Genomic DNA, 116,533 nt, shown 5'->3' with positions numbered 1-116,533 from the left:
TGGAATGGATTGCCGCCGTTCCCGAGGGGATTCGGACAGGCGGCAACGACGGCAGGCCGCATGAGTCACATCTGAGCAAGCGCCGAACGGCTGAATTCGGCGCACACGCCGAGCGACCTGTGGAATACTTTTAAAACAAAAGGCGACGAGCACCCGCTCGGACATACAGTCCAGTCAGTCGGACTCACTACCTCCTTCGACTAGACTTGAAGGGGAGGCAAGTGATCCGGCGGTAAAAATGGGGGACCCACATATGAGGTCCCGTCCGAGCGGAACCAGAGATTACCCAGCTAAAGGGTTGGGTCTCCGACGCCAAAGCAGGAGAACCGGAGCCGAGTGGCCGAGCGGAGGTCTCCACTCGGCCGAGGACATAATAGCCGAGCGGAGGTGTCTGCTCAGCCGGAATCGAGGCGAGGGAACAGTGGTTAGCCGAGCGGCCTATTCGCTCGGCTTAGGATATGGCATGTCAGCAGAGGCATGATGATTAGACCTGACGCAAGATGACACTATTAAAGGCCCCACCATCACGTCACGGAAATGTTGATACAGTAGCAGTATGGTCTTATGGATGCCCTTCTGACAGGCCCACACCTAGGCATGGTCGAAAGCAGGTGATCGCTTCGATTGGTGTGCCCAGGCTCCTTCAAGAGGTCTATATAAGGACTCCACTTCTTCAACCGGAGGTATGCAAATCTACATTTCCTAAGCCACTTTCTTATTCCTTCGCCTAACTTGAGCGTCGGAGGGCCGTCGCCGGGACACCCCCCCCGGCTCGATTTTGTTGCAGGATCGCCGGAGCATCGTGCAGTTAGTCGGAGACTCACATCAGCAGCAGGGGAGCGCCACGTGCCCAACGTCCGTTGGTTCAGCATTCGGACAGGATCACTTTCAATGTATTGAGTCAAATTAATATTGAAGGACATGAATATAATCAGGAGAACTAAACGAACATATAGCAATTAGTTCATGTCATACTGAGCTGCCTAAGTCCATCAGTAAATTTTGAACAAAATCGATTCATAAATCAAACGTCCTCAGATTGATATGAAACTAGTTATTATGTGTTCGTCTTGTTCTCCTAATTATATATATGTCCTCAAATATCAATTTGACTCAATACATCGAGAGGAATGATTTTTTGAACACAAATTGGATTTTTAAAATATATTTGTGTTTAAAAAATTATTGCTCTAAATATATTAGGTCAAATTGACGTTGGAGGATATTAACATAATAGAACTAGATTAACACATATGAACTAGTTTCATGTTAATCCAATGTCATTTAATTTATCAACTAATTTTACCTAAAATCAACTTTGATACTGATGCAAATTAAATCAATTTAACTAATTTTCATTATTAGTCGATTGATTTGTTTGAAACTTTGACATAGAAAGAAATTGATTCGACTGGTGTTAAAAACCAGTCGATTGATTTTCAAACAGAAATCAATTCGACTATTTATTTTTATTAGTCGATGGATTTTTGAATGAGAGGTAAAAAGAAAAGTGGATATATGATTTGATAATTTAAAAATTAATCTGCATTATTTGATAATTATAAAACTTGTCTACATGGAGACAATACCTCATACGTTAGTCATTAGATCATCCCGAATGGACTATAAAACTTGCCTACATGATGATAAAGATGAATACGCTCGTCCTCAGCGCCGCCGAAAACATAAAAAATAAAAAAATAAAACTAAACTTGTCTACATGATTCAGTAAGAAGTTGCATAAATAAAAAAAAAAAAAAAATCCAAATTGAGCTTGGTTATCTTTAAAATCAAATTTAAACACTACAAAATTTGGTTGGATTTAACTGGTTTAAAATTACCTTTTATTTTTAAAAAGTCAAAAATACATCTCATCATATATATTTCTTGTACCCAAAATATTTTTATTTTGGAGTGATTGTAACCACGAAATAAAAAAAACATAAAATTATTGGAATAGCTACAATATTAGTAGTAATTACAGCTGTTGCATTGCAGTGACTATTTAAAGCAATTTTGATCATTCTTTTAAATTATTTTAAAATAATTTTATCAAGATTAAATAATATTGACTACGTTGATAAAAAAATTATAGGAATATATTATATATATAATATTTTAAACCAAATATAATTTAAAATATTAATTTTAGACAACAGTTTTTTCTTGATTGCTACGTAAGGATAATTTTAAAATCGAAGTACTATTTTTATGTATTTAAAAAGGAGTGATATCCACGATTTTAATGATTAGGGAGCTTTTTTATTCTGCCATTTAAACTTACTATTTGCTAATTATAATTTCAAGTTCCACTTTCAATTTATGCATAGCAATAATTATTTTTTAAATATAATTCTGGTATCCAGATTCTAAGGACTAGATTATTTCTAGAATTCATCTATTGGATAAACCTAAAAACGTTCACGTCAATTTGCCTGGGAGCTAGGCTAGCTAGCCGACGCACAGTACTTGTTAACAAAATCAAACAATATGCTTATTTTCATGCAAAATTATATTAAATTTTCTTATATATAGGTGTGCGATCAAATGATACTCTTTTAAACCATCTAACATAAGTACTTTTTAATTTATCTTAACGATTAGTGGAAAAATTCCATAAGATCAGATCGATCATCTCAGGGCTAGATGGATTTATCATTTACCAGATAAACCTAGTCCCCGGGCTATAATGCAATGGTAAGAGTTATCTTCCAAACACCTATGATTCGATTCTCATCTATAAGTATATTTGTAGAGATTTTTTCTTCAAGTATGACTTGCAACTATGAGATGCTAGGTTTCTCAGCCGTTGTCGTATGTGCTTCTCAATTTATTATAGTGGTCGATGAAAAACTTCTGTTGAATCAAACTAATCACCCAGACTCAACATTACCCAACTTAATTTTTTTTTTTTATTTATCAGATAAATATATATATCCTATACTAAACTGCACGTTATCATCTTTGCTCTAATTTATTGGATAAATCTACAAGCGCCAATTTGTCTTAGTACGTGACAAAGGACAATTCACTCGCCCCTATTAATCCGTCCCTAAACTAATACAAAAAAAATAAATCATAAGTAACTACTAACCATTAGTATAGATAGTTAAGACATATTCAGACGCACTAAGTTTCAACCCTAAAATCGCATATGATAACCCCCGATGATGTGGTAATGATGAGGGACCCTACCCTGCTGTCACGGTGGATGTCAAAATCAGGGTAGTGAACGCGTATAGGGCATCGACCGGTTGGGTGGAGCATTCCCCGACGGGGAGGAAGGATCTGACCAATCGTCGTCAACTTCAACACGGAGCATTCAAACACCCGACGCTCGAAGGAGAACGATGTGCAGAAGTCTAGCTGAGCGGCTACTCCACTCAGCCGAACAACAAACTCAACATCAGCCGAACACGCGGACAGTGAGCTGCCGGCCGAGCGGCTATCCCGCTCAGCCCAGCAACAGATCACAAGGACGGAGGATCTCCGGCTGAGCGACTATACCGCTCGACCGGACAGCAGACAGTACACGGGCAGTGGACTTCTGGTCGAGTGACTATCCCACTCGGTCCGACAGTAGACAGTACATGGACAGTGGAGTTCCGGTCGAGCGGCTATTTCGCTCGGTCAAGCAGAAGACACAGCGGACTATATTTTGATATCCTTTTGGAAGCTAGTGTCGCTGAGAGGCGACATGGTCAGACAGAGAATCATACGGTGGAAGCTTCCACTGTCACTTCAGATATATGCTTGACTCGTTAAGGTACCGTGTCAAGAATACTTTACTGACATGTCTTTTCATGGAAAGCTTTGAGATGCGTACTCGCCTGGGGAAGCGTGCACGCGTGCTTCCGGAGCTCGGGGGGGGGGGTCTAAGCATCGACGGAGGTATGCGTTATATACGATAGTTACTGTTGCACTACAGTATTCTTGCTACTTCTTCTTTGTTTTTTCTTCATCGGAGACTGACTTGAACATCGAAGGACCATCGTTAGTGACTCCTTCCCTGACTCAGGACTGATATTATTTATATTACTGATGAGAGTAAAGTTCATAAAAGATCAATAAAAATATCACACCTTTAATATTTATCTCATCGACTTTTGAATATGATCATCTTATATTTTAACTACCTCATCGCTGAGGTACTCCAATTTGCCTTAGTATCACGAAATCAAACCACGTGATTATTTTTATCATGTACATCTTGCAAGGCTGGAACGGGTAATGTCATCCCACCACGTCTGACCGACGCAGTCGGCGTTGAGAACAATATCGTCAACGTCGGTGTCCATTTTGACCGCGGTATCAAATCACTGCTGCTGTTCCCAGTGCATCCAGTCAAACATAGAATATAGAAAAGTCAAACTCGTGTTCCTGGCACGTTTTAAATTAATATTCCTCTCATCACCGATAAAAAGAAAAAAATTTAAGGTCGACGATTTCCAAGTTTTTAGTCGTTTAAAACCCGAGGCAAGTATTCTAAACCACATAACGATTAGTCAACGATTTAAATAATAGAATTTAATTGATATCATGAACAGCTAAGACAAAATAAATAAATAAAATGTTTTTAAAAAGAAGATAAATACTCCTACTTCGCGTTGACCTCGATGGGTTTGAATTTGGACAATTTTCGTCGGCTCATCTTCTATATAAAGATCTCTCCTTTTGTCAACTCCCTCAACTCCCCAGATTATATCCTTCCGCAGTTAATTTTTCTCTTCGATTCCATATATCGAGTACCCAGATTCGGATCCAGATGGAGGGGTTGGAGATTCCATCGCACTTCCTTTGCCCGATCTCGCTGGAGATGATGCGCGACCCGGTGACGCTGCCCACCGGAATCACCTACGATCGCCAGAGCATCGAGGGGTGGCTCTTCGACCGGAAGCAGAGCACCTGCCCGGCGACGAGGCAGCAGCTACCGGCCGACGTCGCCGTCACCCCCAACCATACGCTCCGCCGGTTGATTCAGGCGTGGTGCACGCTCCACTCGTCCGACGGCGTGGAGAGGATCCCGACGCCGAGGCCCCCCGTCGGCCAGGACCAGGTCGCCGCGCTGCTCGACGCGGCGGCGCGCCCGTCCACGCAGCTCGATGCGCTGCGCAAGCTGCGGCAGATCTCCGCCGAGAGCGAACGGAACAGACGGTGCGTCGCCGCCACGCCCGGCGCCGTGGATGCGTTGGCTCGAGTTATTATCCTCTCCGCCGCCTCGAGCGATACTGAGATCGACCAAGATTTGATTTTGACATCGAATTCGACCGCTTGCGACGAGGCTCTCGTCGTCCTCCAATCTCTTCAGATCTCTGGCGATCAGCTCCTTGACCTCGTCGCCAGAAATGGCGACTTGGTCGGGTCGTTGACCGCCGTCTTGCGACGGTCGAATCACCAATCGAGGAGCTACGCGATTCTCATCCTGAAGTCCGTTCTCGCCGTCGTCTCTCCCACCCGATTGATGAGCCTCCCACAGGAGCTGTTCGACGAGGTGGTGGGCGTGATCCGCGACGGCGTGTCGCCGCAGGCGACCAAGGCAGCGCTGAGAGCCCTGGCCGGCGCGTGCCCCTGGGGTCGGAACCGAGCCAAGGCTGTGGCGGCTGGGGCGGTGCACGCTATGGTGGAGCTACTGCTGGAGGAGCCGGAGCGGCGGACGTGCGAGGCCACGATCGCGGCGCTGGCCTCGGTGTGCGGGTCCGCAGAGGGGCGGGCGGAGCTGGTGCGCCACCAGGCGGCGGTGGCGGTGGTGTCTAAGAAGATACTGAGGGTGTCGCAGTTGGCGAGCGAGAAGGCGGTGCGGATTTTGCACCAGCTGGCGAGGCACGCGGCGACGCCGGCGCTGCTGCGGGAGATGGCGCAGGTGGGGGCGGTGATGAAGCTGTGCATGGTGGTGCAGGCCGGCGTCGGGGGAAAGACGGAGGAGAGAGCGAGGGAGATCCTGAGGATGCACGCGAGGACGTGGCGGGACTCGCCGTGTGTGTCTCGACTGTTCACGAACGGGTTCTCCACTTCATAATAATTAATTAGTATTATCAAAGACGAAGACAATTTAGAACAGATAGCTCTTTTAAAAAAATAATAATAAAAATTGTACATTAATTATTATTCTTTTTTTCCCTATTTATTGGGCATGAAATTAAGCATGTCGGCAAAGCTGAATTACTGGTAAATTTCCTTAAAAAGGACCTTTATTCGCGTATTTGACTGTATTGGTTTCTTTTCCGTCTCATCTTTGATGGGTGTCTGGATTCGATTCGGCGGCGGTTTCGGCCCTCTATGTTTTTTCTGTCTCGTTCGGGACAGGAGACATCAAAACAGCGGTAGTTTTCGCTAGCCTAGATCCGCAGAGCTAGTACGACGTTACGATTGGAGGTTTTTTGGTGTCCCCTGTGTCGATCGAGACGGGAGAGAATAAAGCGACCGCTCTCGGGGCCGTTGGATATTGAACAGTGGACGATCCGAAGCATGCCGGTTCGGTAGAAACGCGCGGAAAGCGAGTACAAGAGTTCCGTTTCAGGGCGGCAAAGGCAGCATTTTTCGCTCGCTTTCCCGATCGGAGGTCGATACAGAGGCGGAGGAGAAGCGATGGGACTTCTCTCGAACAGGTTTGGATCTAATTGTTGTTTCTCCTACTTGGGATTCAATTCCTTGTTTTTTTCGATCGTGGTTTGGTTCACTTAGGGTTTATATCTGATCGATTTAGGATTGGGAAGGGGAGTCTGAAGCCAGGAGATCATATCTACTCGTGGCGAACTGCGTATATCTATGCTCACCACGGTATGATTCTGTCACACCGTTGTTGTGATATTTGATGCGATTATGGAGTGTGCTTTTAAGGACTGCATCCGCCAATTTGCCAAAGCTTGTCCTTGTTGCGTTTGTTCTGATGATTTCGGTACCTAATATCTGGACGGGTGCTCATTGTTCGCTTGATTTGCTCATCCCACTGTATGAATTGCCTTAGGTTGTTTAAGAAAAAGAAAAACCAAAGCAGCTAACAATCAGAGGGAGCCCTTTGATTCCACTCTTCTTTAGTCATGAGCCTAATCATCAAACAACGACATATACCTTCAAATTGAGTAGTTACTCTTGGCACGATCAGTATAACTGGAATCGCTGTATATTTAAGTTATAGTTCATCCTCATTATTGGTAATATGCTAATGGATCTTTGGTTACATTAAGTAATTCTAAAACAGATTTTTTTTTTAAACAAAGACAAATGGTTCATCCTCATTATTGGTAATATGCTAATGGATCTTTGGTTACATTAAGTATTTCTAAAACATAGATTTTTTTTTAAACAAAGACAAATGGTAGGCTGTAGCATATGTGTTTCCTTTTTCCATTATATTTGTGTGCTTATGAAAGCAATTGTATCATCATGCACTTAGATGGCTACTTAAGTTTAGGTCGCTGAGATCTCTAAGTTAATTTCTTAACACTGTATGCTACCTTAGGCTAGTTATTATATGGGTGAAAGGACAATAGAAGGGGTCTGCATGGAACATGATTCATACATGTGTTTCTTTCCTTTCCCATCTTCCCTTCTATGTTTCCATCCAAGTAAACCGTGTCTTACAATTGTATTGACCCTTCTCATGATAAGTTAAGCAAAAGATGTTTGTGGTATTATTAGTATCTAGTTCTTGCCCGTTAAAAGAAATAGCAGAACTCTTATATGCATTGCTCTTTGTTGCTTATTCTCATGCATCTTTTTTATTTTCTTTTTATGATCTGAAATTGTTACTATGATGATGAAGAATAACTTGAGTTCTTAGGATTTGTACACACTGCTTTCTTGCTCCATGTTTTTTTCATGAAAAGGTTAACGACATTTTATGCTCACTGCAAGTCGAAGCTACATTGCTTTTACTAGAACGGTATATTAAAAGCCTTCCAAGTATGTGTGTATGATTGATAGTGAGATTTAGACTCGCTTGCTTCTTCAGTTTACAATTTGAACGATGTTGCTGTTTTTTTTTTTAAATTTACCATGATTGACATTATTTCATTGGGAATGTATATTTACCATTGCTAACTAAATTAAATTACAGGCATATATGTGGGTGATGATAAGGTCATCCACTTCACCAGAGGTCGAGGCCAAGAGGTGGGAACTGGAACTGTTCTTGATGTTTTTCTGACTAGTTCCGGGCCTAAACGAAGCCTAGCACCCTGCACAAAGTGTGCCCACCGATCGTCAGATTCCCGTGGAGTGATCTCTTCTTGCCTTGAGTGTTTCCTTGCCGGTGGTGTTCTATATCGTTTTGCGTATGGCATTAATCCTGCGCTCTTTCTTGCTAAAGCCCGGGGTGGCACTTGCACTCTTGCGGATTCCGATCCAGATGAAATGGTCATCCATCGAGCTAACCACCTACTTAACAATGGCTTCAGATGCTACAGCTTGTTCAAAAGTAACTGTGAGGATTTTGCTATATATTGCAAGACAGGCCTTCTTGTGGCAGAGCGAGGAGTTGTGGGACAAAGTGGACAGGCAATATCAGCAATAGGTGGACCACTTGCTGCCGTCATATCAACGCCTCTCCTCCTCATCACAACTAATGTGTATGGAATGGCGGTTACTGCTGTCGGGGTTTATTGTGCTAGCCGGTTTGCTGCCGACATCGGCAACCGTTTAGATGTGGTAAAGATTCCTGTGGAAGTACTCACAGCAGGACTTGCATCTGGAAAGGTTCAGGTGGTGGAGGATAAGATTAAGGCTGGTGCTAAATAACATTCTGGTGATCACCATATGGAACACATCGAGTAGTCTCCTACAGACATCCAATAAAATTGAAACTATATAGATACAGAGCGTATCACTTATTCATGGAACTAATTGATGTTCATCACACATTATGTTGGTGTTGTGGCCTTATATCTGATTAATGTATGGAAGTCAGGCACATTGACAGCCATTGGCAGGAAATATATTCGAAGCTTATTGATTGAGATTCACTTCCATGAATTATATACAATGTGCTTATTGTAGCATGTGGGTCACTAACAAATAGAACAAAACTATGACTGATAGAACGATAAGGGATGATTGATCTTTGACTATCTAGAAAGGTCAGAATCTGACAATTTTCATAATTATTCTCTCTGTTTATCCATTATTGTTGCTGTTTTCGTCGTCAATCAATCTTGGCCGCTTCTGATTGATAAATTTTGATTCAATCGTATTCTGTTTCCTACTGCTTGAGTATTTAATAGATTATTGATCAATAATGTTTTTGTTTGATCTAGTTAGTGAGGCATTCACAGTGACCACCAAATGTGGTACTTCGTTCAAACAGTTACTGGGCCCTGCTTCTATCTAGAAAAGCATTTGGACGCAGGATAAGTGTGTCGGCTAAACAGTTCGAGTTTAATGATCCACTATTTCCTCTTGTTGAATGATTTTATTTTTCTTGTTTGGCTTGCCGCAAGTTACTGGTTCCAGCTCAATGCATCTGCTGAAGGTTTCTCTTAATTTAATCAGTTAGCTTTGTTAAATTCTGTGCACAAACTCCAAAGCGATCATCGCCTCTTGAGTTTTGCGCCAACAAATTCTGTGAATTCCCTCGATTTGGATGCTTAATCGTCATCTACTATCATCAGGTGCAGTCATGCCTGGTTAATAAAAAAGAGACATCTGCATTCTCCCTAATCGCACCCTGTGATTTCTATTTTTCTTCGATTAAGTTTTGTAACTGGGATAAAAATCAAATCTTTGAGTGCATTATGTTTTGGAGCATACGGGAATCCAATAAAGACACTGTCTTTTTTACTCCTGAACTGGATTCCTTCTGGGGTCTGATAGCTCGGGAGGATGCCCTCTGCTGCCTCACGATGGTCTCAGAGAGAAAGACAGTTGATGCCAAATCGCGATGTAGTCCTTCGCTTTTGCCCACAAAGTGGCGATTGCGATCTTGTGAGCACTCGCTTCTTTCTCTCCTAGATGTTCTTTTACTTTTTATGCAAAATTTTCAGCAATTTTTTTAGTCTTTAAAGTTTCCAGTATGCTCATTGATGCTTATCTGTGAGTTCGTTCTTATCTCAGTATCTGCTCTGAATTGCCAGAATAGCTTCGACAAGTTGGGTTCCTCCTAGTTTTTTATTTCACCTTGAAGATTAAGCTTTGTGAGTACAGTTATTCTCGTCAATCATCGTTTTTAGGGTTTATCTCTTCTCTGTTTGTCTATTTGATCTAGTTTTTCCCTCCTTCAGTTCTGGATGCAGAATGGATTGGGGATCATGGTTCAAAACCCTTTCTTTATCTCTCCTTCTCGTCTTCTTTTCCGTGACCTTGGCAATAACTGACCCGGCGACTGTGCCATTCTCGAGGAGTTCCACAAAGGATTGAGCAATGCAGAGCTCCTCAGATGGCCAGCAAACAACCAAGATCCTTGTGGCAGTCCGCGCTGGGACAATGTCTACTGCTACAACTCAAGGGTCACTCAGATCCAGACTAAGAATCTTGGTTTGGCCGGCACTCTCCTATCGGATTTCCACAAGCTATCCATGTTGGAAAGCATCGGCCTCCAAGGGAACAATCTAACCGGGCCTTTGCCTTCTTTTGCAGGCTGCTTATCTCGACAACAACCAATTTACTACCATTCCATCAGACTTTTTTGTTGGACTTGATAGCTTGCAGGTTCTAGCTTTGGACAAGAACCCCTTGAATCAGAACACTGGGTGGATGCTGCCCGCCGGATTTGGGAAATTCAGCTCAATTGGTAAACTTATCTGCAATGCAGTGTAACCTCATCGATCCACTGCCAGATTTCTTAGGCAATTTGCATTCTCTTTCTATGCTGAAGTTGTCTTACAACAATCTAACCAGAGAGGTTCCGGTGAACTATACTGGCTTGCCTTTGCAGATTCTGTGGTTAAACAATCAAGAGGGAGGCCTGACAGGCTCGCCTGAAGTTTTTACTTCAATGACTATGCTGAAGGATGTTTGGCTCCATGGAAATCAATTCACAGGGCGCATCCCCAATTCGATTAGTTCCTTGACTTCCTTGACATGGTTGTGGCTCAACGATAGCCAGCTCGTAGGACTTGTTCCTGTTAAATTAACAAGTTTACTGAAACTCCAATCTCTGCACTTCGATGATAATTATTTCATGGGGCCAATTCCTAAGGTCAGCTTCAGTGATTTCACATATTCTTATAATTCATTTTGCCAGTCCACACCTGGTGTTCCTTGCCCACCATCAGTTGGAGCTCTTTTGGATTTCCTTGATGCAGTTGACTACCCACTAAGCCTTGCGAATTCTTGGAACGGAAATGATTCTTTTGTTGGTACATGGATCGGAGTATCCTGCACTCATGGCAACACATCTGTTATTAATCTGCCGAACAATCATCTGAATGGCACCATCTGTCCCTCTCTTGCAAACTTAAACTCTCTTATTCAAATTTTGCTTGGGAGAAACAATCTCAGTGGCACAATCCCTGAGGACCTGACGAGCTTAAAGTTTCTGAAACTACTGAATCTTGCTTCAAATAATATCTCTCCTCCAGTTCCACAGTTTCCGAACAGTGTGGAAGTGATTCTTAATGGTAATTCATTGTTGAACAATGGCAGTTCTTCTTCATCTTATTATATCAGTGGCCTATCAAACCAGCCTAGCTCATCATCAAACTTATCATCAAGCATTACAAGTCCAACTTCAACTTCCAGCACTAACGTCGTTGTCATTACAATTCCAGTTATAGTTGTGGTGTCAGTTTTGTTACTAGGCATTTCGTTTCTTCTGCGATGGAAGAAGGGGAAGAACCCCTTTTCTGTACCAAGCTTCATTGTTGTTCATCCCCAAAACTCTTCTGATCCAGATAATTTTGTTAAGATGACAGTTGAAAATAATTCCAACAGAACTGCTGTTAGTTTGCTTCATAGTATAAACTACTTGGCAGATACACATGTGATTGAATTGGGGAACTTAATAATTGTTGACGAGTGGCTCATATTTGGATGAAGGGATGTCATGGAAGAAAAATCTGTTAAGATTTTTCGTAATAAAATTCTGTTAAGATTTTATATAACAGAATTTTGTTATGTTTTTCATAACAAATTCTGTTACGTTTTTACCGGGTCTGGGGGTTTAGCAGTATTTATAGGGATCATTGTAAACCCATTGTAGATCAGAAAACACAAGAATCATTAGATGTGATTCTCTTGTGTAGAAGAGAATTCTAATAAAGCTTCGACCGTTTTGTGGAGTAGGCAAGTCGCCGAACCACGGTAACTCTTTTTCTTTCTCTTCTTCTTCTCCTTCCTGGTGTTTGTTCTCTTTTGTGCGTCTTTGTCTTGTTGTTCCGCACGATCTCTTTTCTCTCTTCCTCTTCTTCCGCTGTTCAGAAAGGTTGAGAGGTATTGCCCCCTTCTTTGCACAACAATTGGTATCAGAGCTCCAGGTTTTTGGCAGATTTCTTCAACATGTCGGGGACGACTTCTGCGAAGTTTGATATGGTGAAGTTTGACGGAACCGGAAACTTTGGATTATGGCAGAGAAGGGTCAAGGACTTGTTGGTGCAACAAGGCATGGCGAAGGCGCTAGGAGAAAGAAAATCGGAAAGCATGGAGAAATCAGATTGGGAAGAACTTCAGGCGAAGGCAGTAGCAACAATCAGACTTTGTCTTACGGATGACGTGATGTACCATGTCATGGACGAGGAGTCACCGGTGATAGTTTGGCAAAAGCTGGAAAGCCGGTACATGTCAAAATCATTGACAAACAAGCTGTATCTCAAGCAGAAATTATTCGGGCTGAAGATGACAGAAGGAACCGATCTGAGCCAACACATCAACGTATTCAACCAGATTGTAAGTGATCTGAAGCGGATTGATGTGAAGATCGAAGACGAAGACAAGGCGCTGATGTTGTTGAATTCTCTACCTTCATCTCCTACGTACGAGAATTTGGTTACTACTTTGATGTGGGGTAAGGAAACTCTCAAATTGGAGGAGATCACAAGTGCGTTGCTAGGTTTTCACCAAAGGAAGAAAACAAGCGATGAAATTTCTCAAGGAGAAGGACTTGTGGTAAATAGCAACCAAGAGCGTGGTAGGAGCAAATCTCGACATGGATATGACAACAACAACAAGACTCGTTCTAAGTCGAGAAGGAAGAAGGTGATCACGTGCTACAAATGTGGAGGTAAAGGTCATATCAAGAAAAATTATCCAGAGATAAAGAAATATGTTGCAGAGAACAAAAGTAGTTCGGCAAAGTCTGCAAACATAGTTGAAGAAGAAAATTCAGAAAGCGGTGATGGAGATATGCTATCAGTTATGTCAAGTTCGGAGCAGCTAACGGATGCATGGATTTTAGACTCTGCATGTTCATATCACATGACTCCAAACAAGGATTGGTTTGACACCTATAGGGCAGTGGATTCTGGTTCAGTGTTGATGGGAAACGATGCATCATGCAAGGTTATCGGCATAGGGAATGTCAGAATCAAGATGTTTGATGGTGTGATCAGAACTTTATGTGATGTCAGATATATACCAGAGCTAAGGAAGAACTTGATCTCACTAGGCACACTGGATGGTATTGGTTGTAATTACAAATCAGTGAGCGGGGTGATGAAAGTCAGCAAGGGAGCTCTGACGGTAATGAAAGGACAAAAGGTAGCAGGAAACATCTACAAGTTGATAGGGACTACAATTGTAGGTGGAGTCGCCTCGGTGGAGTCTGAATCAGATAGTACTGTCTTGTGGCATATGCGGCTAGGGCATATGGGTGAACGTGGGATGCTAGAACTTCACAAGAGAGATTTCTTGAAGGGTGTCAAACGTGCAAGCTTGAATTACGCAAATTCCGTGTTCTTGGGAAACAGAGCAAAGTACAATTTAAGATGGCAACAAACAAGACGGAGGGGATTCTAGACTACGTACATACGGATCTCCGGGACCGCCAGTGTAGCATCACGTGGAGGGCACTTGTATTTTGTGAGTTTTATTGATGATTTCTCACGAAAGGTATGGGTATACTTTATGCATCACAAGTCGAAACTTTTCAAAGTTTAAATTGTGGAAAAGTGAGTAAAAACCGAATCGGAAGGAAGATCAAATGCCTTAGGTCAGATAATGGGATCGAGTACACGAATTTTGTGAGCGACATGGGATAATGAGGCACTTCTCGGTTCGCAGGACACCTCAGCAGAATGGGGTAGCGGAAAGGTGCAACAGGACAATCATTGAGAAGGCAAGATGTCTCAGGCTGAATGCAGGGCTTGCAAAGAATTTCTGGGCGGAAGCAATTAATATGGCATGTTATCTCATTAATAGATCACCAAGGGCAGCACTAGAAGGCAAAGTATCAGAGGAAGTATGGACAGGGAATCAAGTAGATTACTCTCATCTTCGAGTTTTTGGATGTCCAGCCTATATGCATATATCTAGTGAGGAAAGATCAAAGCTGGATGCAAAGTCAAAGCAATGCATTTTTCTGGGCTATCAGAAAGGAGTTAAAGGCTTCAAACTTTGGGATCCTAAGGCAAACAAGGTGGTGATCAGCAGAGATGTGGTGTTTGACGAGAAAGCTATGTTACAACGTACTCAGGAAGAAGGAAAGGAAACACCACAAAGCAACAAAGAGAAAGATATTGTGCAAGTGGAGCTAGAGACTCATGACTTCGATGATTCTAGCTCAGAGTACATGGAGCATCGCACTATAGCTAGTGGTAGAACGAGACGAGTCGTAAAACCACCCACTAGATACGGATTCGAAAACTCGGTATCTTATGCACTTACCACTAGTAGCGGAGACCCTACATCTTTTCAGGAGGCAATACATAGCTCTGAGAAGGACAGGTGGACGGGTGCTATGGCAGAGGAGATGGAGTCGTTGCATAAAAACCAAACGTGGGATCTAGTGGAACTTCCTGAAGGAGAGAAAGCTATAGGGTGCAAGTGGATATTCAAGAAGAAAGAAGCAATGTCAGAGGGAGAAGAAGTGAAGTTTAAGGCTCGGTTGGTAGCAAAGGGGTATTCACAAAGAAAGGGGATTGACTATGAAGAAATTTTCTCTCCAGTGGTAAGACATACGTCAATTAGAGCGGTATTGGCTTTGGTGGCACATTACGATTTGTATTTGGAGCAAATGGATGTGAAGACGACATTTCTTCATGGAAATTTGGAGGAGCAGATTTTTATGTCACAACCTGAGGGATTTAGTCAGTCCAGACAAGAGCAGTTGGTTTGTAAGTTGAAGAAATCGCTCTATGGACTGAAACAATCTCCTAGGCAATGGTACAAACGTTTTGATTCATACATGATTCAAAACGGATATAGGAGATGCGAGTATGACTGCTGCATATATGTGAAGGGCCTTGAAGATGAATCACTGATTTTCTTACTACTATACGTAGATGACATGCTCATTGTTGCGAAGAAGATGAGAGAGGTTGACAAATTGAAGAGGCTACTGAGCAAGGAATTTGACATGAAAGATTTGGGAGAGGCCAAGAAGATTCTTGGGATGGAGATTCACAGGAATAGAGTTGCAGGGAGATTATGGTTGTCTCAACGTAGCTATGTGGAGAAGGTGTTGGATAGGTTCAACAAGAAGAATGCAAAGTCGGTGAGCACACCCCTGGCGCATCACTTCAAGTTATCCAGTACACAGTGTCCAAAGACGGATGACGAGATCCAAGAGATGTCAAAGGTTCCTTATGCCAGTGCAGTTGGTTGTCTGATGTATGCCATGGTTTGCACGAGACCAGATTTGGCGCAAGCAGTTAGTATGGTAAGCAAGTTTCTCTCAAATCCTGGTCGACCACATTGGGATGCAGTGAAATGGATTTTCAGATACTTGAGAAATACAACTAATTATGGCATCATGTTCAGTAGACAACCGGAAGATCCTTTAGTTGCTGGGTACGTAGATGCAGACTATGCAGGAGATTTAGATAACAGGAGGTCTACTACAGGATTCGTATTCACTGTGGCAGGAGGACCTATTTGTTGGAAATCTATGATACAATCTATTGTTGCATTGTCTACTACGGAATCCGAGTACATGGCAGCAGCTGAAGCAGCGAAGGAAGCTTTATGGCTTACAGGGTTGGGTGTTCAGCAAGGTGGAGTCAAGTTGTTATGCGATAGTCAGAGTGCTATCTATTTGGCGAAGAATCAGGTGTATCATGCGAGAACCAAATACATTGATGTGAGGTTTCACAAGATCAGAGAGTTGATTGCTTCCGGGGAAATTCAACTTGAGAAGGTTCACACTGCAGACAATGCTGCAGATATGCTGACAAAGCCGGTGACCACAGAGAAGTTTAAGCATTGCTTGAACTTGATCTATATCTCTAGATGCTAGAGGAAGGAAGCCCAGACCCAGAGATCCAGATGGAGTTTTGTCCAGATATTCGTATTCTTCGAAGGGGTGAATATTCGCCAAGGTGGAGATTGTTGACGAGTGACTCATATTTGGATGAAGGGATGTCATGGAAGAAAAATCTGTTAAGATTTTTCGTAATAAAATTCTGTTAAGATTTTATATAACAGAATTTTGTTATGTTTTTCATAACAAATTCTGTTACGTTTTTACCGGGTCTGGGGGTTTAGCAGTATTTATAGGGATCATTGTAAACCCATTGTAGATCAGAAAACACAAGAATCATTAGATGTGATTCTCTTGTGTAGAAGAGAATTCTAATAAAGCTTCGGCCGTTTTGTGGAGTAGGCAAGTCGCCGAACCACGGTAACTCTTTTTCTTTCTCTTCTTCTTCTCCTTCCTGGTGTTTGCTCTCTTTTGTGCGTCTTTGTCTTGTTGTTCCGCACGATCTCTTTTCTCTCTTCCTCTTCTTCCGCGGTTCAGAAAGGTTGAGAGGTATTGCCCCCTTCTTTGCACAACAATAATATCAATTCAGATTCTTCGTACTGCGACACAAAACTTTGCACCAGAGAATGTGCTTGGCCGGGGAGGATTTGTAGTAGTCTACAGGGGAGAGTTGCGTGATGGAACAATGGTAGCAGTTAAGAGAATGCAATCAGTTGTACTAAATAACAAAGTCTTGGAGGAGTTCCAAGCAGAAATAGCTGTTCTCTCAAAGGTGAGACACCGCAATTTGGTGTCTAGATTGGGCTTCTCTGTGGAGGGCAGTGAGAGACGTCTAGTGTATGAGTATATGCCTCAGGGGCTTTGAGCAAGCATCTTTTTGAATGGAAAGATCTCGAAGTGGAACCCTTGTCTTGGAAGAAGAGGCTTAACATTGCTTTGGATGTTGCAAGAGGAATTGAGTATCTTCATTACTTTGCTAGCCAGTGCTTCATCCACAGAGATCTTAAATCATCCAATATACTACTTGGCGATGACTACAGAGCAAAAATTTCTGATTTTGGACTCGCAAAACTTGCTCCTGATGGAAATAATTCTTTGGCAAGTAAACTTGCCGGAACTTTTGGGTTCTTAGCACCAGAATATGCTGGTAAAGTGCTTCTGTTCCATAACTCTCTTTTTGTTTGTTCTTTATCACATCTAAAGAGAAATGAAACAACAAATTTCTCATCAAATTTTGATTTTCTATCTGTTCAATGCTCGAGGTGGTATGGTAATACTCCTCCTTGATTATATCTTATGGAGGCATGCTTGCTTCATATGTAAGAACTATATCATTTTACATTGATAATATTAGTATCTCATATTTTTTGAATCCTGATTCTAACAACTGACATGGATCACTTAGATCGCATGTCAAAACCATGTGGATGTAGTTGTTGTTTAGATAAGTATAACCTTTTCTGTGTTTATCTAAACATAATCATTGTTTGGATAAATAACTATTTGTGATTTGTTTAAATAAACACTAATCATTTAGTGCATGTAGTTTCCTCGATCTTTATGCAAATTATTCCTAATGCTACTCTTTCTGACTTGAATACTAACTAAAACCATATGTTCACGATATCACGATGTGATACACATTTTTACTGTAACTCATCACTGATGCAAAATCTTTCTACACTGGATCAGTTGCTGGGAAGAAAACAACGAAGGTTGATGTCTCTCACTTCTGCAGATGCCCGGTGAATAATTTATCATTCAGTACATTTTTTCCCTCATATTTTTCAATGTTTGTAAATAAGTCATCTTAGAGAATTTCTTTACAATCATGACGAGGTAGTGGCTGGATCAATGATCATTTCCTTTGCTTGTGAGCTGAGTTTCTTTACTTTTGTTATCATAACTTTGCTCCCAAGTTCGTGTGAATATAAAGAGCTGATGTGTTCATGTTCCTGGTCGATCAGTTTGATTTCTGAGTGCCCGTTTGACATTATTCTTGCAAATTTGACTTTGGCTTCATTCTCTGGCCTACTTAATGACTTTAACACCAAGCATCACTAACCCCACAAGAAGGTGCAGATTAAATGATTCAGTACTCGGTGGACCATTTCATCATGAGCTTCAAACTTAAAAGTTTTGTGAGAATATTTTCAGAGGACGAGATCTTGTTTTATGGATAAAATGGCCAGATTTGGTAGCCACACAAATGTCTGCAGATGTTCCACCTGCCAACTTTTAAACCTGTCTTTGCTATCTGAGTCAGCATAATACTGAAAGCACAACAAAACATACAAAAATAAACCACGAGTGATTCTTATAGAAGAATATTGACAAAAATGATTTGTCTTAATCATTTATTTGGCAACATGTCAAGAAAAATGACAGGACATTTCAATGGCTTAGTGTTTCAGATGGATGCCACAGCAAAATCAGCACAGTCGTGGCTTTTTTGTAAGATGCTTGACCGTTGCTTCAAGCGAAGGCGAGTGAAAATAAAATCTCTTAAAAATAATTTTATTAAAATTTAATCTAGCAAAAAATAAGAGACTCAATAGTAAGTCACTATAGACGTTGCCCGTTTATCCCCCGCCACTCCCAACCGCTGAGGTTTGACCTCGCGCCGCCCCGCGCAACTGACGACGCGCGTTCAACCTGCTGGAGAAGAACTCTACGGTTCCCGCCACGAGTCAGGGTGTCGCACGTTCCACGAGTTTGGGACGGTTAAAAGACTTAAGGGATGGGCCCTCGACGTTTATAGCCGAAGACATTCCTGTTGCCTGTCTGCCGCCATGACCGGCCGGTCGAGAAATAAACAAGCGAACAATGAAGCCAGCCTGTTCCAATTGACCACGTGGCAAAACAAAGCGCATCTGTCAATCCAGCTGGTTGTCGATGAATTAAATTCATCGAAATAATTGAATTAATTATGGGAGAAAAGGACGATATGGTCCTCCCAAACCATTCAGTATTATCAATCTTACCATAAAATACAGATAAATAAATTATAATAGATATTTTACCTTAGCTTAATGGCCTATTCAATGAAGAGGTCAGACACCGATTATGAATTGATCCAAAAATTATTACAGTAGTTGGTTCAGAATGGACCCATAATAAGGGTGTAAATGAGTCCAACTGAGTTTTAGCTTGGGTCGGCTCAAGCTCGAGAAAATTAAAAAGACTCAAGCTCGAGTGCATTTTTGAATCTGAACTCTAGCTCGGCTATTTAATTATGGGCTCGAGTTTGATTGAATTTACAAATTGCGGATTGGGATTTGAACCTTTAACTCTGACTTACCTAATGAAATAGGTTAACCATAAATACCTCATTAATTTATTATTTAATTTAAAAATATAAATTATTTTAAATATTAAAATATTAAATTAGTCTAACTCGAACAGGTTCGATAAGTCATCGAGTCAGTATTAAATGAGCTCGAGTTCGACTCGAATATTAAACGAGCCAGTTTAAACTCATTTCGAGCTCAGTCAACTCCGAGTTCGAGTCGACTTTTGACCGAGCTACTCACGAACAACTCGACTCATTTGCACTCCTAACCCATACTCTTTATAAGGAGATAAATTATGAAAAATATTTATCTTAGTACAACGATCTTTTATCTATAGAAAGTTAGACACATAGTATGACATTTTATACCACTAAAAATTAACTTAATATTTAGTGGAGCAATCATCTATGTAATACTAACTACGTTAATATATAAATTAATTATGAAAGAAAACATGAAATTATTATCTTATCTTAATATTTTTTTTCTAAATCACATAGGATATTTATTCTAATACAATAGCTGTATATTTAGAGGAAGGTCAGTACCAGCTAGACATTAATCATGGTAACACTTGTGCAATTTTATTATTTGACCTGTAATTTAATTAAATGACGTAGCAACGGGAAGAAATTATACCGTATCAATTACTCCAGCCAAAACCACAGAGAAGTAAATAAAAGCAGCTCTGTGTCTTCTGCCAGCACTCTGCCTCACGGCGTTGCTTTGCCTTCATTTCATTTCATTTCATTTCATTTCAGTTTTTTTTTTTAAACTCGACCACATCCGATGGTTGAGCTTAGCTGACGTCTCCCCTCCAGCTATAAATGATTCCCCTCCCCGGCTCCCCCTCTCAACTCTCCATTTTAAATTGTTGCCATTTCTATTCAAATCGATGCAGTGCCAGTGAGGAGCGATAGAGTCCAACTATTTAATAAAAAGGGTAAAAAGAAAAGGAACCCGCATCAACTCACCGGCCGTCGCCATCCTCCGACGCCCGCCACAGTGGAAGACTGCATTCCATCTCCCCATCGAGCAGCTCACAGCGGGAGCCGCGATCCGGTCCTTCCTCGCTTTCGGAACTCGCCCTGCCCTTCGCTAGCGGACGGTGACATTCATCAGTCTGAGGAACGGGAGATCTGGATGTCGATGGAGAGGACGAGAATTCCCCTTTCGATGAGCCAGATCGATTTCTCCAGGTGAGTTCGTCGCCGTGGGATCGATTGATTACTCTGGGTTTTTTTTTTTCTTTTTCTGGATCTCAGTGCGGTTAAATGGTTTTTTTCTTCTTCCTTTTTTCAGTTCTCGATTCGATGTGGCGGGAGGAGTTTGAGGAGATCTGATTATATGATCTATGCGTCAGAGCATTTCGAGCTTGAGCTGGGATTAGATTTGTGTAGTTGATTTCTGAGCAAGTTTCTCCACCGTCCCATTTGGGGATTGGATCCATGGAGTCGAGAATGGATAAGTATGAGATAATGGAACAGATTGGCCGCGGAGCCTTTGGAGCTGCGATTCTTGTGAATCATAGGCAAGAAAAACAGAAGTGCGTTTAGCTCGCTTTCCTGATCTATTGGTTCGTTTCGAGTCCTATGGTCAATTTCTAACTTTTTTATTTTTTTCAGATATGTTCTAAAGAAAATTCGACTAGCGAGACAGACTGAACGTTGCCGCCGATCTGCTCACCAGGAGGTCTGTGGAGTTGATGCCTCATTACTTTCTTCTACATTTATAGGCGTCAATCTTTCTTATAATTCTCGAGTGTGACCTATGCAGATGGCTCTTATAGCACGTATCCAGCATCCTTACATAGTTGAGTTCAAGGAAGCCTGGGTAGAGAAGGTCTCGAACTGTAAAATAGAACACTCGATGCATTCGTTGTTTTTTTGATTCGTTTGTCTAATCAATGAGTGTGAATATAGGGTTGCTATGTTTGTATTGTCACTGGATACTGTGAGGGAGGAGACATGTAAGCCTTCAACTGTAACTCTCTTTTTTTCAAAGTACGTTTGATGTAAATTTGTTGGTTCGCTTTACTTCAATCTGTGTAATGTAAAAGGGCTGAGCTGATGAAACGATCAAATGGAACATATTTTCCAGAGGAGGTAAAATAAATTCATCTAGATCTTTCTCTATCTGCCTAAAAGTTTCTTGGAAAGGTGGAAATCTGATAAGCTATCTTCCTACCAGAAATTGCTGAAGTGGTTTGTCCAACTCCTGTTAGCTGTTGAATACTTGCATTCAAACTTTGTTTTGCATCGAGACCTCAAGGTTGGTGACATTTGGCGCTCAGTTGTTTATATTCTTATCTGATTCTTTTCATTATGTTTCTGACATCTATGTGGCAGTGCTCAAATACATTTCTCACTAAGGATCAAGATGTTCGCCTTGGTTAGCAGCTTGACTGTGCTTAGACTTTTTTATGATAATTGTTTTATTTGCACTTGAAATTTTCCTTGTCATCTTTCTTGTGCAGGAGATTTTGGGCTAGCTAAAACTCTAAAAGCTGATGATTTGGCTTCTTCTGTAAGTGCTTAATTCCTTGAATGCCCTTTACTTCAATAGGCAACTCTTTAAATGTGACATGGGTACATTGTTAAATTAATTTACAGAATTAGTATGCCAAAGCGAATTTACCTTTGAATGTAAGGGCTAAATAGCAAAGTATAGTCAATTTCAGAATTACTAGTCCTTTCTTTCTTCTCTTATTCCATGTTCTAAGCTACTTTGAAAAAAAAATGTGGAACCACTACATTAATGGCCCCCCCCCAGGCGACGACCCCACGTCAATGGAAGGAGGTTCATCAGGAGCACAGGTGTTAAGTGCATGATGGGATGAACATAGGTGATACATTCCCTGTGACTCGAACCCTGCCCACTACAGACAAACTACCATGCACTTAACATCCGTGTGAAGCCCTGGAGGCATGTTCTAAGCGACTCAGGCTTTGGCAAGAGGTGGAGTTGCTTAGTGATGTCATTAAAATTGACATAATAACACTAATATTTTTTCTTCAAATTTTTTTTGTCACAATGACATTGTTTCGTGAGAATGACATGCTTGAGCTTGGTTCTAAAGCCAATGTCACATGAGTGTTTTCGTGATTTTGAAACTTAAGCTCTCCCTTATATTGGCGAAAAGCTAGTAAATTCATTTTCCCAGATTGTATCTGCTTTTGGAAGAATATATACATAATATGTAACAAGTGTACTCACATTATTGATTTTGATGCTTCTTGATGTGATACCAATCGTGGGTGAAGTCTGTTTGGTCATATGATAATCTCTGCTATATGAATCTTGAGTGCATACGTTTTCTCCCAACTAACACAATCGTTTATGTTATATGATGCTTGCAAATTTTGATGGAACTCATAAGCGGTATTTTCCATAGGTTGTTGGAACTCCCAATTATATGTGTCCAGAGCTCCTTACAGACATTCCTTATGGATTTAAGTCGGATATCTGGTCCTTGGGTATGCCTGCTTCATGTTTCTACCCCAAATGCTTTCTGGTGGAGTATGCGCATGACTAATTTGGAAATTGTTGATCAGGTTGTTGTGTATATGAGATGGCTGCTCATCGACCTGCATTTAAAGCTTTTGTAAGTCTGACTTATAGAAGTTAATTGGAATTTATAAGTCCAGGACTGCAGGTAGCTAGCAATTTGCATTTCTGTGCATTCGGATGCATGACTCATAAACTTTGTTGCAAATAGTAATAACATATTGTGGGATTGCGCGATCTGCAATTTTTTTATTTATTCAAAATCTTCAAAACAATTTTGTATAATGGCTTTTAAGCATCTCATTTTACCTTTATAAAAGTATGTGTTGATTGGAATGTGTTCAAAACTCCTGAAAACTGGTAAAGTGCAGTTCTTTTTGTTTGATGCACCTTTGTAAGGTTTGTGTCGCACTCTGATAATTTTAGGTATAGATGGTTGGAAGAGTAGAATTACATGCCAATAAAAAGTTGATATGGTTAAAAGGATAGCATAGATTTGTATCTTTTTTGGATTAGTCTAGTTACGAGATAGAATTCTCTTTATATATAAGTTTACAAAAGATTTATCAAAGACAAAAAGGAAAGAAAAAGGGGAGACTTGAATCTATCCTAATGTATGGAGAAAAATTGGAAACTTCATCTAATTTTGTCTGCCTTGTGTTTCCTGATCCATTCTTTTTTTCTTTGTTCTTTCACAAACATCCCGACATTCTCAAGTACACTTTTGTTTTTTTACTGGTTTTCCTTAGCCATTTACATTGTACTCTAATACATTTGTGTTATTAGACCTACTAGAAGTTAAAGCATTGGGATCTTAAGCAGAGTTTGCAGCCTAGTAATATTACAAATTGTCCAAGTATAAAAGTATATATCTAAATTAGTATTACCTGGTCTTTATTTACCTTCTACGATTTTGTCTTTCTGATGAGCATTCTTCCTGATAGGAAGATGCTTACACGCCATTATTATTATTTTTAGGGAAAAAAGTTGTTTCATTTATATTACTTTTATGTGTTCATTATGGCAGTTAAAAGAGGATTCCACTTTAAGTATAGGAATAAATACTTCCCTTTTTGCGTTATTTGTACCATACGAGTCTAGATTGACTGGCTTTCTTCAACTAAATTATAGTAAAAGTTACAAGTATCTTCCAAACCTTATGTTCCTGATGTATCTGATTTTTTTATTTTTTTTTCAGGATATGGCTGGTTTGATAAGCAAGATTAATCGGTCATCAATAGGTCCAGTTCCTACTTGTTATTCTTCTTCGCTGTAAGTGCCTGTTTTGCATATATCTTTTGTGGTTATGTTCTTCATTAGTGACTGTTGTTTTTAATGCAGAAAAGCTATTATCAAAAGCATGTTGAGGAAGAATCCAGAAAATCGGCCAACTGTAAGCCCCTGAAGCGTCTCCATTTCACAACCTATTATCAGTGTGATGTGCTTGATGATTTCCACCTATATTTATTTCCTATCACCATTAAATATGCTATAATTCAATGATTCAGGCATCTGAAATTCTACAACACCCTTATTTACAACCATATGTCAACCAATACCGTCCATGTCCTGTTCCTCCAACTGTATGCCGGTCGCGTGAGAAGCCCATGTCAACATCGCATAGCACTCAGAATATGTCTGAAAGCCAAAGCAGTAGTTTTTCCAGCAGTGACAAAGACAGTTTGCACTCGGGGGATATCAATATTCCAGGTCAAAAGGTTAACTGCCATCAAAACGAAGTTGGAAGGGATAATGGTTCAACTGATGAAATAGGTTCTAACAAGTTCACTCCCCTTGATTCATTACATAGGAATGCCCCCAAAGCTGTACTAGAGAGGAAAGATTCGTCAAAGTTAATACATGTTGATCACCAGCCCAAAGTTGTGGCTAAGCAGTCAAAACCTGTGAATAGCATACTGACAGTGCTAAAAGGGAAAGGGGAAGGGGAAGGGAAAGTTAGAGAAAATAGATCCCCTATGAGAGCAACACGTGTTAAAATTGGTGCTTCAGATCACAAGACTAACCCAGAACCCATACCTAAGTTATCCATTCCTGTAAGTAGCAGTTCAACTTCACAGTGCAATTCAGAAGGCCAAGCTGATTTGCCTACGAAAATCATTGATGATTCTGCACAAGATCCTTCCAACCGTAAAACTGACGTAGATGGATCAGACAGGGTATCCGAATCTGTTAGTGGCCATCCAACTTCAAAATCTAATGTGGGACAACCTGATGAACCAGCCAAAAGTAACGGTGATTCAGTAAAAGGAGCCCAGAATTCACACAAGTTTAAGCAGCAGGTAAGCTAACAACTATCTGTCTTTAATTTATTTATACATTTACAGACTATCCGACATTGTTAAACGTCGCAGCTTCCGAAACTTGAATCTACTCCAAAGATCAAGGCCCAAATTGATGGTGTTTCACCACCAGTTCCTGTCAAACAAATATCAGAAGATAAAATTCCTTCCAAGACAAGGCAAAGAACGACTCCACCTTTCATTGCTGCGAAAAAGCATATCCTTCATTCCAAGAAACTTGATGTTGCTAACAATCATTGTTCAGTTGAAACTAGTGGGATCAAAAGTGCTCCTACAAAAGTAAATCAGGGCACTGATATTTGTCCAAAGGAGGATAGATGTTTCTCTAAGCAACTTGACAGCCAAAATGAGGATGGTTGTCTAGTTTCTTCAAGTGCAATTGCGATCAATTTGGGTAAATCAAGTTCTCCACCCGTTCCAAGTCAAGAATCTCGAGTAGAAGTTGATAAGGTGCAGAATGAATTGTTTCCTTCATGTGCTTCACCCGCTCCTAGTCTACATTCTCTCGATACAATATTCGAGGACCAGAAGAGGTATTCCCAGGATAAAACACCAGATTTTGCTGTGGATATGTTTCTGCCTGAAATTTCTGAATCAGATAGGCCAGCGTCGTCATTATCTTCATGTACAAATATGAGACTTGATTATTCGTCAGCCGATAGTCCTGGGCATGATGGCAAACCTACTGTAAATTTCGAAGTCAGTGCAGAGGACATGCAGAACAGCACGTCAAGCAATGACATAATGAGTTCAAGTTCATTACTCGAGCAAACCTTTTCCATCTCTGAACAAGATGTTGTCTACAAAGATGATGTTTCGTTAATTAAACCGGAGCAAAATCAAACTGTCAAGCGAACTGGGGTCGACAAGTTTACAGTTAGAGAGCTCCTTTCTACGATGACAGATATCGTGCCATTTGTTTCAGCAGCCCCTAAGACCTCTCTTGTGGAAATTACTCGATCGGCCCCTGCCCCTATTAATCAAACACTGGAAAAACCAACTGCACCTCACCTAACCCCAGTATTTGATGAAGTCATTCATGTCATTAGACACAGCAGCTATCGAGTTGGTGGTGATCAACCTATCTTAGATAACAAGGAGAAGAATGCACAGAACATCGACATGGGAAAGCTAATTAGCGTTGTCCAAGAAGAGGCTGATACGAGGAGCATCGCAACTGGCCTGAACCCTTCTGGATTTGTTGAAGCCATGACTCTTAAAGCAAATGCTTCAGAGAGCCGCAGTAAGGAGAGGGGGATCAGCTCACAAACAGCAAAATCAAGTTGTACAGAGGACCAATCCGCTTCATCGGAACACAACCATGCGCCAAAGGAAGAGGAAGCTCCAGCTAAGGAAACGCTGGACGTGAACTCCTTCAGACAGAGAGCAGAAGCTCTCGAAGGATTATTAGAACTATCCGCGGATCTTCTGCAGTACAATAGACTGGAAGAGCTTGCTGTCGTCTTAAAGCCATTTGGGAAGGACAAGGTTTCCCCTCGGGAAACTGCAATTTGGTTGGCCAAGAGCTTCAAGGGGATGATGATCGAGGATGCTGCCAACCGCACATCATGATGAAGATTCTAACAAGACGCTTCTCCTTGGGTTTGTTATACCAAACATTAATTGGTTCCCTATCCATTGTTTTTACTTTACATTCTTTGTTAGAATCGTGTGTACATACTGTGTGATATATATCAATGCCAGCATAATACCTTATCATTTTGGATTTAGCTTTCATATCTAATAAACATATTATATATATATATATATATATTATAATTAATGATCTATTAGAGGAAGAAAAAAATTTGAAGAAGAGTCTCGACTCAATGATAAAATTATTGTCTACAATGGATCTTTCTTTGAGACCTGTAACTTTGTGGATCGGATTATTTTTTTTTTTTTTAAATTGTATCATATTATACGAGATGCTGAGATCAAGGTTAATTGATATTTCGTTTGTGGTTTAATGATATAAATTAATGTTACGTTTAATTTAAAAAAAAAAAAGGAAAAGAAATAAAATTTCCACCCTTTATATATATAAACCACTGTCCCAAGTTTATAGTTCCCCATGGCGGAGGACTGCGGCAACCACGAGGAGGAAAAACGGCGGCAGCTCTACCACCGCCTCTTCGCCGGCTTCCTCATTCTCGTCGCCGCCGTCCTTCTCACCGTCCTCATCATCTGGCTCGCTCTCCGCCCCACCAAGCCTGCATTCCGCCTCGAGGATGCCTCCCTGCTCGAGCTCAACCTCACCTTCACCCCCTCCACTGCCTCCCCAATCCTCTCCGCCGTCTTTCAGGTCACCCTCTCCTCCCGCAACCACAACGACCGCGTCGGCGTGTATTACGACCGCCTCGACGCCTTCCTCCTCTACGACGCCCAGCGCGTCTCCGTCGCCACTTCCCTCCCAGCCGGCTACCAGGGCCACGGCGACGTCACTGTCTGGTCGATGTATCTTTCCGGCGGAGGCATCCTTCTCGCCCCCTATATAGCCGACTCCCTCTCCCAGGGCGAGCGCGCCGGATTTATTCTCTTCCACCTCCGCGTCGACGGCCGCCTCCGGTGGAAGGTCGGCTCATGGATCTCCTCCCACTACCACCTCCGTGTCAGCTGCCCGGCCTTGTTCGCCGTCGACGGTGACGCCGGATTCCGCTTCCAGCGGAATACGGAATGCAGCGTCGACATCTAACGGAGGACTCTGTTTTCGATTTTATTTTATTTGTTGTTTGCGCGATAAAAAAACGGAGCATGTTAAATGAGAAAAAAAAATTTGTAATTGTTGCTTTAACAGTAATTACAAAGGGTTTATGATTTTTTATTCATATAAATAGGGTAGTTAAGTATTAATGTATGAGATATTGTTTGTTAAATGATATTTTAATAATTATATAAGAGTTCGGTAGGTTGTGATGAGAAGTGGCTTTGAAGAAACGCTACAAATCCGGTGCATGGAATAGACTGTGGCCTTGAAAAGGCGATCCATTTTACCATATCAATACATTATTTTTTTGAACAAATATTTTAAATATTTTAGGAATCTTTTTCGATTGGATAAATAATGTTAAAAATTGTTCTGTTAAAACATCTCAAAAAAACAAACAAAAAACAAAAACTATACTTATCATCAAAGAACTAAAATTGTCTCGTTTATACTAAGGTTTTATTATTCCTAAACGTGCATTAAATTATAACTTTACCCCTTTACATGTAACTTTTCTAATTTTTTTTCTTTCTCTTTTAAGCGCGTTATTTATATATATATATATATATATATATATATATATATATATATATATATATATATATATAACATCATTTAAACTTTAATAAATAATCTTCTATATTTATTTGTTTTTAATTTTAATTTTAAAACTTTAATAAAAAATTTTAAAAAATATTTTTAAAAAGGTCAATAAAACATTAAGAATATTTTTTCCTTTTTTAAATATTTTCAATTTTTTAATATGTAATTATCAAAGAGTAAAATATAAAAATAAAATTAATAACCATGGTTGATTTTAATAATAATAACACTTAGGTGATGGTTTGACCAATAGTACAGTGGTGTTGATTTTCAAAAAACAGTACCATAGTGTTTTGAAAATTTTAAATCATTTTAAGCACTATTTGAAGGGCTTTAAAATGATAAAAGAGAGGTTATTTGGGTTCATATTCACCTAATAAATTCACTCAAGTTGAACCTGATCAAAACTCATTGATGGACCTATACTACTTGGATTTATGAAATTTTATAATGAGATGAAAATGTGAAATGTGTAGAAGGTATATATAGTGAAAAACTTGATCCTGAGTCTCCTACATAAAGTTATAGGCTCATGCCAATTTATATAAAGTCTAAAATTTTATAAATCTTTTGAGTAATACTAGAAATCCTTACGATAATAGAGGATAGCACATTTGGACCACTGTGCACTACAAAAACCTATATGAGTTGTAATGAACTTGATTAAAGATCTCTAAGTTCATTAATGAATTTTGACTGAAATTTATTATTGGACTTAAATGACTTAGATTTTTGAAATTATATAATGAGATGGAAGTGTTGAGGGTGCATAAGAGAGATATGATAAAAAATTTTGATTTTGAATCTCCTATCAAAAGTTATAGGTTCATGTTAATTAACGTAAAATTTAAAACTTTCTAAATCATCTGAGCAATGTTGGAATCCAAATAAGCTCACTTTTAATTTTTTAAAGTCTTCTAAATAGTTTTCAAAACGATTTGAAACTTTTATAACAATGCCGATCTTAACCATCTGCATCACTGTGGTGCTATTTTGACCAAATAGAACCAAAGTAATTTTTTATTTTTATTAATAAAATTAACTTTTGTTATTAATTTTATTTTTATTTTTTACTCTCTTATAATTACATATTAAAAAAATTTAAGATATTAAAAATAGGATTTTTTATAAATATTTTATTAACCTTCTTTTTATATATTTTTAATTATTTTTATTAAAGTTTTAAAATTAATATTAAAAAATAAAGAAATTTAGAAGATTATTTATTACGGCAAATTCTGAAGAGTTCTAAAATTATTTTTAATCTTCAGAAACCAACACATGCTAATTTGATCAAACCAGTTTCAAAGTGATTTTTTTTATTATTTTTATTAATACAATCAACTCTTGTTATTAATTTTATTTTTTTTACTCTTTTATAATTACATATTAAAAATTTTAAAGATATTTAAAAATATGAAAAAATATTTTTAATGTTTTATTATTTTTTTAATATTTATATATTTGTATTAAAGTTTTAAAATTAAAAAAATAAATATAGAGGATTATTTATTAAAATTTAAATAAAATTTAATTTAATATAATTTAGTTTAGTGTAGTAGGATCTAGAGAGAGAAAAAAAGGTAAAATTGTAATTTGACATGACTTTTGAAATAATGAAATATCCGTTCCCTTCTTTAATTTGCCATATTATTAATGCATGTATAGATGTATTCTTGTTCCTTCGGGGTGGTGTGATGGTTAAAATATGAGATATTATCACATGAGGTCTTGGAGTCGAAATTCGACGTGACCGAGTATAACCTTCCTCATGTCTTGGCCATTTGCACTAATGACTAGTAGCCACCTGTGATTTACCTCCTTCGTGTTGGACTCAGGGATGGAGCTAGGATATTGGTTGAGTGTAGACAATAATATAATATATTTAATAAAGCAAAATAAAATTAAAATTTTATAATTGCAAAATTATGCATGGTATGATATAAAATCATAGATCAACAGAGACTAAGCAATATATATATTGAGTGTGTCTCATTGGAAAGAACTAGAGAAAAGAATAGTTAACCATGTTTCGTTATATAATTGAATAGAACATGATACATAGAAACTGATATAATAATTAAACCCCAAATGACAAAATGAAAACTAACCCGATGAGCTTGTCCAACCGGATTAGCCTCCCTAATATAAAAAAAAGATGTCTATTCCACCATCTTCAAATAGATTCTTGGCTATGAGATGCACTCAAAAGTTCTTCAGCATCATCCACATTGAAATCTGCATATAAAATATAGTTGTAAATGAATCAGACAAATTAGCACTTGCTATCAAAATTCAAAATGGAAAGCTAAAACTTATAGTGATAACTTGACATATTCAGCATTAGTAGAACTACATGATTTTTTAAAGAATATATTTACTAACTACATGATTTTTTAAAGAATATATTAATTTCAAAAGAGAGTTGTAAAGATTTTAAGTTAAGAAATTAATTCTTTTTGTTAACAAAGCATGCACTATTAAATCAAATATCACAACATAATTATCTTACAATTGTTCTTTTCGAGTCTTCATATTTTGAAACTTTTGTATAATAGCTTCATTATCAACCTTTAGAAATATATCTTTCTCTACATAGACAATAAGACTATCATTCATCCAATCATCACTCATTCGATTGTGCAACCTGTCTTTCACAATTCTCATGGCAGAAAACACTCTCTCTACCGTCGCAGTCGCAACTGGTAAAATTAATGCTAATGTCAAAAGCTTAAAAACCAATGGATACACCATATTTTTCTTTGACATAACTAACTTCTCTGAAAGATCACCGAGACCTTTCAATCCTTGAAATGTTTTGTTAGAACGCATATCACATATATATGTTTCAAGTTGATCATCAAGTACGAGAAGATCAAATCTTGAGAAATCTTGTGGATAAAACTCAGCCAGTTGCAACAATTTTTTCTTGTCAAAAGCCAAAAAAGAGTTTTGTGGACACAAACAAGCTACACAAAGAAGTAACTCTGTACTTGCCTCGGAGAAACGATCATTTAATTCTTGAAGTTGCATATCAATAACACCATAGAATAAATCAACTCGATAGTGATGTAAATTTGTTACTTCTGGTGGATTACGATGGGGACGACCACGTGGTGCCCAACGTGTGAACATATCATCCATTTTGAGACAATCAATGTAATGTTGTTGACAAAAATAGTGAACTTTTTCTAAAAATGAATCCCAACCATCTTCTCTCATATTTTGGAGTCGGTGTTTGCATACTTGTACCAAATCCATTGCATTTACAATATCCTGATCTTTCTTTTGTAATGCTATCGACAATTCACTCGAAATCCCTAAGACATGTTTCATCAAGTGTAGATTAAATGCAAAATCAAATGAAAGTATTGATTCCAATAAATTAAATGCCTCAGTTTTTTTATCAGGAGAACTAGAATCATCTTCTGAAATCACTTCAAGCACATCAATGACAGCAGAGAACATAGAAATCAAACTGATCAAAGAATTGTAATGTGACCCCCAACGTTTATCCCCAGCACGTTGAAGGGTAGTTTCTTGATTAAGTCCTCGACCACTTGAAATTTCACCCCTCTCCAATGCCTCAACAATAAAATCTGAATGTTTCTCCTTAAGAAGATCAGAACGTTTGCAAGATGATCCAACAACATTTACCACATCACCAACAATACGAAAGAAATTAGAAATCGGAAGATTTTTCTTGGCCACAACTATAAGAGCTAGTTGAAGCTTATGGGCAAAACAATGTATATAAAATGCACATGGGTTCTCCTTTAAAATGAGTGCTTTTAGACCATTAAATTTACCTTGTATATTACTTGCTCCATCAAAACCTTGTCCTCTCACATTAGCTATGCTCAAATTATATTTAGAGAACATCTCATCAATAGCAGCTTTAAGTGAGAGTGCTGTAGTACTAATAACATGCTCAATTCCAATAAAACGCTCATTTACATGCCCACTACTATCCACATAGCACAAAACAACTGACATTTGCTCCTTCATTGACACATCACGAGATTCATCAACTAAAATAGAGAATAATGAATTACCAATATCTTTGATAATAACATTAATTGCTTCAGTTGCACAAGCCCTTACTATATCCTTCTGAATATCCGGTGATGTTAACTTGCAATTTTTTGTGGCATTTTTCAATATCACATCATTAATCTCTTTATTACGAGCACCTAAAAACTCCAGTAGAATAAGAAAGTTACCCGGATTAAGAGAACCTTCAGTCTCATCATGACCTCGAAATGAATTCCCTTGTCGCAACAAAACTCTGATACAATCAATAGAAGCATTGAGACGGATACGATAATCATTTCGCATTTGCTTTGACTGTTTGTGCAAAATTGATTGAATGTGCTCATCTTGATTCATCAAAGCTTCACAATTCATTCGAGCTTTATAATGTTCACTATCATGTTGGCCAACATGAATATTTAATCTATCTTTACCCTTCCAATTTGTGAATCCTTCGCTAACAAAAGTCTCTCCTCGTGCTTGTTTTCCCTTAGTTGTCTTGAAGAGATAACAATACAAACAATATGCCGCATCTTTTTCTATACTATATTCCAACCAATCACCAAATTCCTTAAACCATGAAGGATTAAACTGTCTAAATTGGCTTATTCCAAATTTTCGTTTTGGGAATTCATAACTTGAAGGTTGACATGGACCCTTTTGCAAATATATCCTTCGAACTTGATCCCTAATGTTAGCATTATAAGAACAAATTGGAATCCTTAGTCCAGGATCTGCCGGTAATTGTGAAAAATCAAATTCTCCAACTGTAACATCTCCAATATTTTGTTCTTCTGGTTCTGGAGTTTTTCTTTTAAAAAATCTATGCATTGTAGACATAGTGATTTCCTAATATAAAAAAAAAATTAAAAAATGAATTAACAATCCAAACTATAACATTAGTAGCTCTTAATTTTGTAAGCATATGGTAGAAAACAAAACAATATACAAATAACTAATATTAGTTGTGGAAACATACTTAGAACTTAGTTTTCTATTAGTATGACAACTCCAGCAGAAAGGCTAACATTTAAGCACATTGACATGGAATAGATTCAGATAAATCAACATCAAACGCGTACAAAGAGCGCAGAGCACAGCCCTGATGCTTCCAAGTCCAATAAACATGAAAAATAAAACAAAAAATGCATAGAAACATTGAACAAATATATCCATATATTAGCTAGCAGATTAGCACATCGTCAATTAAGAAATTTATCAACTCATTTCATTCTTGATTCAAGTTTAAGTTACACTGCCGTCTGAAGTAGTAATGAAGACAACCTCTTGGGAGAAGGGGAAGTGTCTCTGGCTATCTCCATAAAACCAGAACTATTGTTAGAAACCTGCAACTGATGGTAATTCTAAGTTCCTAACTATCCTATGAACAAGGCAAATCGAGCTCAAGGCAAATGGTAGCAAATACAATTGTCTAAGTAGTGTTTCTACCCTTTGAAACTGACTTGAGTGCTTTAGTGACAAGCTCAAATCTTGTATAGTTGAGCATAGATATCATCCTGTTACCAGAAAGAAACTTGACAATTAGTCATCTGACTCATCTCTATAAAATTCAAGCTGAGGCCTAATATTCTTTAAGGAACAATGTTAATGGGTAATGGTCAAAAAACGTTGTCAAAATACAAGCTAAGTTAAGCACTTTAATGGGTAATGACCTTGACCTCAATAAAGCATCATTTCTCTTGAAGGTATACATGACTAACACTGTTTTGGAATGTATACTGGACACCAGTTCTTTGTTATCATGAGCATGAAAATGCAATTCTATAATTTTGATATAACAAGAATAGAGTAAGAGCGCCTTTAAACTCAAAATTGAACATTATTTATTTTCCAATATTCTTGCCAAGAGTGTGGTTCAATGTACTGCAATGTGAGTTGCGTATAAACTGATAACTTATTCACTTGAATTGGAATATCCAAGCTTGAATTATCACTTATTGTTGTCTGCCTCATGTTAGAGGTGATTCGTCATTCAAGTTAACTGTGATTGTGTAAGATAAGCTGACTACACATTTTTTTTTCTCATCAAGAATGTTCTTGGAAACTGGAGTTCCAAGCTATTTGCAGTAGCCTTACTGGCATAGTGGCATCTGGTCAGAGTTCTACTATAACAGGAACATATGCTGGACAATATGTCATGCAGGTGAGAATTTAGAACTTAGAAGTGCCTCGCTGATTTTTTTGTTCAGAATAGCCGAACAGGAAAAAAAATATTTAGGGTTAAGGATTACCTTAAGTTTCTTAGTTTGCTATGGAGTGCGGCGCCAAGGGACTAAGGGAGGAAGATGAAGTCGAAGAGGAGGCGGTGAGGAAGGGCTGACTACTGATGGGGATTTCGGCTGTTCGGCGTGACCGCGTGAGAAGAGGGAAAGAGAGCGATTAGTTTAGTTAGGAGTTGATTTAGGGGAAAAAATCTTAATAATATATATATATATATATATATATATATATATATATTTTTTTTTTTTTTTTTTTTTTTTTTTTGTTCGGGCCCAGTGTGGGCAACTGTCCACACTGGGCCCATGTAAGTTCCGCCCATGGTATTGATCTAAAGACGATGAACGAATCACCTTTTGTCACATGTATAGATGTGCTCTTCCATGTCATTATTAATTAACCCATTCGTATATTAAAGTTTCTCTGAAAGTCGGAGTTTTAGATAATATGCCATATCAATATTATAAAATTTTATTAAAACATTAACTTAAATGAATTTTTTTATCCAATTTATAGGATATAATTATATAAATTCAAAAATATTATATCAATTTCAAAATAAAAAATATATTTAAATTTTTACTACTATTTTTAAACTATAAATCTCAAATCACACCTCTATTCAAATTTTTTTATATTGATTTTATACAGCTCTCATAGACTTGCATGGGAGAACGTATTTTGTGTTTTTTTTTATTGTTCTTTAACAGTCGAAATGGCACGGGTGGCTCGACTCCTTCCATCTGGTCCCAAGCTTCGGCATAGTCCTCTGTCCTGATGCACAGACAAACAAATCTGGCTGCAACATGCAACAAAAGTTGCAATCATCGGCAGGCCTCACGGGTTAGAATTCCCTTTTATTATCGCAGTGCAAAAAAAAACAGAGACAGGCATTTTTCTCATTTATTAAACAAGTTTTCTACCGTCTGGAACAAGTTTCTTATGAGTGTTCATTCATCGTTCGATTGAATTGGATTACTTCTACTCTCCTAAAGCAATGCGAGGCCGGTCATCTCAGGATCAGGAAAAATCAATCAAACATGCAGCCGGTTAATTAACTGGGGATGAATTTTAATTGGTTAGGCAGGACTGCCGCCGGAATCCCAACCGTCCTCGCTCCAAGTCGTACACCATCAGGTAGTCTTGCTGCTGGAAACTGCCCAGTATCACCGCCGGGCCGTCGCCGGCGTTCGAGGTGGCGACGTCGTTGCCGTCGGATATGATGGTGAGGCACACCCCCGCGTCGTCGTGGTTCACGAATGCGAAGTAGTTCTTCAGCGGCAATCGCATCTCGGCCCCGCCCTTGAAGCGGAACGTTAGCTCCGGCAGCTCCACTTCTGTCGCGTGCGGCGGAAGAGCGAAGCACGGACGCAGGCCCGTCTGGTCTTCCAAGGCCTTCGATCGGTTGTAGCGTCCCGCCACGCGGTCGACGAATGCGGCCAGCACTGGATTGAACACGTGGGGGGCCATGTAGGTGAAGGTGGTGCCGGAATCTACGATGACGCCGCCTTCGCCGGTGGGGCCTGGGACGAGGGCGGAGTAGGGGATTTTTACTTGCTCGCCTCCGACGGCGATCTCGCGCAGCCCGACGTAGTAGTAGACGGAGAAGGGAGAGCCTTGGACGGCACCAGCGGCCGAATTGTTGAGGAAGGGCGTAGAGCTCAGGCTGTCGGAGGAGTCCTCTTTAGGTGGGTCGAGCACGATGGAGCCACTCTCGGAGGCGTCATCGTCGTAGCGGCGGGAGATGAGGCAGTAGGAGAACCGCTTCAGGCCAATCTGGGAGGGGAGGGAGGGGGCGCTGCGTCCGAATCCGGCAATGCCTCCGGAAGGTTGCCGTTCGGAGAAAATAGAACATCCGACGGTGAAATTGGGGAAAGTAAGATTTGAAAAGCTCATCGTCTCCAGCACGAAGAGGCCGGCGGTGGAGCCGGACCCATAGATTAGGGAGTAAGGGGGACACGCAGAGGCAGGACAATCGGAGGTAGCGTTGTTGCAGGAGGGGCAACGGGAACGGAGGAAGTCGGCGGAGTGGATCCAGAGGCAGCGGGGATTTCGGCATCCGACGGGAGCAACGGAGGAGGAGGACCGAGGGAGGAAAACGATGATGGTGTTACCGGAGGGGGAGGCGCAGCTGCGGCACTGGTATGAGGGGGTGCAGGGGACCCAGGTGATGTGGCTGCCGGTATCGAGGAGGAGCTGGAGCTCCTGCGGCGGCGTGCCGAAGGTGAGGCCGAAGGAGTAGCCGCCGTAGGAGTGGGGGAACAGGGGAGAGGTAGCGGGGGGAGGGGAGGAGTGACGGCTAGGGTTCTTGAGGAGGGAGGCGCGGAGGTAGGAGGCCGAGGCGAGTGCGGCCAGTCGGTGGCGGGGGTCCGGGTGGGGCGGGAGTGGTGTTCGGCGGAGTGGGAGCGAGATGGGATGGGAGGCTGAGGCGAGGAAATGGAGGAGGAGGTGGAGGAGAAAAGGAAGAAGAAGAGGCGGAGGAGACGGTGGCATTGTGAGTGCAGCGGCGCGACAGGAGGAAGAAGAAGATGCTTTGCGTTTGAACTTGAAGGGGTAATAAAAAAGGGAAGGCAGGAAATGAGAGAATGGGTGTCGCCCCAGCGGAGGAAGAAGACAACGGTTCTTCACGGTTAGGGCTTGGGTTACGTTGGATTGGGTTGGGTTAAATTAATTTGGGTCAAGTTTCGTTTGTATTTGGTTGCTCACGCCTATGATACGTCTCACAAATTTATTTTTTAAATAAATTAAAAAAAATCAGTAAATCTTAAAATCTCCCGTCAAAATTAAACTTTACTCTCAGTTCCTATTTATTCTCATTCTCTAATTAAACGGATATTAATTTATCTAATTATCCTTATTTTTATAGATATAAAAAATTTGAAAAGAGATATAATTCTTTCTAAATTCAATAAATTTAAATTAGACTCTAATATATTTTTCATTAAATTGATTATAACTCTTTTTTTTAAGATCAATTGATTGGAAGTCATATTAATTGATTGACTTATGTTGAATCAATTGATCATTCAGTATAAGCTAATTAATTGGTATGAATTCTGAAGTCATACTTAATTTAATAGAAAATATATTAAATTTTAATTTAAATGTATTGAATTTATGAAAAATTTTATTTTATTTTTGAATTGTTTATACATATAAAAGTTAAATGATAATTATATAAATCTATGTGTATTAAGAAGTTAAAGGGGGTGTATTAATGTTGGGTTTTTAATTATTTTAAATAAATTTTATGGATTTTAAGAACATAGGTGTATTCAATCTAGATTTTTATAAATTTTATAGAAATATAATGATATCCCAATTAGATTTTTATAGAGTTTTAAAAAATTATGTGGTATTCAAACTTGACTTTTTTTAAAAATCTTTTGCTTTCCAAAATTTCAATAGATTTTCTTAGATTCTTTTGGAAATCCTAGGATATAAATTTTAACCAATAAGACCTCTCCAAAACACTTGGTATAATTTTAAAAATAAAATAAAAAATCCTCTCCTCATCTTTGAGATTTTTATAGACTTCAAATCGATTTATTTTTTTATAAATAAGTCATTTCTTTTCCCGTTCCTCGATTTTGATTATTTCTTTGATCTTAAAGGTATGTCCTTGTTCAACCTCTTGGCGGTCTGTATCAACCTCTCAACATGCATTTCATGCGAAGCAGAGAGTCCTCTGAAATGTCGTTCTCCGATGTTATAATAGCAAAAGAATGGATCGGAACAGCTGGAACAGAACAGCAATCGCTTGCAGCTTTTTCTCCGACAATGACTCATGGCGACGGATTGCGGGTGGAGATTTTTTCTTCAGATGCTTGTGATGGGAAACAATGAGTGTTATTCGGTAAAGCCTGCAATGCGCTAGAAAGGAGGAAAACAAATAGAAAAATTATTTGAGGCGGTCGGTGATGCTTCCGTTTGTTAGGATCGATGGATCGCGGCTAGAGAGGGGGGTGTGAATAGCCGCCCCCAAATTCGCGTTTCTTTCTACAAATCAAGGTTAGCGCAGCGGAAATAAAAATAATAGAAACGAAAGCGGAGAAATCAAACCTCAACACGCGTCGATGTAACGAGGTTCGGAGATATACTCCTACTCCTCGGCGTGTCCGTAAGGTCGACGAAGCCTATCAATCCGTCGGTGGATGAGACCCCGGAAACCCGGCTAATAATCACTCCTTCTGGGTGGAGAAACCTCGCCACAATGTCTTGCAACAGCAAGATAAACAGGAGTACAAGAATACAGCAGGAAACTAAGTACAATACAAAAATGTAATAACCCTAGCTTGCCTTCTTGTCGACTGGATGAAGCAGCAACTTCACGGGAATCCAACCACAGCACCAACTGTCCAGTTGAAGTCCCAGCCGAGGGAAGCTCACGCGAAGCTTCAGCGAAGAAGAGCTCAACAAAGCTCAAGCAGAAAATACTTCAGCAGTCAGCAGGAAGAAGAGAAAGAAGTAGCACATCGCACAACAGTACACTTCTTATATGAACCTGCGAAGAAGAAGACACAGAAAGAAATCTAGCCGTTGTGACTCACCGGCTAGGCCTGGACCGATCAGGCTATGGCCTGATCGGTCAAGGGAGGATCTGATCGGTCTGGGGACCGATCAGCCAACTCTCACAGAGAGTTGGCCTCGTCTCTGATCGGTCTGTGGACCGATCAGGACTCAGGTGGATCGGTCCACAGACCGATCCTCCCTCTTTCTTCTCCCGATCTTCTTCGCTTCTGATCGTTTCCTGATCGGTCTGCAGACCGATCAGATAACACTCAGTAGGCTACTGTTTGGTTACTGATCGGTCACCAGACCGATCCAGATACCCAGTGTATCACTGGATCGATCCACTGATCGATCCAGAGCTTGGTTTTTGCCCAAACCAAGTCCCAAGCCTTCCAAACCAACATCCGGTCAACCTTGACCTGTTGGTACATCATGCTTAGCATCCGGTCACTCCCTTGACCTGCTAAGACTCCCCAACAAGTGTCCGGTCAATCCCTTTGACCCACTTGGTCTTTCCAACACCAGATGTCCGATCACCCTTGATCCATCTGGATTTTTCCCTTGCCCGACTTCACTCACTAGGACTTTCCAACTGCCTGACTTCACTCACCAGGACTTTCCCTTGCCTGGCTTCACTCACCAGGACTTTCACCAACTGCCTGGCTTCACTCACCAGGACTTTCACTTTCACCTAGCTTCACTCACTAGGGTTTTCACCTGGCTTCACTCACCAGGATTTCCAATCTGTCTGGCTTCACTCACCAGGACTTTTCCGTCTGCCTGGCTTCACTCACCAGGACTTTCCATCTGCCTGGCTTCACTCACCAGGACTTTCACCTGGCTTCACTCACCAGGATTTTCACCTGGCTTCTTCACTCACCAGGATTTTCCATCTGCCTTCCTGATCTAGAGAACGAGCTACCGAGCCCTCTCTGACCTAGTCCGAAGAACAAGCTACCGAGCCCTCTCCGTCTTTCACTTCCGGTCCAGAGAACGAGCTACCGAGCCCTCTCCGACTTACACTTGCCAAGTTCCTATACTTGGACTTCTCCGTGCCAAGTCTCCATACTTGGACTTTCTCCCATGCCAAGCTCCCTGCTTGGACTTTTCCCGTGCCAAGCTCCTTGCTTGGACTTTTCCGTGCCAAGTCAACTCACCTCGGGTCAACCAGGTCAACCTTGACCAAGGGTTGCACCCACAACCTCCCAAGTTTCTGTTCTTGTCAAATATCAAGATACAACTTGAGTCAGGTCAACTCGAGTCAGGTCAACCAGGTCAACCTTGACCTAAGGTTGCACCAACAATCTACCATCAAAATACAACTCTTCTGTTCTCGTCAAACATCAAAATACAACTCGAGTCAGGTCAACTCGAGTCGGGTCAACCAGGTCAACCTTGATCTAAGGTTGCACCAACAATCTCCCCCTTTTTGATATTTGACAAAATCATAACCTAACTTAGGTTTTCTAATGTTCTTCCTTGAACATTCTCCCCAAACCTACACTCTCCCCCTTTTTGACACACATCAAAAGGAGTGAATCAAAGTCAAGAGTTTCTTTCTAATGAAGGTCACATACCTTTCATTGAAACCCTTAATTTCCCCCTTGATACTAAGGTCAACAATTAACTTAGTGATAATCCCATATCACTCAAGTCTTTAGGAGTAAAAACTCCCCCTAAAAGTCAACTCCTCCTTGACTAATAGGTAAAACTCCCCCTAAAGACTTCCCCTAAGCAGGATCGATGGATTGCGGCTAGAGAGGGGGGGTGTGAATAGCCGCCCCCAAATTCGCGTTTCTTTCTACAAATCAAGGTTAGCGCAGCGGAAATAAAAATAATAGAAACGAAAGCGGAGAAATCAAACCTCAACACGCGTCGATGTAACGAGGTTCGGAGATATACTCCTACTCCTCGGCGTGTCCGTAAGGTGGACGAAGCCTATCAATCCGTCGGTGGATGAGACCCCGGAAACCCGGCTAATAATCACTCCTTCTGGGTGGAGAAACCTCGCCACAATGTCTTGCAACAGCAAGATAAACAGGAGTACAAGAATACAGCAGGAAACTAAGTACAATACAAAAATGTAATAACCCTAGCTTGCCTTCTTGTCGACTGGATGAAGCAGCAACTTCACGGGAATCCAACCACAGCACCAACTGTCCAGTTGAAGTCCCAGCCGAGGGAAGCTCACGCGAAGCTTCAGCGAAGAAGAGCTCAACAAAGCTCAAGCAGAAAATACTTCAGCAGTCAGCAGGAAGAAGAGAAAGAAGTAGCACATCGCACAACAGTACACTTCTTATATGAACCAGTGAAGAAGAAGACACAGAAAGAAATCTAGCCGTTGTGACTCAACGGCTAGGCCTGGACCGATTAGGCTATGGCCTGATCGGTCCAGGGAGGATCTGATTGGTCTGGGGATCGATCAGGCCTTAGGCTGATCGGTCCCCAGACCGATCAGCCAACTCTCACAGAGAGTTGGCCTCGTCTCTGATCGGTCTGTGGACCGATCAGGACTCAGGTGGATCGGTCCACAGACCGATCCTCCCTCTTTCTTCTCCCGATCTTCTTCGCTTCTGATCGTTTCCTGATCGGTCTGCAGACCGATCAGATAACACTCAGTAGGCTACTGTTTGATTACTGATCGGTCACCAGACCGATCCAGATACCCAGTGTATCACTGGATCGATCCACTGATCGATCCAGAGCTTGGTTTTTGCCCAAACTAAGTCACAAGCCTTCCAAACCAACATCCGATCAACCTTGACCTGTTGGTACATCATGCTTAGCATCAGGTCACTCCCTTGACCTACTAAGACTCCCCAACAAGTGTCCGGTCAATCCTTTTGACCCACTTGGTCTTTCCAACACCAGATGTCCGATCACCCTTGATCCATCTGGATTTTTCCCTTGCCCGGCTTCACTCACCAGGACTTTCACTTTCACCTAGCTTCACTCACTAGGGTTTTCACCTGGCTTCACTCACCAGGATTTCCAATCTGCCTGGCTTCACTCACCAGGACTTTTCCGTCTGCCTGGCTTCACTCACCAGGACTTTCCATCTGCCTGGCTTCACTCACCAGGACTTTCACCTGGCTTCACTCACCAGGATTTTCACCTGGCTTCTTCACTCACCAGGATTTTCCATCTGCCTTCCTGATCTAGAGAACGAGCTACCGAGCCCTCTCTGACCTAGTCCGAAGAACGAGCTACCGAGCCCTCTCCGACTTACACTTGCCAAGGTCCCATACTTGGACTTCTCCGTGTCAAGTCTCCATACTTGGACTTTCTCCCGTACCAAGCTCCCTGCTTGGACTTTCCCGTGCCAAGCTCCCTGCTTGGACTTTCCCGTGCCAAGCTCCCTGCTTGGGCTTTTCCGTGCCAAGTCAACTCACCTCGGGTCAACCAGGTCAACCTTGACCAAGGGTTGCACCCACAACCTCCCAAGTTTCTGTTCTTGTCAAATATCAAGATACAACTTGAGTCAGGTCAACTCGAGTCAGGTCAACCAGGTCAACCTTGACATAAGGTTGCACCAACAATCTCCCATCAAAATACAACTCTTCTGTTCTCGTCAAACATCAAAATACAACTCGAGTCGGGTCAACTCGAGTCGGGTCAACCAGGTCAACCTTGACCTAAGGTTGCACCAACACCGTTGACTACTTACGAGCTATGTATTGATAAATTAAATTAATTCTTAATTTAATTAATAGATAATTTAGTAAAGTTTAATAAAATTCGACCTAAAAATATTCTACACAATTTATTAAAATTTCAAAATTCCTAAACAAATTTTATATATTTATATTTATTTATTTTAATAATATTATTTCTAATCACATTAATAATAATATTATTTCTAATCACATTAATAATAATATTATTAACTTTACTACTAATCAAATTTATCAATTTAATATTTTATTCAAAATTTGACCAACATTTCAAGATAATTTGGATTAAAATTATAAATAAAACTATTTAAAATTATTATAATATTATTAAAGACGTTAACTTCTCTTTGTTTTTAGTTAAAACAAGATAAAAGTATAAAAAATTGAAAAAAAAAATTATGAATAAGTATGCTATTTATTATTTTTTAAAAAAATAAGTTTAATTAGGTATTTAAATTTTGTTTGAAAATAAATATCGTGCGAGATCATAACCACCTACGTTTTTTCATTATTGAATACACCTATTAGGGTATCCATATTAGTGTGTGTTATAATACATACATATTATATTAACATATTCATTCTCTCACATTTATTTTAACATTAACCTTTATCATTTATATGGCCGCTGTCATTCATCTTTATTTTTATTACAATTTCAATTGTATTTACATAATTTAAATAATTATTATTTAAAATAATTAACAATATTATTTTAAATATATTATTTACATAATTTAAATATATATATATATATATATATATATATATATATATTATAATAATTTTAAATAGATGGACCATGATTGGGCGGTTCTCTGACTTGACTGGCACATCTTGTGGCTGAACTAGCGAATGAATCAATGGACCTAGGGATCTGGCTGGGACTTGTGTGGGGGCAGAAGGGGCCTAGTGTCCAGCCAAGGGTCCAAACGGGTGACACCTCTTCCTTGAAATTCTAAGGAAGGCCTCCGACTCTGCAGATGAAGTCAGTCTCGATGCACTCGATCTTTTAATTGGAGACCTCCTGGACTCCCCTGTCAGGCTTGGTGCTGTAAGTATCCTGTGGTGGTTTTGATGTGATCAACCAAGTCAAGTTAGGTCCTATGTACTTGATCCTTATTTCTAAGTGTGCAAGAACTTATGATCACAAGAAGTCGATTGGAAGATGCAGTGGGCGAGAAAGATGACACTAGAATCCAAGGGATGAGAAGCTATGAAAGATTACACTGGTGGAGCAAGAATGACGCGTGTGATATTTTTGAGGGACAAGAAGTAGGAGCAGAAAATTGCTCGAGAAGAAGGCTAGAGTTAGGTTTGGGTGAGCTTAACTCTGGAAGGCCAGAAGATCACCCAAGTGACCGGAGAAAGAGCCAACAACTGGAGAAGACGTCAGACATTCAACAGGAGGCTGACTGATTCGGGAGCCTAGACCACCTGGGTGCCCAATCGGTGCCTCATCATAGTGGATCACGTTTTGGGTCCACGTCAGTAGCGGTCCGGGTGCTTGGACATGAAAATTTTCATCTTAAAGTCATTGCGAAGCCATTACGTGGAGATAAAGTTTGTCATATTGGGGTCGCCTGGAGAAGGTCTAGGCATCCGGAGTTGCCACATCAGCAAATAGCTAGTTTCGACCAGTGGACTATAAAATAGAGCACTAATCTTTTTCATTCAGAACAACACTTTTCTGTACTTCGATTTTCCATTATATTTTCAAGTTTCTATGTTGTCAACGTCCTATACAAGGCTTCTTCACCTCTAACTTGTGTCAAAGGAGTCTGTTAGTTAAAATTTACTTGTCTTGGATTAGCAACCTCTCTGGTTACAAACTAAGTAAATACTTTTGTCTCATACTTATTTTTTGTGCTATTTATGTTTGTTTTTAAAGTGCTTTGCTTATCTAAAGTCCAAAGCTTCAAGAAAGGGTATATTTGTCTTTTCAAGGTAATTTGCCCCTCTTTTGTCTGTCGTACTAGGACCAACAAGTGGTATCAGAATGATGATGCTTTAGAAGGACTAACCATTGACCTAAATAAAGAAATAATAGTCAGACCAAGGCTCAACCCGTCAAAATTCGAGGGGGGAGTTCATACACTTAAAACATTGAATGAAAGTATTTATAAGAATATATTTTGAAATCCTTTTAATAATAAAGTACAGGTTTGTAGTTCCCAAGAATCAATAAGGAGAATAGAAAGAATAATACTTATGGATGAAGAATGAGCAAAATGACTTCGTAGTCAATAGCCGAGCGGAATACCACTTGCTAAGTGTATTACTGTCTCAAGAAGTCAACCACATTAGAAGTTACACTCGGTCAAAGAACTCTAGTAGAAATTCTTGGAGCTCCATGAAGACACATCTGAAGCGATGCTTGCATGACAGGATATTATTCAGAGTAAGCTAACAAACCTTTGCTTAGAAAAGGGTGAGATGGCGACTCAACTACATGCGAAGATCAAGGAGTTGATCACCGGACTGATCAATTTTGTCGAAACAGTAATCAACCAGGACTCAGTCCGCTACACACTCAATGCCTTTCCTAGAACTCCAGAGTGGATCTTGATCATAGACGCCTACTACATCTCTAAGGACTTGAAGGTAAATACTTTAGAAGATTTTTTTCAATATTAAAATTACATGAATCTAGATGTGCAAGTACAAGAAAGGAGCCAACCCAGAACCTGGCACTGAGAGCTAACAAGAAAGACGAACCTGAGTTAGACTCAGACCTTGATGCAAACCTAGAAACATATATGGTAAGAAAGTTTTTTTAAAAAAAAAATCTAATAAATTTAAAAAATGCAGACCAGGAAAATTCCAAGAAGCAAAAGAAAAGTTTAATACTACAATTGTCAAAAAGAATGACACATAAAGGATGATTGCCAGAGCTCAGGAAGGAGAAAGACAAAGGGCCAAGATGAACCAAGCACAAGAATCTCAAGGCTAATTGGGATGAAAGTTCTTTATCCGAATTCAAGATAGAATCCTATGCTGGACTAGCACTGATGACTAGTCACAAAGAACCAAGTAACTCGGAAGCTAGCATCGATGAAGGGGGAGTCACATCAGAAGAATGTAATAATGTAGAGGAAGAATTCAGTTTTAGATCCTATATGGTAAATGAAGTATGTCTCTTACCTCCCGATCAATTATATTTTGGAATAAAGTCTATGTGTAAATTAAAAACAAAAAATGCACAACTAAAAAAGGAAAACTAAGAAATAAAAATCATTTTAGCAAAATCATATTTACTAAAAGATTTTAATAGATTGAAAATTGAAAATGATAAGTTAAAAGAAAAATTAGAACAATTAGAAAAAGTGTAATGCATGTTCACACATTCAAAATGATAGATCTGGATTGCAGAGATGCTGTGGTAGATCTGTGTTACAGAATGACAGATCTGTGTTATAAAATGACAGATCTGGGTTCAGAGTTGCTGTGGCAGATCTGTGTTGCAGAGCACAGCAGCTCTGTGTTGCAGAGCGGTAGGTCTAGGAGCAGACCGAGCAAGGTCGGTTGGGTTTGAGCAACGGACCGAGGCCTGCGATTGACGCAGTTTCCTTGAAACAGATTTGCCCCATCTCCAGTAATGCTTCAAGATGTACTTGGGTCGTCTGTTTCTCAAGATACAATGATTGACCGTGATTTCACTAAGCACTAGTGGTCACGGCGAACTGAGGGGCACCCGAATGTTATCATGGACACTCTACCGAGCAGGAGTTGCACGATAGAGGATGAGGGAACGGAGGTGGAGAGCTTATGCTTGTGTTGTGGTCCTCTGTCTGTGATCGCAGTCTCCTTATATAGGAGCTTAGATCAACAACAATGTTAATGGTTTATTAATGAACATTATTTGTCGAGCAGTGAAACACCCACAGTTTCACTCATTATCGCTCAACCATTTTGATTTTGCATTAATCTCGATTTTAATGCATCAGTTACACAGTAATAAAAAGGTTTACGTGGCAAAATGTTGGTTATTCCGTCGTGCCTGTACTCGAGTCAACATAGTTCAATACAATCTGCCGAGCCTTGAATTTGCACTCCTCCCTGCGCACTCACGCGTGAAAGAGAGTCTCTTCCCATGCATTTGTTTACATCCTTAATACATGTGAATCAATATAAATCAACCATTATACCATGAAACTCTTAATGCGGGACTAAAATTATATTCACAATGAAGTATATTTTCTCATTCACTTCTTCTCCATTCACTTCTATTCAACACCGGCGGCATTGTGAGTGCAGCGGTGCGATCGGAGGAGGAAGAAAGGGATGCTTAGCGTTGGAAGGGTATTAAAAACAAAACAGAACCAGGTAGGGAAATGAGAGAGTGGGCGGGGGCCCACTGCGGCGGAAGAAGTCTACGGTCTTTCTCGTGCTCTTTTGATCTTGGGCTTGGGCTTGGGCTTGAGTTTGGGTTGGGTTGAGTTTAATTAAATTAATTTGAGTTGAGTTTCTTTTGGATTTGGTGGCTCACGCATTTGACACGTATATTCACCCTTCGGGAATCATCCACGTGCATAGCTTAGACAACACCCCGCGGCGTCGAATTCGAAACAATCTTTAATTCAAATTTGTTAATTATGAGTTTGTGTTTATACTATTTATCACTCGAGGATAGTCTTTTATATGTATTGATGTAAATTGATGATTTTCATTTATAAAATAAATTGGGACTATCAATTCTTATTAATACACGTAAATAAATCATCTAGTAGATCAGAGGATTTGATCTTGAAAATTATACTAATAATATATACATAGATATTTTAATAATATTATAATTATATATTAATTATACGTATGTACATATATATACATTATAATTCATTTATAGTTGGTCAAAATTTGACGAACAAAATTTACTGATGGTCAATTGAACCTATCTACAGACAACACCTGCGACTGGAACCTATCTACTTCGGGTAAATTGATTAATGTGCCAAGCCCAAACAACCTGACGGAGTGGTGATTATCCCCAAACTGAAATTTGATTTAATTTTTTTTTAGACTTTATGTAATTTCAATTTGGAACTATCGTAATTCAATAAAATCAAATTGAATCGTAGTTTATATAAATTTTAGTTGGGGAAATAGAATAAGGGGATCAATAATAGTTTAATTACATTAGAGGGTATACTTAGTAAATAAATTACAATTGAAGCCATGAGATCTTTTACTCTAATATATAATGATCCTATCCGCGCGCTGAGTGGATGGAAACTGGGGATGTGGCACTCCCTGCTGTTCCTAGGTGATCTTCGTAGCGACGTAAGCCTCCGATGAACCTGCAACAAAGTCGGGCCGGGAAGGGATTCCCGGCGACGACCTTCCGATGCTCAAGTCAGGCGATGGCGAGAGGAAACAGAGGCAGAATAGAGACTGTGGCTACAGTAGATGAAGAGAAAATCATACCTCCGTCGAAGTCCAGGGGTCTTTATATAGGACCCCGGAGAGGTGCGTGCATGTTTCCCAAGGCGTGCACGTTCCTCAAAGCATACTTCAAAATGGTTGTGTCAGAAAAAGTATGTCTGACGTCATACCGCAATTGTCTGTGCATATCTCTGCCGTGGCAGCGGAAACTTCCTCCGTACGATCCTTGGTACGGCCCGGCCGTCAACCATGCTGCTTGTTGGCAGCAGACGTCTCGAGAATGATATCACTAGCTACCCCTTTTGTCCTCTTCTATGCCCTTCGTCTCTAATTGGGCCGAACGGACTGATCGCTCGGGCTCCAGGGTGCACGGGTATACACGCACCTCGGACTGGGCGAGACGACTGCTCGGTTACATACTCGGATGGGGCACCAACTAGTTGCTCTGCAGTTCGGCTGAGCAACTTAGCTACTCGGCATAGCGGTTTCTCTATAAAGGAGCGTGTGAGTGTCGGAAACTCAACCCGAGGTCGAGCTGTCCTCGTGCCGGCCCGGGGTCTACTCAAGCCGGTCGGCCAGGAGCCTTCCTCCCTGCTCAGCTGTACCTTTGACTCAGGCCGGTCGACCAAGAGACTTCCTCCCTGCTCAGCTGTACCTTTGACTCAGGCCGGTCGACCAAGAGACTTCCTCCCTGCTCAGTTGGACCTTTGACCTTCCCGTGTCATTGACCCCTTCCTCTATGGGCCCCCGATCCTTACCACCGGATCATATAAATTAAAATTGTTTGCTATTAGTGTAGACCAAGTCATCGTACATGAAGTACCCTAAATGTACCCGGGGCAAGGCTGAATTAGTTAGTACGAGATAGAGTTATTATAATAGGATAAGGGTTTGAATTTTTGTAAAGCCGAGGAAAAAAAATCCTCCCCGCATTAGCCAACTACAGTTTCCTGATTTACTTTCTCACAAATAGTTGTGGGGTCAATCATGTGGGGCCACTGGGATGATAGATTCCACTTTTTACTATAATGAAATACCCTAAACATCCATACATATGGAATACCCAATTGATTAGAAGATGATAAATTTATTATAATAAGATAAGAAGTTAATTTTTGATAAATATATATTTTTAAGGAAAAAAATCTCTCATACTTTGTTGTTCTTTGATGGTCAACTATAATTTATCCTATGATTTATCTCTTTTCACGTAATCTAGGTATGGAAATGATAGATTTATTATCTTAACGACCCCTAATGCTGACCTTACGAATACGGAGAGAGGTAAATATAAGAGCATCAACATCAGTTTCCCTATTACTATATCTAAAATTTAAGGTAAATGACCCACTTTATTAAATTTAGATAATCACTTTTTACTACACACTACATCAAATACCCTAAAATTTTCATCATCCTTAATTTTTTTTATTATTATTTTTCTTCTATTTTTATTATTATATTTATAGAATGAATGGAATGAGAGAGATTGAAAAGATTAACACCCTGTTTGGAAACAACTTAAGTGAAGGAATTGAATTGAATTCCATTAGGAATTGAATTATGACAGGAATTGAATTCAATTCCTATGTTTGGAATGTATTAGTGAATACTAGAATTGAATTGAATTCCTTAATTTGGAATCTATTTGAATTGAATTCCATTCTTATACATTTACCATTTTATCCTCATAACTAATCATTTAATAATCAAGTTAAGTATTAGAAAATAGGAAGAAGGGATCGCACAGTTAAGACAGCAATATGAAGAAGGTGGCGCACGGGAGAAACGGTGCAAGGAGAAACAGCGCACGGGAGAAAGACAAGAGAAAACAAGAGAGTCGGCAGATGGAGAAAAAAGTTTTAAGTTAAAAGGACAATTAAGTAATTTTAGTTGTTCATGGTAAATCCCTATCCAAATCTGACCATTTGAGGTCTGATTTACTATTAACGTTTTGAATGGAATTGGAATTGAATTCCATATCAAATTCATCTAAAAAATTCATTCCAAACTATGGAATTGAATTCCAATTACCATAGGAATTCAATTCCATCGGATTCCAAACAGGGTGTAAGTGGAAGGAGAAAGATTAAAAAAAATATTATTTTATTTTTAGGATAGAGATTTCATTCTCTAAGTTTAGAGTATTATTATTCGTCAAATATAAATTTAGGAAATGGATAGGATAACTAATACAAAGAGTTTTTAATTATTATATCTAAAATTTAAGATAAAATTTTTGAATAGGATAACTGATGTAGATGTTCTAAGTATAATAAAATAAATCCTATGATGGTACCCTTAATCTCAGTCTTCGGGGACTTTTGGTGCGATGATAAATGCTGAGATTAATTTCTTAGGCGGCTATAATTTATTTCACCTAGAATCGATTACATTTGAAAACTTTGAAATACTGGATAGTCCATTAAAACCCATTTATACCTTTCGATTTATTCAGATGTCTATTGAAAAACTTTTGTAAATTAGATCGGTCGATTAATCGGATCGTAAGGTATCTTAGAAAACCGATCAAAACAAAAATCCCATAAAAAGAAAAAACAAAATGAAGGTACGCATCACCCGTGATCACGTCAATAGTACCTCCATTGTGAACATATAAATCTTACAAAATTGTATGGAAATTATAAATATTTGAAAACCAAATAAATATATCTATTATACTTAAATAAAAATATTTTTATATTTCAATTAACTTTGCTTTTCCTAAAATGAAGGTGTATATTATAACTAAAATAAAATATTTATTATAACTAAATAAGATTATATACCATAATTAATATGTAGCCAAATGAAATTTATTTGTTGCAGATAATTGAAGTATTTACTATAATTAAAAATGCATAGGTTTTAAATTAATTTCTCAGGAGGTGAGCAATAGTAATGCCGGCTAAATAAATGTATTATTATTATTATTGTTATTTATTTATTTGTTGTCTGAGTAAAAGCCTTAGCTGGCGAATTAACTCGAATCGTGCAGTCTATTTTTTATTTTAAGAAAATGTTTTTTTTTTCCCGCCGGACGTTTTCTTATATTGCATGGTTACTAGTCAAAGTCAAACGGTCACATTAGATGCACCCTATTGCTTGAATCCAACCGTTGATCTCATGATCCACGGCGATCAAAACACATTACTAATACACGCAATTGCTGGGCGCCACGTGATCGCCAGATCGAAACTATATTTTTTTAATTAACCCCTTTTAATTCGATTGATTTCATTTTCACATGCCCGCCCGCCTCCCTTCTCTTCTCCGACTCATTTAAATGCCTCCGTTCACATGCTCCATCCAGTAAGACCTCCGCCTTGGCTTCACCTCGTCAACTCTCGCTTGAAGCACCAGCGCCGCCGCCTTCTCCTCCGACGATCACAATGTCTTCCTCCAACAGCCGGAGAAAGATCCTCCTCCGTCGTCACCCTGTCGTGGTGGACGTCGGCTGCAACTGCCGCGGGTCGAGGCTGGCATCTCTCTTCTTTCCTTCCTCCTCCTCGTCCTCTGCTTCCTACCCTTCTTCTTCCAAGACCAAGCTGAAGTCAACGGAGCTCTCCTCCACCACCACCACCACCACCACTCGCTCCGCCTCCTCGTGGGACCCTTCCTTCTCGTCCTCCCACGAGGAGACCCCCTCGCCGCAGCTCCCGCCGGCGCCGCCGCAGCAGCAGCCGAGGAGGAACCGGAGGAGGCGACCGAAGATCAAGCAGGAGGGCCGGGCGGCGCGGGAGAGCGTGGCGGTGGTGAAGGAGACGTCGGAGCCGTACTACGAGTTCAAGGAGTCGATGGTGCAGATGATCGTGGAGAAGGAGATGTACGGATGGGACGACCTCAACGACCTTCTCCACCGCTTCCTCTCCCTTAACTCCCCCCGCCACCACCACCTCATCCTCCGTGCCTTCGCCGACCTCTGGCGCGGCAGCGTCTTCTCTCCTCCCTCCCCCCTCGCCGCCTCCCCGCCACCCCACTACCACTACTACTAATCAACCACCTCATATTACAACCCATGCAACTCCCCTGCTTCTAAACTGATCAACAAAACAGGGAAGCTGCTCAGCTCTGCCTGTAGTCACTAAGAGAACTAATTAGGCTCAAGTGTGCATGATTAAGTACTAAGTAGATCCACCGTCTCAATTTGCTAGCTATGTAACAGCTTTTGTAATGGCAACGATGAAATCGATGAAATAGAACTGTGCCTGTTTCAGCTCTCGCTCTTGTCTCTGGCGTGTGGGAGTTGTCATGTTATTTTTCTTTCAGTACTACTACTACGATCGACGACGCATGCACTGGAGAAACATGCACAGTTTCTTCCTGCTCAGGCCAACAGTCAACAGTGGTTGGTTACTGCCACTGTTTTGAGCTTGTTCAACGAGTACATTTTAGGGTGTCAGAAATCTGAATGGAGACAGCATTGATACGCAGCTGCAGGAGTGTTCATGGATTCAGAGATCTTATTACTACGGCCTGCATTTGGTTGAACGTCAGTTTAATAGTAGTGGTCCTCTAGCACAATGAGACAAATTTAATTTTGTTTTCAATCTACGTAAACTTATTCATGTAATAAACTAGATAAAATATACAACTCATTACTTATCTGAATGGACGATCTCAAAGATCTTGGTCACTTCAACTGTAGATCTGACAATAACTCTGCCTGCCCAGGAGCGTTATTTCACCCTGTAACTAGCTAGGTCTGTACCTTGAGGCTCCTTCAGTCTTTGGATCTTCATCGCCAAACCGAGCGAGGCGACTTTTTTTTTGTTTGTCACTTATCCTCTTTGGTATCATCACACACAACATTAATACACATATTGCGTGTTCTTCGTTCAGATTTCAGATCAGGCAGGATCCACTCTTTACTTTCTGAACACTAAATTACTGGAGCAATGAATGGCATACGATGCGTCAGTATCATTCCATTTAATTTCATTCAATGGCAATACTGCAACAGTTAATATACACAGAAATGGCCGTAACTACGCAAAGCTAGCACGCATAAGAACGAACATTGCTCCCAGACCAGGCATTGATTCATCCCAATTAATTAACCATGTCCCCTCACGTAAACTTTTAATTCATTAATTTCATCCAAGGAATAAGCCGGTTTAAATTGTCGCTGCTCTACATGTTTGCTATCAGCAGTGTCATCATCTGCATGTATATGATTCAGAGGACTATTTATATAGGTCAAATTAAATTTCAGGGATAAATCTGACCAATTTAATCAACACTACAACAGCTGGTTAAATGGTCCCTGAATGATGGAGAAGAACAAAACCCAAGTCAGAATTCAATGTCAAGTTGATGCATTATTGCATAACTCCAACAGAGTGCAGAGAGTACTTGAAGACTTCCATTTGGATTATCAAAGAGAAAAATGAATGCTCAAGGGAAGAGACCAAGGTTTTTGGAAAGCCTGAACAACACTAGATGGAGAAAGCCAAAAGATGACCCAAACTCAGGATTGAAGAATTCCAAGATTAGAATGATCTACGCAGTTTCTAAGACACTTTTGGAATTATCATCAAGAATGACATATCAAGTGGCAAGACCAAGCCAATCTCAACAGCTCAAGAAAAATACTAAGAGATTTAGTCAGTGATTCAGGTTGTCATTTGAAGTAAACGACAATGTATGGAGAGTATATTTCAGAGAGACCAGAGCAACTACTCATTACAATGTCAAACTTGGATATTTAGTTTGTTCAGATGCCATATCAGAATTGGAGTAGCTGGAATACATCAAATTCGTCGATTGCCTTGAGACATTTTTATAATGGTCTTAGTGTTAGGGTCTCAGCTTGTATTACCAGAAGTAGGTGCCTTCGGGAGGTTGAATGAGCTTCCGGTTGTGTGGCGTAGCCATTTCCATCTTCAGCTGGGTTAGGATATCACTGGCAAAGGGAGTACACCATGGAGGATTAAGATAATAATGAAAGACAATTAACCGTGGAAGAAAGTAATGGTGACAAGAAGTTGAGCAAAAGGGATTGGAAGGCTACAACTCCGGTTTCATTGTTAACACAAGCCATGTTGATCTGAGAATGGAAGTGAACGCTAGGGGGCTTATCTGGATAGTCTTTATCACAGAAGAGCTTCAACTGATAAATTCTGCCTTCATGAACAGACTGACAGGAAAAGAAAATGGGAAAAAGAACTGCATCAAACTGAGAAACTATAAGTGATATAAAACAATGAATTGTGTTCGTAAGTTATGAAACTATCCTATCTCAAGTATGTTGGCACTAATATTCAGATTTAAAGATGACTATCTAAGCTATATGCTGAGTAACAAACATTAATGTCAATTAAGTCATTTTTAGTGCATTTCATCTAAAGAATAGAGTAAAGCTATCAAGAAACGAGAGGGACTAGCATAATAGTTCCCATTATGTCAAATGTAAAATTAGTATGGTAAAAGCCATTCATGAAAAAGAAAAAAGAAACACAGACTACAATCTAAAACTAACAAATGACAATCTTAAGGGACAATTGTGCAAAACTAAACTATGTATTTTGGATCTACAATTTTATTTTAAAGATATCTGAGAACCATATGCTTTGTGTCATCAACTAAATCACTGGCTTACATTTGGGGGATTTTTTTGAAGCCTCATAAAGAAGATCAATAATGGAGGCACCATTCACCAAAATGAAGGTCAAGATGTCAAGAAATTATAGAGACTAGCATGACAATGTTCTCCAAAGCTCACGAAGAGACAAAAAACCAACTAGGCAAATACCTAGGGCCTACCAATTCAATACAGCTGACAGGATCAATTAGGATAGTTCAGCATTTTACGAGATTGATAATCAATCAAATGAGTAACGTCTTCAATGAAATATTGGTAGACAGAAAGACGTAGAAAGGGAAAACAAACAAACGAAAACTCCAATCCAATCTTCTCTGATCAGATTTTCCAAACAAAATATGAAAGAAAGAGTGCAAGATCTATAAAGACCAAATGAGATAATTTTGCAGCACAAAATAAAGCAATGATAAGTTATGTCATGTTTGTTAAGTAGAAGAAACCAATTGTTATCAAGAGGAAGACATACATTAAGGGGACCAATTATTGTCCCAGTCCAAGAGCGCATGTAAATATCATCTCCATCATCCATCCCATAACTTACTGTGCCATCTCCAACACCTTTCTCTCCACATTCAAGCTCTTCAAGTAATCTAAAGTTTCGAGGTACTGCAAACCAGGTCAGAAAAGTTAACATGCACTTTTGAAAGTTTAAAAAAAAAAAATGTCTACAATCAAGCTTATGTCCAGTAAAAAATGATCCTTTTACATTTTAGTTTGGAAGAGAATGAAGTCAATTCATATACTTTGAAAAACACCTCCAACCCGGAAACAACTCCATAGAAATCATAACAGGCTACTGTTTTACAGCAATCAAATTATATAAACACACATCCGGTGAAGAATGAGCCAGAGAATACACGATCAAAATACAAAAGAACAACTCAAAAAACTACAGTGAGCATACCAACGACGTCGAATACCCCGTTTCCGAGAGTCATTACTCACAAGGAGGTAGGAAACCCTCTATGATCGAACAATGGACGGGTAGCAACACCCTCGGAGAGATGGAAAAGGGTAAAGAAAGGAATAAGAATTAAAGTTACCTTTTTTTAAAAAATATATTTGTATATTTTTTAAGTAAACGGTATAACTCAATTGGAGACGGTTTGATCTCAATCGGACGGCGGCTCCTTCTCGCCCTTTGTGGTCCCGCCTTTGGACCCGCGGACTGCATGACCCCGCACGGTTCTTTACATCCAGTCGTCCGTTGGCAATCAGACGGCATGGCTTACACATTTCTCCCTCCCGTCAGAATTACGCGAGTCTCTCTCATTTGAGGCTGAGGAGTCGAATTTCGGAGTTGTTCGGCGTAAATCCCTACACTCTTCAATCACCGTGATTTACCGTCTGGGCAGGCCGGCGGGGGCGCTGGGGCGAGGGCTTCGCCTTTTTGCCACTTGATTGCTTTCCGGCGACGATTGTGGTGGATTTGAAGGGCTGCGACATTCTGGCTTCCGGAAGCCAGGTACGTTTTCGGAATCGTGTTTGGATTTTCTGTTCTCTCCTCCTCTGAAGTCTCGAAATTTGATTGAACTCGAAGCTTCCGCCTGATTCCGAACCGATCGAGTGCTTTTCCTTCTTCGATCAAACCGTCACTGCTGCTTGTCCATCGTCTTTTAGTCTTAACTTCTGCAATTTTAGTTGGATTCGGATGTTTTGGTAATAGATTTGGCTATTTCATTAGCGAAAAAAAATCTCGAGGGCGTTGTCTGTAATGCACATGTGCTCGTATGAACCTTTGCATGTGGCTTTTCCACCAATCGTAGAAAGTATTGCAAATATCTACATCGATCACAATTAGGAACAAGTTTGCCTGAGACCTCAAAAGAAATTTCACTTTAGCACAAATCTCTCACTTGCTAGATGATGCCTGTCCCCCGGACAGCTGGAGGCGATGTTGACTGAAGTCGCTGAATGCCGAGGAGAGGAGAGTCCATCGGAAAGTAGACCGAACCTGGGAGGGAGAAAAAAGGAGAAGAAAAGGGTTAGAATGCGTAACCGCTTCGACGCTCAGGATTCGGCGGGAGATATGGAGAAAAGCGGAGAAGATGAGCGATAATAAGGTGAAAAATGAAAGCATGCCTCCGTCCGCAAGTGTGGACCTCTTTTATAACACTGGATATCTCTCTTCTCTGTATTAATAACGTTTTAATTGTTAATGTGATGCATATCATATTGCGATAAAAGAAGTATCACACCCGTATCTACTAGTACTATACGGATCAAGATATGGGGCATATCATATTGTGATACTCACATGCTTCGACAACCTATATGTCTTAGCGCAGGCTAGTTCATAAGGCCCTTGGGCTATAAGATAATTGGACTGAAGGTTGAAGACCTGTTAAGTGGAAGAGTCAGACTAACATGGCTAAACAGAGATAAGCAGAGCGGGTCATCCAGTGCAAGTGGTGTGCTCCCGATCGGTGAGACCGACCGGGGGATAACCGATCGAGGAATAATTAAACGCATCCGATCAATGGGACTGTCCGGGGGAGATTTGGAACTGCTTCGATCAGTGGGACCGACTAAGGAAAGGCAAAGCGTGTCCAATTAATGGGACAGATCGAGGAGAGGTGGAGCTCATTCGATCAATGGTACCGATTGGGAAAAAGCGAAGGGATTTGATCAATGGGACCAATTGGGGAGAAGCAGATGGCTCCTGACTAGTGGGACCAATCGAGGAGTAACGGAGCTCCTCCGATCACTAGGACCGACCGGGGAGTATCACAATGCAGCTCATCCTATTGGGGCTAAAGATGACTACCCGAATGGATCTACTGTTGATTTATCTTAACTTTGACCTCTATCTAAGTATGATGCTTGACCCTTGGGGACATGTGGAGGCTTCCCATATTCACCGTATCAATGCGCTTCCAAATAGCAGGCCAATATATGTATGGCAAGGCAATTTGCCCGTCTTTAGTTGTGAAATATACCATCGGAAGAATGCTTCTTCAAGCAGAGTTCAGTTTAGCCAGGAAACGTCATCACCACTTGCTCAACATTAATTGTTCAATTGTACTCCTTTACGCTCATGATACTAATCCCATCTTTGTTCTATACTACCACTGGGATGTACAACCATGGGATATTGGGCTTCTAAGCCACCCATCATGAGTACTTCTTCATTTATCCTAGTAGTTGATGTGAAATTCAAAATCAGTCATCTCAGGTTCGATGTTATCTAATTCATTATTTATTTTTAATACTGCCACTGCTTCTACTTCCACTTTCCATCTCTTGGATTCTTGTGCCTCAACATAGAGCAACTTAGGATGTCAAATCAATTTGATATAGTAAACTTGATTCAAATAAACGAAATAAGTTTTTTTTATTACCACAGTTTAGCATAAGTTACCTATCATTTCTCTATATTAGAAGAACATAAACTAGCATAATTCATCTGACTTTAATAACTCTCGTTAATCCCAACTGTCTCATTTACTATTTGCATTTATGGGATTTCAATCCAAAGTAAACGTTCTCTTTAAATGTTTTCAACCACTCTATGGCTTGCTAGCTAGCTGAGACATACTTGATCTAAACCGTTTGTGGGTTTTTAAATTATCTGGATTACATGTTCATTTATCTTTCTACTGCTCATCATCTACTTTGTGTTAGAATATTTTGGATTTGCTAAATTTTGTCCAGAGCACCCCAAAAAAAATGCTTTTACTAGGAACTGTTTGACTGCCACTACGATGAGATCGAGTTTTTTTTTTCCACCATAGACATTTTAGATGGTGCTCAAGACACTTATAATCTGTGATTACATTGAAAAAATAAGAAGACTTTAAGTCGTAAAGTACTAGATATATTAGCTTTGATTTGAAATCTTGGGCCAATCAGGTTCGTTGATATACATTGTCTTCATCAACAAAATAAGCTAGGGAGAGAGCAAAAACTAAGGCACAAACAAGATATAGATAGAATCCGTGAGAGAAGTTGCTAGAATTCTAGAGAGAAGTTTGGAGGGCCTATTACAAAATGATTGAACTAACTAGGACTGGTAGAGCAGACCTACTGTGCCTGCATGCACCTAAGGACGGCATCATCATCTCATTTTCTCCTGTTGTTGTCATGTTGGAAGTCAAGCAGAAGTGTGCTTTGGCACTTGGGGCATTTGGGTTCCATCTCCGACAGCATCACATACATGAGGCACCGAGGACACCCGGCAAGCACCATTGATGTTGCCTCCGGGCTGTTGGACTTTTGTTCCTCCTCCGATGACACGCACGAGCTCGGCGGTGAAATCGGTGGCGACGACGAGGAGGAATCCTCATCCTCTTCGACTTCCATCCTTGTCGATGGCCCACCTCTAGCCCTCATTTGCTTTGGAGATATGTTCAGCTTCAGGTTCTTTCTATCGTTGCGGCTCATCTTTATCCAGCCTCCTGGAGGAGAAGAATGAGATTACCTTAGTTAACTCTACTGCACTCAGTTGAATTGCATGATTGCTGCAAGCGGAACGTAGAGGTTCATATAAAAGAAGAGCGGCAAGGTGGAGACAAGAGGAGATAGAGCTTCCACCTTAAAGACCAAAGGTGAAAGGTAGGCTCAATTGGCTGATGCAGTCCTCCAAAGTGTGTATGTAGGTTGGCGATGCACCTCTTAGTCTCATTATATAACAAGTTGATGAATTCACATCGACTCAACAAAGCATTGATTTTGTTTGTCTTTCTTGTTTCCCTCCTGCACGTCACATTTCCTTCATGGCAGTCAGTGAGTATTTGCATAACTGAGACAAGAGAAAAGCTGGAGGCTTTAATGGAATTTAAAGATAGGGTAGAAGCAGCATAAATTGCGGCCTCTGTGAGTATTGATTGTTTCGGGATAAACAAATCATTTCCGGTCGGCAGCTAATAATGCATTTACAATAAAAATGCCGTGAAACTATGTTTTGTGCATATTTGCAGAGGCTATGTATGCTCATTTCTGGATAGGGGGTGTAAATGAGACAATGAGTCCAGTTGAGTTTTTAAAGCTTATTCAAACTTATTTATTAAAATTTGTATCGAGCTAGTGTGAAACTAGCTCGAGCTTTTTATTAAGCTCTGCCTGCTTGAATACTTGATTGTCTGCCTTAATGTCTCTGAGCTTCATTTTGAAGGTCAAATCAGCTGAGAAATTTTCCAGGGTGGGTTTGATCTTTCACACTATATATGTTCTCTCTGTGCTAGTTGAGTTAGATGGAAATGCAGTGTCATTAATAATAGCATTTAAAGTTTCCTATTATTTAAATTTTTGGGGGTTCACGTTTCGATTTAAGTGGTGTAATTTATTGACAGAGCGATCGCAGTAGACAACAGTGCGGAGCTATGCCAGTAAAAGGGAGTAAATGAGCACTGTTTATCTTAGTAAATGGGTCTTTATTGTAAGCTACTTTTGAATAAATGGCCTTTATTTTCAATAAATGAATGTTACGACCGGTCTGGTTCAGATCTGAACCCTGTTTTCTTCTGAATGATTTCCCGTTTATTATAATCATTCAGAAGGACTCGAGACTAACAGTGTCATTAAGAGGCCGGTGGATGTGGTTAATGAACCAGCTGGACGCTAATAATTGTAGTTAGCTCGAATCCAAATGCATGTGAAGAGCTTCAATACTGGTCAGGCAGGAATTGATAAAGAAATCGAGGAGGCATTGATTGATTGATCGAAACCTGAAAGTTTTAAAGACCTCATTATTTGCTCTGCAGTTACAAAAAGTTTTCATTTTCTTAAAAGCATAAGTACTTGAAAAACAAAAAATCAATTTTCATATGTATATGATCTCCATGGTCGACTCTTAAGTCTTAACCCGTGTCGGATGAGCGGATAGGGCGTCTGGAAGTGATCCAGAAGCTTAAAATTCTGTGTTTATATATATATTGGATTTTTTTTTTTACTTATTTGTGAATAGTCAACCTTTTTTTTTCAAAATAGAAATATTCTTTTGTGATTTTAATAATCAAGGGCATGCTTTTGATTTTTTGCTCAAAATTTTGTAAGAAGCTAAGTAAAGTATACCATGATAAACATATTCCATATATTATTATTATTATATATATATATATATGTATTGATGTTATTATAATCTGTCAACTAGAGGGTAATTTTAATGGCTAGAGTTTTAAATAAGTTTTTTTTTATGATTCTAATATGTCATATCAACTATATAAAAATTTATTGAAATATTTTTAATAGTTAACCTCTAAATAAATTTTTTTATGATTCAATTTATAGTATGAGTTGTATAATTTCATGTATATTATATTGATTTTAAAATAAAATAAAATAATTAAATTTTTACTATTCTTAAAATATAAATATCAAACCTCACTTCTATAGTTCAAAGGTTTTTATTAAACTTCTTAGAATTTTATAAATCTCTCATAAATCTTACATTTAAGATGCCTTAATTAAAGTCTCTTGATGCTCGAGTCGCTAAACTGCTAGAGTATAGTTAACAATAGAAAGTATGAAAATGAAAGTCATTAGTTTTAAATGATAATATTTATAGGCATATGATAGAGACATATCTGAGAAGATTATAGTTCTGATTTTCAAAAAAAATTATATATCAGTAAGTGTGACAATCTCCATTAACATCAACTGTTTGAGTCATTACTAGCGACAACTTAAGACATGGTAAAATTAGGGATAAATAGTAGAAACTTTTAAATTATAAAATTGTTAAAACAAATACCTCATATATTCATTATTTTATTAGAGTTGATACATTTAAATAAACGGTAAATTGGAGAAAATTTTCTAAATATAATTTCAATTTTACATGTAGTTTCTATTTTTAAAAAATTTTGTTTCCACTTTTTACATGTAAAATTTCATTTGCTTCAACTTTGTCATACAAATATCATTATCTAATCGTCTCTTATATGTTTTAGATATAAAAAGTCCAAAAATAAATATAATTTTTCTTAAATTTAGCACTTTAAAATAGAATCTAGTATATTTTCTATCAAATTGAGTACAAATTTTTTTTGCCGTTTAATATAATTCCTCTTATAAATTCAACACCACTTAAAGAGAATTTAGTATATTTTTCATCCAATTAAGCACTATTTAAAGAGAAACTAGTATATTTTTTATCCATTTGAGATGTAAAAAGAGTCGTACTTAATTTGATATAAATTATACTAGATTCTAGTTAAATGTACTGAATTTAAGATGAATTATATTTATTTTTAAATTTTTTATACCTAAAAAATACGAGAGACAATTAGAATATGGAGTGGAAAATTGAGTATAGTTTTTTTATCGCTTAATATAATTCTTTTTAAATTCAGCATCATTTAAAGAGAATTTAATATATTTTTATTTAATTGAGTATTATTTAAAGAGAATCTAATATATTTTTCATCTAAATGAGGTGAAAATGAGTCATGCTCAATTTGATAGAAAATATACTAGATTCTAATTTAATACGCTGAATTTATGAGAAATTATATTCATTTTTAGATTTTTTATATTAAAAAAATATGAAGAGTAATTAGGTAAATTGACATTCATTATGTTTAGTTAGGGAGTGTAAAGTTTTGTTTGTGATTGGGGATTGCATGCAAATTTCCCCTTAGGTGATTAGCGAATTTAAATTTACGGAGGGTTTTGTTAGAAGAAAAGTAAACTATGGGGGTGTAGGATAAATATTTCCTATCATCCTAAAGAACACGATAATCGTTACGGAGAAGGAAAGATCGAGAAAAAGTGAGCGGTTGATGGAGAGTGCGAGAGAATCTCGCCGGCGAAGGATCTTGGAACGCGGATCGGAGCGCCTCGCCTTCATCTCCGGACAAGCTAGACTCGTTCCTGATTCCTCCTCCTCTTCTCCTCGAGATTCTCACACCTCTGGTGAGGTCCTCGCTTATCCTATTGCCATCTGATTCCGCTCCTTGATTGTTATTTTTAGGTCGATTTATTTCTTGATCAATGGAGAAGCTAATGTTCCTTTTGTCTTATATACCATTGTTGCATGAGATTCTGACTGACATATTTTGGCAACGATTTGGCTTATTTCATGGGTTTCATGTTGATGGTTCTTAGGGTTTGGTTGTTGGCTTATTTAGTAGGTGTCATGTGGATTATCGAGTTGCAATTGTAGGGCTCGACTATTATCCCTAAGGACTTAGGCCACGGTAAGTCAGGACAGGCAGGTAATGCTAACACGAGAAAGGATGAAAGAGATGAATCTACTACTTTCCTCGCAAAACTGTCGAGGAACAAGGAAAGGGCAAGGTGCGTACCATTGTGGGAGTGTGGGTCATGAAAAGAAGCATTGTTAGAATTCCAATCAAACCAGGAAACTGGTTTGTGTTAGGCCTCTGTCGTGAGATAGGCCAGAAAAGGAGGACATGATGAAACCTTCATGAATGACCAGAAGGCGCAACCAAAGGTGGGGAGATCAAATGGCTGCCAAGACTGTACAGGTGAGTGTCAGAGTGGATAACTACAGTTGGTCAGTCTAATTTGAGAGAATGTACTCAGCTCCGACATTTGTTTGCTTTCGTGAATTGTTTCAATGTTCGGTGTGACCAACTTGAAGGTAAAGTAGTGGCTACTTAGATTATAAACATAGGATATCAACCCACATGACATGAAAGTTACATATGTTATTTGACATGAAGAAATTGAAGAGTGTTTTTTCTATATCCCAAAAGGAAAAAAAAGAAGCAAAGATCACTCATGTTACAAGAGTGAAAATCAGACCAAGTTTATTTCTTCAAGATGTTCTTATGTTCCTAATTTTAGTGTAACTTGATATTCATCAAAAATTGTTGGGTGATTTAAATTAAATCATAACACTCAATATCTTATTTATTGGATACAAGACCAAGTCATGAGAACAATAATTAGACTAGTTGAGCTTTGAAAAGGGATCTATGACAAGAACTCTCTTTTATTCAGAGTCTTTGTGTAATCAAGTTGGTAAATGTTTTTTTTGTAGACCAGAATCATTAATCTTACTAATGAAGCTGTGCATATCTTTTATCTTTGGAGAAGGAAACTTGTTGGGAACAATTTTAATAGATTTGGTTTCATCATCTAGTTTCAATTGGGAAGTAAAAGTGCAATGACGTAAAATAACTATTATGAGAACTAAATATAGATAGTTTTAGCAACATAATTCATTGTTGGTGGTGGTCTAGACTAGAACTTGTGATTCATTGAGCAGTTTTTTTGGGTTACGTGTGTGTGTGTGTGTGTCTTATGCTCAAGGGATCAACACACATTATAAAATCTTCTTTTGCCCAATTCTTATGGATATTTGTCATGTTGATCAAGAAATGAATTGAAGTATAGGGAAAATAATTCAACATATTTTTGTTTCTAACAAAATTTGAACTTTCTCTGAGGATCGATCTCGATATTAGAAGCATATTGCTAGTGTTTTGCAAATAACTGAGGAAAGTTAACATGCATCATGAAGCCTAGTGTTCCTTGTTTGGCTGTTTCCAATTCATACGGTTATTGTCATTCACGGCCAATTTTAGTAATTGGAACAACGACCAAATTTGATCATGCCTTTTATTGCAATAAATTAATATAAGAGTGTAGCTCGTTGGGAGAAAAAAATTACCTACCCTTTACTATAGTGTGCAGCAACTGCTATTCAGTATTTAGAGAAGGGGGGACTTGGTTCTACTGATGTTTTTGTATAGTGTTTGAGGATTTTATATTGCTTAATATATTTATCGATGCTGTGCTATGTAGAATAGACGGGATTTAAACTGAAAATATTTATAATTTATAATTTTTGTAAATTTACCACAAATGCAACAATAACTACAAGTATGTATCCCGGCTATGAGAAGTCAGACTTGTATTTTTGTATTATGGGAGCTAACTGTTGTCCATGTTAATAAAATACATAGCAATGAAAAAGAAATGATTGCAATTTCTTGACTACTGGGTTCCATTACTCTTGTGGGCTTTAAGCCTTTACTAATGCAATAGCATTTTGGCTTTCTAATATTTATTGACCTTATTTTATTGCAGTTGCTCCACTTACTGAGGTTGATGCTACAAATTATCACATATCTGACAAAATTGGAAGCAACAATGACCACAACAATGCAAGTGAGACGTTTGAATCTATAAAAGATAGTGCAAGAAGCAATGGGCATCCAGCTCATGAAAGCAATGCAGTACTTGTTAGCAAGACGGAACATGACATTGATACAATTGAACCAGGAAACAATGATCAAGTTAAGCCACTTCAAACTGAGAGGGATACAAAACCTCCGAGCACTTCTATGCCTGAGAGTTCCTCTCAGCAGGTTGTGAGCACAACCAGAATGCATGCGAAGAAGCAGATGCCATTCTCATCAAAACAAGTTATCCGGGGTATCTCTGCTTCAGAAACTATGCGCTTGGTTTGTGCGGTTATCATTGCTCTTTTGGTTGTCATGTCCAGACGAGGTTACACTCTTGCTAGTGACGTTGCAAGCAGCGTTTTGAGCTTCAAACCACTCTTCCTGGCAATGATCACTGATGTGACCATCATTCTATGGCTGCTAAAGACAACACAGCAAAAGGAAGAGAAAGAGAGAGAGAAAGAAAAGGCCAGAACTGGAAGAGACGAGTCTGGCTCAACGGACGTCATAGGAGATACCGTGGAGGCAATATTGGTTTTTCTGAAAGTAGCAACAGCTATCTTCATGGATTGCAGCATATGCGCTGTTATCATTGTTTGTGGCCTTTGCTTCTGAAATCGTGTTGTTTGTTTGTGTTTTCTGCCAATAAGCCAACATAGACGACCTTGATAAGTCCGCTAAAACAGGTAGGTATTTGGAACTCTCAGATGTTCGTTCCTTGCGTCTTTGGAAAAAGTGAAAAGAAATCTTGCTTTTCAACGTGTTGAAATCTTTAATTTGCTAATCCTTTGGGAATTTGTAGATTATTGTTTCTTTACAACTGGTATCCAAGTTCTGGTTGACGTAATAGAACCACAGACGTCATCTCGCACGTGTGAAAACACTTAGGCGGATGGTGACACGCTTGCGTGAAAGCTGGCTACCTACTTTAAAATTGAATGTCAAGTAAAGAAGCTGCTAGACGAATACGCCAGCAGGCGATTAGCTGCAGCCCATGTGTTGCTAATACATAATTAATATGGGTCGGGCGTTCAGAAGTGTATCGGAACGTTCGTAGTTGATTCGGACATCTCAATTTCTCAGTTGATTGCGGCATTCAAATTACTCGTGGTTTTAAGTTGTCCCCCGTAGCTGTCCTTTTTTTTTTTTGTGAATTATAGAAAATTTTTATGAGATTAAATTCGCCATATCATGAATGAATAAATACTTTTAGTCGAATTGATTATATATGCATTAGTAATTGCATTTAAGGTGACGTTTGGTTCTATTTTTAGAATCAGAATGAAAATTAGAATAATAATATTTGGAATGGTAATGAGTATTAGTATAGATATCGTTTTTAAAAATAATTTTTGATTAGTTGAATCTTTTTTATCGGAATGAATTAATTTTTTTTTTATTCTTAGAAAAAATAAGAGAAAAAAATTAGATGCGAGAAAAAGTTGAACCGTGTGAGAAAAATATTAAAGAGAAAAAGATAGAGTTAACTTAAGATGAGAGAATGAAAAAAGAGAAATTATGATAAGAGAAAAGGAGAGAGAAAATGTGACGGGAGAGATTGAGAAGAGAGAAATTATGATGAGAGAGAAATCGTGTTGAGAGAAAAAAATATGATGAGATAAAATAAAGAAAGAGCAAGTACGATCTGAAAGATTGAAGAAAGAGAAAGTGTGATGATAAGAAGTGGTAAGATGAATACGTTCGCCCCAGCATCCCCGTGACGGGTTAACACGGAGGAATGATGATAGAGAAAGCATGATAAGAAAAGATGAGGAAAGAGAAAGTATGATGAGAGAGAATGAAGAGAGAGAAAGTGTGATGAAAAGGAAATAAAAGATTGAGAAAAGAGAAAGTATGATGAGAAATGACGAGAAGAGAGAAAATATAATGAGAGATAATAAAAAGAAATAAAATGGGATGAAAAAAAAAATAAGAATAGAGAGTGTATGATAAGAGAGAATACATAAAGAAAAAGAAAAGGATAAAAAAACATGATAAGATAGATATAATGAGGAAAGAGAAAATGTGATGAAAGATAAAATGTAAAGAGAAAATAAGAAAAAAAAATATGATGAAAAAGAACATTAAAAAAAAAAAAATGATATGAAAGAAAAATTAAATAGATATTTACATCCAAAATAATTTAGATATATCTAAATTTTTAGATATGATGAAACTCAAGGAAGGAAGAAGATAGATTCATCCATATCTAAAATTTTAAATTTCATTCTAAAATCTAATTCTCGTTCCTATTATCAAACACAAGATTTATGATTCCCAATTCTCATACCCTTTACCAAATGCCACCTAATTAAATCATCGCTAATGCTATCTATCATGCCCTGTCTTGTTTCTGCTCTAATAAGATTACATTTTTCACACTTCATAGAAACAGAGCCAATTTAGACAACATTAAATTAAATATTTTCAGTTCATGAATTCTTCCTCATGGATCGGTGATATCATGGATACTCTTTCTTTTACTGCTCTCTCTATTCTTTCTTCCATTGTTGTTCTGGCTCTGCCGGATGAAGAACTTCTGGGCGTGGCTGGCCACCTGCGTCGGCGTCCTCGTCTTCACCGCCCACCGCGAGATGTTCCTCCAGTCTCCCTTTCCGTACTTCGCCAATCCTTCCAAAAACGACCTAAATGAATCGACCAGGCACACAGTCATTAATTAATCAACATCTTTCCCCTTTTTTAATAATTTTTGTCTTTCTCGTTTCGTTTCCGTCCATTTATTCTTTTGTTTTTGTCGATTAGGTTGGTAGAAGCGTGGGAGAAACAAAGACCCAATTTAATTAATTATCATTAACCGACGACTATGTCAAGATCGCCGCCGGCGAGATTCATTACCAAAATTAACGCACTCACCGGTGCTCCTCCTCCGTCCACGGCACCCCACGCTTCCGCTCCTCTCCCCTTCCCCTGCTTCTGCCGCCGGGCGGCGGCGCCTGCTTCCACGCGCTTCCGTCAGATGGCCCTTCGCTGCCGCCGTCGCCGTCGCTCCCGTCGACGGCGTCCCAGCAATCGGGCACCTCGACCAACCCACGCTCGATCATGCGGCAGTCCTCCACTAGCGCCTGGTACCGCTCCCATGCCTCCACGGCGCTCCTCCCAGACAGCTCCGCCGCGATCACCGACCACCGCTCCGGCGTGCCATCCGGGTAGACCACCAGCGCCCGCTCGAACACCTTGTCCTCCTCCCGCGTCCACGGCCGCGGCGCTCCCATCTGCCTCCGGAACATCGACATCAGCTCCCCTTCTCCCATGGATCCCCTGTTCCAAGCCTCGGGCTCTGTTTCGCTGTCGCCCTGCACCTCCACGGTAGAAATTGGAAAGGGCGTCGCATTTTATTTATACCAGACCGAACCCCCGTTGCCGTCATCGACCAACACGTTTCGCTAATCGGGTTTTGGTGGGTGGGTGCGAGGATGGGTCCGCGGGTGGATAAGCTCCCCGTCCGCTGCGGCGCACGCGCGAGCCACGTCGGCGGAGCGAAGGTTGAGTCCGAATCCGACGGCTGACGCTGTCGGGAATCGAAGATGTCGGCGTGGGTCGGCCACCGTGGGCCACGCGCGTGACGCGATCTTACAATTTCGATCTCACCAATCCAAGGTTTTGATGACGCGCGATCCTCCCGTTCGACACGTGTCCGTTGTCCTATGTGGCGGGCGATGCGCGACGAGCATGATTGGCCAGCGCCGTCATGCACCGAAAGGCGTGCGCCGAAACGTGGCGTATCTAGGTCATCTAGCCGTTTTTTTTTTCGGAGTGCGTTTGGATGGCGTGGCGATCTTGGGCAGGTATTGGGCCGACTTGTGAAAACACGTGAGTGATTTAGGGGAATTGATCTAGTAGATTTAGCTAGTTTGCTTAATCTCTAGCTACTTAAATCTTATTTGACTCTGCTAGATCAAGGCACTTATGCGCATAACCGATTGTCTGCGAACGACTAATAACACTAAACTAGGGTTGTTGATGTTAGCTCCTACTTGTTCCCGGCCGTCTCGACCCAACCAAATCGATTCGGATGATATGGTTCAGTTGAGATCTGCATTCGGGGTAGTTTAGCTGATGCCCTTAGTTTATTTTGAAGCAAATTTAACTTCTGGAAAACGGTGTGTTTTGATGTTTAATGAGACAATTAATTAGCCTCTCAGAATCACATATTTTCGTCTTTTTCAATCATCAAGTTCTTATTTCAAGCACGACGGTCCTTCAGAAACATTGAACCGGCAAAATAACCTCTCGCGCTTCACTTGGGGCCTCGAAGGCCGGCCTTGAGCTTCTGAATCGTCGCCGCGTCGGTCTTGAACGAAGCTGCAAGTATACCGTCGTCGATGTCCACCCCAAAGGTGCTCTGGGGAACAGACACAGTGCCAGCATTGGCGCTGCCGAATGCCGAAACGGCTACGGCCGGTCCCTTGCCACAGTTGAACTGGAAGTGCACGAGGCCCTTGGGGAACACGAACGCGTCCCCGCGCTGCAGTGATCGAGTGTAGAGCTTGTTGGCCGTGTCCACGAATCCAACCTCCAAGTTGCCCTGCATCAGCAGCAGCAGCTCGGCAGCGCGCGGGTGCGTGTGCAGCTGGTTGACGCTTCCTTGGGGGTACGTTAGCACGGCCATCGACACGCTCTGCCCGTTCAGCGCCGGGAAGTTGCTCATGCTGGCTTTGGTCACCGTGAAATTGGCCGGCGGCAACCGACCGCCAACCACCGACCGGAGGCCACTGAAGGCGAAGTAGCTGCCGTCGACGGGAGTACCCTCCGGCGGAGGGATGAAGTCCACGAGGATGTCGGGGTCACTCGCGAAGGCGGAGTACCGGAGAGTGCCAGTGGCTAAGAACAGGATCAGGAAGGCCAGGACTTGTTTAAGAGCCATGACTTTTAGCTGCCGGTGATGTACACGTTTAATTAGCAGCCGAATTTATAATAGCCTTTGTGGATGGAGGGGAACTCTGGAGTAGTGAATTGGTCGAGGACGTCCTCGAGGTGAACGAGAAGAATGCCAAATGCGATACCAAAATTCTCAACCCCAGCTGCTAAATGAATGCTTTGAAGTTAAAAAATAAACAAGGCACCAGATGTCGGAAATATCGATTGCATGATGTGAAAGTTTTCCAATGATTGGTTCATTATGACAACCAATAATTATTTTCAGGATTTATCGGATAGTGACACATTAACATCCATCGATTATTTGGAGCCATCGAGGGTCAACAACACCTTGTACAGGTCTGGACGCCGATCTCTAAAAACCCCCCAACTGTGCCTTAGAGTTTTGATGTAATCCAGGTTAAACTCCGCAACCAGAATCTCCTCGTTCGTGTCACTTGCAAGTGCCACTATTTCTCCAGTAGGGCCTTACCCAGGAAAAACAGAATATTTATTTTCGCATATTCGATATAATGGCATCAGCAAGAAAATGAGAAGATAGGCCCTCCTATACCTGCAATGAATGAATTTCCATAGAAAGTGATTGTGCTAGTACCATGCTCTGTTCTAATTGTCTCCTTTCCGATACGGTTAGAAGCTGCCAGTGGAACCTGAAACATCAAACCTAACACGATTATAACGACCGACAGAACTAGTGAGAAGGCCGGTGATGAATAGTTCTACAACAGTTTACCAAATTAGCTCCGGCGTGACCTTGCATTACACGCTTCCAATGTTCACGAGAATCAAGCTCCTGGTCTTGTGGTTCAGATCCAATGGCGGTCGGATACAGTAATATCTCTGCTCCTTGAAGGACCATAGCTCTAGCAGCTTCGGGGAACCACTGATCCCAGCAAATTGCTGCAGCGAAAAGGCACAAAGTTCCTCAAACCAAAAACACTTGCATAATAATGAAGTAATGACCATAATGCTTGGCTACTAAACATAAAGCCAGTGTAAACAGCGTGAAGCTGCAAGCAATTTACTTACCGACACCAATCTTCGCAAATCTGGTGGAGAAGACCTAATACAATGGAAGAGAAAAACAACATTATAGATATATTTATTCTGCATTGGAAAATACCACGCATTTGGTAATGGTATGCACCTTAAAGCCAGTGTCACCTGGGTTGAAATAGAACTTCTCCTGGTAGCCTAATCAGAGAATCAAATCAGTTTTTGATTAGAAAGGGAACTCATAGAGGTAGAATAAAAGATGAACCCATCAATGCAGTAATCCCTGCCTGGTCCATCTGGAATATGTGATTTCCTGTATAATCCTAAATCTGTCCCATCTGCATCAATTATAGCTACTGAATTGTAATGGGCATTATTTTCCTCCTCAAAAAAGCTCACAGGTATTACAACACCCAACTCTTTAGCAAGTTGCTGCATCCTGCACAATCGAATGCAGAAGCAGGATATATGATAATTGTTAAAGCTGCTTCATAAAAATCGATACAGGTTAATACTTGCAGATTATGCTCATTTCACCTTAGAATTGTAGGATGCCCTTTATAAGGCTTGGCACGTTGGAAATAATCTGCCCGTTGGGCTTGACAGAAATAATAACCCTCAAAAAGTTCCTGAAACATGACAACATGATGCAGGAGATCAAGCAAATTAGATAAATTTTCTAACCTAATTAACAAGAAACAAACAATTTTGGCGAACAAAAAAAGTACTAAAATAAATGCAAAATGCCATGTTTATTTATACCATCAAAAGTGTTCTCTAGATAGGGAACATATGCATCTCCAGTGAGGAAGAAATAAGAGCATGGCTATCATATGGCTATCCTATTTAAAGATTTTACCCTAAATTTTAAATAGGGTAGTTAAAAAATCTTTGCATCAACTACCCTATCAATTTCCTAAATTATGTATTTATGAACAATACTTTTCTAAATTTAGGGAATGGATTTCATTCCCTAAATATTATAGAGGAGAGAGAAGAAATAGGGAAGCTGATATATGGTGTATTGAAAAGTAGATATCCAAATTTAATAAAGTAACTTTTTTATCCTAAATTATATATTTTGGATAGGGAAACTGGTGTGGATGCTCTAAGGAAACTGGTGTGGATGCTCTAAGAAGACACCAATGCATCTCCAAATATGATTCAACATTAGAAAGTGTTTGGACTTTCAATACTCTCACCAACTACATAGCATGAAGTTACTCAAGTGGATTGACCTCAATGACTTTCGAGGAGGATGGCAGGTCAAACACATATTTGAAGTTAAATAAGCAGTAAAAATACCCAAATAAAGCCAATGAAATGTCCATGTGCATAGTTTATAGAAAGCATCCGAAACAACAAAAGATGAGATAATGCTCCACAAATTGGAAGGCCTCAGGACATACAAGCCAAGATTGTCATGGAAATTTTGTATTCATTAGATGCAGTTAGTTAGCCGATCCCACCTAGTGGGATAAGGCTTGGTTGGTTGTTGTTGTCAAATGCAGTTAGTTAAATTAACATCTTAAACTGAAAAGCATGAACTGTTCTCAATCATCAAGGTAGAAGACATTACCCAATTGAATTGGAATGTGCTTAAATGAAAAGACAAGAATATTTAGGACACTGACATTATACTATGCTGAAGTATGAAGAAATTCCTTTAGGCACCTGAATAAGTATGATGTTTGCCCCCTCTTTATGAGCAGCTCTAACCAACCTGCAGAAATATGTTAAAAAAATTAATAAGAGTGAAAATCAGTAGATGAATTAAATGGTATGGACATAAAGTATATCGGACCTAAGAGCATTCACATAAGAATCCTCATCCAAAATTTAAAATTTAGGGTAAAAAAACTACTTTATTAAATTTAGATATCCATTTTTCAGTACACAATGCATCAGCTTCCCTATAATTTACCATATATTTATATTTTTATTATTTTTTCTCTTTCCTTCATATTTTTTTATTATTAGATGGAGGAGCAAAAAATATTTTATTATTAGAGGAAGGAGAGAGAAATATTATTTTAAAGTTTAGGAAATGAAATCCATTCCCTAAATTTAGAGAACTACTATTCATGAAATATATATTCCCTCATGAAATATATATTTAGGGAATGAGTAGGATAACTTGATAACTGAGAGCATCCATATCAGATTCCCTATCTCTATATCTAAAATTTTGGGTAAATAACTCACTTTATTAAATTTAGACAATCACTTTTCACTACACACTACATCAACTATCCTAAAATTTTCATTATCTTTAATTTTTTATTATTTTCTTCTCTTTTTTTCTATTTTTTTATTATTATATTTATGGAATGAGTGGAAGGAGAGAGATTGAAAAAAATGAATGGAAGGAGAAAGATTAGGTACAGGTTTCATCCCTAAATTTAGAGAAACACTATTCATCATATCTAAATTTAGGGAATAGATAGGGTAGCTGATGCAAAAGTTTTTTAGCTACCCTATCCAAAATTTAAGGTAAAATCTTTGGATTAGGTAGCTAATGTGGATGCTCTGATGCAGATATTTTTTTATGCAAAATATAAAATTTAGGGTAAAAGTTTAGTTTAGAGTAATTGATATGAATGCTCTAAGCATTTTTTCATTCTCCAAAGATAATATTAATATAATGTGCCTAGGAAAAAACACTACCTACCAACTGTTAGAATTGAATAACAAAACTAGATAGAGAATTCCTAAAGATTGACAAATGAGATTTTATTATCCATGTGTGCTATTTTCTTAAATAATTGACAACTATGGTTCATCACCATTGTTGTTTGTCTCTAATACCAGAATTTATTTTTTAGCAAAGAAATTCACATAAAATGAAACCTCTTTGAGATATACATGCTTGATGCAAACTCAGAAAACTATTTGCCAAGGGATTCTTGAAATATAATGTTCAAATGTAAGTCCTCATAGGGAAGTTCCACAATAAATAAATAAATAAATAAGGATAGGTAACAAGATTTTTTGCACCAAAGACACTTGGAAAGATGTTCACACCAATCAAAGAATGAAAACACAATCTAGGTATGCAGCCAGCTAGGTTTCATTGGTAAATGACAAAGCAACTCCCAAGCTCTCATTATGCGAATTGCGGATTCTCGCTAGGAAAGTTATGGAGAATTTAATTAACCTGGAAAAGAACTCCGCATTCTTTGATAACACGTTTCCGAAATGAACAACGGTAAAGATCGTCTCAAAGTAATTTAATCATGGCTCTGCCTCTAAAATTCAAATTTAACAATAATCCGTTCCTCCTCCCCACCAACTAAAAAAACTTTACGAGTGTATCTCAAAAAACTCAAGAGGAAAGGTTTCTCTTTCTGTCAGCGAGAGGGATGGAGTATAAATATCCCCGAAAAAAAAAATAGACAGATATACATAAAAAAACACACACACACACAATTGGAGAATCAGGTACGACGAAACTGATACCTTTCGGCGGTGTCGACGTTCTCCGAGACAGTATCCGAGCAAGCGAACTGGAGAGCGGCGACGACCACCTTCCTCGCCTCCGCCATGTCTCTGAGCCCTCTCCTCCCTCAACCTAATTCCTCTTTCACGCTTCCGATCGATCTTCGGTTAGGCGGGGGGGCGGCTGATCGAAAAAAGATGGTGTGCCGCCGCTTGAGTGTTTTGGCCACTTAAGTGTTGGGACCCACACATTTTACCCATGTCGGTCGTTCTTCTTGATGCGTCAATATAAACCGATAGATTAGAAATTATATAAAAATTAATTTTATGTTAAAATAAATTATTATTATGGATTTTTAAAATTACCAAATTTATGATAAATAAGTTAAAATAATAAAATCAGTTAAATTATTAATTAAATCATTTTATTATACTAGTCAACATCAGGCCATCTGCCACCGGTGGTCACGGCGCGTGGAATATATGTTTTATTTTATATATTTTTAAATATTTGATTAAAATGAAGATAATTTTAAATTAACGATCAAGAAAAATAGAATCGGGTTCTTTTAAATTAAAATTGTTTCCTGAACTACATAACATTCAACAGAAATTTAAACTCTCGATTGAGGCGTTACACTTTAAACCTTCAAATGCAACAAGTTTTCAGTACCTGATTTACATACAAAATTTTAATACTCAAGTGAATAAAAGTTCAAATAGTAAAACAAAATTTTAAAGGATTGTATTATTGGTTAATTATAGATTGCATGTGAGCTAAAGCAATTTAGGTGTGAGTTCAATAGTATACCACCAAAATTTTAAAAACTATAAAAAAGAAAAACAGGTTTCACGTAGTCCCAAACGATTTTTTTTTTTTAAAAAAAAAGAAAATCCAATAAAATATAACAAGAGAAAATGGTTTCAACATAAGAGTGAGGCGCCGTTCGAATTGCTACCATAATTGCAACGAAAATAGACCTTTAGAGTCTGAACACGTCGTATCAGCTACATCACAGATTAACAAAGAGAAAGGAGTTCAATAATCTCACTTAACAGCAGCACGTCTCTCGTAGCAAATGAACCCCAATTGAAGAGTACAAATCGCTTATTATTTCAGCCACATTAAAGATAGAATGGACTGACTGGAACTAATCAATAGAGTTCGCTTTCCTTGTGGGTGTGGATAACAACATCGGATTTGGGGTAGGAGACACAAGTCAAGAGATAACCCTTTTCCATCTGTGTTTCATCAAGGAAGGAGCCATCGGACTGATCCACTTTGCCGGACACCATTTGACCAGCGCATGTGGAGCATGCCCCAGCTCTGCAGGAGTATGGCAGCTCGATTCCAGCATCCTCAGCTGCATCTAGAATGTAGGTATCACCTGAAGCTTCAAACTCATGTTCAACCCCCTCTGGGTCAATCAGTTTCACCTTGTATACTGCCATAGCAGAAGCCCTGAAGCTGTTGGATACCTTGAGTGCTGAAGCCTTTGAGATGCACTTCAAGGAGCTTAGTGAGGATGGGCTCTTAATTAGCTGAGAGGAAGGCTGGAGCTTAACATGGCTCCGAAGTGGGCAAGCAGATGAGAGAGAAGTGGTTGACATCCTGCTAACTGAAAAGGATGGACAAAGGAACAGGTCCTGTCAAAATGTTAAGAATCTAATCCAAGGGAATCAAGATCTCTTTACATGCATGGGCTTAAAAGTAGAAAATATGACCTGCAACGAATTTGAAGTGACAATCACATAAAGATTATTTGCAGGATCAAACACCACATATCAAAAGGAAACGAAATGCAAGTGGCCAATAGAATTTTGACAGAAACACTAAGTAAATACAACATATTTTGACATCAATGCAAATAAGCCTACAAAATACCAGGAATCATAATAACTATCACTGTCATGAACAATGACAGAATTTGCCTATTAGCAATTTAGCATGGATCGGCTAGAATACCATGTCCAAAATGCTCAAGTCCAAATTAATTATAATAAGCCAGCAACTTCAACTGTTTGGGATTGAATTGTCACAACCTGCCCTATTTAATTCTTGCCATGACTAAGGGTGACAATTTCTGCTTATATTATCAACGGTTTGTGTCGTCATGTCAATAAAAATATATATATGGTGTATGATTAACTAAGTTTTCTAAAGAATCATATTATATGACATAAAAAGTTAATAATAATTTTAAAAATGAACTATCTTTATAAATGGGGACAATTCATGTAAACTAATTTATATATTCGCGGGGGATTGGGTTGTTTTATCAGTAGTTTTTAACATTGCCAGACCTAGTCATGATCAAATGTGTATAACTTAGCCTAGTATAGCCTTAGTCATCAATATGTGAGTGATATTAACAGCATATGATGCAACCATTTCCAGCTAGTCACTTCATCAAGCCTGAGAATAGGCTCTAATATGATTTGTCACTAGTTAACATGAGAATATTGATTGGCTAACTTGATAACCATGATCACATGGTGAAAACATCCCAATCTGGAGTTTCATTGTAGTAAACCCATATGGGCATCATCGCCCATAATAGTCAGAACAAAACATCCAAATTTGGAGTTTTGTTGTAGTAAACCCATATGGGCATCATTGCCCTTATTAGTTAGAATAAAACATCCCAGTTTCATTGTAGTAAACCCATATGAGCATCGTTGCCCCTATTAGTTAGAACAAAACTTTCAGCTAAATGTTTCATAAGTTCATAGCAGCATCTGCCATTTCAGTCCACATTGCACAAATCACCAATCTCACCGTAGAAGACTAAAAAATAAGTCAAGTTTAGCACTAACTACTAGGCCATGATTACATAGACTCCTGTTGTTATGTTGGATCACAGGTGTCTATGTGAGATAGATGGCCCTTTCCAAATAGTTTAGGCTAGATAATAAAATCTTGACGCAAATCTTTGATACCCTTAATTCCCAATCACAAAACACAAACTTTACTAATAATAGAAGTGAGACTGTACGGGAGCTCAGAGAATCACAACATAAACATTAGATATTGCAATGAATTAAACCGCACAAGGTTGCCCGATAGCTGAGAATCAGGTATCTTCTGATTATTCTTACGCTTGTTGTAAAGTTTTCAAATAATTATTACCCGTAAACTCCAGTAGAAACAGAGTAAAGTAAATCTAACAGTACAGAACATATCCCCGAGACCCCGACAAGGACTACTCAGAGCATTAGAAACACAAAACCCAACAAGTTCCACAGGAGACAAAGTTCAAAGAAGGCATCTTGTTGTCCATTAATTTCTGGGGAGGAAGAATAAACAAAAATCAAATAGAGACGCGAAACAAGAGGGTGGGAAAGGGACTAACAAAAAACAAAGCGAAAACGATCCAAGCTGAAAGGATGAAAGCCTAGAGAAACACTACATGTATCCCATATACGTACCGTAAAAATATCAAACCCTAGGAATCAAACACGGGGCTCCGACAAATATTAATCAAGAAACAAACATCGGGGAAAAAAAACCCCGCGTCATCAATCCCATAACAAGAGCCAAAGAAGCAAGATCTTCCTTTGTAGATAATAACTCCTTACCTTACAAATGAACAGAACCGCCTGGGAAGGCCGATAGATCAGTAGATCGCCGGCGTACGACGTTGAAGGAAGGCAGCGGAACAACCCAACAAGAAACGCAGTGCCTGACTTTGCTAGAGTCGGTTCGCTTTATCGTCCTCGCTCTGCCCCCGATTCAATGTTCCGAAACCGGATATGGATCCTTTACCAGAAGCCAACCTTAGAATGACAGAACAACAGCTGATCTTTCCCGTTCAAGGCTAGGAATGCATCCTTTAACGGTAGATATGCGAAGTTGTGCAATGTAAGTACAAGTCAACATGGACTTGATCCTTAATCTAGTGGATGATTGGTCACCCGAGGATCAAACAACGGGTCTAAACCGGAACCATGAGGTGCGCGTACCCACACGCCTCTGTAATTTACTCGGCCGCCTATTTAAACCTTCCATGGGCTCCACGGATTCGTGGCCAATTGCGGAGTGAGAAGGTGTGATAATCGTCATTAAAGTATTTCCTTAATGGTGACCATCCAGCTGGCAATTGGCTTAATTAGAGAAACATGTGAAAAAAAGGGTCAAATTTAACTGTAGAAGTATTAACTAGTTTTTTATAACATGTATAAGCTATTGATTATCATCTACACTAAAGTTAACCGTAGCTGTTATACTTTGTAAACGTTATATGTTGTTTTTTATATATTAGATAATGATTAAATTATATTTATTTGAAATAATAGAATCTTTATTATTTGATTTGTTTGTTAAAATATTATTTTAATTAAATTATTATTTAAATAAATAAAATTAAAATAATATAAAATCATTATTATATAAATTAGCAACTAATTTCTATCATCTTACATCTAGCTAACTTCTACTTATTATAGAAGTTATTTGATCAAACAATATAAGAATATTTTAAATAGATCATCTTAAAAGGGACACCAACAAGTACTCATTTGATTTTTTTTATTAAAAAAAGAGTCTTCATATGAAAAAAAAATGAACGTCCATTTGATTTTTGCATTAATTTAAATATGTAAATATTTTTTAAAAAAAATAGTTACGGTTCTATTGTCACATAAAACAATTGTTTAAAAAAAAAGAAACGAAAGAACGAGCAAACTAAAACTTTCTTGCATAAAATTTATATGAGCCAATAAATATCTGAATTAATTACAAAACATATTGCGAAGCTGCTTCAACGATCGCACTTGCTGTCGATCCCCGGCCGCCGGCCGTCGTCGACCATGGCCTTGCGGGCTGGCCCCAGCCCTTCGGCCACCAACCTCTCGAACGCCATCCCCGGCGAGTATTCCAGCAGGCTCTCCTCCACTCTCCACGTCTCGGCTATGCAAACCCGGCCCGAGCCCATCTCCACCCGGTGCCGCTTCAGCCTCGCGTAGGCGGATCCGCCGCCGTTGCTCTGCTCCTCCTCGACTCTCTTCGTCTTATTCCTGTCCGCCATTGCCTCCGCAGGGAGGAGGCTGCTGCGAAGAATTTAGAGGCGAGAGAAGCGAAAGGGACAAGGACAGGGGAAGATAAAAAGGAAAGGGGAGATCGGGCGGGGGAGCGGAGGGCACGTATGCGGTCGGTTTCATATGGCGCAGCGAATGAATACGTGTTGAGTTGGAGAGCCGGTGACGAGCGTCGCGTTGTGTGGCGACGAATGGAGGAAGAGAATTCGATCCGGGCTTGGACCGATGGCTTTGCTGCAACTGATTGCCGTCTCCTTCAACCAATCGTTTTGTGGATTCTGATTCGTGCAATTTGGGATTCTTTTTAGTCTCCTCGGGCCATCGATCGACACGACCAAGGTGATCGAGCTGAACTGGTGATTTTCAACGATAATCCTGTCTGTTTAAATCTATTAATAAAAGTCCAGTAGACAATTTCGAGAACTGTTTTCTGTGCAATCAAGAACAAAGTGACAAAAGAACTGGCACCGAAGCTATCGCAAGTATTATAATTTCTTCATTTTGTTTTTTTACTTTAATGAGTTTGGTGATATTTATTTAAATGATTTTTAGAATCATCACTTTGCAAATGACATTTATTAGAATCTATAGCTTTCGGTTGAAGCTGCCACCATCACAAATTACCCTAACTTTGCTAGAATCGTCATTTTTAATGACTTCATATTGTCATGCGTGACACAAGGAGCATTAGTGCCAGATTAAGAAAACAATCCTTGACATTGTTCCTTCCATATTTAAGACAGTAATGATCAAATCACATCAAACCGAATGGACAATAACAAAAGTGTGCAAAATTATGTAGCATTGCATACCTATTGATCCTGTCCGAATGCTGAACCAACGGACGCTGGGCACGTGACGCTCCCCTGCTGCTGATGTGGGTCTCCGACTAACTGCACGATGCTCCGGCGATCCTGCAATAAAACCGAGCCGGGGGGAGGGGGGGTGTCCCGGCGACGACCCTCCGACGCTCAAGTTAGGCGAAGGAATAAGAAAGTGGCTTAGAAAATGTAGACTTACGTACCTCCGGTTGAAGAAGTGGAGGCCTTATATAGACCTCTCGAAGGAGCCTGGGCACACTAATCGAAGCAATCACCTACTTTCGACCATGCCTAGGTGTGGGCGTGTCAGAAGGGCATCCATAAGACCATACTGCTACTGTATCAACCTTTCCGTGACGTGATGGTGGGGCCTTTAATAGTATCATCTTGCGTACAGTCTAATCATCATGCCTTTGCTGACATACCATATCCCGAGCCGAGCGAATAGGCCGCTCGGCTAACCACTGTTCCCTCGCCACGATTCCGGTCGAGCGGACACCTCCGCTCGGTCACTCTGTCCTCGGCCGAGCGGACACCTCCGCTCGGCCACTCGGCTCCGGTTCTCCTGCTTTGGCGTCGGAAACCCAAACATTTGGCTGGGTAATCTCTGGTTCCGCTCGGACGGGACCCCATCTGTGGGTCCCCCATTCTTACCGCCGGATCACTTGCCTCCCCTTCAAGTCTAGTCGAAGGAGGCAGTGAGTCCGACTGACTGGACTGTGTGTCCGAGCGGGCGGTCGTCGCCTTATCGCTGCTGCTGATATCCCTTAAGTCGTTCGGCCCTCATGCCAAATTTAGCCGCTCGGCTCTTCGCTTTGTATGCCTTGGGGCCCAACGTGGATGTTTGCTTGTCTAAATCATCTTGAAAATCGCGCAAGTCTTTTTCATTAGGCCGAAGCATGCGCGGTATGGGCGCATTAATTGCGCTTGGTGACAGAGCGCCACGTGGCTCGTCTCTAGTGGCGGTGACGCTCCGTACGATGGGACGCCCTTTGTTTTGAAATGAACGGCTAGATGATGACCTCGTCTCTATCTTGTTTTTGCGTTTCTTACGCCCAGCGCAACTTTTTGTACTCGTTGTTCGGCATGCTTTCCCTATAATGCAATTATGTCTTTGCTTGCGTCTTCCTGATCATTATCCATAATATTCTTCTGTTTGCTTAACGTTTATGCTTAGAGTCAGTCATGCTCTAAGTGTTCTCCGTCACGCGGCCGATCAGCTTAACCCATTAAACAAAGTCCGAGCGGGAGGGCCTACTCGCTCTGCACGTATCTAGCCTGTGTGAAGTCAACAAACGCCAAGTATCGAAGGACCAACGCCCGAGCGGGCCTAAATGTTTTAATACTTGTGGTTTCCGCGGTTTCTTATTCTCTGATATTCGTTCGTCCGCCCGGGGTATTTATAGTCGCCGGACCGACTCTCGATTTTTAACGATGGTGATCGTCGGTTTTCCGCACGGTTTATATAGACGCCGGCTCGTCTCCCGGTTTCCCGGCCGGAGGGTTTATAGACGCCGGACCGTCTCTCGATTTTTAACGACGGAGCTCGTCGGTCTTCTGCTCGGGGATTTATAGACGCCGGCTCGTCTCTACGGTTTAACGTCTGGGCTAGACGGTCTTCCGCTCGGAGGGTTTATAGACGCCGGCTCGTCTCTACGGTTTAACGTCTGGGCTAGACGGTCTTCCGCTCGGAGGGTTTATAGACGCCGGCTCGTCTCTCGATTTTTAACGTCGGAGCTCGACGGCGCGGATATTTATAGCCGGACGGCGCGGCTCTCGATTTTTAACGACGGAGCTCGTCGGCCTTCCGCTCGGTCGTTTATAGACGCCGGCTCGTCTCTCGATTTTTAACGTCGGAGCTCGACGGCGCGGATATTTATAGTCGGTCGGCGCGGCTCTCGATCTTTAACGACGGAGCTCGTCGGCCTTCCGCTTGGTCGTTTATAGACGCCGGCTCGTCTCTCGATCTTTAACGTCGGAGCTCGACGGCGCGGATATTTATAGCCGGTCGGCGCGGCTCTCGATCTTTAACGACGGAGCTCGTCGGCCTTCCGCTCGGACGTTTATAGACGCCGGCTCGTCTCTCGATTTTTAACGTCGGAGCTCGACGGCGCGGATATTTATAGCCGGTCGGCGCGGCTCTCGATCTTTAACGACGGAGCTCGTCGGCCTTCCGCTCGGTTGTTTATAGACGCCGGCTCGTCTCTTGATCTTTAACGTCGGAGCTCAACGGCGCGGATATTTATAGCCGGTCGGCGCGGCTCTCGATCTTTAACGACGGAGCTCGTCGGCCTTCCGCTCGGTCGTTTATAGACGCCGGCTCGTCTCTCGATCTTTAACGTCGGAGCTCGACAGCGCGGATATTTATAGCCGGACGGCGCGGCTCTCGATCTTTAACGACGGAGCTCGTCGGCGCGGATATTTATAGCCGGACGGCGCGGCTCTCGATCTTTAACGACGGAGCTCGTCGACCTTCCGCTCGGTCGTTTATTGACGCCGGCTCGTCTCTCGATCTTTAACGTCGGAGCTCGACGGCGCGGATATTTATAGCCGGTCGGCGCGGCTCTCAATCTTTAACGACGGAGCTCGTCGGCCTTCCGCTCGGTCGTTTATAGACGCCGGCTCGTCTCTCGATCTTTAACGACGGAGCTCGTCGACCTTCCGCTCGGACGTTTATAGACGCCGGCTCGTCTCTCGATCTTTAACGTCGGAGCTCGACGGCGCGGATATTTATAGCCGGACGGCGCGGCTCTCGATCTTTAACGACGGAGCTCGTCGGCGCTCCCGGCCGATCGGCTCAGGGGCCTTCACGTATTAAGCCATTCGGCGGAGAATGCTCAATGTGTTTTCATCTTTTTGCTTCCTGCATTACAAATACATAGGCGACTACCATATACACAAAAAAGGATTACATTCGTGCACTTTTCATCCAGCTCGATAAGGCTGGAGATGATTTGCACTCCACGGTCAATCCAGCTGCCGCCCGGCTTAATCTTCCAGATAATAGGCTCCCGAGCGGAGCTTTTCGATAACTTTGAAGGGGCCTGCCCATGGTGCCTCCAGTTTGCCTACGTCGCCGACCGGCCTGACTTTCTTCCAGACGAGATCGCCGACCTGAAATGATCTGGGGATTACTCGACGGTTGTAGTTCTGCTTCATCCGCTGCCGGTATGCCATCAGCCGAACGGACGCCTTGGCTCGCTCCTCTTCTACCAAATCCAGCTCTATGTTCCTCAGGCGTGGGGGGATCGGATTGCTTCGGCAGAGGATCTCGCAGAATAACCTCTGAAAACTGGCGATTAATCCTCTCGGGTGATGCGTCCGCTCGGGGGGCTTTCCCCTTTCTATCATCTCGTCTAGGCATTTCATCCGAAGAAGATCCCCTATCTCTATGAGCTGGTACGACTTCAGGGGTGCGGAATAGAGCCCGATGAAATGCAACGGTGGCCTGCGGTGCTTCCGCTCGGCCACCAGACGCAGACGTTGCTTGCTGCTCCGGCCGCTCGGCTGTTGCTTTCTATTTTTGCTCCACAAGCTTGGCGACCCTAATTTCGACCGGAGCGTCGAGTTCCTCCGTGGAAAGCGTCACCGTGTGTTGTCGTCCAGCCTCGTCCATTGTTCCCGTTCGGATGCAGGAGTGTTCCCACAGACGGCGCCAAATTAATCCTGTCCGAATGCTGAACCAATGGACGCTGGGCACGTGGCGCTCCCCTGCTGCTGATGTGGGTCTCCGACTAACTGCACGATGCTCCGGCGATCCTGCAACAAAACCGAGCCGGGGGGGTGTCCCGGCGACGACCCTCCGACGCTCAAGTTAGGCGAAGGAATAAGAAAGTGGCTTAGAAAATGTAGACTTGCGTACCTCCGGTTGAAGAAGTGGAGGCCTTATATAGACCTTTCGAAGGAGCCTGGGCACACCAATCGAAGCAATCACCTGCTTTCGACCATGCCTAGGTGTGGGCCTGTCAGAAGGGCATTCATAAGACCATACTGCTACTGTATCAACCTTTCCGTGACGTGATGGTGGGGCCTTTAATAGTGCCATCTTGCATACAGTCTAATCATCATGCCTTTGCTGACATACCATATCCCGAGCCGAGCGAATAGGCCGCTCGGCTAACCACTGTTCCCTCGCCACGATTCCGGCCGAGCGGACACCTCCGTTCGGTCACTCTGTCCTCGGCCGAGCGGACACCTCCGCTCGGCCACTCGGCTCCGGTTCTCATGCTTTGGCGTCGGAAACCCAAACCTTTGGCTGACTAATCTCTGGTTCCGCTCGGATGGGACCCTATCTGTGAGTCCCCCATTCTTACTGCCGGATCACCTACACATGTAGAAGTAAATCTCTTTTTATAATGTTATTATTGTATCTATGTAAATATTCCAAAACATTATTAAAAAAAGACAGGTCATAAAATAACTTTGATATTTTTCCTTAAATAAGCTCATAAATTGTTATGATTTGACTAGTTGAAAATTTGGAAGGCACGATTTTTTCTACAAAATATTCTTTGACCTTCATGACACAAACTTCCAAAAAAAAAGTAGGGAGTTGGGGCCATCATGGGTTGATCAGCCACCATTCAAGAGGATTACTTGCTCGGCTGGACTGAACGAACACGGACAATGAGCCGATCTTCACTTAGCCTCTTCAATAACTACGATGGGACAACGTGTCTAATCGGCTCACAACCCCGATTGGAAGGAGCAGTTGGTCGGGCCAATCAATATTTCGCCTTGAGATTTGTTTGCTTGTCTTTGGTTGAGACATGGAAAGCGGCTTACTAGAGGATCAATCGACCAGGTGATCGTCTACTGCATACACGCAAGAGAATTCGTGGTCAAGCTTCGAAGCTCGACCGACCACTTAAGTCTGATCACCCGTCTAGTCCCAACCGGCCATCCAGTTCATGGCCCGATCGATCATATGACTATTTAGGTAGTCCCCTGCTCCCGTTAATGTCATTAAGGGTTAACTATTTATTAACTTTAACTGCCACGCTAAGGGTAACAACAACGCTGAGTTTACAAAATCCAAAAAGTTGGATTTTGTAAACCCAATGACATTGCAAATGATACAGCTTTTATTAACCCGTGAACCCATCATTGTATTGTTTAAAAATCAAAAAGAATTTGTGGGCATAGTATATAAATGAATATTAAATAAAGATAATAAATAGAAAATATAGATAATGTTATGGTGAGATCCATATAAAATTGTTTGTTGAGTTTATGATTATAAAAAGAGATTTATAAAAGTTGTGGAATTTTTACTAACATGGTAATGATGTTATATAATAGATCCCATGATAAAATTTGATTTATAGATTTAAGGTTGCGATTACTCTAATCGGTCTCCTCGACCTTACCTGGTTTCGAGGGTTCATCTTCATCATCTTATCACCAACCTATTTGTTTCCTCTGTAGCTCACGCAGTCACGTGCTTATACTGCCTGCCTCTTCTTTATTATATACCAAGCAATGACAACTTGCATATTTTCAATTCCGACTTGACTTTTTTTAATATATATATATATATATATATATATATATATTTCCTCTTCTAGCACCTAAGAGAACGATGCATCTGAATCTCAAACAAATCTGAAGCTTCAACCCTGTAATCTGTTTAAGCATGGAAAGGAAGGGTATATGGAGGCTGGCCCTCATCCTACTCCTTGGCCAGCTTGTCTCTTTCTTCCTTGCAGTAGCTAGCTTCACTTCTTCTCTGATAGCAGATCTCGGTACGTTTTTCACTTACTCCATTTCCTCAAAGATCTGCCTCTCTGATGGCTGATGGCATACTTTCTGTGTTTTTGCATTTGAAGGAACTGATACACCATTAACACAGTCATGGTTTACTTACCTTTCTTTGTCTCTCGTGTATGGTGCTGTTTTCTTCTTCAGGGGGGCAGAGACCTTGTGGTGAGTCTTTTAATGTGTGAATTCTGATGACATTAATTGATATTTTGATACATTGTTTGGATTTGCAGGTTCCTTGGTACTGGTACCTTGCCTTGGCCATTGTTGACGTCGAAGGCAACTACTTAAGTAATCTCTTTTCTTCATGATTTTTCAGCTGCTTATGTTGATTGTAATGACCTCAACTAGCTCCATTTTCTTAACCATTGATGAAAACTATAAGACAATTAAAAGCTTTAATTTATCTGTTACAGTAGTCAAAGCCTATCAGTATTCTTCAATTACAAGTGTGACATTGCTGGATTGCTGGACTATTCCATGGGTCATAATCCTCACTTGGTTTGTCCTAGGGACAAGGTATTCTCCATGTCAATTTGTGGGTGTTGCAGTGTGTGTGTTAGGCCTTGGCTTGGTGCTTCTTTCCGACGCGCACATATCTGGTGGTAGATGTAATTTATCTCAGTACAAAGTTCCATTAACAACTATCAAATTGTTAATTCAGAGAACTAATCTTGTTTTCTCTTGATGACCTGATAGCAAGTTTGGTAGATGTGTTGTGTTTCAGATGGAAGTAAACCTATCATTGGCGATGCACTTGTGATTGCTGGGACATTTTGCTATGCATTCAGCAATGTTGGTGAGGTTAGCCAAAACAGCAGTTCACCATTCAACATGTGGTTAAAATATCAAACCCTCCTCTTTCCAAAAACATGCAGGAATTCTGTGTTAAGAGGAAAGATCAAGTTGAAGTGCTTGCAATGCTTGGGATACTTGGGGTGCTAGTTAGTACTTGTGAGATGTATCCTTTAAATATGTATATACACCCACACATCTATTGGTTTTGTTTTATAGGCATTATTTTGTTAGTTTTGTGATAATCAGATTCCCTAACATGCTTAGATCTATTTTTGAGAGGAAAGGTCTTGAATCAGTAAAGTGGTCTGCCACAATGGTAAGTATTCTACACATTATGTATTTACTAAGGGCTCAAGCTATACTGACTAAGCAAACTACATTTCCTCCTCTGTGTGTGTTTTTTACAGATATGTTTGTTTGGTGGATTTGCAGCTGCAACATTTCTGTTCTACACTGTTGTTCCTTTTGTGTTGCAGGTAATTTTAGGATAACTGAACATCGTCCTAAAAACATAATGACGTTATTGACAGTGTGTGCATTGAGGAGAACTGAAACTCTTTATGCAGATGAGTGGAGCAACCTTGTTCAATCTATCTCTTCTCACATCCGATATGCGGGCTGTGCATCTTCTTATACCATGATAAAGTAGCATTTCTGTTTCTTCTTGGATCATTTAACTAAATTTGTGTTGTGTTTTCCTTCGATAATTACAGTGTGTTGATTGATACTAATTTTCATTTGGATTGGTTGTACTTTGTTGCGTTCAGTTTGGTGGCTATTGGCTTGATCATTTACTCAGTGAAGTAAGTTTGCATTTCAGCAATGGTAATTCTACATTTTCATCAAACTTTCTCCTGATGTGTAAATCTCAATTCCATTTTTCAATTCAGTCAATTCAGGACTGAATTGACTGCCTGAGCATTGTTCAGCTACAAATATGAAGCCTAAATGAGATGCAGATGATGTTCTAAGGACTGATTAGTGTAATTGATGACATGATTGAGAATTCATTTAAAGTGTGTATTTCAGTTTGCTCCATGTTTTAGTAAATCCAAGAAGATAAGTACTGATGCGGTAATGATGAAGGATAGTGAAAGTCAAAGGAGGTTAAAGTCAAGGTGGTCAATACATATATGACATCGATCGGTCGGACGAAATATGCCTCGACTAAGGAGAAGGTATTATATCAGGGACACTTTACTGACAAATCTTTTCAGTAAAAACTTCGAGAAATGTGCACGCGCGCTACCGGAGCTCTATATAAAAAGGGATCCAAACATCGGCGGAGGTACGCAATACATGCGATATTCACTGTTTGTGCTATAGTTCTTGTTGTTATGCTTCATTCCTCATCGTCGGTGATTGACTTGAGAGTCAGAGGGCCAACGCCGGAGACCCCTTCCCTGGCTCAGTACTAATGTAGTTTGTGTTGCAGGTCCGCGCGGAGTCCTTAGGAGGTCAGCGTGAGCGCCACATGTCTATCTTTCCGTTTCTTCGACTTTCGGACATGATCAAGTACGTTGCACATAGTTCCTTCGATCGATGGGAATAATAGTCGCAAATTAAGTTACAAATCGACTTGTACCATATTGACTTAAGATTCAAAATATTTTTTAGAGTCGCAAACTCGTATTAAACTAAAAAATCCAAATCTCTGCAAGTTAGATTTGGAAAATTTTGTTCCTTAGAACTACATTTTGTTGAAATAAAATAGTCAAATCCGCTTGTAACTGAAATTTAAAAATTTATAAAATTATTTAGGGTTTGAGGCTTCAACGCTAGAAGTGTTGTAACATAATTTTGCCTCTAAAATTAGTAGAAATCTTGAATTTAAGGAACACAAGTTGTTTTTATGGATGGAAAAGGCAGTCAGATCTAACGGTTCACATAATTCGGTTGCACAAGAATAAAATATCCATAGAGTTTGTAGAATCGTGATCTAACACGAGATTTATTTGGGATAATCAAATCTTAGAATCATAAAAATCCTATTAAAATTTTTAAAAATTTAAGTTATTATTTGATACTATGATGAAATTGATAAAGAAAGACTAAATCAATTTAATATTTTATTATTTTTTATAAAATATAATAATAATATTAATAATAAATTGATAATATATATAATAAATAAATATATTTTTTATAATTTTAAATTTTTAATATATATAATAATTACATCTGTATAAAAATTTTAATTAAACAATCTATTTTAAATTAGAAATTGATTAAATTAATTAATTATTAAAAGCCTTTTAATTCAATGATTCCTTATTTTGTCTAGGGATGTAAATTAACTGGAGCTTTAGAATGTTTAAGTTTGTTTGATAAGATAATCGAATCGAACTGAATCGAGCCAAGCTTTGCGCTTAAAATGAATTAAACTTTTAAAATAATTATTCAAATTTGGCTTGATTTATTTTTATAAGATTGAGCTTGTTTATCTTAATTCAAACTTAATTTGTGCTGGGTTTTAGTTTGATTCATTTAGATGCTATTGAGTTCTTAATTTAAGTTTGTTTGATTATTTAAAATTTTTAGTTATTTGATTAGTTATAAATTTATTTATTATTTTATTTTATTATTTATTTAATATATTGATAAAAACTTTATTAATATAATTAATGAAAATTATTCACTAATATTATTCATGGAGATTATTCATGAATAAACGTTAACGAAGTGACCATATATGTCTTCAAATTTATTTATTTATTATTTATTTTATCGAACTGTTAAATTTATTTATTTATTTAATTAATTATATATATATATATATATATTAAGTGAACATAAATAGGGTTGTAAACGAGTCGAGTCGAGCCGAGCCGAACTTAAAATGAACCAAGCTTTTGAAATGAGTGTTCAAGCTTGACTTGATTTATTTTTTATGAGCTTGAGCTTGTTTGAAACATGGCTTGAGCTTGTTTCATTTAGATGTTATCAAGCTCTCAATTCAAGCTTGGTTCGAGCTTGGCTTGAGCTTGAGCTTGGTTCGTTTAGATGTTATCAAGTTCTCAATTCAAGCTTGTTTGATTGTTTGAAACTTTTAATTGTTTGATTGATTATTAAGATTGATAATTTAAATTTATTTATTTATTTTATTTTATTCTTTATTTAGGATATTGAAAAAAAATTTATTTATAAATATGGTTCGTGAATATTGTTCACAAACGTTGTTCACGAACATTGTTCACGAACGTTGTTCACGAACGTTAACGAGCTGAACACATATGTGTTCAAGCTTATTTGTTTACCTTAACAAGCTATTCAAGCTTGTTTGTTTAATTAACCTTATGTATATTGAACGAACATAAATAAGCTCTTACCAAACTGAACACCAAGCTTGTTCACGAACGTTTGATTCATTTACAACCCTAAACATAAATAAACTTTTGTTCAGCCCTTTGCCGATCGACGATGCCCCTGCTTCCTCACTAGAGCACTCGTCCCCGCTGCTCTGCCGTCGCCGCCTCTGCTCTTCTGTCGCCGCCGCTGACAGCCGCCGTCCACCGATCCATAGCGAGCAGTCAGAGAACAGTCTCCGTCGGCCGTCGGAGACCGCTGCCGCGAGAAATTAGCAACGCCCAAATTCCGGTCTATTTCTCTATCGATCTGTTCCAAATCTGTTCCGAACCGACCGGTTCGGGAGTTCTATAAATACAGCTTTCTTCCGGTTAGGTTTCTTCCGTAATCGTCGTTCGGGCTTCGTCGGCGCATCCTTCTCTTTCTGCTGCTTCCGCACCGCCATCATGGTGAGGAAAACCTCCGCCGACATCTCCTCTTCCAAGGGCGGAAAATCCAAGGAATCCGCCTCCATCGCCTCTGATGTACCCAAAAAGGAGAAGATCTCCGTGTCGGCTATGCTTGCTTCCATGGACAAGCCCAAACCCTCATCTTCTGGCGCCTCGAAGAAGCCTAAGCCCAAAGCCAAATCCTCTTCCTATACTGATGACATCGATCTACCGCCTTCTGACGATGAGGAAGAGGAGATCGCGGAGGAAGACGCAAAACCTAAATCTCGAAACGCTGTTACCGAGTTGTCGGCCGCCACCATCTCCGACAAGGAGCTCAAGAAGAGGGAGAAGAAGGACAGCTTAAATGCGTACGCTGCCGAGCAGGCACGGCAGGAGGCCCTGAGGGATGACCACGATGTCTTCACGGTGGTTATTGGATCCCGCGCAGCCGCCCTTGATCCTGACGCTCAAGAGGGTGCTGCCGATGCTAACGTGAGGGATATCACCATCGAGAATTTCTCCGTTTCTGCTCGGGGGAAGGAGCTCCTGAAGAACGCCTCCGTCAAGATATCCCATGGGAAAAGGTACGGTCTTATTGGTCCAAACGGGAAGGGGAAATCTACTCTGTTAAAGCTCCTTGCTTGGAGGAAGATTCCCGTCCCACGCAACATTGATGTGCTTCTGGTCGAGCAGGAAGTAGTCGGGGATGAAAGAACTGCTCTTGAGGCTGTTGTGTCTGCTAACGAGGAGCTGGTGAGCCTTCGCAAGGAGGCTGCTGCTCTCTCCGAGAAACCTGAAGGAGGAGACGATGAAGACGACGATGATAGTGGAGAGAAGCTTGCAGAAATATATGAAAAGTTGCAGCTTTTGGGTTCCGATGCTGCAGAGGCCCAGGCATCTAAGATCTTAGCTGGGTTGGGGTTCACCAAGGAGATGCAGCGTCGTTCGACCAAGTCATTCAGCGGAGGATGGAGGATGAGGATATCCTTGGCCAGAGCTCTCTTTGTGCAGCCAACTTTGTTACTTCTGGATGAGCCTACAAACCATCTTGATCTCCGAGCAGTGCTATGGTTAGAGGAGTATCTTTGCCGCTGGAAGAAGACGCTGGTGGTGGTGTCCCATGACAGAGACTTCCTTAACACCGTTTGCAATGAGGTCATTCATCTTCACGAGCTGAAACTCCATGTTTACCGTGGGAACTTTGATGATTTTGAGAGTGGCTATGAGCAAAAGAGAAAAGAAACAAACAAGAAGTTTGAAATTTATGAGAAGCAGATGAAGGCTGCTAAGAAGACTAGCAACAAGGCTAAGCAAGACAAGGTTGATGATCGGGTTAAGTATGTCGCCGCCAAGGCAGCTAAGGGCAAGTCAAAGGGGAAGGTGGTAGATGATGATGCACCACCACCTGAGGCGCCCCAACGGTGGAGGGATTACAGTGTTGTATTCCACTTCCCGGAGCCCACTGAGCTGACACCGCCACTTCTGCAGCTCATCGAGGTCAGCTTCTGCTATCCAAACAGGGAGGATTTTAGGCTCTCCAATGTTGATGTGGGAATTGATATGGGGACAAGGGTTGCCATTGTAGGGCCTAATGGTGCTGGCAAATCCACTCTGCTGAATTTACTTGCAGGGGACTTGGTGCCCACTGAAGGAGAAGTTCGTCGGAGTCAAAAGCTCCGGATTGGGAGATATTCCCAGCATTTTGTTGATCTCCTGATTATGGAAGAGAACCCAGTTCAGTACCTTCTCCGCCTTCATCCAGATCAAGAAGGATTCAGCAAGCAAGAGGCTGTGCGTGCTAAACTTGGGAAATTTGGCCTGCCCAGCCACAACCACCTTACACCCATTGCCAAATTATCTGGAGGCCAGAAGGCTCGCGTCGTGTTTACTTCTATATCCATGTCTAAGCCTCATATTCTTTTGTTGGATGAGCCGACAAATCACCTTGACATGCAAAGTATTGATGCACTGGCAGATGCACTTCAGGAGTTCACTGGTGGTGTTATTTTGGTGAGTCACGACTCACGTTTAATATCACGAGTGTGTGAGGATGAAGAGAAAAGTGAGATATGGGTTGTGGAAGACGGTACTGTTAGAAAATTCCCTGGTTCTTTTGAAGAGTACAAGGAAGATCTTCTGAAAGAGATTAAGGCTGAGGTTGATGAATAAGGCAAATGTAACTTATTGTTTCTGCTTTGCTGTGAGTGATCTACTATTATACTGCATACACTTCAGAACATAACTATGCCCTTTTACAATTTTACTGATGCTGTTCTTTGTCATGTGATATTCATTCAAAACTGGTATAAGTTCATAAACAGATGTATAAGAGCAAGTTGAAGCTACGCTACTGCAAAGTTGTTATGATATTTTTTAGGGTCATATGAGAGTTAATTTTGCATACATTTTGTTTTTGAATACAGTACTGCTCTTATATCATGTATTGCTATCATGTATTGCCTTTTATAAGAATTCTATCGGAGTAATAAATCTTTGTTGTGTACCTTGCAACATGTGAAGCACAAGCATGAAATAGATTAAAACAAATGGTCATGCTAGTTATGTGCTTGAGACATGTGAGTTATGTGCTTGAGACATTATATGCTTGGCCAGCTCTCTTTGTGCAGCCAACTTTATTACTTCTGGATGAGCCTACAAACCATCTTGATCTCCGAGTAGTACTATAGTTAGCGGAGTAAACAGATGTTCATAAACAGATGTAGAAGTGCAAGTTGAAGCTAGCTTTCTTGTGTAAGGCATCTAATAGATTAGCCTTGCTGTTGTGAAGTTGTTATGATTGTTTTTAGGGGTTTTGAGAGTTATTTTGCATACATTTTGAATTTCAACACATTTGTTTTCTTAATTTGATTGCACATGAATGTTTGTTACAATCTTACTAGCACATTGGTTCATATCCACGTATTCTCTGTTTTTCTGTACTTCCTGCAATGTAGTTGACAGTCACAAGTCACTTATTTTCTCCTGAATTGCTTTCATTTATACTTCTATTGGTCACTGTTCTACCTGATGAAACATTATGCATAAGTAAAGCAATAACTGAGCACAATAATACTAGTTAATTTCAACTGGCGATATTCAAAGCTAAATTCTTGATTCTCTTCTAGTGTTTCTGGTTCAAAGGCGATACTGTGTCTTCCCCAGTCCATTTGTTACAGATATTTTTCTTGATTCTCATCAATTGCCTTTATGTAAATGATACAAGCAGCTACTCGCATCTAATCCTTGCTGCTCTCCATCACCAATGAAACTTAAATTTGAGGAAGCTCCCTTTGGAACAAAGAAAGATGTATACTAGGAAACTCTAGGATTCAGAGCAAGCCTCTATCTCACGAGCCAATTCCCTGGTCAACTTATCTGCTCGATCATCTTGTCCTCCAGCAAAGTTGTATACTCGAAATGCCAGCTGAAAAGCCCTCCACAGCATTTTCAGTCTTGTTTTTGATTTGGATGTGGTTTCTCCAGCTATTTCCTGAGTCTCTCTGCACTCCTGCCACATACACACACACACACAAGAAAAAAAACAAACATAGAAAAGCAACCTTTAGATCTTTAAAGCTCAAAGTAAAAATGCCAATTAAGTCAAGATGATCAGATGAAATTTATCCCATCTAAGTCAAGATGATCAGATGAAATTTATCACATCATTGAACTTTTTATGATGATCTAATTACAACCAGTAACATCTTGTTCATTTAAATATCTTATAATCGTCTCCTCGGGATGATCTAGTGGCTAGCGCATGAGGTGTTACCATTATGAGGTCCGGAGTTTAAATCTCTACATAGCTGAGATAAATGTCTCTCTTATGTACTAGTCATTATTCCAAAGGCTAGTAGCCGTCCGTTAGGACGAACGTATTTACTTTTTGCCATCATTTAAGTATCTTATAGCCATAATTAATGAAAAGTTATAATATCCAACCAAAAGTATCTATATTAAGCAAACAGTCGGATGGAAACAGTAGATACAAAACTAGATTCTTAACTCCAATCATGAAAATCTATAGGTCGGTACCAAAAGCATCTATATTAAGTAAATTGTCAAGTGGAAAATAATGCATATAAAACTAATATTCTTAGACACTATACACCATATGAGTGGAGGTAACAAACCTTGAGCACCATTTCCATGCAGTCTGATGATAAATCAACCATGGCCTCCTTGATTCTTACAAGGGCAGTGAAATCAAACATAATATTGTGGTTTTTTAATCTCTTGGATTCTTCATCTTTGTTGCGCTCAGTTACATCAACTTCTTCTTTGATCTGTGGGATAGTTATCAGATTGGACCTTCTTAGAGTTGTCGATAACTAGTTAACTACATCAAAGTGTCATTTAATGAAGTCACCTTGTTGAAGTAGCACTCAACCTTCGCAAGCTGCTGGGCAATTGGAGATGCTAACTTCCAACCCTTCAATGCTGCGACTATAGATTCCAACCTCATATGTAGAGCAGCTGCCACCTGAATAGTCTCCAATTTCTTTAACGGGAAGCCTTCGAACCTAGACAATACCTGAAACCATAAAAAAATTAGAAAAATTAACAAGAAGACTTTCTTTCCCTTGGTTATAGATAGTGAAGATCTGGGGTTCCAAACCTAATGGCATTGGTGTTTAAGCATTGAGTTGTGGAAACAGTCTGTTGTTTTTTTTTTGTTTTCAGAATTTCTATTTCTGGATAATTTTCATGTTGATTTTTTCATTTTTTAAAGGGAAAATCAAGAATCTTCTGCAAAATAATAATAATAATAAATTTTACTAGACAAGAAGTCAAGAAAATGTCAAATTTTAAATACCTTCTTTTTAATAGAAAAACAAAATCTTAAAACTGAAAATAGAGAACATATTCATGGACATTGAGGAAACACTCAGGAAGCTATAATGACTGATTAGATGCAAATCTACCTGTGTTTCATCGGTTAGTTTTTCAAGCACTTGCTCAATTTTCTGGTGAAATTTTGATAGCTCCTTCATGTCCTTTGTCTTAAAGGAATTGAGAGAGGATATCATCTTCAGAATAGATGCAGAATGCTTTTCAACATCTTCTTCAATTTGCCGAAAGTAAGATGATCTAGCAAAGATGTGCAAATATCACAGTTAGCTTTGACTGACGTAAATGATGTTATTTATATACTAATCGATGAAAATTACTATTAAGGTTATCTAGAATTAGTAAGAGCTTCAACTTGGCTATACTAACCTCTTTGTCATCTCAGCCAATGCATCAGCCATCCCTTGAGCTTTATTACCACCTGAGGAATTCCCAACTTGATTTTTCCTAACTTGCAACGCTTTGCCATCTAAACTAGAACCTTCCACCTTTCCTTTGAGGGCTCTATATAACTTTCCCATTGGTGTCGATCTTTTTAGTCTTGCATCATTTCTCTTGGCACGAATAGCTTTTGTTGCAGCCAATGGAGGAGGTGGTGGTGGTGCAAATCCATTTGATGATGTCAAGGATGATTGTTGCCCTGATGATGCCACTGGTGATGGTGGAGGAGGAGGTGGGCATGGAGAGGATGGCGCAACGCAACTTTGCGATGGCCAGGGCGGCGAAGAGGGTGAATCACTCTTACTGAGGAGTGACGGAGTGGAAAACACTCCTGACAAAGCTGGTGGTCTAGGAGTTTTAGGTTCTTGGCTTTGCACAGGTGTTGCTTGAGGAACTAAAGTTTGGGCCTTAGGCACACACGACACTGAATCGGGCAAAGATGCTTCAGAAGGTTTGCTGACATGATTACTTTGATCTATAGTCACAGCATATGCAATTGGTTCTGCCTCCATTGTGGAATACTTTGGTGACCCCAAGAACACTGGTATTCCAGCTAAAACCATAGGCGAGGAAGGCGACATAGGGGTACGCGATGAAGGTTGCGCTTTCAATCGTAATATTGGCAAAAGTGGGCGACACCAGCTTAGAAGATTTAGTATCAGTGCTGCTACCATCAGCCTCATTCGTCTTTTTCTCAGTATCATTAGCTGGTGACTTAGATGGTGTCTCTCGTGCTTTGGCAATCGGCGGCGAAGAATTCGATGGCGTTGATAAAAATGAGTCATCTTCAAAACCCTTGCTTCCATATCCAAGATCATCGCCGATCTCAGACAACGAAACAGGTTGCAGAATCATGCAGGCATCCAGTGAATCCAGCTCAAGTTCATCGACTTCATTTTCCGATTGGGTCAAAGCGGTGCTGGGATCCAATACCACAGGGAAAAAGTGGAAGGAAAGATGTTGCAACTTCCCGATAGCCCGAAGCCGCAGGGGGCGGAGAAGAGGTGGCTCAACGTGTATATCTGGGATTCCCTTAACTGGTGAATTCGCTGCTGGTTGTTCTTGTAGTACCGAATTGGGAGAGATTGGGTTGCTAGAATCATTTAGCTCAGAGTTAGTAGTAGAATCCATCTCCACAACATCAAACAACTCTCACGCGCCAACCTAAAATGAACCAAAAATCATTCAAAAAGGGGAAAAAAACCTCTCTTTTTTTTCTGCACTCATCTTTGAGCATCGCGAGGCTCTAACCTAGATGAGGAAGCAGCGGAAGCTCGACAGCGTTGGCGCCGCGCCACGGCAGAACAGATCGGACCCCAATCGCATTACGAGTGTTACTTAGAGGCTGCCAAGCTAAGGTCGACATAAATGAAATCCCAGAGCCGGACCGGCATCAATCGGAGCGAGGACAAGAAGGATCCGAACAAGGAGATGATGCGAGTGCCGCAAAAGGTGGAAAGGGCCACGAGGGGGAAGAAGAACGGGAGTTGAATAGATGACCGCCATGAGCCGATCCAAGCGCGGAAAGCGCGGGTTTGGTTGAGAAAGAGCGGCCGCCGGAGGCCCACTGCGCTGCCGTGATTGCCTATTTCTAGGTTTCATCTACAATTTCAAAAAAAAAAAATGTAAAAATTCATTTCGATAAAATAAATAGTTGTCTGAGCCCGGGTTCGAACCGGGGACCTCTAGTGTGTGAGACTAGCGTGATAACCAACTACACCACCCAGACTTGCGTAAGAGGTTAGGAAAGCATTTAACTGAAGGGTTTACTAAATCTGAGCAAGAAATTTCATCTACAATTTTTTAAAAAAATGCAAAAATTCATTTCAATAATATAAATTGCTGTCTGAGCCCGGGTTCGAACCGGGGACCTCTAGTGTGTGAGACTAGCGTGATAACCAACTACACCACCCAGACTAGCGATAGAAGTTAGGAAAGCATTTAACTGAAGGGTTGAGTTCCACTAAATCTGAGCAAGAACTTTCATCTACAATTAAAAGAAAAAAACTGTAAAAATTCATTTAGATAAAATAAATTGCTGTCTGAGCCCGGGTTCGAACCGGGGACCTCTAGTGTGTGAGACTAGCGTGATAACCAACTACACCACCCAGACTAGCGTTAGAAGTTAGGAAAGTGTTTAACTGAAAGATTGAGTCCCACTAAATCTGAGCAAGAAATTTCATCTACAATTTAAAAAAAAAAATGTAAAAATTCATTTAGATAAAATAAATTGTTGTCTGAGCCCGGGTTCGAACCGGGGACCTCTAGTGTGTGAAACTAGCGTGATAACCGACTACACCACCCAGACGTTACAACTTTATACGACAAGAAAAATAATTATTAAAAAAATGGTCTTAATTACTTTACATTACAACATCGCATAGTGTTTTTGAGATTAAACACTGTGCTTATTCAACACTGCAGCAATGTCAGTTAAATGCACTTTTGCTAACAATATCTTTCATCAGTTTATTTCCTTGCATACTAATTAATAACTGAATTTATCTTTCCAAGCCATAAGGCCCATAAACTTCTTCTGATCAGGTTGGTGATGCTACTGCCTGCCTGTGATCCCCAAATACTCTGTTCAATACCATAGCCAACCTGATGCCCCCTTGTGCTATCCTTTTGGCCACAATAGGCAGCCTTGAACTGAAGTATTCATCTGGCCAAAAGTTTAAAAAAAAAAAAACCACATAAAAGCATCATTAATTTCTTTTTGCTTCTTGCTAACAGTAAAAAATAATGTGCAGCTAAAATTACCCGCTAAAATGTCTCCTTCACTAACTCCATTGTATCCTGATTTGCAAGCTAAGCCTATGCTCTCTTTAGCATACCTGTCCATGCAAGAAGAAGAGATGATGAATGAGTAGAATTTTTAATTCTGCAACATGTGTGAGATTTTACTTGGTTGGGCAGGAGAGGAGATCATCACAATCCCCCCAAGAGGAGATGTCACTGGCCCATATTCCCTGCAAGAAGGAAATCTGTACTCATGCAAACATGTTTTTTCTTTCGCTAACAAAAAATAACATCAAAATAAACTCACATTTGTGAAATTATTCTGCAGCTCTTCTTGGAAAGCGGCCAAGTCCTTGTCGTAGTAGTCTGCAAGAGCTGTGAGGATAATTTCTCTGTCCCACACCTAATTCATAGAAGAATCACACCATCAGGATTAAATTGACCTCTGATTCAAACCATCATGATCTTACGTGATGCAGGTTTGATTTGTGCCTGAACCAGCGGACGTGGATGGTGTTGCCACCTTCATCGCTGGTGAATCCAACATGCATGGGCTGCAGCATCAACCATTTAATTAGAATATATAAATGATAAGAACTTGGAGTTCAATGAAGACAACGCTATTACCTGATGGATATCACCCATGAAGTGGGAGAGGAATAGCAGTGCTTCAGTTAAGTTGTCTGTGCAAAATCAACAATAATGATTGACCAACATAAACACACGCACTATAATCCTTGTACTAAATATAAATCTTTACAACGGCGATCGGAGGAGCCTTCGCGGTAGTGCAGAAGCTGTGAAGTGAAGTTGCTGATTGCTCCAGCAACACACTTATCTTCTTTGCAATCCCCTGCATCAATGATTTATAATACCAGTTCAAAGAATTTTTTTGGATCTACTGTGATTGTATTAAGAGATTACTTGCGTAGTCGAAGGTGCAGGCTTCGTCGGGTGTGTCAATGAAGTGGAGAGGGCTCGTCCACCGATATTTGTACCAGTGCCGGACTTGATCCGGCCAAGTGCAGAGAGAAGACAGATCTCCATTTGCATACTGCGGCAGCAGGTGCTTCACTGTCTCTGCTGCTTCATGATCCAACAGATCCTACAATACATAAACACTAATTCCTTGAGCTTATTAATTTGCGAATTAGCAATATGTTAATCTTGTTTAAAGAACTACCTGCGCAATTCTGCAAGTTAGAATGTGTCCCTCTTTGCTCCAAGACTCAGCCACTGGCAAAGAAGAAACCATCATCGCCATTGGCATCATTAACCACAACGCTTGCCTTGAAATCTTCATGGTTTAAAGATCTAATCGCTTGTTGATTTTGTTGCGACAGAGAGTAAAATGCTACTGACCTTAATATAAGCAAGCAATTGGAGGAGCAGTGTTCTTTGAGTGTAAGTTTCTTGTTGTTGCCGCCAAAATGATGCTATTTGATACTGGATATTGAGAGGCATCTGCCAAGATTAACTGGGAAGCAAATATATCTAACTCAAGAAGGATTTAGCAAGCAAGCTAGTTCTTCAAGTAAGGGAAGAGTGTGGGGATAGTTTTGGATTTATTTAGATGCAGAGTTCGATGATGCCCCGTTTAGGACTTTGAGTGACGTAAAGAAAAAGGAGACTTTTTTCTGATCAAGAAGCGATGTCATGCAACAACTTGGAACCGCTACAGATGTCCAATTCGTGTGGTTGTTGACAATGAACCTTCGGATCAAGAACATATCTGCACTGTTCTTATTCACAATGGAAACCTTCGGATAGAACACTCCTTTCAGACTATTCATTTACCATTTATACATGAAATGAACCTAACAAGTATAAAGCTGTACATTCTAAACGATGCAAAAAACAACCAACAAAAGTTTTCAGCTCGAGGAAAATACGACACAAACACCACAAGCATCAGGAACCTGTCGACTCAACTATGAATAATTAATCTTGTTTCTGTAAAAATTAAGGTCGATGGTGTGCCTACTACAAAGACTTGCTTAACAAGCATCTAGTTTTACTACAAAACACACCGCATCGTGGTCAGCTGACCTATGATAAGATCCATCTTACTGCAATGACATTGTGGAAAATTTGTCCGACGAAACAATTTATATCTGTCTACAATTCCTCGAGTTCAACAATTGCTGCAGGTCTAGGCTTTCTGCCATCTCATAGATAACAGGAATAACACTTGAATTCGTCCCATAATATGTCTACCCATGAATGAAACATTGTTGCAAGATAGGATGTGAGAAATCAACATACTTCTCCCAAAAACCCTTGTACTTCTCCATTCCAATCTTCAACCAGGGTTTCATGTTTCCATTATAGTGCAATACTGCACCATTTTTTATTATCAACGGATCGACGTGAGTATATCCCAACCCTAGCACATGCCATTCGGGGTCCAGCTTCTCCACCAACCCATAGAAGGCCAGTAAGCCAGGAGGCAACGTACCAAGCTTCCATAAGGAATGGTCAGCATTTTTGTCCTGCCAATAGTGATAAATTCCAGTTACATTCTTCTGCCGCCACTCCCTTAGATCAAGGACATTCATTCCGAATGCCCATCCACACGCGTCAGGATCAAAATATGCTCGTATTAAAGGGTGGGAATAGTTCAGATATTTATGGAACCTGTGAAATGTCTCCATGCAAGTCTCAACAGCACCCATCACGTTTCCATTTAGATTGATTGAGAATAATTCTGAGAGATCCTTTTGGACAACAACGTCATCGTCAAGGAACACCACTTTTTGTAATGCTGGATAGACTTCTGGGATATAGAACCTTAGGTGGTTTAACATTGATAAGTACTTTGGGTTCCTGAACTTGATTGGCGTTCGTTTATCACCACTTCCAGAAAAGTAGTAGCTCTGTGTTTCAGAGTTTTGAAGTTGCTTTAAAACTGGGACATACGAGGCATTAAGCCAGCTGAACTCCTCTATCTTCTGGATCTCAATGGTTGCACCTTGGAAATTGTTCATGGAGAACCAGGCCTTCATCGGAGCATAATTCACCTCGTCTGTAACCAGGTGGAATACAACCATTTCTGGATGCTTTGAGTTCATGGACGTAGAGTTGACCACAGCTGATGCAGCAAGGATGTTATCAGAGAAAATACAAAAATGGTAAAGGCTATTGTCCCTAAGCTTCTCAAATGTGTGCCTTCCTTCTGAAAGTTTTCTTTGAAGATTTCGATTCCTGAACCATTCCATAGTAAGCCTAATACCAAAACAATATAGGCCTTTTGGCAGTTCTTCAGCAGCTATTTGTCCATATTTGGTGCTCTTTTCAGTTTCAAATTTCATCTTCTCATCAAGAGATAACAACTGACCTTTCATCTTCATAATCATGGTTGCACTGTCATAATGGAGCTGCTGCGCTTGGTAGAGCAGGAGACCCATATCACGAATTGCTTCCTCCATTTCCTTCATCATCAATGAAGTTTCCATCATTGCAGCAGTTGACAGAATAGCTTGACATTTTTGAATTTGGGAACTAAGCTCCGCTGCAAACTGGAGGTTATTGCTATCTTTAGATACCACAACCAAAGTCTTTGCAAGAGTTATTTGGTCTACTATCTGCCTTGTAAAGGAGTATGGACTAAGCATATCATCGGTAACGTTTAGACCTTCAATTACACTAGGGTTGTAGAGTTTCTGCAACACAATGAATGTTTCAAGGGAAGAATGGGTGTGCATGTAAAAGCAAGAGAAATAATAGATTCAAAGGTAAAAGATAAATTACTATCCAGTAAACATTCTATTCCTACAGATCAGAGCAAAACTAGGGGAAAAATAAATACCAATTTACCAGAATAACATACGTTGATGGGCTTTTGGAACATATTTTGTGCTTTCACGCCAAAGTCATTAGATTTAGAGGAAGAATGCAATAAGACAGCCACTTATTCAGATATATAATTGTTTCGAACCATGGAAATAAGAAAGGACCACTTTACAGCAGAATTCTAACCAAATGGAGAAAAAAATATTCTTCTAAATTTATTAGGAAATTGACAAATATTTGGTACCAATTTTCACGCATGATGTGCATGACACACTTCCAGTTTTCTCCTCTTTCCTTGCACTTCAACAAGAATGTCGCAACCATTTTCAACACCCCATTCTCATTATCTCCTTTTCTTCTTATCCCAGTTCTCAAAATTGATTTTTCATCTTTTTCATAATTATGCATTTTTTAACTAGTAGGCTGCTAGTGCACTATACTGCCAAGTGCCAACAGTCATAGTGCCAACTGCCAGCAAGAATGTTCCACAGAATGATATTCAAATATTGGTGTGCAGGCTTACCAACAGAGATCTAAGTGCACGAATGAACTTTGTAGTAAAGGTACTTAATTCACACCAATGATAAACACTAAACAATAAAACCAGTCTATGTAACTGCTGGCCAAGAAATAAAGTTGTTGCTAGTTCAGATGTCAGTAAAAGGTTCTCTTAACCTCCAGAGATTTCAGTAAAAGGTTCTCATAACTTGAGGATGTGGTTAAGCTTTCAATATTACACAATCTTTTCAATTTAGATGATTCATACTATCCATCAAAGAGTGAACACACACTTGAGTGTGTGGAATATATACACTTACTTGCCTGAGATGCCAAGTATAGTTCTTTTTCCTCCGTTTACCACCACTGACGACACTTTTAATTGTAATTGATTCAACTTGTAACTATAAAATTTATTGGTCATCCTTTGTCATTTTCATAACATCTTACCTTATTTTCTATTACATCTATATGAGCTACAACTTAAAGCCGACATATAGTAAAACTTGTATTCTCTCCTTGTATGTATTAATACTGCACAACTTTTCCTGTGTTGTTTATTTGTTACCAAAATCTAATTTAGAAAGAATTCAATCTCATGAAATTTTCCTTTTAGGCAAAGGGACACATGAGAATCACACCAAAATCCAGAAACCATCTTCACTTTAACCGGCCAGCCTTTGCTGAGAGAGGAAACTTTTTAACAAACTAGTCTCGATGTCAAATGAGAGAATATTGTCGGTCATAAAATAAACACAAACAATACAATAAGCAAAAAACATATTCTGTCTTGTAAGAGAACATGTAGAAGAAACTTCATCTGATATATGCAGGTTGAATTTTCCCAATGTCTAAGGTGATGAGAGTGACATTTGATGTAGGTTGATCCCAAGGAAAAATTAGGAGGCAAATTTGGAGCTATGAAACTAAAATAGATTCCATCGAACAGCTTCGTCTGGAATTTCAAGATATCAGAAATGGAAATCTAGAGGATGACATTAAAATGGGGAGGGGAAAAGGGGGTAAAACTAGTAGCTCTTCAGCCGAAACGACACTTTATATTGTTGATTTCAGCAAAAAGTTTCACCAGTGAGCTAAATAGAATCAAAACTTTTTTCCCGTTTATTGTTAACAAAAAATAAAAAACAGAAAGATGTTCTAAAGATATTGCAGATATAAACCCCCCCTAAGACAGAAATGATAATCAAGTAAAAAATTCATGCAGACTAAACATCGCAAGGCAAGATCTCACCTGGCGGGCCAACGGCGGCGTGGATCTCGGCAGCCTCTCCCGACTTAGCACCACAAGGAGCAGGAGCACCCCGAGGCCGCCGGCTACAAGCCACACCCAGGCACTGGAGAACCACCGTCTCCGAGACGGTCGCCTGAGATCGGACGACCTCCGACTCATTTCGCTGCCCCTCACACCCGGCGACACCAACCGAACAGATCAAGCGCCGCGCCGACACCCATCTTCGGAGATCCGGAGGAAGAGAGACCTTCCAGGTCAGGATCGATCTTAGGGTTCCGATTGGGGCTTTCAGGTTCCAAATCGTCCTCACTCCGACCTGCTATTCCGGCGGCTACGAGCTCAGGAGACTCCAGGCTGAGCGAGTGCCAATCTCCTCCAGATCGTTTGTCCCAGCAAACTTTCAGTTAAGACTCGGCTATTTCCTGTTATAGTAATTTAGAATTTGGCATCACGGGGCTGTTGTGGGGTACCAAGGTTTGACCCAATCAATAATAGGCTCAAATCATATTCGATAAATTCCAATCTGGTGGAGCCAGTCTTCATTCTCGCCCTGAGCTGCAAAGGAACAAAACTCAAGCTGTGGTTGTGGTGAAATGCGAATCTCATACAAGTTAACGTGTTTTAGCATAATCTTTACTCAATAGAGAGAATTTGTAATAGTTATAAAGAACAAAGACAAGTACGATGTCCCACTTCCAAGTTGTCATCGTAAAATTATAGCAGCTGGCATCCACCAGAACAAATAACCGTCAGATCTCAACATTCACGAATCTTGAAGCGGCAGGCGGCTTACGTGGCCTCCCTTATAAAGAGTGGATGGCTTTATTTGTTCAAACTTCTCCAGCGATCTCCTTTCTTCACATCGCCGTGAATTCTAGGGTCCCGGCGATACCAACTGCCGGATCCCGTCGCCATGGACTCCTCCGGCATCGGAGGCGGCCTCTTTATTGTTGATCCCCTCGAGCGGAACGCTACCAGGGGCCGCGGCGTCATCACGTCGATGGCTGCCGGCAACGATGTCATCGTCCTGGGCACCAGCAAGGGCTGGGTCCTTCGCTACGATTTTGGGCTTGGGGACACCCAGGGTTTGCATAACTGCTCATCTCTGATCTTTCTCCACCCTTATTCTTCTTGGACCTCGGATCACTTCATTCTATCTATTCTGATTGCAGACCTCGACTTTTCCGGAGGAAGGGGCGGCGATCAGCCAGTTCACAGAGTCTTCGTCGATCCCAGAGGGAGCCACTGCATTGTGACGGTTCTCCAAGCTGGCGGCGCCGAGACATACTACACCCACGCAAAGTGGGCGCGGCCTAGGGTTTTGAGCCGCCTGAAGGGATTGGTAGTCAATGCCGTGGCCTGGAATCGGCTGCAGATCACGGAAGGTATGCGCCATCCTTTCATGATGCTAAATCTTCACAGAAGATCTTTCTATTCGCTGGAAGGTGGAGTTTCCTTAATCACCTATTCTTAGTTGAAACTGTTCTGGCTCATTTGGAAATGTATTTCCATATGGTAAATTTTTCTGGTTGGTTGGAGAAAAAGTTGTTGGATATTGAGGGCTTCGGCTCTATCATATTCGTGGATTTTAGTGGGGATTCGTTTTGATTGAAGGGAGAATTCGTGTTCTGCTTTATGGTTTCAGGGTCAACAAAAGAAGTGATTCTTGGTACCGATAATGGACAGATGTTTGAGATTGTGGTGGATGAAGTGGACAAGAAGGAGAAATATGTAAAGCTGTTGTTTGAGCTGACTGAGCTTCCTGAGGCTATCATGGGTTTGCAGGTTGTATGCCATGCATAATGTTCCTTTCTAGTAGAAATTTTGTAGTTTGTCTTCTATGTCAGTATCTATTTTCGGTTTCACCTTTTGCAGATGGAAACAGCTTCTGCAGGTAATGCAACCAGATTTTATGTGATGGCCGTGACAGCTACGAGACTGTACTCTTTTACCGGCATTGGTTCATTGGAGGTTAGATAAATAATTCTGCTAAGGGATTAGTGTAGTTTCTTGTTATGCTCTTCTGCTTAAGTTTAGATCCTAAGGAGTGCCTTGTTGTAGACCCAACCTGACATTTTTTTTGCTTACAGTGTTCAGTTATCTCACTGAAGTATGATCATATGGTGTTCATACAACAACCTATATATGGGTATCTCATAGTATAACCTGAACACTTTTAGATACCACTTATGTTGATGTGCGAAGGTCCTCTCATTTTCTACAGATGAATGTTTTGTGTTGTTATTTTTTTTTCAAATATTATATTGTTGAAGGGATAGCAAAGCATCTTACTTTTAATTGAAATATATATAGTTCGGTAACTAATTACTCCATATTTTTCTGAGGATATGGAACATTAGTTAGAAAAGTTTCTCCTATTGCTGGTCTCTCAAAGGAAGTGTTATGCTCAATACAAAAACCCTAGTGAATTGCTTGTGAAACTTCTTATGCTGCTTTGTTTTGCAGACGGTCTTTGCTAGCTATTCAGATCGTGCAGTACATTTTATGGAACTTCCCGGTGAAATACCCAATAGGCAAGTTATCATCTGCTCATTGTTCATCTGTTAGGAAAAAATCTTAATATCCTGTTCTAATTTTTAAATTGAAATATAAATTTTTAACTTTTCTTTCCTTTTTATGATAGTGCTTTACAATATTTAGCATGTCTTAGGTCTCCGTGTACTGCAGGTTTTTTTTTTAACACAGTAAGTATTGATTAAACACACATAATTGATGATCACAGATTAAATGAGACAAAGGAATCAGGACTATCACTTTTGATAATGTACATAAAAAATGAATTACCTGTCTAGTTTGTCAATTTATTATATTCCCATATACATAAAATCTTGAAGCATCACCCTAATTATGCTAAACTAGTAGCATAACATTGTATTTCAGCTAACTCTAGCCTTTTAACAGACTGACTAGCATTTGGCTCTACTCCTTTGATTACTCCAATTGGCTTCCTGCATTTGACAATTAGAGTGATGTATCTTTTGATCATTTGAAAGATTGTATATTTATTTATTTATTTTGCATCAAACATCCTCATCCTCCACCGTGCTCAATCATATCATAATTATTTCATCAATGATGGAGTAGAATATGTCAAATCTATTGGGAACATTTAGATTTATGAATCTATGCTATTTTGGTCAGAGAAATTCTTAGGAAAGTTCTTGTCTTGTCTTGTCTTGGGTTATCAGTTTGAATCTTCACCATACTTTTAGGCCAAGTGAACTAACTGGAACAAAGTTGGAACTTATGGTCATAACAGGATCTTACTCTATTGGTTGGATCTTCAACAAAGTTTATACTTTAGACCATGCTGTACTAGTAGACTCTTGATTATTATGTTGGTGGAAATTACAATTTGTGATGTAATAATTCTTCTAATGATTTATCACAAGTACCAAGAAAAATAGAAAGAACACATCAACACTGTGTTTTTTTTTCACTTGATTTTATTTTTCTACTTTGTGTATTTTAACTTCTTACATTGTTGAGCAATCAATTTCTCTTCCTCTTACATTTATACAGAGAGATAATTCATATTTTCTCATATAGTAGATTGTAAATTTATGTTTTTAGCATATAATTGCTTGATAGAACATTTAACCATTTTCAGTGAGCTGCATTTCTTTATCAAGCAACGAAGAGCTAAACATTTTGCCTGGCTTTCTGGGGCTGGAATTTATCACGGTGACTTAAACTTTGGTGCACAGCATAGGTATGAAATTCTTCTTTGAACTTTATCTGACATATTGATTTTTATAGCTTACTAAATTTTCAGTTACATCTATTGCCCTACATTGTATAAATATACTTGATAATTCTGAGTCAATTTGAGAGTTGATGTACCTGCATCTAATTTTCTTGGAGCTACCAATTGTTTATCTAGTTCAATCAATGGAGATGCAAACTTTGTTGAAAACAAGGGCCTTTTGGACTACTCAAAATTGGGTGAAGCCAATAAACCAAGGTCTTTTGCAGTTTCAGAATTTCACTTCTTGGTTTTGATTGAGAACAAGGTCAAGGTACGTGTCATTCAAGCTGAAATTTAACTAGATTTTGTATCTGTATCTTACATGTAAAATAGGAGATTTAAGATACGTGAATTAACATTTACAGTGAAAAAAAGGAAAACAACTGAGGGAAAAATAAACTGGTGACATAACATACCAGTAAGTGATGTACTACCATTTTTTAGTTGAGGTAGTTTGATATCTTATATTACGATGTGCACACATTGGAAGAATCAGCTTGGGTTTTTAATAGGCCTAAATAACATGTTCATTAAGCTTAAATCTAAGTAATAGATCAATCAGAAACCCTACAAACCCAACTTTAGATATCTGCCAAAATTGCACTGTCATAGTTTTCCGCACTTCGCGTACTCGTGAAAAAAAAAATAGCAAATAAATCCACCCATGTGAATCCAAGTCAAACTCATTGTAGAGTCTTACCTAGTATATGGCTTTTGATTTTGAATGTGGCTCCACAATGACATGTTTTTATTTTCTTATCTTATGCTATCACAAAATCTAGTTGTAGGCCCTTTTTAAAACAAATTATTATTATTATTTTTGCAATATACTATGAGAAGATTGGTGGATTAGCTCACCATATAAAATTCTTAAGCCTAACTAATAATAGTTTACACATCAAAGCCTCTCCTGATCATCATCATCAATTCATCACCAAGTTCTCTACGTCCTGACTATTTGAAGTTGTGTACGTGGATCTTATCGTTCCATTGAACTCTTAACTACGTCACTAACGATATTTGATCAATCAAATCATTGTTTATTTTATTAGATTTTTCTACAGTCTCCTCTGTACCCCTTGCACCCTCAATTTCTAATCAGTTCTGCTTGTCTAACGTTAAACCTCTAGATCCTAAATTCTAGATTAATTTATTTGCCAATATGAAGCTATTTTTGTAGCCCACCTCTATTTGACTCTTGCATGCTTGCTAATGACCTCAGGTAAATGTTGCTATGCTGTAATTTTAAGTTAACTATTTTTTATCACTTGACAACTTGTGAGGCTTACTTGTTTTTCATAGCTCACGCAAACAACTTTGCCTTTGTTGGCAGGTTATTAACAGGATTAGCCAACAAATGATTGAGGAACTAAAATTTGAACATTCACCAGAATCATCAAAAGGAATTATTGGATTATGTAGTGATCCCACTGCTGGGTTATTCTATGCATTTGATGAAAATTCTATTTTCCAGGTTAGACTTCAGAGTTTTGTTGGTTTGTGGTTTACTAAAATATCCTTACCTCTTACTGTAGATTGTGGTCTTTCATACATAGGCTTCTGCTCATGATGAAAGTCGAGATATGTGGCAAGTATACCTAGAGATGAAGGAATATGCTACTGCTTTAGCTTATTGCCGAACTCCAATCCAGAGGGATCAGGTGTATCTTGCTCAGGTAATTCTCATCTTTATGGGCTTTAATACATATGGAGTTCTATACGATGATGATATCTCTCTTGGGCATTGAAGCACGGTGAACTTGTTCATTATGATCATTAATTGTTGTTCAGGCTGATGCTGCTTTTTCCACCAGAGATTATCACCGAGCAGCTTCCTTTTATGCGAAGGTGAGACTTGTATCATTAATAATATTTTGAATTATTAAAAAGATTAATTTTAGCAACTCTTTGTGGATTCTTGCCAAAACATATTCCCTTCATAATTTTCGAAGTAATTAATAAGCCAAAGCAGTAATGATTAGCATCAATTTGTACTTGTGTCAAGCATCATGAAAAGTGAACGCACGGGTTGTGATAATACAATGCGAAGTATTATGTTTGCATGAATTTCATTACTTTAAGCTATGTGGAAATGTCCTTTAGCAGTAGTGAGTTTGCACTGGTAGCTACTGAAGTTAAATGCGTAAAGAATTTCTTGAGCAATGAGTGCCTTTGGCTGTTTCCTCATTGACTTTCATTAAAAAAAAAAACTGTTGTCAAAGCTTCACTTTTCTTCTGACTTTGTAGTACAACATGATTAGAGGCTTTCTGTTGTTTGCAGGTGAATTACATCAAATCCTTTGAAGAGATCAGCTTGAAGTTTGTCATGGCAGATGAGTTGGTAAGATCAAATACCATGATCAATGTGAGAAGTAATTTAAATAATAGTGAAGAATATCAAGTTCAATAGTAGATGATCAAAATTAATTATTATAGTGGTCTTCCAGTTCACTCTGCCCTTAATGCCTGACTTGTATTATTTACATATGCTACTTGCAAAATCCAAAGTTGGAATAGAATTCTTGTTTAAGAGATAGTTTCTCACCAGCATTATGCAACCCACTGATGGGAAAGCTACTTTCTTTTTCTTGGGTTGACTTAAAGAGGATGAAAGAATCTATGGAGATTCACATATCATTTTTCTATCATCCTCAGAATACAGAACCCATAAAGCAAACAAAAAATTGCTTGGTTTGATGATTTAGAGATTAAATTATTGCAAACATGTTCATCTCGACAATGTGCTGCATATTTTTTCACTCTTACTAGTATGTGATGAATGCCTCTGCTGGTATTATTTGAGCACATGGAAAGCAAGTGGAGCCTAAGAAAATGTGAGAATGAAAATATCTGACTATAGAAGTTGGCTTAGATGGTCAAACATTGCATGTTGGAGATTCGCCATCTTAACTGTAAGTACATGAAGCTCATCGTTAAATGCTTCTAAAATTGGCAGCTCAGATCTGAACATCTAATAAAAGAATATAAGGTGCCCTATTTTCAGACTATAAACTTTTAGGCATTTTGCATATATTACACTCTTGCATTTGGTCGAACTGTGAACTTAAACTCTCTTTATTTGGTTCTTTTCTTCACTTATCAGCAGATCTACTTGTTACTTATTGCATATCTGAAACTACCATTTTTACTAGTGCAATTTTAGGTTGGCAACTACTCAGGATTTCTCAAGATATTCTCCACATTAGCTTTTTTATGCTTTTTCATTTCATTATGATCTGGGGCCCTGGAGTCCTCTACCTTGAACTTGAAGTAATCAAATATCAAATGCTAATTTGAGAATCCATTCTCATAATGATTGAGCATCTTAACTCTGATGTATGATAATTATGATCTTCATGGATGCGACTTTAGGTTTGTACGAAAGTTATGGTCATATAGAAGGCATTATAGCCTGGAAAATCTGACCAGCATAAACAAATTTATGATTGCCTGAATGTATCATGGATCACCATTGAATCTTGGATTCCTCATTTCTTGTTGAACTGTAATGTCCGTAGAATTTTTTCCCTTCAATCCCAAGAAATCTAAACAGTTTTTGACTTTTTATCGCACTTGTCAACAGTGATAATATTAGTCCTATTCAAGGTAAATATATCTGAAGCTCTTTCTATTAAATTCCAAGACTACTAAGAGAATTCATTCTAATCAGGATGTTAATCCTATTTAAAATATTTTTGAAAGATTCAAAATTGTCTGAGTCTTCAAAGTTTGATGGTTTGGTACATTTCTTAGAAAATAGCAGGAGCTTTTTTAAAAGGTTCAGTTTTTAGAAAAAGTCAATTAGAGTTTTATTGGGATAATTAAAGTTTTATTGGGATAAATTGAGTCTTCACTTTATGAAAAATAAGTTTTATTGTCAATTTATTGTTAAGAAGAGAAAAACCCCATATCTTAGACACCATGGAGTTATTGACTTATATAGAGGATGATATACAACATAATTACAATAATATCCTTAGTTATGTTACAATATTCTAACACTCCCCCTCAAGCTGGAGAATATAGATCATATGCACCAAGCTTGTTACATATGTAGTCAATTCGAGGACCTTTCAGTGACTTGGTGAATATATCTACTAGTTGATCATGTGAGTTGATAAAACTAGTAGATATTTCTCCCGATATGACTTTCTCTCTAATAAAGTGACAGTCAACTTCAATATGCTTTGTCCTCTCATGAAAAATTGGATTCGAGGCAATATGCATGGTGGCCTGGTTGTCACATATAAGTGACATTTGTGTAACCTCTCCGAACCTGAGTTCCTGAAGCAACCGTTTTAGCCATATAAGCTCTTGAGTAGTTATGACCATAGCTCGATACTCTGCCTCTGCACTGGATCTTGCCACAACATTCTGCTTTTTGCTTTTTAAGAAACAAGATTACCTCCGAAAAATATACAAAAACCAAGAGTGGACCTTCTATCCGCATCAGAGTATCCTATGACTCGAGTATGCCTTTGTTTGCATACAAAAGACCTTTTCCTGGCGCGCCTCTGATATATCGAATAATACGAGTCACAGCATCCCAATGTTCTTTGCATGGAGAGTTGAGAAACTGACTTACTACACTCACCGCAAATGAGATATCCGAACGAGTAACAGTAAGGTAGCTTAGTTTCCCTATTAATCGCTTGTACCGTTCAGGATCTAGAAGAGGCTCCCTTGATTTGGCAGGAGCTTAACATTAGAATCCATAGGGTTGTCGACTATCTTTGAGTTTAACATTCCTGTTTCTTCCAAACTATCCATTGCATACTTCCTTAGGGATATGACGATCCCCTGTTTAGATTGTGCTACTTCTATCCCCAAGAAATATTTGAGTTTGCCGAGATCCTTTGTCTGGAAATGTTTGAAAAGATGTTGTTTCACCTATGAAATCCCAAGATGATCACTACATGACGATATCATCAACATAAACCACTACACAGATGCAATCGGTAGATGAGTGGCGATAAAAGACAGAATGGTCAGCCCCAAACTGTTGAATTATAGTACTAAATCTACCGAACCATGCTTTGGGTGATTGCTTGAGGCTATATAAAGATTTCCGTAGGCGACATACAAGACCAGAAGACTCCCTCTGAGCAACAAAATACGGAGGTTGCTCCATGCAGACTTCCTCGAGCAGATCACCATGTAAGAATGCATTTTTGATGTCCAACTGATAAAGAGGTCAATGGCGAATCGCAGCAATTGATAGGAATAGGCGTACAGAAGACATCTTGGCAACCGGAGAAAAAATATCCCCATAATCCAATCCGAAGATCTAAGTATAGCCTTTAGTAACGAGACGAGCCTTAAGTCTGTCAGCCATACCGTCCGGACCAACTTTCACCGTATACACCCATCGACAACCAACCAGGTGGTAAAGGAACGAGGTCCCAAGTCCCACTACTCTGTAAAACAGAAATTTCATCAAGCATAGCTGTTTCCATCCTAGATGAGCAAATGCATCACCTGCAATCATAGGAAGAGAAATAGACGACAAGGAAGAAAGACAAGAATAATAGGAAGGAGAAAGATGATGATAACTCAAAGAAACATAGTGAGGAGAAGGATTACGAGTGGAACGCATACTCTTCCGAAGTGCAATAGGAATATTAGAGTCAGGAGATGGGACCGGAGGAAACGACGAAGGACTTGGCTCCAAAGATGTGTCCACGGCAGTGTCAGTGTTGGTCGGCGGGAAAGTAGGATGAGGACGATGCTGATAAACCTGCAAAGGAGGAGACGAGGCTGGGGATGATAGAGGCGCCTCTGGAGGACAAACGATAATCACCGGTGCAGATGGAGAGGGAGAACCTCGGACTGGGAAGCGGGAGGTCCAAAAAATGAAACCGAATAAAAGAATGTGACATCAGCAGAGATGAAGTACCTATGAAGAGTAGGGGAATAACACTTGTACCCTTTCTGAGACCGTAGGTATCCAAGGAAAACACACTTATGAAACTGGGGAGAGAGTTTATCAATGCTAGGATCAAGATCATGGGAAAAACATATAGAACCAAAGACTCGAGGTTGTAAAGGATGAAGAGGATGATGAGGGTAGAGGATATGATGAGGTATTTTATCCTGAAGAGTGGAGGAATGCATGCGATTGATGAGATAACACACAGTAAGTACGACATCACCCCAAAACTGATGAGGAACATGAGAATGGAGAAGAGTCCGAGTGGTCTCAAGGAGATGATGGTTCTTGCATTCTGCAACCCCATTCTGGTGAGGGGTATGAGGGCAAGACGTGCGATGCAGTACATTATGAGATGCCAAGAAGGAACGAAACTGAGTAGAAAGATACTCACGTGCATTATCACTTTACAAAGTTTGAAGAGAAATACCAAACTGAGTTTTAATTTCATGAAAAAAAGATTGAAAAATAGAAAACAATTCTGAACGTTCTTTCATCAGATATAACCATGTACAACGGGAAAAATCGTCTATAAAAGTAACAAAATATTGTAATCCCAATGTAGAAGAAACACGACTCAGACCCCAAACATCAGAATGAACCAAAGCAAAGGGGGACATAGCCCGACTCACAGTGCGAGGAGAAAAAGAACTACGAACATGCTTACCTAACTGACACGACTCACAAGACAAAGACTCTAAGTGAGAAAGACTAAGATGTAATTGTTTCAACTTATCAAGACCTGGATGTCCCAACTGAGCATGAATAAGAAGTGGAGATGCTGCCGCCGAACCAACAAGAGAGGGTTGTTGAAGCTGATAAAGTCCATGAGACTCACATCCGAAGCCAATCATCCTCTTCGTACTCCGGTCCTGTAGACGTTTTAGTAAAAGAAATAACACAATCAAGAGAGCAAGTAAGTTGACTTATTGACAATAAATTAAAGGAGCTCCGGGAACATAAAGAACATTATGAATGGAAAGAGACGGAGAAGGATGAACAATACCAATACCCTTGGACTCAGTTTGGGAACCATTGTCCATGGTGACAATTGGTAAATAACCAGAAGTAGTGAGAGAAGAAAATGGAGATTTATTACTAGTGATATGATTAGTGGGCCCCATAATCAAGAACCCAAGGACCTGGAGAGCGAGATATGCCAGAAAAGGAATTACCAGCATGTGCAACAGTAGCAGTGAAATCAAAAGCCTGGCGATCCTCAAACCATTTCAGAAAGTCATTATAGGAAGGTTGTGGGGTCGGATCCGGGGTTAACTGTGAAGTGGAAGCTGAAGAAGCAACAGAACTCTGAATGATCTGAGCAGCGTGAGGTCTACCATGCAGACCCCAGCACTTATCAATCTTGTTGCCCGGGCGGTGGCATTGATCACACCAAGGACGTCCTTTGCCACCCTTGCGAGGTCTATTGTTGTATCGAGAAACCAAAGTTGACGAGTCAACAGGAACGAAAGGAGGCATCGTCAAGATCTTGGGCGGGACACAGAGGAGAGTTGCCCAGGTATTGTCCATGGTAGCTTCCGTGGGGTTGCCTAGGATCTGATCATGAACATGAGAATAATCTGTGGGCAGACCATATAAAGCCAAAGACATAAAAAATTTCTTCCAATTTTTAAGCTCTTCAACAGGACTGGCCGCAGGTGGTAGCAGTTCATTGAAGTCACAAAGAAGGCTAGAGATCGAACCCTGATAAGTTGACATTGAATCCTTAATCTAATAAGCACTGAGGATGGTCATGAGATCTTCACAAACTTGATAGAGTCACCGAGAGGTGTTTGTAAAGAGTTGTTGAGCCTGTGTCCAAACAGCTTTGCAGGTTTTGTGAGTACGGAAGACATTCCTAATAGATGGATGGATTGTGGCTCGGATAATACAACACAATTGAGCGTCAACCTTCTTCCATAGAGGACGATCGGCGACTTGAACATCTTCTTCGGTTTGAGTGAGATGTGTCTCATAACCCTGTCCAACAAGCCAAAGCTCAATATGAGATGCCCAAGAGACGTAATTCTTACCATCCAATTGCTCGGAAAAGAGGGGTGCAGTGATATGGTTGGTAAAAATAGAGATATCTGGCTTTGGGACGCCAAATGTAACCATGGATTAGTTTGGCAAAGGCGGCACCAGCAGCATGGATAAGGCAGGACGGAACCGAAGAAGAGGGTAGCACACTGAAGCTTTCGTTGGAGAATAATGATGGGGCACCAGAGTTCTCTAGGGAAGACTCCTACCTTCACAAACCACATCCGCAAGGAGTCCTCTGTAGCGCTCGGTGCTGGAATTAGGGATGAGCTTCGTTGGAGAAGTGGATGAATACTGCTGTCACCTTCTTCGAAATCCCTTGTCCGTTCGAACCACGGAAGGAAAGGGGTGTCAGAAGATTGCCTGGAGGTGAAGGACACGCCGGAGAATCACTCTGATGCAGTGAAGAAGACCGGAGCTCGCCGCTGTCGCCGTTCCTTGAAGCCCTAACTTTTGCAATCACTCTGACTAGGGC

At 39.9% G+C, this 116,533-nt stretch overlaps 19 protein-coding genes, 1 long non-coding RNA gene, 4 other non-coding genes and 1 pseudogene across 35 annotated transcripts; 11 read left to right on the top strand and 14 right to left on the bottom strand.

Moving 5' to 3' along the window:
• The first annotated feature begins 4,637 nt into the window (after positions 1–4,637).
• Positions 4,638–6,182, top strand: LOC122035731 (E3 ubiquitin-protein ligase PUB23-like). Its single transcript, XM_042594838.1, has one exon. The coding sequence runs from the start codon at positions 4,766–4,768 to the stop codon at positions 6,014–6,016; it is 1,251 nt and encodes a 416-aa protein (XP_042450772.1). The 5' UTR covers positions 4,638–4,765; the 3' UTR covers positions 6,017–6,182.
• Positions 6,183–6,439: 257 nt separating this feature from the next.
• On the top strand, positions 6,440–8,960 carry LOC122035732 (protein LEAD-SENSITIVE 1-like). The gene is made up of 3 exons (XM_042594839.1): positions 6,440–6,605; positions 6,704–6,777; positions 8,057–8,960. Exons 1-3 carry the CDS (start codon positions 6,586–6,588, stop codon positions 8,734–8,736), a joined length of 774 nt encoding a protein of 257 aa, XP_042450773.1. The 5' UTR covers positions 6,440–6,585; the 3' UTR covers positions 8,737–8,960.
• Positions 8,961–10,307: 1,347 nt separating this feature from the next.
• LOC122035729 lies at positions 10,308–18,237 on the top strand (annotated as a pseudogene).
• A 2,138-nt stretch (positions 18,238–20,375) lies between these two features.
• On the top strand, positions 20,376–27,127 carry LOC122035746 (serine/threonine-protein kinase Nek5-like). Its single transcript, XM_042594856.1, has 15 exons — positions 20,376–20,777; positions 20,881–21,124; positions 21,204–21,270; positions 21,355–21,420; positions 21,501–21,547; positions 21,638–21,683; positions 21,769–21,849; positions 21,927–21,969; positions 22,055–22,104; positions 22,973–23,054; positions 23,133–23,182; positions 24,284–24,357; positions 24,427–24,478; positions 24,594–25,385; positions 25,458–27,127. Exons 2-15 carry the CDS (start codon positions 21,027–21,029, stop codon positions 26,976–26,978), a joined length of 3,069 nt encoding a protein of 1,022 aa, XP_042450790.1. The 5' UTR covers positions 20,376–20,777; positions 20,881–21,026; the 3' UTR covers positions 26,979–27,127.
• A 353-nt stretch (positions 27,128–27,480) lies between these two features.
• Positions 27,481–28,153, top strand: LOC122035728 (NDR1/HIN1-like protein 1). The gene has a single exon (XM_042594836.1). The coding sequence runs from the start codon at positions 27,481–27,483 to the stop codon at positions 28,099–28,101; it is 621 nt and encodes a 206-aa protein (XP_042450770.1). The 3' UTR covers positions 28,102–28,153.
• Positions 28,154–31,224: 3,071 nt separating this feature from the next.
• LOC122035727 (zinc finger MYM-type protein 1-like) lies at positions 31,225–33,579 on the bottom strand. Its single transcript, XM_042594835.1, has one exon. It carries the CDS (start codon positions 33,577–33,579, stop codon positions 31,225–31,227), a length of 2,355 nt encoding a protein of 784 aa, XP_042450769.1.
• A 2,292-nt stretch (positions 33,580–35,871) lies between these two features.
• LOC122035723 (probable aspartyl protease At4g16563) lies at positions 35,872–37,581 on the bottom strand. The gene has a single exon (XM_042594828.1). The coding sequence runs from the start codon at positions 37,477–37,479 to the stop codon at positions 36,058–36,060; it is 1,422 nt and encodes a 473-aa protein (XP_042450762.1). The 5' UTR covers positions 37,480–37,581; the 3' UTR covers positions 35,872–36,057.
• Positions 37,582–51,792: 14,211 nt separating this feature from the next.
• On the top strand, positions 51,793–52,808 carry LOC122035733 (transcription repressor OFP8-like). Its single transcript, XM_042594840.1, has one exon. It carries the CDS (start codon positions 51,950–51,952, stop codon positions 52,550–52,552), a length of 603 nt encoding a protein of 200 aa, XP_042450774.1. The 5' UTR covers positions 51,793–51,949; the 3' UTR covers positions 52,553–52,808.
• A 1,351-nt stretch (positions 52,809–54,159) lies between these two features.
• On the bottom strand, positions 54,160–56,199 carry LOC122035735 (ubiquitin-conjugating enzyme E2 variant 1D-like). 2 transcript variants are annotated; one of them, XM_042594842.1, is made up of 4 exons: positions 56,066–56,199; positions 55,628–55,767; positions 54,571–54,696; positions 54,160–54,462 (listed from the first exon to the last, which is right to left on the bottom strand). In XM_042594842.1, exons 1-4 carry the CDS (start codon positions 56,097–56,099, stop codon positions 54,460–54,462), a joined length of 303 nt encoding a protein of 100 aa, XP_042450776.1. In that variant the 5' UTR covers positions 56,100–56,199; the 3' UTR covers positions 54,160–54,459. The 2 variants fall into 2 exon arrangements, with proteins under 2 accessions (XP_042450776.1, XP_042450775.1); XM_042594841.1 differs by having other exon boundaries at positions 54,160–54,696.
• A 50-nt stretch (positions 56,200–56,249) lies between these two features.
• Positions 56,250–58,822, top strand: LOC122035736. Its single transcript, XR_006127195.1, has 2 exons — positions 56,250–56,626; positions 57,025–58,822. It is a non-coding gene; the product is annotated as an uncharacterized LOC122035736 (long non-coding RNA).
• A 4,010-nt stretch (positions 58,823–62,832) lies between these two features.
• Positions 62,833–66,074, top strand: LOC122035751. Its single transcript, XM_042594867.1, has 2 exons — positions 62,833–63,015; positions 65,161–66,074. Exons 1-2 carry the CDS (start codon positions 62,883–62,885, stop codon positions 65,871–65,873), a joined length of 846 nt encoding a protein of 281 aa, XP_042450801.1. The 5' UTR covers positions 62,833–62,882; the 3' UTR covers positions 65,874–66,074.
• Positions 66,075–67,466: 1,392 nt separating this feature from the next.
• LOC122035743 (transcription factor SRM1-like) lies at positions 67,467–68,604 on the bottom strand. Its single transcript, XM_042594850.1, has 2 exons — positions 68,133–68,604; positions 67,467–67,903 (listed from the first exon to the last, which is right to left on the bottom strand). The coding sequence occupies exons 1-2, from the start codon at positions 68,528–68,530 to the stop codon at positions 67,705–67,707; spliced, it is 597 nt and encodes a 198-aa protein (XP_042450784.1). The 5' UTR covers positions 68,531–68,604; the 3' UTR covers positions 67,467–67,704.
• Positions 68,605–69,390: 786 nt separating this feature from the next.
• LOC122035750 (germin-like protein 9-3) lies at positions 69,391–70,294 on the bottom strand. Its single transcript, XM_042594866.1, has one exon. The coding sequence runs from the start codon at positions 70,141–70,143 to the stop codon at positions 69,517–69,519; it is 627 nt and encodes a 208-aa protein (XP_042450800.1). The 5' UTR covers positions 70,144–70,294; the 3' UTR covers positions 69,391–69,516.
• Positions 70,295–70,346: 52 nt separating this feature from the next.
• LOC122035749 (N-carbamoylputrescine amidase-like) lies at positions 70,347–74,796 on the bottom strand. The gene is made up of 9 exons (XM_042594865.1): positions 74,613–74,796; positions 72,828–72,876; positions 71,691–71,782; positions 71,441–71,592; positions 71,305–71,351; positions 71,187–71,220; positions 70,891–71,057; positions 70,711–70,807; positions 70,347–70,624 (listed from the first exon to the last, which is right to left on the bottom strand). Exons 1-9 carry the CDS (start codon positions 74,696–74,698, stop codon positions 70,458–70,460), a joined length of 891 nt encoding a protein of 296 aa, XP_042450799.1. The 5' UTR covers positions 74,699–74,796; the 3' UTR covers positions 70,347–70,457.
• Positions 74,797–75,555: 759 nt separating this feature from the next.
• Positions 75,556–78,444, bottom strand: LOC122035745 (ferredoxin, root R-B2-like). 2 transcript variants are annotated; one of them, XR_006127197.1, is made up of 2 exons: positions 78,171–78,444; positions 75,556–76,210 (listed from the first exon to the last, which is right to left on the bottom strand). XR_006127197.1 is itself a non-coding variant. In XM_042594855.1 (2 exons), exon 2 carries the CDS (start codon positions 76,200–76,202, stop codon positions 75,747–75,749), a length of 456 nt encoding a protein of 151 aa, XP_042450789.1. In that variant the 5' UTR covers positions 76,203–76,316; positions 78,171–78,289; the 3' UTR covers positions 75,556–75,746. The 2 variants fall into 2 exon arrangements, 1 of the variants encoding a protein (XP_042450789.1); XM_042594855.1 differs by having other exon boundaries at positions 75,556–76,316; positions 78,171–78,289.
• A 7,579-nt stretch (positions 78,445–86,023) lies between these two features.
• LOC122035724 (solute carrier family 35 member F1-like) lies at positions 86,024–88,788 on the top strand. 4 transcript variants are annotated; one of them, XR_006127194.1, is made up of 12 exons: positions 86,024–86,193; positions 86,278–86,374; positions 86,443–86,500; positions 86,626–86,820; positions 86,937–87,013; positions 87,088–87,170; positions 87,272–87,323; positions 87,415–87,483; positions 87,574–87,652; positions 87,775–87,810; positions 88,037–88,295; positions 88,443–88,788. XR_006127194.1 is itself a non-coding variant. In XM_042594829.1 (10 exons), the coding sequence occupies exons 2-9, from the start codon at positions 86,303–86,305 to the stop codon at positions 87,646–87,648; spliced, it is 681 nt and encodes a 226-aa protein (XP_042450763.1). In that variant the 5' UTR covers positions 86,024–86,193; positions 86,278–86,302; the 3' UTR covers positions 87,649–87,652; positions 87,775–88,433. The 4 variants fall into 4 exon arrangements, 1 of the variants encoding a protein (XP_042450763.1); XR_006127193.1 differs by having other exon boundaries at positions 87,898–88,295; positions 88,443–88,787; XR_006127192.1 differs by having other exon boundaries at positions 87,775–88,295; positions 88,443–88,786.
• A 1,698-nt stretch (positions 88,789–90,486) lies between these two features.
• Positions 90,487–93,147, top strand: LOC122035730 (ABC transporter F family member 4-like). Its single transcript, XM_042594837.1, has one exon. The coding sequence runs from the start codon at positions 90,760–90,762 to the stop codon at positions 92,911–92,913; it is 2,154 nt and encodes a 717-aa protein (XP_042450771.1). The 5' UTR covers positions 90,487–90,759; the 3' UTR covers positions 92,914–93,147.
• An 891-nt stretch (positions 93,148–94,038) lies between these two features.
• LOC122035748 (uncharacterized protein At4g04980-like) lies at positions 94,039–97,634 on the bottom strand. 5 transcript variants are annotated; one of them, XM_042594862.1, is made up of 6 exons: positions 97,288–97,634; positions 95,965–97,200; positions 95,670–95,835; positions 95,135–95,278; positions 94,878–95,030; positions 94,039–94,252 (listed from the first exon to the last, which is right to left on the bottom strand). In XM_042594862.1, the coding sequence occupies exons 2-6, from the start codon at positions 96,852–96,854 to the stop codon at positions 94,067–94,069; spliced, it is 1,539 nt and encodes a 512-aa protein (XP_042450796.1). In that variant the 5' UTR covers positions 96,855–97,200; positions 97,288–97,634; the 3' UTR covers positions 94,039–94,066. The 5 variants fall into 5 exon arrangements, with proteins under 5 accessions (XP_042450796.1, XP_042450797.1, XP_042450798.1 ...); XM_042594863.1 differs by having other exon boundaries at positions 94,039–94,244; positions 95,114–95,278; positions 97,288–97,633; XM_042594864.1 differs by having other exon boundaries at positions 95,114–95,278; positions 97,288–97,632.
• A 57-nt stretch (positions 97,635–97,691) lies between these two features.
• On the bottom strand, positions 97,692–97,765 carry TRNAV-CAC. Its single transcript has one exon. It is a non-coding gene; the product is annotated as a tRNA-Val (tRNA).
• Positions 97,766–97,879: 114 nt separating this feature from the next.
• TRNAV-CAC lies at positions 97,880–97,953 on the bottom strand. Its single transcript has one exon. It is a non-coding gene; the product is annotated as a tRNA-Val (tRNA).
• A 122-nt stretch (positions 97,954–98,075) lies between these two features.
• TRNAV-CAC lies at positions 98,076–98,149 on the bottom strand. Its single transcript has one exon. It is a non-coding gene; the product is annotated as a tRNA-Val (tRNA).
• Positions 98,150–98,270: 121 nt separating this feature from the next.
• Positions 98,271–98,344, bottom strand: TRNAV-CAC. Its single transcript has one exon. It is a non-coding gene; the product is annotated as a tRNA-Val (tRNA).
• A 29-nt stretch (positions 98,345–98,373) lies between these two features.
• LOC122035744 (endonuclease 1-like) lies at positions 98,374–100,237 on the bottom strand. Of its 2 annotated transcripts, XM_042594854.1 has the most exons (10): positions 100,141–100,237; positions 99,962–100,067; positions 99,703–99,883; positions 99,539–99,631; positions 99,406–99,461; positions 99,249–99,332; positions 99,086–99,181; positions 98,944–99,008; positions 98,800–98,873; positions 98,374–98,701 (listed from the first exon to the last, which is right to left on the bottom strand). In XM_042594854.1, exons 2-10 carry the CDS (start codon positions 100,049–100,051, stop codon positions 98,577–98,579), a joined length of 864 nt encoding a protein of 287 aa, XP_042450788.1. In that variant the 5' UTR covers positions 100,052–100,067; positions 100,141–100,237; the 3' UTR covers positions 98,374–98,576. The 2 variants fall into 2 exon arrangements, with proteins under 2 accessions (XP_042450788.1, XP_042450787.1); XM_042594853.1 differs by lacking the exon at positions 100,141–100,237 and having other exon boundaries at positions 99,962–100,113.
• A 452-nt stretch (positions 100,238–100,689) lies between these two features.
• Positions 100,690–104,733, bottom strand: LOC122035738 (probable galacturonosyltransferase 10). Of its 2 annotated transcripts, none has more exons than XM_042594846.1 (2): positions 104,321–104,733; positions 100,690–102,296 (listed from the first exon to the last, which is right to left on the bottom strand). In XM_042594846.1, exons 1-2 carry the CDS (start codon positions 104,477–104,479, stop codon positions 100,992–100,994), a joined length of 1,464 nt encoding a protein of 487 aa, XP_042450780.1. In that variant the 5' UTR covers positions 104,480–104,733; the 3' UTR covers positions 100,690–100,991. The 2 variants fall into 2 exon arrangements, with proteins under 2 accessions (XP_042450780.1, XP_042450779.1); XM_042594845.1 differs by having other exon boundaries at positions 100,690–102,440; positions 104,321–104,731.
• Positions 104,734–105,158: 425 nt separating this feature from the next.
• LOC122035737 (vacuolar sorting protein 18-like) lies at positions 105,159–110,518 on the top strand. Its single transcript, XM_042594844.1, has 11 exons — positions 105,159–105,405; positions 105,493–105,705; positions 105,966–106,105; positions 106,196–106,291; positions 106,787–106,854; positions 107,952–108,053; positions 108,225–108,360; positions 109,423–109,563; positions 109,646–109,765; positions 109,881–109,937; positions 110,371–110,518. The coding sequence occupies exons 1-11, from the start codon at positions 105,234–105,236 to the stop codon at positions 110,497–110,499; spliced, it is 1,374 nt and encodes a 457-aa protein (XP_042450778.1). The 5' UTR covers positions 105,159–105,233; the 3' UTR covers positions 110,500–110,518.
• The last annotated feature ends 6,015 nt before the right edge of the window (positions 110,519–116,533 follow it).

The sequence above is a fragment of the Zingiber officinale genome, unplaced genomic scaffold (assembly GCF_018446385.1).
Source record: "Zingiber officinale cultivar Zhangliang unplaced genomic scaffold, Zo_v1.1 ctg100, whole genome shotgun sequence".
Taxonomy (NCBI): Eukaryota; Viridiplantae; Streptophyta; class Magnoliopsida; order Zingiberales; family Zingiberaceae; genus Zingiber; species Zingiber officinale.
This window is presented reverse-complemented; position numbering and strand designations above follow the sequence as displayed.

Bases quoted from the DNA above. Each gene is read 5' to 3' on its own strand.
- LOC122035731 (XM_042594838.1), top strand. From the start codon at position 4,766: ATGGAGGGGTTGGAGATTCCATCGCACTTCCTTTGCCCGATCTCGCTG.
- LOC122035732 (XM_042594839.1), top strand. From the start codon at position 6,586: ATGGGACTTCTCTCGAACAG. The intron at 6,606-6,703 runs GTTTGGATCTAA...TGATCGATTTAG, and splicing joins ATGGGACTTCTCTCGAACAG to GATTGGGAAGGGGAGTCTGA. The intron at 6,778-8,056 runs GTATGATTCTGT...ATTAAATTACAG, and splicing joins GTATATCTATGCTCACCACG to GCATATATGTGGGTGATGAT.
- LOC122035746 (XM_042594856.1), top strand. From the start codon at position 21,027: ATGGAGTCGAGAATGGATAAGTATGAGATAATGGAACAGATTGGCCGC. The intron at 21,850-21,926 runs GTTGGTGACATT...TCTATGTGGCAG, and splicing joins TTTTGCATCGAGACCTCAAG to TGCTCAAATACATTTCTCAC. The intron at 22,105-22,972 runs GTAAGTGCTTAA...TATTTTCCATAG, and splicing joins CTGATGATTTGGCTTCTTCT to GTTGTTGGAACTCCCAATTA.
- LOC122035728 (XM_042594836.1), top strand. From the start codon at position 27,481: ATGGCGGAGGACTGCGGCAACCACGAGGAGGAAAAACGGCGGCAGCTC.
- LOC122035727 (XM_042594835.1), bottom strand. From the start codon at position 33,579: ATGCATAGATTTTTTAAAAGAAAAACTCCAGAACCAGAAGAACAAAAT.
- LOC122035723 (XM_042594828.1), bottom strand. From the start codon at position 37,479: ATGCCACCGTCTCCTCCGCCTCTTCTTCTTCCTTTTCTCCTCCACCTC.
- LOC122035733 (XM_042594840.1), top strand. From the start codon at position 51,950: ATGTCTTCCTCCAACAGCCGGAGAAAGATCCTCCTCCGTCGTCACCCT.
- LOC122035735 (XM_042594841.1), bottom strand. From the start codon at position 56,099: ATGACTCTCGGAAACGGGGTATTCGACGTCGTTG. The intron at 55,768-56,065 runs GTATGCTCACTG...CCTGGTTTGCAG, and splicing joins CGGGGTATTCGACGTCGTTG to TACCTCGAAACTTTAGATTA. The intron at 54,697-55,627 runs GTATGTCTTCCT...TTTTCCTGTCAG, and splicing joins CAATAATTGGTCCCCTTAAT to TCTGTTCATGAAGGCAGAAT.
- LOC122035751 (XM_042594867.1), top strand. From the start codon at position 62,883: ATGGAGAGTGCGAGAGAATCTCGCCGGCGAAGGATCTTGGAACGCGGA. The intron at 63,016-65,160 runs GTGAGGTCCTCG...ATTTTATTGCAG, and splicing joins TCGAGATTCTCACACCTCTG to TTGCTCCACTTACTGAGGTT.
- LOC122035743 (XM_042594850.1), bottom strand. From the start codon at position 68,530: ATGGGAGAAGGGGAGCTGATGTCGATGTTCCGGAGGCAGATGGGAGCG. The intron at 67,904-68,132 runs GTGAGTGCGTTA...CGATTCATTTAG, and splicing joins TGGACGGAGGAGGAGCACCG to GTCGTTTTTGGAAGGATTGG.
- LOC122035750 (XM_042594866.1), bottom strand. From the start codon at position 70,143: ATGGCTCTTAAACAAGTCCTGGCCTTCCTGATCCTGTTCTTAGCCACT.
- LOC122035749 (XM_042594865.1), bottom strand. From the start codon at position 74,698: ATGGCGGAGGCGAGGAAGGTGGTCGTCGCCGCTCTCCAGTTCGCTTGC. The intron at 71,058-71,186 runs GTAAGTAAATTG...TTTTCGCTGCAG, and splicing joins ATTTGCGAAGATTGGTGTCG to CAATTTGCTGGGATCAGTGG. The intron at 70,808-70,890 runs GTAAACTGTTGT...TTGATGTTTCAG, and splicing joins GTCACGCCGGAGCTAATTTG to GTTCCACTGGCAGCTTCTAA.
- LOC122035745 (XM_042594855.1), bottom strand. From the start codon at position 76,202: ATGTCAACCACTTCTCTCTCATCTGCTTGCCCACTTCGGAGCCATGTT.
- LOC122035724 (XM_042594829.1), top strand. From the start codon at position 86,303: ATGGTTTACTTACCTTTCTTTGTCTCTCGTGTATGGTGCTGTTTTCTT. The intron at 87,014-87,087 runs GTTAGCCAAAAC...AAAAACATGCAG, and splicing joins CATTCAGCAATGTTGGTGAG to GAATTCTGTGTTAAGAGGAA. The intron at 87,324-87,414 runs GTAAGTATTCTA...TGTTTTTTACAG, and splicing joins TAAAGTGGTCTGCCACAATG to ATATGTTTGTTTGGTGGATT.
- LOC122035730 (XM_042594837.1), top strand. From the start codon at position 90,760: ATGGTGAGGAAAACCTCCGCCGACATCTCCTCTTCCAAGGGCGGAAAA.
- LOC122035748 (XM_042594864.1), bottom strand. From the start codon at position 96,854: ATGATCTTGGATATGGAAGCAAGGGTTTTGAAGATGACTCATTTTTAT. The intron at 95,031-95,113 runs GTGACTTCATTA...ACTATCCCACAG, and splicing joins TTGAGTGCTACTTCAACAAG to ATCAAAGAAGAAGTTGATGT. The intron at 94,253-94,877 runs GTTTGTTACCTC...TGTATGTGGCAG, and splicing joins GCATGGAAATGGTGCTCAAG to GAGTGCAGAGAGACTCAGGA.
- LOC122035744 (XM_042594853.1), bottom strand. From the start codon at position 100,081: ATGAAGATTTCAAGGCAAGCGTTGTGGTTAATGATGCCAATGGCGATG. The intron at 99,884-99,961 runs GTAGTTCTTTAA...TATGTATTGTAG, and splicing joins TAACTTGCAGAATTGCGCAG to GATCTGTTGGATCATGAAGC. The intron at 99,009-99,085 runs GTGAGTTTATTT...TCCTTCTTGCAG, and splicing joins TGCAGAATAATTTCACAAAT to GGAATATGGGCCAGTGACAT.
- LOC122035738 (XM_042594845.1), bottom strand. From the start codon at position 104,479: ATGAGTCGGAGGTCGTCCGATCTCAGGCGACCGTCTCGGAGACGGTGG. The intron at 102,441-104,320 runs GTGAGATCTTGC...ATTGTGTTGCAG, and splicing joins CGCCGCCGTTGGCCCGCCAG to AAACTCTACAACCCTAGTGT.
- LOC122035737 (XM_042594844.1), top strand. From the start codon at position 105,234: ATGGACTCCTCCGGCATCGGAGGCGGCCTCTTTATTGTTGATCCCCTC. The intron at 105,706-105,965 runs GTATGCGCCATC...TTATGGTTTCAG, and splicing joins TCGGCTGCAGATCACGGAAG to GGTCAACAAAAGAAGTGATT. The intron at 106,106-106,195 runs GTTGTATGCCAT...CACCTTTTGCAG, and splicing joins AGGCTATCATGGGTTTGCAG to ATGGAAACAGCTTCTGCAGG.